A 144,179-nucleotide genomic window follows, 5' to 3' on the forward strand; every position below is an offset into this window, starting at 1 on the left:
CAGGAATAAAAACAATTACATTTGACATCTCCTTTAGGGAAGAGGGAGAGATCGAGAGAGAAAAAAGATGGAACAACACGCCGGACACACAAGCATGGTGTGTCCACCTTTGTGAACGAAGGTTCCGGACTTCCCAGTAGCAGCGCATCAGCAACATCCTTGCACCATACACACGCACAGGAGCGACAAAAACTGTGTCTATCTGCACCAAAGCAAACATCCTCAAACATCAGCCCTTTTCTTCGTACACGGAAATACCATATTTCGTAGAAAAGAACAATCCTGTACATTGCGCCTTGTTAAACCCTGCACTATACTAACTTTTTACGCACTTAGTGTACTAACAGTGTGTACACACACATACTACACCCAAAGAATAAGTCCCTTTTTTTTAGGGGGTGATTTTCGGGAAGCGATTTTGTGTGTTGGGTATTGGGCCGTGCAAGCACATTCCTGTATACGACGCACACACACACACACACACACACAAACTATTATGTATCGGTATTGAGGTACTCGTTCACTTTTTCTTCATCCTATTGTGATGGCTTTAAGGGATTCGTTGCAGCCGAAGCTAGAAAGGATATTTAGGTGTCGCCTTACTAGCGCTTACTAACACACCTACACACACACGCAGCGGTTAAAGTGACACTTCTGCTGCAAGCTGTTCAAGTAGGAGGTAAAAACACAAGTGTTACAAATGTGTTGGAGTTCGGTTTTTCCTCCTCCTATTGTGTACTACCTTGTGGACTGATGTAGTTATGAAGTAGTTTTAAAATTCGTGTGACTTTGTTTTTCTGGTGCGCCTGTCTCTCTTTCTCTCCTAGCAGGACTGATTTCTAGCTAAAAGATGCCGCACAATATTCGACAAAGCAGGCAGCGCGCGCGACGCAGGCAGAAAAATAAAAAATGAACGGAATCGAACCGAGATGGCACCGCACCGAACCGAACCAAAACGAGCACAATCACTGACTATATTGCGTTGCTGTTAAAATTCGTCGTCTTCGGAAGGTTTTGCCTAGCGGGAAAGGGCGGGGAAAGGGAGAGGTTGAAATGGAAGCGGTTTAGCATGAAACGGATGGGCGAACAAAGGAGGGTAATGTGTGCGGATGTGTTGTATTGGAGCTAGATGAGGGCTGTGGACCAAACACACACACACACACACACACACACACACACACACACACACACACACACACACACACACACACACACACACAAACATATGCGCACGCTGACCGTGCAATCCGTGACGGGAGAGTTGCTTCTATTGAGATGCGTACTTCTTCGCTATGTGTGGCGCTATGAGTTGCTTCTGGCTGCCCCATACACCCTGCCTTCTACACACTCGACCCCCTTCCCCTAACCCTTTTGTTGGGCGCTTACAACATTACCCACTCACGGAGAAGGGCTCCCGCACGTCCAACAACTGGGCCCGCACAACTTACCACAGCCGTGTGCAAATTATAAGAACGACGTCCAACCTGGGTGCACCCGTCTGTGCTTCACCGGAACACGAATCTTTAACACCGCGTGACTTTACTTTCTTTACTGCTGGGGCCACACACGCACGCACACTCTACTGTCCACCAAAAGACGAGCTGCCACCGCACTGGTTGACAGTATTGCTAGGTTTAACGTTCTGCACAGAATTGAACGCTTTTACACCGCTGTGGAACGATGGCTATCTTTTCATCGTCTCTAACACACTTGGGCCCCTGACATTCGACCGTCTTCCGAGCGCACGCAAACATACACACACACACCAGAAACCGACTGTCTCGATACAGGCGAGAGCCCAATACTGTGTTGTTTTTGCTTTCTGAGCGAGCTAAATAGTAGGGTGTGCGTGAACGTGATGTTCCGATCCCACACACACACACAGCCGCACACACGGTCTGTATGGGCCATCACTACTTTTTCGCTCCTGAACGATTCGAATCAGTGTAGAGGTGGATGTGTGTGTGTGTGTGTATGCGTTGAAGCGCAGTTGCGGAGTGGTGAAATTATTGCTACAGTCGGTCAAACGCGATCTTGCACATAATAAAGCAAGGTGGATGCTTCCTAAGGAGCAAAATGTCACATTCCAGTATAGTGAGAAGAACCTGCTCTCTATAGTGAGAAGTGAGGATTTTGTTCCAGAGGCACAGACAACCCGAGAACGCGGCTGAGAAACGATAAGAAAACAAATGACCGATTGTGACAACAGTTTTTCAACTGCGTTCTATGGCTGTCTGTGAGCCCAAAATGAAAATGAGTGACAGGCCTGCCTTCCAGCAAGACCTGTCCGTATAGTAAGGACAGAAAATTCATTTAATTTTTACAGGTGAATTCAGAAAAGCCATCTGACGAATTCAAAGCGATGAAAAGCGCAAAAAATCTCAAACAAAAATTATTTACATGTTTTGATCAAAGATACTTATTTTTTTAAAGAAGGAAAGGAAAGAATCCTAATGGGGTGAACATTGATATGTTTTAGTGTTAATTGAATAATAAATATACAACTGACATCTACAGCAGAGAAAAAAGCAGCCACGCCAAACAATTGCGTCCCAAGGAACAAAATCCCATTTTTCATCATAATGAGCAAGTTCTTTTCACTATAATGAGATTATGTTCCTAGGAGTGTGCAGGTAGTACAAGCTATACGCCGTTAAACGGCATCAAGCAAAAGTGAATTCTTATAATTTCTGAGGAAAATAAGCATTTAGCAAATTTGCATTTGAGTTTTGCATTGGCTTTTTGCAAATTTGCATTTTAGTTTGTGGCTAGCCAAGAATGACTTTACAAACAAAATATCAATTCTCGCTATAGTGAGAAGCACCTGCTCGCTATAGTGAAAAGGATTTAGTTCCAAGGAGATTCAATGACTATGTAATGGTTTACAGAGCTTGTATTCGCTTCATGAATCAGCTGTGTGCTGGGTAGACAATTTTAATATAATAAAACTATTTTTCTTGACAGTATGAATGAGTTGATCCTATCTAAAAAAAACATAATGGAGAGTAATTAACCTCTCGTTTGGCAACTTATTTAGCTAAAGAAGAAGGATCCAAAGCGATACCCTATGAAAACAAAATCTCACCTGCATCTGCTCATTATAGTAAGAAGCGATATTTTGTTCGTGAGGGCTACAGGGGAGCAGCGGACGCGTACAAGTACAAATAAAAATCGGTGATTGTCATCTTCATCACCACCTAAAACTATGCTCCATGTCCGAGCGGCTTAACACAATCCTAGGAGCAAAAGCTTGCCTCTCACCCCGCCTCTATAGTGAGCAGCCATTTCTTTTTATACTGAGAAATTACATTTTGCTCCTTAGAATATTGCTTTGTCCTATTTCGCTCAACGATGCTCGCTCTCTCTCTCTTTCTAGCTTATATCGTTCACTCTTTTTCACACATCTTTCACATAAAACAAATATGTTCTGCTTTCTTAATTCTTAATTTAATATTTAAGAAAATATTACTTACAATTTCTGTGCAATTGTGTCCTCCGTACTGTAGATGTTGGAGCGGATTAGTTCATTCTTGTTGTGATTTGGCTTGAACCAGTGAAAGAAGGACAGAGCAAACGAAACAATGTACGTGTGAGAGAAAAAGAGAGTGAGAGAAATAAAGAAGAAAGAGAGAGAGAGAGAAAAAAAATCAAAAGAGAGACAAAAAAATGTTAAACGAAAACAAAACGAGAAAATATCAAAAATTGCTTAAGTACACTCTACACCTAAATTTAGGAAAGCGAGACCTGGTGTATTTGTTTCTCGTATAAGCCTATCCATAATCTTAAATATTGTTATGCTATAGAGTTGGTGAAATAATGCAAACCTTAAAAGCAGACACGCTCATCGTTCAAATATTTTGCCATGTTGTGCCTTTCGCCAGTGAGACTCATTTTATGGTGAGCATGCTCTTGAGAGCGTTTTATGGCTCTGAAGATCATTCCAACATGTCCAGTTTTACAATGCCTGGCCCTTTCAGGTTTGCTGGCAGCGATTATGATAATTCGCCTGGTGCATAACGGCCATCGCTTTTGTTCCTTCAACTTCACAAGAAACTGATTTCTTTTTATTGTTAACTGAAGGAGAGTGCCATCCGAGGGCTCACAGCTACGGAAACAGACAACAGAAGATCTTGGCCGTAGGGCGCCAAAGGGCATAAACGTGCACGGTTCCTCATTGCACCTCCGTATCCCATGCGCTTGACGTGTCGGTGTGTTTTCGTCGTTGCACCCCCATGAGCTGAGGCGTTCTGCAGCTGTCCCTGACAGACTCCGGGAACCACTTCCACCGTGTCAAAGGATAAGATGAGCGATCGTAAAATGAAATTGCACTGGGTTATGATTGGTTTGGTTGGTAGGTATAAATGCAGAATTTTGCACCAATGCATACGATCGGTTCTGCAACGTGGACCAATTTTTAACGACACTTTAGTCTGCAACGCATGTATGTTGGCTGGTCAGTTTTATAGTTTTGTTGTTGTTGCTGCAGAACCAAAGCAATAACCATAACTGTGTATGCAATTGCTGTAGGCAATTATTAAAAATAATTGGAAATAAAAATTGCAACAACTTCACCCTCTCTACAAGGCCCAACTTGGAGAGTATGCTACAATCACTTTTAATTTCATGGTTTGAAGTTAAATGAAAACATTTTTACCGTCACCGTCACCGTCGAAATATCTCTAATAGCATTGTTGAAGGAAACAAATATTGTGGAACTTGAAGACATTTGAAGGAAAACAATTTTTTTTTTACAATAAGTGATTGACCAAAGGGATCAAACTAATGAAAGAGATTGCATGCATTAATCATCTCATGAGATTAAACTGCCAGCTTTAAATGGTTATTATTGAGAAACTATGTGCCATTTTTATTGATAGTACGATTGTACTGTTTGATGTTAATGTTCAGCGGTGCATTTATGACACTACGATCTGAAAGATGATGCACACGAAGAGCATCAAAGACATGCATACCAATTCTTCTACGGCTCGATTTTTTTACGGCTCGACGACCTCCGAGGTCATGACAGCCATTTAATGGTTTGCTGGACTTATTGATATCACATAGTTGGATAATCAGTACTTACTAAGGGAATGACTCGCACTTGAGAGTTATGATGAAATTTGATACTTATAAAATCATCAGATACTCTTGAACTCATCGACCAAATGAAGAAAAACTACAACGACCCAGTGTGCATCAAAACCCTGTTTAAAGTCCCAAGATCTCTATAAAATAAAACAAAAATCATGACCTTGTACTATGGTTTGGTGCGTACGAATAACGTTAACGTTTACATTAAAAAAAGGACTAACATTGCCATTGCACCGATGGAACAAAATATGCAGCAAGAAGCTTATCAACCCATGAGTCAGCGGATAAAATTTGGCAGCTCTATCAGTGAAACTCTAACAGTGAAGTAAAAAATAATGAAAGAAGTATGCACGATCACAGAACGTCACCCCGTCGCATCGAAAACAGCTATCGTGCAGTACTTTGTGGACGCCGGATACGCCAGTTACGGCATCTACAACATCTTTCAGCACTATCACATAACAGTCTGGTCATCGAAAGCAAGCCCGTTTCCGGACGGCCAACGACCCCGAGCGAGGAGAAGCTACACGGGAAGCTGAAGAGGAAGAACATTGCTGGGTGCGCTTTGCCGGGAGTGAAATGATACCTGGCGAACATGATCATACATGTCAGGAAGTGGAAGTCGCGACCATTTCGACTGGTTAAGATGATGAACAAGATTTGCCCGGCGAAATGCGACGAGATCCATCTCACTCTGGGTGGTAATGTTTTTCAGGGCAATTCGTATTTTACTTCCCCCAAGAAGGGAGGGGGCTCCGAGGTGAAGTTTCTTTGACACACCGAGTTTTCAAAGAAACTGCCGAACCGTTCTTCTTTCGCTCCGAATTGATCACGAACGGGGAAATTTATAGTACAAAATGACTGCCAGAGTTCTCGTCGTTCATCAGGAAACACCATAAGTTCAAAGATTCTGTGTTTTGGCCAGATCTCAAACACATCTCTGGAGCAGATGGCGGCTGAATATCGAAGTGGTACCGAAGTCGGTTAGCCCACCGTTACGGCGAATTTATGTGCTAACTTCAAGCGTGCTATTTATTCCAATAGTTCAGTCGCGAAAACTGAGGAGAAATTAAAAACTAACATAAAATAAAGGACCGAATAACATGCCCACATGCATTTGTTTTTGGCAAGTAAGCTTTATGAGCAGAGCTGATGAGCTCAATCGGAAACTTATCATAAACAATTGTCTGTTTTAACTTTTTTTTTAAATTGCCATCTGAAAAAAGACCTTTTTAAATATCCCGGACTTCAAAGTGAATTTTATTCAAAAAAAAAAAGAAAAAATCTACAGAATTAGGCCCGAGCAGTTCATAATTGCAGCATTGGAGGGAAGTTCTACCTTTTACAAATAGTTCTTGAATCAAGTCTAGGGTGAAATGTACTCGGGGTTCAAAATCTCATAAGGACCGTCCTCCCGTAGTGAAAACTGACTCTGCAACTACGAGGTATCGGCAAGTCTAGGAAGCCATTCTCGATGGCCGGTGTGACCTTATGGTCGTTAAGCCAAGAAGAATAAGTGCATTTTTAAGCATGAATATTGACTATAATCCAGCAATACCTTGAACTTTCTCAGCTTAAAACAACCGATGATTGGAGCCTTTTCAGTTGGGATTGAAACTGTAGAAACCTGAAAGCGTAATTGTAAGGTTCTAATTTGTGACTCCCGCCGGTCTTCAAACGGCAGGACCGGGGTTCAAATCCCATCCGGACCGTCCACCCGTAGTGAGGACTGACTAACCAACTACGTGGTATCGGCAAGTCTAGCAAGCCATTCTCGATGGCCGGCATGACCTTAGAAGTCGTTAAGCCAAGAAGAAGAAGAATTTGTGAGACCAAACCAGTAAAAGTAGGTTCAAATGCAGCTAGTGTGTTGTTCAAAATTCCTTTCCATGTACCAAATGTACATAGAATTAGAATAGTCATGAGAGCTTCAAGATGCTCTTTCTCTTCTTCTTCTTCTTCTTGGCTTAACGACCTACTAGATTAAGCCGGCCATCTAATGGCTTACTAGACTGTCTAATAACCACGTGGTTCGATAGTCAGTTCTCATTGGCTCTTACATTGCGAATAAAGGAGGATGCGATCTGATGTGCGTACTTTGGAGGGCGCGATCTGTGCCGATGAAGAGTGTATGCGGTATCCAGCCACATAGGAGAGAGATTGATTTTTTTACGAGAGAAAAGTATAGCCGGTACCGTTCAAGATGAGATCGTTGATGAATAGAATATTATTCCACTCCCACCAGCCGCGCGAGTGATACTCCTACTACCTGTGCGCCGATTACAATCGCATCTGTATATTGTTAGGCTATTGAACCGAGTATATTATGGACCGAGTTAGTACGGCACAGTCCAGCAACGTTTTGGTGGAACCAGATCTCATAATCTTGCACTACTTCGAATGCCATAGAAGTTATCACTAGGAATTCTCGGTAATTTGCGTAATACATGTGTAAGTTAGCTTCCGCTTTACTATCGTGCCGTTTAAGTTGTGCAGCTCGTGGAGAGGTTCTCGGTATCAGGAAATGTGTTGGCGTGACGTGTCAAGTGCATTGCGTTGCAAGGGTGAAAGCAGTGCGTGGTTCCGACACGAACGCAGACACTTTTTATCGCATTTTTTGTAGTGCCATGGGTTGAAGCGTGCACGGTCAGGTTCAGTATGTGATGCGCAGTGAAGTTGCGTGTGTGGATCGCTACGATCAGATACATCAGAGTGGCTAGGCGACGTTTGATATAGTTCTACCCGGGCGCAAGGCAGGTGGAACCTTATTATAAATTCAAGGTAAGTATGAGTTGACATGGATGCGAATCACTCGCATGGAAGCAATATGGCTAATGAGTCACTGCCGTCGGTGCATTTATGGCGTCACGAATGTTATCGTAGCCACTCTAGATGACTCTAGTTGTCTGTTATTTTCTTTAGAGAAACTAGAAAGATTACTGTTCTTCGTTTTGTAGCTCTATTTGAACTTTTGTGGTCCTGAGATTAACGTAAACAACAGAGTCTTTCCGTGTACAAGGCCTCGTGAGGAAGAGACCGTGAGATGACCTTGAATCAGGCCCATCAAAATAGGAAGTGCTACTTTATTCTGACTAGTTTAAATGACCAAAAATTATCTATTTACATAAATCCGCCAATCTTATTCACCTGCAAGACTTGAACTGAAGTGGGACTTACAGTTAAATTCTAGTTCTTATTGGCTTAAGGATTGACTTTCACGCTGTCCATCCAATGGTATATTAGACCTGATACCATGGATAGTTGGATAGTTAGTCTTCACTACGAGGGAACGTTCCGCATAAGATTTGATCCCAAGTCGTACTGTTAAACTATTCATGTTGAATTTCTTGTAGGACACATTATCATGGCTTTCATGATTCCTTTTTTGTCCAGGGTAAAAATTGAGTCAAGATTAACTCCTCTTTCTTGGTCAAATTTCGTATGTTTCTCCTATTCTTTTCCGGTTGTATATCTGCGAGACCTGTTCTTTTCTCATTTGTGCCAATTTATCGGACTATTTTTCTCTTCAATATTCGATTCTCTCTCCTGTTGATTATCTTACGTTTTTTCTCTGTGTTCCGGTAAATGTTTTCCCATATCTGGGATGCTATGATCACACTTAGAACATGACTAGTTCTGTTCAAACTTTCGAACTATTCTGGAGATTCTCGCCAAAGCTCTCTGATCCTTGAGGCTTTGAATCATCTCACTTTGAACTGAATTCCCTGTTAAACTGTATAATTTGAAGCTCTGCAGGTACTGCTTAACCGTTCATACTTTACCACATACACACACACACGCACATCAAACTTTTATTGGTAAGAATAAGATAACGTTGTATGGTTTCAAAGTTCCTTAAGGAGCTTGCAATATTCATCTGTAGATTTAAAATGTTCTCCCTTCTAGATTTCAAACTTCCTAATGATGTACGCTACATCCAAGGCTTTTTACCAAATCTCTCCCTTAAAAGGAGGTTATGAACCAGATTTCATGAGAAAAGGTTCAGCAAAGCACAAAAAATGGGCTTCTTCTTGATGAAAGCTTGAAAGGACATTGAAAACATTGGTTCCCTGAAAGCTTTCTCTTGCTCCAAGGATGTCCAAGGACTCTGTTAACTTATTTAGGTTATGTTGGTTGGTTTGTGTCCTTGCTAGAAATCGTCAGAAATTGGTATGTTTGTGTTCGAAAATTTCCACATTTTCCGGTAAGGACTTTCCGACCCACCATAAAGAAGAGCAAATTTTATAGCAAATATAAGCCACCCATAAAAAAGGGGGAGAAATTTTCCATCGATTTTTTTCCGAACAATCCCAAAACGATTCAATTAGTGAACAGGTTTTTGATACCTTGAACACTGCCAGTGTACGAGATAAGTTCCTGCTTCTTTGCTGATTGATTTACAACAATCGGTGGTTTATGGTAGGCAGATAACGGCCATACTTTCACGCTTTTCTTCCACGACGGTGTGATTTTCCCCCTTTATGATTATCGAAAATTATCACTCATTGCCTGAGTGAGCCACATAAATTTAAGCAATCGCTTTCATATTTGGCTAAAACGGATGCAATTGCTTCGCTAATCGAGCCGTGCTGTCAGTAGGCGATGTTTTATTCCCGAAACTGTATCGGGTCGTCTCGGTCACGCGCGCATGGTAGCTGTGCTGTGTTTTCCCAACTGCTTTCTTCCTCTCAATAAATGCTGGCAGTGTTATGTGTGTGTGTGAACGTGTTGTGATAGCGCACAGGGTGCCATAAAATGGTTAGGACCGTTTTGCTTTCGGGCTGGCTTATTTTTTCTTTCCCTCAAGCTCGGGTCGAATTTTCCTGCCGGATCGGATTTGTGTTGCGATTGCAGCCGTTACTTCGGCCAGTATTTCTGCATCTTCCGACCAGTGTGGATGTGATCGTAATACCGTGTAATGTTTTTTTTTTATTGAGTGGTTGTGAATGTGATCCTCTACAGTTGTTCCACCCATGCGACGGATAGTTTAAACCTAACGGTTAGCCGCGCGATTCGGGAGCGTTGATTTTTGTTTAATGTTGCTGGTGGAGTTTTTTTTGTTTTGTTTTTAAGAGTGATTGATTTTAGAAGTGAAATGAGAGATTTTTTTTCGATTTAATTGAAAAAAAACAACAACTAAATCAGCTGGCTGGCAAAGATGAAACAAAACATTTTCCGGTGTCTTTCCTATTTTTCTTGTCATGAATCATTCATTCGCAAAGATGTTTTTTGAAGCACTCTATTGTTCTGCTATTTGCTGGAAAAGAACATGGATACCCACGTTCAGAACGACCAAGGACATCTGCAGCTGAAGTGCGGTTACCGAGCGAGTGATTGAATATTTCATTGTTGCATCGTAACAATTCCTGTCGGTTTGCTTCATTTTGCTTTATCCTTTAAGCTTCCCTGCTTCGGAGGGGTGGCTGACAGTGAATGCACAATCGAATCTTTTATGCAAAGACAACTTAATCCAGACCTGTTTAAATATGTGTGCTTTTCGAAAGCGTTGAAAATGATATAAAAGATTGGTCTTCTACAATCATCTGTTTGAACAAATTATCAGTTTGAAAATGCAAAGAGATCATAGCGTGTTTCGATGCTAAAAAGGACACTTTAAATTGATTACAATGGAAAAATTAATAGATTTTTATTGTTTATTTATTTAAAATTATATATGACGGCACGGGACCGTATTGCAGAAAGACTTTTAATAAATAATACATCTTATCTTAAATAATAAAAATTTCCCCAATGGAGACGCCTGGTGATTTGTTACCAAATTAACGTTTTAGTGCACAGTGTAAATTGTGAGCTGCTAACTGAAAGTGGTACGGTATTATAAAACAGTTGCAAAGAAAAAGCAGCTGCAGTTCTCCCGCTACTCGCAACCAATTAAGGCACCCTTTCAATGCACCAGCAGGGCAAGAACAAATGTTGCAAGGTTTCGTTTGTTATTAGCAATGGAAAAACCGATGTACCCGCCGGCTTTGAATAGCCTTCTCCCGCAGCAGTGCAGTGTGTTGTGTTTCTGTGTGTGTGTGCGTGTGTGCGTATGTGGTTGAGAAATAGTATCTAGAAGTAATCTCCAATCAAACATTCAGCTACAAAGGTACAGTCCATCTGATCTGCCCCATTTTGTTTCGTGCAAAAGTATATCCGGGGAGCAAGCGCTGGGGGCCGACCATCAGCACACTTTGCACACTTCAATCAAATTCCCTGTTCGTTAGCAGCACGATTGTTCCTTTTGCTTTCGAAGCCGAGCAAAGGTCCAGGTAAGATTGAGCCCATAGATTAAGGGTGACTTTTCTTTTGTAACCGAGCGAAAAACTGTGAATCAATTAGTGTGATAGAGCTTTGGAAATTTAATTAATATTTTATGGTAGGATTTTAAATGGACCTTGGGTTCCGGAGAAAATGGGACGGAAGGAATGCATTAATGATTCATTTGAATTTTTTTTCTTTGAGAAAAAGCAAATGAGAGGAAAAAGCAGTCTAAAAATGTTCAAATTTATTTATCTTACTTCAGTTTATTTTATCATGCAGAAATGCAAGACTATTGTAACTAAATTTAAGCTCAAGTTTCAGCCAGCCCGGTGTGCCAATTTCGTTTTTATTTTTCACGAGAAGCAATAATTGATGTGGTAATGCTGGGAAATGGTTTTCAATTAAGGGTGAAAACCCTCTTATTAAGACAAGCGTGATCGAAACATTGATTTAATAATCAAAAATTGAAGAGAAAATGTGACGATACAGCTCAAATAGGGATCTACAACAGCTTCGGATTTTTTTTTCTCCTAGGCGCTATTTGGGAAAGTTGCTTTGATAACAGCTTTGATGGACACACTTCCAAATTTTACCCACTCAAAGGCTTCATCTCGATGTTCAGTATTCGGCAAAAAAATGGGACGTTTAATCAGACGTTATGCAACGATTTTACGGATTGATGTTAATTAATTACAATTAAACTATAATCCTTTTTAATCGAAACATGTTTGCACAACAATTCGTCCTTAGTTGTACGTTCAATTAAAAACATTTTCCGGAAGCTGCTTCGTACCAAAAAATCCATTCATCCGCGTTTTGGCGGCAGTTGTGTCTTTTGTCCCCCCATTTTACGGTTTGATTGTGGCAAAATGTTTTGTTTTTCGATTCTCGTACACTTTGAACAACAATTCAAATTAATTGTATGTAAGCGTAATTTTGCACTCGGGCAGTGTTTTTCAGCAGACAGATTATCGATTTTAAGATAATTAATCTTTATTTGCTACATAAATGGAATCATCATAACGAATTGTTGAGAAGACCTTCGGTTGGCAACACAGAATTTTCCAACTTTAAGACTTTAAATTTTACAAAAAAAATATTTTGTTTGAGTTACAACGCTGACGAGTTAGGAAGGGGATCTCATGCAGCGGAACCTTTTAAAATACAGGGTTTAACGTTTTAGTTTGGACTGGCTGTCCACATTTTTTGAATAATTTTGTACAATTTTGAGCGCAAGTTTTGAATTTAGAAATGGGAGCATTAATTTTCATCTGCCCGATTTGCAATAGCTTGTAAGGCCTTATGTTTATCCGAATATCAATCCCGCAGAGAGAGGTTTATCTCCATGGTATCAGTACTACGTATTTCAAGAAATCTGTTACGTACATTTAATTCACACGATTTTCGTACCATACTGAGCAAAAAACACCCAATGCATGTTCCATAAATTAGCATAGAATTTTAAAAATATATTATACAAAAAAAAAAACGCTTCTGGTAACTGTAAAAACAAACATTTCTGCATATAAACAACAATTCACAGTCCAAAGCAATTATTCATAGGAGGCGTTATAAACATGCGGCCATACAAGCTGTCGTAAATTGTTCGAATGAAAATCAATGCTCTCAATCAAAAATCCGTTGGTTGCATTAAAAAATATACACAGTCAAGCAAAAAGCGAATGCGTTAAGTCAAAAAATGTTGGCAACCAGTACAAACTAAGGCGAAAAACCCTGTAATATAATTATGGGTGGATTAGTTTAAAAAAATCTCTTCCTTGTGCAACCTTTAAATATCGACACCATTTAAGAAAAAACTGCGAAATTATTTAAAATCATGGGAAGTACCCCAACATACGAGTGACACACAGTTAGTTAGCTAAATTAGCATTTGTTTTAAAAAGCATGTAAAAAAGGTAATTTTGTGAAGCATATCTGCCTTTCTTCCTTTTTTTTTTTGGCTTGAGGATCTTCTAAGGTCACGCCGGCCAGTCCACTTTATGGAAGAATGGTGCGGATAGGAATCGAACTCCGGTCCTGTCGTGTGAAGAGCGGTGCCGCTGATGCCTTTCCATCGGGCCACTTCGTATGTTATAAGCCCTTCCAATGGAATATGTAAAACTATCCACAAGTATAAAGTAAAGCTAATGTTTCACATTTTCCAAAGTTGGTCCAAAAGCAAGAACCAGAGTTTGCCCATTCTTAGGAGCGGAAAACAATTTCTGTTTTGCGAAACTTTAAGCCAAGCAAAACGGCAAACCAAACCTTCTGAGGCTTTGCAAAACATTCTTAAGCCGAGTTTTAAGCTGCTCGGCGAGAAAGCGAGATGCTAAAAACTAGTTCCGGAACAGGCCTGCACTATCAAGCGCAACTCTTCAACCCGACCGCTGCGGTTTGCCCTTCCGTACGACGTCACCATGAGCGTTGAGGGTTGGTGGAAAACTGATCTTCGGCGGGCTAGAACAACAGTTTTCGCAAAACAAACCCATGGACATAGTGGAGAATTGTGAGTTGTTGTTACAATTCTTTCTACATTCTTTTCCTTTCTTTCTAAAAGAAAAAAGAATTCCTGCCGAAAGTAGAAGCGAGAGAGTGACGGGAAAGCTCTCACCCTTTGGGGTAATATGGGTCGCCCGGGGGAAAGCTTCGCGAAACACGTAACAAATAAAATGTAAAACAACATGACGCAGCCAAATAGTGTGAATAGGAACAAGTAATAAAAAAAGCACAAGCAATTTATCATAACTCTCACCCTCGCCACCCCTTTTGCTTGTATGCGTGGGTGGTGGGTGGTGAACGGGTTTTTTTTGTTGTTGCTAGCAGCTACCCTTATATGAACTTGTGCGACCTTCAGACCTAATTTTGCCGTATGGTGGTTATCGAAAGGTTTGCAAACGCTAAGAAACTCAATAAATGAGCAGCAGCTTTGGTAAAGGTTTTAGCATGTTTTGTCAAAAATTCTACGTTCTCTAATCCTTAAACTTGTACGGATAAAAGTTGACTTAGGTCGCTGGCTGTAATCGTTTTCGTCTTCTCTCTAATCAATCTCAATACACATTTTTCTCCCCGGGGCAATGTGAAAGGCTCCAACTGTGCTCGACCTTGTTTATCTTACCCAAAGACGAGTCCCTATCCTTCGCAGAAAATGCTTTATTATGAGTGTGTGCGCTTGTGTCTGCACTGAAGGTATTCATCCTTTTTTTTTTTGGTTGTTGCTGGTGCGCGATTTACGGGAAGGGATTTATTTAGCGCGTGTTATTTGGCAATTAAAACCAGTGTTACGATAAGACGTGCGAAGGACCATCGGAAAACATGTGTCACAATATGGCGAGTGGTCCGATAAGCGCAACCATTTCGGCAAGCTAGAGCACGTCGATCGGGAGTCATTCAGGAACTGACCCAGTGCTGCTGCTGCTGACGCTAGATGCAACCAGGCAGACAGGGTGGAAAGAAACCCATTTAATAGTCATTTTCACTCCAACCATACCGCCCCCTTTTCTAAGATGGGTGGTTTCCGTGCTGGGGTGGGCAGCATCCGGCACCGAAGCCGAGGCCTGGCCGGAACCGGATGCCAATCATTATTAAAGACATTACGATGCAAATTACCTTCAAATTGTGCCCCATTTCAGAAAACGGTGGGTGCGAAGTGTTTGTTTGTGTGTGTGTGTGTGTGTGTGTGGTGTAAAGCATGTGTTAGTTTGACGCTGGGATCGTGGGAGTAAATTTGAAGATATTATATTAGGTGTGCGATAGAGTTTTTCACTTGTTTTTTTTTTATTGGAAAATTCTCCAACGTATCAGTCGATCAATCTAGCGATATTTCTGGTAACTCAGAATAAAATACGTCTGAAAAAGTCTCACCAATTTGTAGCTTGTTTGTTCATGATCTGGAATACAATTTTTTTATTCCTGATTGACTTATTCAAGTACACAAAAATAATCTCTTGTAGATCCAATGAAAACGATTTTATGAAGGAAATTTTTATGGGACTGTCATTCTAAGTTGATTGTTCATGACAAATTGTTTTTTTAGTTCTCTCAAAGCTTGGTTTTTATTTCGAGCTCGATTTTGGTTTCATTCAGTTTATATTATTATTAGCTAATATTATACGCAATTATAATGATTATAATGATTTATCGTTAAAAAATGTAGCGTAGCTTCTTCGGTTCAATTTTATCTACCTATATGCCTTGGGTAAAGCAATTTTGAAATTACAAACCCTCTTCAGAAGTAATCTGTCAAAAAAATTTTTTTAATGCTAAAATAAGATAATTAAATAACAAAACAAAAAAAAAACGCAACAACTTTTCCAATAACCTAAAACGTAAAAATTCAAAAGCAATATGAGAGATTATTCCACCGTCCGAAACCCTGAATGGTCCTTTAGTGGCCGTTCGTTGGGAAAGTTTCTCGTGGATCGCCGAGCCAGGACCAGGCTATGCTTTGCATTTCCCGCCGTACGTTCATTCCGCCTGAGGTACAAGTGGTGCCGGGCGGGCACTATTAGTAGCCGAACGGACAGTCCATCAAACTTTTGCCCAACATGCCGCTGTGCAGGGCCGGCTGTGAAGAAAGAATATATCTAATAATAATAGCATTTCTCGGGAAAGGGGAGAAAGGCGGTGTGAGTTCCCTTTTCCTCAACCCCATCGCACAAGGGGAAACACTAAATTAGCATTTTCGTTTCGAAATTACTTCGATTGAAAGACTTCTCACCTTTGCTTTTGTTGTTGGTTTAATGTTGGATAGTTGAGTTAGATTGAAATTCATCTTCCCTGCTTTCAACCCGCTGCCATCCTTTTTTTTTTTTTTGTCTCTCCACACAGTAAACGCTAGAAAGTAAACAGTGTCCAGCGCTACAACATCATAAAGCAGCGGAAGAAAAATTTGAGCGCTTGTTTTGTTGTGCGTGTGTGTGTGTGATGGTTGTTTATTGCCACGTTTGATTGTGCTGTTAATGTCAGGCCAGACACGGTGGATCCTACAGTAGGAGAGGGGGAAAAGAAAGTGGTTTTAGAGGTATAGAATTCATTGCAAAACAAGCGCCCAACCGCATGCAGAAGCGGGACAGCATCGGAAAACATTGGAGCAACAGCAACGGCGGCAGCAGAATATTGGAATCGTATTAAAAGTGGCAGACACTCGGACTGTAGCTTTTATTGTTGTTTTCTCCTCCCCTCCCTCCCTCCCTTTCTCTTTCTCGTCTCACTCATGTCTGCGAGCACGGGCACAAGATTGTACGCGGAAAAGCGTGTGAAAAGATTTATGAAGCAAGCCCACACACAACACGAAATGAATCCTTTCGCTACTGTCAAAATGGGATGTCCTGTCGGTTCGATCGGTGAGCTAATGGTTTTCCTCTTGCGTTTACGTTAACTTCAGAATTTGTATCTCCCCTCGATACACACACACACGCATCCGCCTAGTGAAAGTCGTTGGAATTTCTCAATGCCGATTGGGGCACGCTTTTCCTACACACGTTTTTCCACTAAAAGTAGATTCTAACCAATCTTGATGGAAGGGGGGGGGGGGTTTGTGTGTGTTTCCCGAGGGATGTTAAGTTGGAATTTTTGCCGTTTTTTTGCCGCGAATAGTCACACCCTCTCCGAATTCCCCCCCCCCCCCCCCCTGCGCTCCTCAGAGCTAGAATATTTGTGTGACCTTGCAAACTCAGCAGACCAGATGGCCCAGACTCATGGCAGGCTTTCGGAATGGTCAAAAAACGCTCGTGGGTTACGGCAATACGGTACGAACGAAAGGAAGCTGTATTTCAATTTGATATGTTATGCTAAAGCAACGTCTCTACACACACACACACACACACACACCCCGGGAGGCCATCGATCCTCAATGGTGGGGTTTGTGGGGCCGGAGAAAACTTAGCATCTTTAAAGCACGCGTGGTCCCAACACGAGTGATGTGGTTACATTTACTTTTTTAGGGGGGGGGGGGGGGGGGTGGGAGGGGTTTAAGGGAGAGAGGCAAAGAGTGGAAAGAGAAGGAAAAGCGCAATGAGTGAGCATACTGATTATTTTTCTAGCTCAGCAAAACGAAAAGCGTGGAAAATTCTTTTTCAGACAAAAAAAAACCGCTCCGATTCACTCAAATAATAAAATTTAATGTGTGGATGGGGGTGGAAAATGAAAAGGGGAAAGCAAACAGGGGGTGTACTATTTTCCCCCTCCTTCCGTGCGCTGCTTGTTACATCTCGTCTCGCCTGAAGACGATCCTACATTCGATCCTTATTTCTTCAAATTAAACATTTACATTAAGCTATTTGGTGTATGCCAAAATAAAAAAATTTTCTCCGTCAAATATTTCGTTTTTGGTTGAAAGGAGAAAATAAAAATGGATAGGTGAGGGTAATAATCTTCTCTTTGCCGCCCTCCAACCCATTTTCCCGCTTTGGGATGTATGTTGTTAGTTATTTCGCCGTTTCAAACATACGATTCTGTAAACAAATGTAAACATGGAATGCCGACTGGGACGATTATCTCTCTTTATCGCTTTCACTCACTCACTCACTCACTCACTCTCTCGCTCTTTGTAAAGTTTTCTGTTTTCTGTTTATAGGTGGACTAGCTGTTTCTGTGTTTCTTGTTGTTTTTTGCGGTTTGGGCAAGATGCGCTCAAAATGGAACGTTTGTGTGTGTGTGTCCGTTGAGATTCCAGCAGCCAACAACCGCTTGGTGGGTGATTGTGTATTGTTTTTTTTTCTCTTTTGACTCGAAGTTTTTGAAGTTTCATTTGTGTTGTGATACTTTGGGGACACTTTAGCACAATTTCATGGAGATTTTCTTTGCTTGCGGTTTACCACATGCACCAGTGGGCCGCTTATTTGGTTGAACATCAGAAATTCAGCTTCAACACAGCAATAAATTAATAATTTTTTAAATCAATTTAGAATCCGTTTATGGAAGAGCAAAAATATCACCATTCAAAACCTTTAAAAACATAATTTCAATTCAACATTCGTTGAAACAAAATAGATGCCAATTGACAAGGTTATGGCGGAGAGAAGGTAGAAAGAATTATTTTAAAAAAATCAGTTTAAAAGTAACTCCTAGTCTTTAAATGCTCCGCAGATTTTATAGATAATACTTTGTACAAAAGCGTTGTATACTATGCTTTCAATACAATTTTTAATGTTTTATTGTTAATTGAATAGCTTTAAAATACCATATTATGAAGCTCATATACTGAGCGTCTTGATAGCAAAGGTGTTTTGGTGTGAACTAGTCTATTGGCCCGGTTACAGGGCTACGCAACAAAACTCAGCCGAATCCAATCGGTCGCAAGCTGTCGCCGACCGTGATTTGTCCGCGGTTAGTCATCACCGAGGATCAGCAAAAAGTGAGCGTTCGGAAGACCACCGCCGAAAGGTCCTCCAGGAATGCCTTAAGTTTCAATCGAAAAACTCGCAATGTGAGATCGTGTCGATCGGAAGCTTGCTGCCGTGGTAATAAAGACTCGCTCAGGAAACGATCTGCACCATCCTGCCTTGCTCCAATTTTTTGGCATGCTCAGGTGCCCTATTTTGCAACTGCTGGTCGGCTGGACCGGCAAAGTCCATAATGCTAGCGTATGCACCAGCACGAAATTGAGGAGTAATATGCTTCGATGAGCCAAAGTCACTATCATCGCCTGGTGCTGATATCGTCCGTGCGTGTTTAAGATGCCGTACGTCCATCCTAATTCTGCGTACGGATGCAGTAGTGGATATTGGAGTGCATCGTAACGCTGATGCGACTCGTAAACACGGCTGAAAAATCTGCCGAAGCCCCCTGTTTTTATTTTCCATTTGTCAATATGTATGTTTTTGACAGCTCTGCCAACGTTTCAAGTCACAACATCAATCCGGCTTGGAGTGAAAATTTGTTTTCGAAGCTGCGCCAAGTGTTTTTGTCTATATTGACCATGTCCAAGTTTGTGGAGCAGCGCGGACGTATCAAGTTTTGTTTGCGCAATGAAATAAACGCTGCAGAAACAATTGCAGATGTTACAAAAAGCCTTCGGGGAAGAATTTGTGTTGAAGAAAAGTGTGTACAAATGGTACAGTGATTTCAAGAATGGCCGGTGAGAAGGTCGAATACGAGGACCGTCCAAATCAAGGATTTGGTGGTCAACAATAGTCGGTTGATGATACGAGACCTTTCGGAACCTCTATCCGGCGAAAGCGGCCATACGGTCAACATTTTGTGGGAGTTTTTCGCAACAACTGGCCGATCTCTGGCTGTTCAACTAGCTAAAATGGCCGCTTCGGGGACACCGTTTTGACACTTAACGAGAAGCTAGAAGCCGCAGCGACGGCGGAACGAAAGGACATCTCAGCATCCGCGTTTTCCACCTGCTTAGAGGAGTGGGAGAAGAGGTGGAAGAGATGCATTGCATCGGAAGGGGATTACTTCGAAGGTGATGCCCATGAAGACGATCAAGCGCTCCAATCCGATGACACAGTGTATCTTGGATTTGGTAAGGGTGCGCCTCTCACCCAACAACGGGAACATTTGACGTGGAAGTATTGGCCACGTTCTGAGTGGAAAGCGTCACTATCGCACGGGTGCACACGATGCCCCGTACTCTTTTGGCGGGCGTCAGTAATAGTCGCAAATGTAAATTATTTAACTTTCAAAATTGATGTGTTAAGGATCGGAGAAGCAATGTAGATATCATGAATACGGTGAAAATGAATATCCAAGTAGGGGTAAAGTCTACTCTACTCTACGGCATCACCAGTTTTCATACAATTTATGTGGAGAAAAATGTGACATAAAAGAAAAATTTGTAAAATTATATTTAGCGATATTATCTATTTTTTATTGAATAATCTTGAGCTCATCACTTGCGTCTATACAAAGTGCTCTTTATTAGTCAGTATTTTGCTAAAAACAGAAGACGGAAAGCATTTTTTTTTTTAATTTTTCGCTTGGCTCTACTTACTAATGGAGGCGCCTGGTTGTTTAATTTTTCCTTACTCTAGTGATTGCAGTGCAGTTCTTTTGCAAGAAAAAAGCTACAAAATATAAGCATCAGAGGTCGATTTTAACAGTCAATTACATACAGAAATTTACCAAAAAAGATTCCCCCTTTAGAGCTTTTTGATTTTCCCAACCGTTCACGTGCTCCACGGTAATGAATTTCATTGTGCTGTCATTTTGTTTTTATTTTCTTTTTTTCGGAGATGATAAAATTGTAATTTTTCCCTCCGGTGCACCCTTCCGTTCCGTTCAATTGAACGACTGCACCGTGGCAGTAGCTGGCAACATTGAAAAGGCACCATTAATCGTCAGCAGAATATTGCGCTTTTTTGAATTAAATTATTCAATCACTTTTTCTTTTTTTTTGGTGACGCGTGCAAACCAGTGATCCGTGTTGATAGTTTATTATTAGATTATCGTTTGAAATTTTAATGAAAAGTCCGGTCTTTGCACATCAATTATTTCACTACGCAGTCGAACGTAAGGGCGGTGAAGTGCGACAAATAATTCTATTTGGTGTAAATTTTATGACAATCGATTAAAAGGAAGGATTTGAGCTAGAATTGGATTTAAAGCTGCATGTTTGAGCGAATAATATCTGCTGCTCAAAACTAGATCTCAGCATTGTCAAGCCAGTAAGCAGTAACGCAGGAGCGACCCCTACCGGAATGTGAAGCGATATACCGGGGAAACCTTTATCTAACCTTTATCGAACATATTTCCGCCCAGGACCATCATCTGTCAATGACGAACGGAGGTTGTCAAGGCAACCGAGCAGCAGCCAGGAATGGAATAAATAGAACCACAATGAGAGCACGTTTCTTGCTGATTCGCTCCGATAAACGGACACGCTCCCGGAAACGTGTGCAGCAGCTTACCAGTAGATAAAGATGTGAATGAATTGAATTTTCAACCTACACACACACTGAAACAGAGCGTCCAAATCCACTTGAGGCAGGCATCGCATTACGCAGGTTTTGTTGCACCGAAAGAATGAAAGTAAAAACGGAAACGGCTGTAAAAAGAAAAGTGATGCGAAAAATTTGTTGAAGAAATAAAATTCCCCAAGTACTCACTCGGACGGATATGATCTTGGGCGTGATTCGCGGCTACGTATCCTCACGCCAGCCTCAGCATTTCCGTTATTTGTCTTGTTTTGCTTGTTGTACGTGTTCGTGTACACAATCTGGGGTGGGAGTTGAGGGGTTTTTTGTTACGGCTTTTATGCTCAGAAAAAGCCAATATTCGGAATATTTGCTATAAGCATGACCGCATTAAATACGGCAATGGGCAGCAATTTATGAGCCCTCCGATTAGCCGATACCTTATTCAGCATTCAGAATTCCCTTGAAACGGATCTTACTTGCAGACGAGCTCTCGAGCTGTACTGTTTGCAGCTGCAACTCTGCCTGACTGCATCTCTCTCAGCCAAAGTCCGGCTAAAAACAGGGTCGAGTGTTTGTGTTTGGTTGGGTGATTTATTGTACCTGGTGGGGTTCAAGCATCGGTGGACCACTACATTTTCTCTCCTTCTCTCTTCCTCCCTTATGCAGAGCTACAATCTTACCGAGCTAGATATAATCGGGGATGAAATTAAATTTGTGCACCGTTGCCTATTTTTTTGTGCGATTTCAAGTGGATAGTTTTGGTGATTTCGATTCCCAAGGAACTTTGACTTCCTTCGTACATTTATCTAAAGATCCAACACGAAACAAAAAACAGCCCTCCAAGTGTATAGCGGTGCAGTTATAGCTCAGCAATTTTACTTCCGTGGCGAGTACGCCGGTTCGGACCCACTCGAATGCTTTTCACTTGCACCCAATTCGCAGCAAAACCGCACACTGCGGGACATAAATAGTGACGCTTCAAACTCTTCCAACCAGCTTAAAGCACCTGTACCGATTGCGATGGGCAAAGTTGGTTCGCCGTAAGACGCGAGCATCCTTAGAGGTTGTGCATGAATAAATCAACCCCCACACTACATCGCAAGCGATACTGCGCTAGCAAAGTTGCTGTTTATTTTTATAGCTCCGGCACGAAAACTGTTGCAACGGGAGAGAGCTTTCGCCTAGACTTTCTTGTATCTTCAACATCAAGGTTTTTGTTACTGGTGCTCTTTGTACCCTTCAATTTTCCCTTTTCCGTTTTTTTACGACCGAGTTTACGCATCCGACCACCGATGGCAGGTTGGTTTCGGTGGTAGATTCCAATTTACTATTACTGCAGTTAATAAAACTACCTCCTCGGAACGAATGTGGCTGCGAATTGGAGTGGCTTTTAACGGTCCGTTGTTGCAGGATAACGATTTGTTTGGAGAAAAAAAAAACTGAAATAAATAGAGAGCTAGGTTGCGATGAAGTAGTGATTAAGCGTGGTGGTTGACAGTGATTTGCACAAAAGCACATCATCGTTGGGCTAATGGGGAAAGGGGGGGAGGGGGGGGGGGGGTTGCAGAAAGTCGTCTAGCTAGACAACAGCTCCCTCTTGATCTGTGCCTTTAATTCCGGTTGAGAAAGTTCAATTCAAGTATCGTTTGAGGGGTGTTTTTTTTTGGAGAAATCTAGCCGCCAGCCATATTACCAACTATCGAGTTACTGAGATGGAAAGCTCGTGATGTGTTATTATCAAGCGCATTAAGCGTGATTTGAAGGTCCTTCTTTTGAAGCTTTGTTTTGTAGAAAGATCTTAGTTTTGATATGAATTAAAAATGGAATTCTTGCGGAAATTTATTTTACTCAATCGAAGCCTAAAGGTAGGCAATTTGCAATACAACTTCACTACCCAAAGCTCTTAGTAGCACTGCTAGTTGCACTAAAAAAGGCGTATTAACGTATTTATCCGATTGTAAACAAACACTTTTGCTACGCCGAAATCGTAGATCGAGTTATAGCGAGTTTTATTAGTCCAGAGAAAGTGTATTAAAATGGCATTTGATTTTGGTTGCTTTAAATGCAAAACATCCAACAGCCATCTTTGCTCCTTGTCGGTAGCACGCTACGTGTGTGGAGATAATTTTCTTACCGCACCGTACGCCTAAATGTATGCAAACTGCCTGCTAAAAGTTATCTGTAAATAGGACATGTTGCCTGTTTGCCCGTCGCTCAAAAGTGGCAAAGACCATCACCGATCCACACATCCACGGCAATGTTCTTCAAGGCTTTGCTGTTACGGGTAAAGCAATACTGATGCTTGGGTGGGTTTGTGTGTGGCCAAGATAAACTATGTGCGCTGTGTAACACAACTGTTTGCAGCTGATAAATTCTATTCTAACTCTCCTCCGTCTTCATCGTTGCCATCGTCACCACGGATCGGATGGGCCCGTTTGTACGAAGCGTTTACGTACAAACTGTAAATTAATTGTTTGACAATAGAACGTTAACGTTGGTTGCAAACAGCTCAAAAGAGGACGGCCCAAAATCCCATCCCGCCTTTCCCCGGTCCAGTTTTGGCCGACCGGATGGTGCAATGGTCTTGTACGCATCACGGGCGCCATCAGCTTCCGTTGTGTGTCACACAGTGGTAGATATCACACACAAACACACACACACACACACACACACATACACACACTGTCACCCTTGTTATGTTGTCGGGACGGAAGCGCAGGAATTCATTACACTAAATTATCGACCATGCGGGAGAATGGGCTAGCGAAAAACCGCACGATAAGATGATTCAGGCTCCGAATGCTGAGTCGTTTTGTTGGAGCGATGATTGACGCCTGACAGCGTGCTGCATGCTAAGAGGATGTATGGCAACTGCTGTGTGACGGTTTTTAGGCCGAGGGCGGGTGTAGTTGAATATCGAGAAGGAAATTCCAGATAATCTGACATGGAAAGGATGGTTTGTGAAGGTGGAACCGGAACTAGCAAACACACATACACATGCTTCACAAAAAGGCAATGAATCTGCTGACCTTCGGTGGGATTGCTACGACCTTCCGGGCGTCTAACCCACGGGCGTCGGATACACTTTCGGATGAGTAAAACATAACTCTTCCACAGCTGCCGTGATCCGATCACGGATGCGATAAGCAAGACGGGCTAGATGTTTGTCCGGCACGGTAAATGATTACCGACACAATACACATTGTCTGACCCGGAAGCGAAATCGTTACGCGCGCTTCGATCTGCTCTTTCCGACTGAAGCCCTCGTCGCGGTTGATTCGCATCAACAAGAGAGTATCGTTTTTGGCACACAGAACGAATGTAACCGGAAAAGGAGGAAAGGAGAGGGAAGAGAAGGGGAGGGGGGGAGCGATTGTGGGGAGTGGTTTATGTCTAATTCCCACCCACACAAAACCCCCTCCGCGCACCCGGTAATTGTACCGGAAACGCAAACAGTACGAAACTAGTAGCAAATACGTACAACGGCGCCTTTTACGCCTAGAGTTATGCATCCCGCGAAACAGTTGTATTTCGATTTATCCGTCGACCACGCAATCACAAGGACATTGAAATGGTTGCAAAAAAAAAAGAAGCTTGCCGTAACATCACTCTCTCATCCTCTTATGTGTGTGTGTGTGTGTGTATGTGAAAATGGTCTTGAACACGCCAAAAATAATCCCGACCGCCGGCGGTGGTTGAGACACCACACCAAGTAAAAACCTGCCGCACGATACTGTTATTGCGGAATATATTATCTAATAATAATTTGCGCAATACAGTGTGCGCTTTACTCCGAACCGTTGACAGGTTCGCCACACGACCGTAAGACTGCTAGCAGCAGTCAGGAATCGATGGCATGCGAGCGTTTCGTTTGGTTCCTCATCTTTGTTTTTTTGGTTTGAAAACGGATGTCATAAAACGCTCGATAATGATCGAGATTCTCTTTGCGGAGAAATTCTACTGCCCGCATTTAATAGGCACTTTGAGGTGGAAGCATCATTTCGGTCCTTGCGAAAAGTCGCGATTCCCAGGAATCGCCTTTATTTAATGGTTTGAGTCAGTGAAGAATGTTCTTCTAGAAAAATGGCTGTCAAAAAGCATCAACTATCATTGCTGCTACGAGAATGTTGTGGTTGCTGTACGAGAATGTGCGCGCAACACAAACGGGAACCAATCTATAAATATTCGAATACCGCAAACCCTAACAAAACAAAGCTTTCGTGTCTATTTATATGCGCCTTCTTACTGCAGAATGCCGGAATGATAGAAGGCAATGAATTTTGATGATGGAAAAGACATGGTGACATTGGCTCGTATCCGCAACACACTACTCCTCACGTCATCGCGAATACATTTGAGGCAACAGTGCGTTCATCGTGTAGTATATATTGGAGTACGGGACATCATAACAAGCAATAAGGACAGCAATAAGATCAACGTCCTTGTTACGAAGATCCAGTGAGGATATATCTATCCTCACTAGGTACCTCTGCCCTCACTAGCCAGCTCTGCCGTCACTAGAGCATCCTCATTTTGATGCTGTGTCCTCGCCGGGCATCTCAGCTCAGTGTCTTTGAAGGTATTATCTCGCCAGGCACCACTACTCTCCTTAAGTTACTCTGGATCTGCTTTGGCTTTGAAGCTTTACCGTCACTAGCCACTCACTCCCTTCCTAAGTAGTTTTATCTTTACTGCGTACCCTAGTTGTTAAGCTTTACTCTTGCTAGGATGCTCTGGGACTTCAACGAGCTCTTCGTTCTTAGTCAGCACGCACTTCTCGAGAGGTCGCATCATTTAACAGTTAGAGAGTAATTGCCCTTCACTACTAAGTACTATACAACATTAACTGGTAACATTGATTTGAATTGTATCCATAACTATACACGGTAAAGTGACGCCATTTTGAACGATCCATTTTAAAGAGCAAAGAACCATGCTTTATTCTACGCTGTTTCCACTGTGTGCAACATGTACCGCAGTGCACATCAAGTGCGCTCTGACTGCTGATTGTTGTTTTTGTTGTTTTTTTGCACTCTACCACCTCTCCCCTCCCATTATCCTCTCCCTTCCTTTCCAAACAAAATAGCAGCAGCAGAGCGGGCGAGGTGTGCTGAAATCCAGCCGATCGTAAATAAATCAAACGCCACACGCCGAAACCAACCAGCAAGCAAAGCCTTGATGCGTCGTGCACGGCATCATCATACGCTTCGCGAGTGCTGATACTTCAAAGGCTGAGGTTTTGTACGACTTCACCGCACCGAAGCAATAGTACGGGCGTCCTGTGTTTAAACATTTCCACGGCAGCAAAGTCGTTGGCGATAATGTACATAATTTCAAACGAAGCGAAAGCGTACCATGAACCTGCACGGAAGCGATCGGGAAAACAATCGAAAGGAGGGATCTGAATGCCTTCGGCATTCAGTTCTTCAGTGGCATACGGCAGGTTTCTGCGTATTGTGTCAGGATGCGGCACACCAGCCAACGCGTGAAAGATGCGTCACTAAGGGGTTTTAGGCTGGAGCCGGGAAACCAAGAAGAAATTCACAACCATCGTTTGTGCGCGCTGGGGTTGAACGGTGTGCACTGCTTCCGGGATGCTTAGAATAGTTCTAAACAGCGAAACCACTGCGAGCAGATAACGTGCGATGTAGCTCGTTAGTATGGTTGACGGAAGCTTGATAAATTGCTGACAAGCATTCGCTTCGCTCATTCTTTCCCGCCTATAAGAAGTAAGGCTGTGATAAGGTACATTTCTTAGACTTTGATTGTGTTCGGGGTATTGGAGATGAAGGTCAATAAGAAGCTGCTCTCGGGATGCAAAAAGCCTTGAAGCTAGGCCAACCAAAAACCGAAATACATCATCAACATCCAGCCAGCATCACAAATGGGGTGCCTCCGGCCGAATAGCTACTTGCTTGCTTCTGTGGCGTGGTCGATCAGTTTCCGGTAACACCCGAAAGCACATAAATTTAATATGCTCGATAATGCGCCGGAGCAGGGTTAGGTAAACAAGGAACAAACCACCCTCCGATCATACGCTGCCAACAATCCCCGCAGGCAGCGAACTAATCGCGTTGTTTGGGTTCCGGTTCTTGTATTTTTTTTCCCCAATCGTATGGAACCTGAACGCACATATTGGGCGTCCAATACTTAACCTCACTATTTTCTAGTGAGGTTTTTCGATTATGGATACCCGATTCATGGTGTGGTTGTGTCCTGCTGGGCGTTGGAGCGATTGAAGCGGCGTGATATGCAGAAGAAAAGAAAAAAAAACCGGGCCAAAGTACACTAGCAAGCTGTAGGTCAAAACCACTTTCGATCGATTGTGTACATGTTGGCGCCTCTGTTTGGAGGACTTCTGTACCCGGGGATGCAAGACACGGCTCCAAATTTCGTGGCTAGTCCTACGAAAAGAGGCCAGTAGGGGAGAATGTCCTTCTATAATTCACACACAATACAAAACCCACAACCAATGATGGGATCCGTCATTATTCTCCCTCGGCGATAACATTCATCTTGACGCAGAGTGACAACTGGACTTCACCGGGACACCGAGCTTTGCGACAAATTTGCTCCCCATGTCAAGAGGTTAATTATCTGCTAATAGCTGTTCTGTTCTTCACCGCCCCCTTCTTCCTCCCAACGATTGCTCGCCATCGCCAAGGCCAACACAAGAGGAATGTCAGGACGAAGAAAGAAAGAAAGAAAAAAAAACTCCCCCCCCAAACTGTCATTACTGTGTCTGTGTTTGTGTATTGTTGTGCGTTTGTTTATCAGCCGCCTTTATTCCGTCTCGTAATGGGAACCATTTTCTTTGCTCTTTCTTTACTTCCATACTCTGAACCGCAAAACCTTCCAATACGGACGGTAGCAATTAGACGAGTCAGGCGAAGCGCAGTGACATCCTTAACGTGATGATGATTAAAATGATTTAGAAAGCAGCCCAGTGCGGAGCGTCAGCCTCAGCGTCCAGTACATCTGTGTGTTATTGTTTGCCGACCACTGTATCCGAACTCCAGTAGAAGCTCGCCGGGAAAGTACAACAAAATCTGGAAGTATCTGATCGCGGGACCGTGAGTGTCCAGCCAGCGTCCAACAGAACCTCCACCATGATATCACAGGCGATACAGTACGCGGATTATTTCGCCCGCACGATGCGTAACGATTCTTCCGGCCCGGGTGGTGGTGTTTACGCCGGTGGTAATGTGACCGGGATGGGCAGCGGGACGGGCAATGGGTCCAGCGTCGGTACCGGAACGGCGTCCGATCTGTTCGATATGTACGCCCGCAACTATCCGTATGTGTCGTCGACTGAGGAACAGAACTATATCGAACATCTGAGCGACAGTTTGCGCAACCAGTCGGCTGGCAATCGAAGTTACGGCGGGTACGACTACGGGCTGGAACCGATTCCACTGGCCGAGTGTAGCAATGCGTACTCGGCGGGACCATACTTTCAGCTGACCAGCTACTTCCTGTACATTACGATCTTCGTGACGGCCGTCATCGGTAACTCGATCGTGCTGTTTATCGTCCAGTCGAACCCACGGATGCGCACGGTGACAAACTTCTTCATCACAAACCTGGCGGTCGGTGATCTGATGATGACGCTGTTCTGCGTACCGTTCACCTTCATCTCGCTGTTCGTGCTGCAGTACTGGCCGTTCGGGTTGGCGATGTGCCGGTTGGTGAACTACACGCAGGCAGTATCGGTGCTGGTTAGCGCGTACACGCTGGTGGCGATCAGTGGCGATCGGTATATTGCGATTATGTGGCCGCTTAGGCCACGCATCACGAAGACGTAAGTTGCTCGTTTGGTAAAATTGCATACCTTTAGGCTGTACGGAAAGCGTTCGCTTCTATTCTCTTTATATTCTTTCCACTCTTTTTTAGCTGCTCCAAGTGCTTGATCGGTATTGTGTGGATCATCGCACTAATTACGGCCGTCCCGATCGCCATCTTCTCGAAGCTCTACTTTCCCACCGATTGGCATGAGCAGTGTAACGTGTAAGTATACCCGCCAGATGCAATTTTCCCAACGTTATCCTGAGAATAGTTTCTACCAAGGAAAAAGAAAGGACGCCATTTGCCCGTTGAGCCTGATTGTCATTTGCTTCTAATGAATAATTCCCATTCCCAACCACCTAAAGAGGTGCTCCAGTCCGGCAGGACAGGACAGGTGCCCGTTTTTCGCTGTGGAAACCGCGTAAAATTTGCATATGAATGAAACCTCATCTGCATAACATTTGCCGCATCGATTCTACCTCTCCGCCGCTAAACCATGGGCGATCCGGGGTTTCGCGGTTCAACGATCCGAGATAAAACAAATTTTGGGACCCTCCAAATGTTGCCGCAGCGCCTGACTGGGTGGTACGTGCGGTGGTACTATCAATTTGGTACGCTCGCTAGCTGTCACCGTTAGCTACAAGTTAGCTCTTAGAACAAAGGAATTACCATACCAATTAACATCCTCGCACACGTTTGTGTTTGCGTCCTATGACCACGCACAACTTCCCGCGTGAACCGAACATCAAGTCCGTATGTGTTTTGTCCGAAATTAATAAGTCTTCTGCCAGCTGCGTTGTCAAAGGCCGGGCCACCCCTCTGCCCTGCGCAACACCACGCTGCTTCGCCATAAATCCCGAACACCGACAAAACGGTTTCGGTGAGGTGATTTTATTGTCCCGAAGTGCTGCTGATTATGGTGGTTTTATGAGCTGACACGGGTAAAGGATTGGCTCGGCAGCCCGACGGGACCGGTGTGACACGGTGTGTGTTTTAGGCTGTCATAATTGAGACACGGCACACGGCACACTTGGGTAACTGAGTTTGCGAGACCAGAGATGTCTGCCGTGCTGGTAACCGTGGAAACATTAGAATTACATTAGGATTAACAATTGTTTCTACAGGCGGCAAATAGACTACACACTGGACACAAGACTTTGCCGCTGTAGAGGGCGTCGAGAAGTCATGGTCCCCCGTCGGACATCCGGAGGGTCCTGGGAGGGTTGCTTCAAACTTTTTCTACCTTCCATATAACCTCTAACCCAAACTCTAACCCTAACTGCAATAAAATGACTCCAAACGTTCACACAAAAAAGCCACCCCCCCTCCCCCCCCCCCCCTTTTTCGCTACCAGCTCACACTATTTTCCACCATTCTGTTTATAACCTACCAAATTTCCCGCAGGCCAATCTGTGCGGAAAAATGGCCCTCGCCGGAGCAGGACGACTACTACACAATAGCGCTACTGACCACGCAGTTCATCGTGCCGCTCGTTGTGCTGATCTTCACCTACACACGCATCGCGATTGTTGTGTGGGGCAAACGGCCACCGGGCGAGGCAGAAAATTCGCGTGACCAGCGGATGGCTAAATCGAAGCGCAAGGTAAGTGGAAAATTTTGTACCACGCCGTTCCCGGTGGACGCGTGACCGAGTGCGCCTAAATGTAGGCTAAACCGATGTCTTGCCGGTGGCCGCCTAACATCGATTGGGAAATAGATCCCCTTAATTAATTTTTACGACTCCTTACCGTCGTGGGCTGGACAGGATTGTGGAAAAACTTTCATTGGCCAGTATCATATCCGTGGGGCGAATCGCCAGTTTCATTATTTTCGTAGTTATGTCCTGCTACATCGATATCTTAATGCTTTTTTGCTGAACAAAATTCCACCAGTTCCACTAATGCCAAAAGATTAATGTCAATTTCCATGAAAAAGAAATCAGCTTCATTAGAGCAGCGAGTGCGTTCGGGCGAGTTTGAATCGACTGTACATACATAAATTAAGTAAGATACACACGATTCCCCTTCAGCACGCGGACGTTTCATGTGAGTGAGCACAAAGCACCATTACAAGCGGGATAAGATTTAATGTCTTGCTTCATTACACTTGAAGCGCTCAATTAAATTCACTGCTGTACCACCATCACTCCCATCCGTAGCAGTCTGATTTTCCACCTGTTTTGCTGCTTGGGGAATGGAAATCGAAGTCAACAAAAAAAAAAAAAAAAAACATTAGGTTTACCATTTTCAATCGGAATCGTTTTCTTTCTTCTCCGTTGTTTGCTTCTTACCATACGCCACCAATAACGCACACTCAATAGTACACACTTCACGGTAGGTTTCGGATTATTGTTTATGTTTCTGGGTAAACATGCACTCGGTTGGGCATGGAAGCTGTGGCAAAATAAAAAAAAAAGAAGTTTGCTTACAATGCTGAATATCGACGATTTGAGCGGGAGGGGGGGGGGGTGTTGGTTTGCGGAAATGGTCCGTAGCTGGACGGACAAGGAAATAAAGGTGAAAAGTGGGTCAACATAGGCGTATGAAGGTTGTGGTCAATATTGGAGGGCATCCATTATACTTCTGGATGCTGGTTGCTCGGGAAAAATGATCTAAAAGCGGCCTTGTACGCTCAGACAAAAGTAATAAAATGAAAGTAAACATTCAGGGCTGGGTGAGATCGTTCCAATATTTTCGAAATTTTTTATCCTTGAAATTAAAAAAAAAAATTTAACCACTTCGACCTTGAGATATGCTGGAAACTTATAGTTATAGTGGGAATGACTTACCTGGAATTGCCATTCTCCTAACATGATCAATTCATAGGAGCCTGGCAACTCTGATATGTTGCCTAATAATGAGATACAGCTCGTACAGTTCTCCAAATTGTCTCTCAAACGAACGGCTAAAAGGATTTCAGATCAATTGTAAACAGAGTCCTTACTTCAGGAGTCGTTTCTTTTAAGGTGGAAGGCATCAATTTGTATATCAAACTATGCAAGAAGAAGGATTTATTCATAAGGCTGCCACCATTTTGACTTTTGTTGGTACTTCAATAAGACGAGGACTCTTTCATCCGTTGGTCCTCAAGTTGATGTTGTCTTTTGCACCGATGAGTTTCAGGTTATCGGATGGTTCCTCTATCATCGTCTCTAGGATTTCTCGAGGTGTTGAAGATCTTTTCAACTATCTCTCGAGGTGAAGGACAAGCTGACCTTGGACCCATTAGATATTGAGGCCTCTGGCTACAATTGGCATTGCGACATTTAATTGATCCGTTGGTTCATAAGATGTTTATGACGTTAGTGAAACACAGGGTCTCTTTGTCATAGGTCCTTGGTGACTGTAAATTGGTGGCGCAATTAGTCGTGATGTTGGATATTGTCATTGGCAAGCTTAGCCCGGACTCTCAAATACTTGTGATATGGGGCGTTTCAATCAATCTGCTATACTCTGCCTTTTCCTTCAAGATTTCTGGAGACAATTTTAAGCATATTTACTTCATACGTTAGCCATATTCGTTGGTATGATTCACTGAGCATCAACACAAAATTATTTTACTTCTTTTTCAAGATGGAGAAAGCTCCCAGATCTACCCTGGAAGATGAATTTGGTGTAGATGACAAATATTCTCCTTCCTTTCGCACGAGATGGAAACTATAGTTGAGGAAGAAAATCGGATGTGTTCTATTTCTGCAACCCCAAACAATTTCTCAGCTTCCGAAGCGAGCTCGGCAACGGCCGAGGCCAAGCATAAAACATCTTTTGAGTGGGGTATTATACGTCGCTAACAGGGAACAGTGAATTATGTTACAAAGGCATATGAAAACGGAAATATAGAAGACATATGAACTCGCCTACAAAGCCGCACTGTGAAGGCGTGAGGCGTGGCGTAAAACCTCGGCTTAAACCCATTAATCACACTCACACCTATTTATTTTTTTTTTTTGCTGTTGTCTGGTTGGGGGCAAAGCACCAAATTTCGGTAAGCGGCTTACCGACGCACTGATCCCCAAACTGCCTCCGGGAGGAGTGATTTCACCTGTGCGTGTATTTACTCTCTGCTTCTTTTCTCGAGGAGCAATACGCGTACAGCTATTAGGTTCCGGTTACTAATGTGTGACACCGCGACGAATTCTCGCACATCGACGGGAGGGTGGATCATCTCGTGGGTTGTAGATGGCGGTTAGGATGCTGTCAAAATGTGGAACCTTCTTTGTGGCTTGCTCACGCCGTGCGAAGAGACGACTTTTTGCGCCCGGTGGCACGCCACACTGCGTATGATGGAGTGCACAGTATCGTTCCATTTTTCTTTCTTCACGAGATTTTCTTGGAGTTGCTTCTTTGTTAGAATCTTGTTCATTAATGGCTTTCTCCATTGCCTGTCTCAACGGTTCTCGATTGCAGCCAACCTTAAAGGGAACGATGCTCTTTCGTGATAGTCGAAAGGGCTTTTCCGGATTCTATTGATGAACAGTTTATGTCACAATGCGTAGCCAAGAACGAATAAAATAATTTTCCCAACTTTCGCTTGGATACCGTAAGCAACCCGTACGAACGAAGGCAAAAAGACAAGCGCTCAAAAATACCTTAAAAGTTAGATTTTTCTCAAGTCCAACCAAATGGGACAGCGAAAGGATCAACGGTGTGCAGTTCACATCGTCATTCGCTTGCAAAAAATGGACAAACACGCAAACAAACAAAATCCCGACGAACGAGGGATGCTGGGGCTTGAGTTTGGTCCTGGTGGACAGTGAAGAAGTGGACAAAAATAGAATTGAAATTAATTTTCAATAATTCGTTACACTTTCTTTAGAATCGGGAGGCAAGCTGGAAGGGATGGGAGCGTCGTTCTTGTGCGCTGATCACTAGTCGAGCAGAAATGGAGGGAAAAAAAGTTGTTCTGTTTGCGCCGTTGTCCTTCGTATTTTCTGTTTTTGTTCTGAAATTTGACATTCTGCTCCTCTGACATTTTTAGATTTTTAGGTTTTTTTTATCTACCTATCCAATATATCTTTAGATATCAATAATTTGCCATGAAATACTTAGGTTTTTTCCTTGCAACCTCAAGAATCTGGGACTTGTCGTGTTAAAATAGGCACTGCCTATACTGGTGTACACGTGATCAAGTCCTTTGGTCCTTATAAATAGTACCATAGCATCCTAGCGGTCGGATGCTCAGCTCGTCGAGGTTGCTTCTATTGAACGGTGATCCACATTTGTTCAGTAAACCACTCTGCTTCAGGAACTTTGGGTACTTGCGGTGGTACGTTGCGATCAAAGCCGTGTGTCCTACGTTTCTTGGTAGAGTGATCCCAATTAGTATGCCAGATCCTACAGACGATACAGTCTAAGGTTGCGCCAGTTTCACAAGGACTTCTGAGGCACTCACCGTTGCTCCGTTGCTTAATGGCTAAAATCTTCATCATACTGTGAGCATCATTTAGGCTCATGTTGCACATCCAAGAATCTAATTTCCACCATTCTTGTCGAGAACTGTGAGAACCATCGGCGATGTCTATCGACTTCGGATCAGGTGGTACTTCAAGGCACAGGCACAAGGCCCGCCACACACTACTTTTCTCAAGGTAAGCTCCAGAATTGAGCTCTTTATTGCAAAGAGAAGAGACGGTGTGAGGGACCCCGTACAGCTATAAATTACCAAAACATTGTCCTTCTAAAAGGATGTAAGAAGCTTATCAGCAGGAAGGTGATCTAATTAAAGGTAAATTTGATCCTACCGTACAAAGAGACGCACATGATTGAACAAAGCAATATTGTCTGTGCTTCCCGCTTTTTTTATTGCTTTAATACTCCTAATAGTATGCAATTTTCACAACAAAACGCTCCCAAGTTGACCTTGTTACGCTGTTTTCAAGCAAGCTTGCTAGCTAATCGGGGTTTTAAGGCACAAAACCGACACAAGGAGTTACTTTTCCTTCTTTGCTGCTCCGAAGAAAAAAAAAAGAAGCGACGCGACGCGTGCTTTGCGTGTTTTTGATCAGGCCAAAAATGCAAACAAAAACCCCGTACCGGGGAATGGTTTATTAAATTTCTATGTTAATGACTTTTTTGGCACGGGTGTTTTGAACGGGTGGGGAAAAAAGGCAACAAAATGGCACCTTTTTCGGCAGTGTCTGTACATCGATACCGATACAACGGTCGGGCTTTTCTCTTCTGTAATTGAGGAGGGAAATTGGTGGATTTTTTTTCGCCCATTTTTTTTTTTCGATGGCGTAGTTGACAAAGGATGAAGAGGCATCGAGATTCGATTCGTTGGCGATGTTCGGCTGCTTTGGGTTTTGTGATATGCGAAAATTCCGATATCACGTAACGAGCGTTTTCAAGTGTGTAAGTGAATTTTTCTCCACTCCAAGCAGGCAGGCGGGACAGCGCTGTGTGTCACTGTGGGGAGCAAAATTGAAGGATATTGTTGGCAGTGCGCGACACACACTGTTACTTGCCTTTCGTGGTCTGGCAAGGATAATCTGACGGTACGAGAAGTAGGGCGCTGGGAAACGTGTTTGCGAGAAAAACGTGAAAATGCCACTCTAGGGTGAGCTTGGGAGGGATGCAGCTTTTCCTTGATACACAACCCAGCTGCAAGAAGGCGACGGGCAAGAAGGCGGTAAGCTTTTGTTGACAATGGCACAGAAAATGGGTGTAGAGTGGATGAACAGAGAGCGTGAAGAAAAACGAATAAAAAATGATCGAAAACTCACAACTGTTTCTTCGTCAAACAGCAACAAAAGAAGAAAAAAAAACAGCTAACATGAAAAACGTTGACCAAATGGTGGAAAATCTTTTACACACAGCCCGAAAAGTAGTACAAGCTTGGTTGCCCGTTTTGCACCATGTTTTAACCTTTCGGTTTGGTTCTTTATTTCGCTTTCGGTTTATTGATGGACCAGCATATGGGGCTGATACCATATTCGCCAGTAATGTGTGTTGCACAATTGCCTTTTCTGCTTCGCTCGCTTCGCCGGTTAACAGCCCGATTTTCATTGCACACGGATTTGACCAATTTTCTAGCTGAGTTCGTTTTTTTCTCTCACTACTCTCTACCATGAACGATTTAAAAAAGGCGACTAGAATAGGGCACACATACACACACAAACATCCTTCCACAAGCAAACATCTACACTAACAGATGGTGGAACCTTTTGGCAGGTTCAAGCGATTGGCTAGAAAAGTGTTTCCCTTTCTTAGTTTTGAAATCCGGCGCTGTTGCAAACCGGCTAAGCGATCTCTTTCGTCTGCCCTTTTTTTACTTCATTTCTTTCGCAAAGCACAAAAATCGTGTAAAAGCTGATGAAAACCAACACTACCCACCCACGCTAGGCTCCTTAATCGAACGCCCGTCCAGTGATTACAGGATGGGTTTTATTTGACGTTTTATCCTTCCGCTCGCTGTCTTGCTGTGTGTATCTGTATGAGTGAATGTCGTTAGCAAAAGGAAGGAAGCAATGGTTCCGTACTGTACTAACCGTCTAGCGAAAAGCCAAACGGGGATGAACGTTAGTGGGTGAAGGTGGATAAAACAAAATTTATCGACACGAAGAAGAAGGGAAGGTTATGCCGGTGAAAATTAGCGCTCAAGCTCAAAAGACAGTTCGAAAATGTAACGACTTTCCCATCAAAGCCGAAATCCGCTACCTAAATCGGGGCTTACGGGGTTAGTCGAGATGAAAATAGAACCGGTGCTTTTGTACGGATTTTACTTTTTTTTGAAAATGTTGGGCTAGAAGGTGGGCGACCCCTGCATTTTGTTCATTCTTTAAAATTTAAAAATGGTTTTTGTTGTACTTTTTTTTAGCTCATATTCATGGTTAATTGGAGCAGATTTTTTAAACGTTAGCAAATAATAAAATAAAAAGTTTTAAAATAAAAAATCAGCTTTTCATTTAGCAAAATGGCTTGAATAAAATTATCACAGTTTTTGAAAAAAAATGTCTGTGAAGTTTATGGTCAAACAAGAAAAGTATATTTCAACAAGAGGAAGTATATTTCACAAAAACAACAATAACAAAACAAAGCTAACAAGGACAAACCTGCGTGTGTCAGTCGCAGGCAAAACTGTAAAGGGGTAAAAATCCATTCATTTGATCATTTTGCATATCACACAACATACCTTCAATGCGCCGCTTTGGTTTCAATTATGGGATTTTGGATTTATTAGAGGAATTATTACTGTGCGAGCTACCTCTGGTCAATAAGTTGTACAGTGTTTCTCAGGTCACAGAACAAGTGTCTTCATGTTTAAAACAATCCACGATTTTGACAGCACGGACCATCCGAACAGGCTGCGTCTTGTTGTTCAATCTAAAATTGTATATTGTTTTAAAAATGGAGACACTTGTTCTATGACCTGAGAAACACTGTAAATTGACAAGAGTCTGGGATTTGTTTTGAACAACAAGCTAAATTTAAACTATTTGTCAAAAGATTGCAAATTTGAATAAAAACAAGAAAAGCATTTGATTTACTTATTATTTCGCGTTCTGATACAAGGAATAAAGGAATAAAAACTTGATATTGCATACCTTTAGGCGCATTTGAACGCGCCACGCTTCAAATGTGGACGCCCTCCGGAAAGGCCTCAGAATTCCTTAACCTACTGATTGATTCTTTTGCTCAATAATTATTCAATTATCAGTCAATGCAAAATTCATTTAGTTATCGACATTAAAATAATGCCGAAAAACCCCTGCACCAAAGGACTCTCTGTTGGTAAAACATCCGCTTAGTCAATTAAGAGTTGCCTTTTTTTTTGTAAATTGCCGTCTCCTCTAATCGATTTCTTTTTCGTTGTGTGCCCTTTATTTTTTAATAAGACAATTTTCACTCCACCGACCAACCGGACAGCGGATGTCACGGATAAAGGGATGCGAATATGAGCAAACACAGGCACACACACACACACAAAAAAGGCCCTAACCCATCATTTTAATAATCTCACTTGCGCTACCCATTAGTAGCGGTGCGACCCGATCCCGATTTCTTCGTGTTCCGATGGTTGGTTAAAACAAACAAGAATTTTTGCCAATTTTTCCTTCAACATGGGTCTAATTTTTCTGTCCTTCGTGCGTGCTCGCTCTCTTTCTCTCTTACGTCAGACGTTCAATTATCTTGACCGAAACAAAAAGACCCTAGGAAAGCCGGTATGAGGTTTCGGTTGTGCACCGAACGGGAAAGTTATTGGAAGTAATTACTTTTTAACCAAATTGTTTCGAATTCGGGACGCCTCAAGTAGTCCAGCCCGTACGGCTGGAGGGCGGATGAACGGGGTCGTGTGAAGCTCGAAAAATGGGGAAGGTTGGGTTGGGTTTGTTTTGGCATTTCTTTTTTTTTTTTTTTTGGCCTAGCACGGCCCATGTACAGGCCCCAAGTTTGCCTTTTGCTGTCCACACCTGAAACTGAGTTGTCCAATCGCGACGTCGAAAGAACGGGAACGATGGTGAGCAAATTTAAAACAGCTGCAACTGACGATCACTTCGATTGGATTCCACTTGATTAGAGTCGAACGCTGGTGGTGTGACGCTTTTCGGTGTGGAATTTTTCCGCACCCGCAGTGAGATGGAAAAATGGCCGGCCAGGAAAGGCAGGTAAATTGTTCCTATCTCTATCTCCCTCTCTCTCTCTCTCCCGCTATCTCTTTTTCTCTCTCTCTCGCGCTCTCTTTCCTTTCCTCGATGGACATTCATTTTCATCTATCGATTACATAAATCTTGGATTAGTACCGACCGATTGAAGCGCGCCCGTTTCGCCCGTACCGTTTGTCCATCTGGACGGATACCAGTTACCAAGGGGATGAACATTTGCCGACTCCGGGCTAGCACCAAGCGGGCAAAACATCTTTCACTTCCAGACTGCTACCCAGCTGCTAAATCTCATCCCATTCCAATCGCCCACCGCTTTTTTTTTCTGTACGGTGAATGTACCGACCCAAACCGTCAGTATTCGTTGGCGTGGGTCATGTTCCCCGTGATGAGCAGCGGGCATGGTAAGCCGCTGTTGTTGTCGCTGAGTATCGCTTTACGTCCCGAAGGGTTTCGGGCAAGAAAGCAGAAGCAACCGAAAGGAAGAAGCAGAAAGAAGTAGAAGAGAAAAAAAACGATCATTTGTGCAAATAATCAGCCACTTACGATTGGTCACGCTACATTGTGACTTTTGCCATTACGCTGCACGTCTGCAAGAGGTGACTTCTAATGCCCCGGGTGCGGAGGCGGTTTCTGTTGGTGGTGAGTGGTGAATAGATTGTTGCATGTTCATTAAAAGCGTGCTCTTTCTTGCTGGTTGGCTGGATGGGAAAGTTTGATAATAACTCCCAGCGCGTTGGTAGCAAGAATGATGAATAACCTCTGGTGCGCCTAAAAGTAGTCAACACGCATGCATTTGGGACGTCTTTTGCAAAACTTCTTCAACTTTTTTTCGTCTTTTGCTGCTGCTGCTTTGTCGCTGTGTGGGAAAAACTGAGTGTGGAAGAGCATGGAACACGCTACCATCGCTCATAATGCACCATCTATAGCTAGATCGTGATTACTGACACAAGGGGAACCACCACCCGGAGAGTCCCAGATCTGGGACTCTGGTACAAAAGGGTGGATATTTTAGGGAGTAAAAATCGAAGAGATGTATTTGGTTACAATGATTATGCTTGAAGAATCGCTAACGGCTAATTATTTTGCAAAATAGTTCTAGGGATGGCAACTTCGTCTAGTTAAATAATGGAGTCTTATCCGTATTTGGATGGTAATTCCTGAGCATCGACACAAATATTGATCTCCAAAGGTTTCTTCTACTCTGTCCCACTATGCGAGTGATATCAGCCTAACCCTTTCAACGAACCACGTAGATAGATGAAGAGGGATAGTAAGGGAGGGAGTGGCGAGGGTTCGGTTGGAGCAAGACCACCATCACGCGCTGGTACCATCAATAAACCCCACCTCACCACATAACTTGTTCCACACGTACCGGGGAAAATTCGGACCCATCCGATCGGTATCGCTGACGGTCACACGGTGTGCAACCAACACGATTACTGCCACATGGCACATCCGCGACAAACGGTTTCGAAACATTCGAAAGCTTCTTGCGGGAGTGCATTACCGATCGGTCACCTTCGAGCATGTTTCGTAACGTTAGGGAGCGAAAGTACCATTTGATTGGTAAGCAGCTCACTTCGCAATTTGCTGCAGGCCTAATGCATTATCCAGATAACTCTAAGCGGCTAAGCTTATAATGTTGTGCGACGGAAATGCGTTTTTGCTGGTGTGATGTCTATCAAAATATGGGAATAATAGTTTAACACGTTACCAGTGTTTATCAGGTGAAATAGAAGGAACTAGTCAACTTCAGATGTTGGAGAAATCGAGATCAAACAAGCATCAATTGCTTGATGCAAGTCTTAGAATTTTTTGGATGTGAGGACTCACAAAAGCCTTCTCAAAAGCAGGATTCTTTCAAGGTCCTTACTACTAATTAAGACATTAAACTCTTAACAGCACTAGCTAAGAACGAGGCAATTTGGAGCTGTTTTTTTTTTGGTTTTACCCATTCAAATTAATAACACTCGCGAATTTCCTACCAACACCTACACCGCAAGGTTCTGGATGGCATCGACGATAGGCGAGCCGCGGTGTTTGACGTGGGCGAGCTAATTGATTTGGAAGCGGGAGCAGACCTTTGCGCGACACGTGCCTGCCGGGCGGAAGCATCTGCCGTGTAGTTTCTTTCCGCATCCGCGAAAGCCTTGTACTTGGTAGTAAATTGTGCGATCGGCCCGAAAGTGCCAGCCGTTACCTCGTTATGTTGGCTCCGTTACGCACGGAAAAAGCGCCTCCAATAAGCGCCTATGCTAATGATATGAATCACAAATCGAGAGCGACGTAGCACACCGAAGCAAGGTTAGTGGAAGCAGTGGAAAGAAATCTCCCAATACCCACGCACCCGTTCGACGCAACAGTAGACGGTTGGACGTTTTTTTTTTTGTTATTTGGAGCATTGCCCGGCGTCTTCATAAATCATTGAAATTTTAATAAGATGGCTTATATCCCAGCAGGAGCGCCTACGGCGATCTGGCTTTTGGGACACTCGCTTTAAGCGTCAATCCCAGTCCCGGATCCTTTCCAGTCCATCATCCATCATCCGTCAATCGTCAATCGGGTTGCGTACCACTTGCTGGGTCTTTCTCCTGACGCTCCTGACGAACGGGTTGCCACGGACGCACCTAACCGACCGACTGGCCTTTATCCAGATGGCCCCGGCTGGCCGCTGTTGCTGGTTACCGAAGTGTAGCAAAACGTAACGAACATAATCAAATCAGAAATTAATGGTCCCAAGAGAGCAGGGACGAACGCATCTAACGGGCGGGCCGGGCCAACGAGGGTACCCTTTTTGCGGTGGAGCTGGGGGATTTGGTTTATCTTTTTTTCTTCTATTTTGAAGAAAGGTGTTGATCCTTCCATCTTGGTGTGGAAGCTCCGGAAAATATGCTCGTCCACTCGAGTGCAAGCGACGACTAGACGTGACGCGGGAGCCTGTTTGTCGCGGTTCATTTGGTCTGATGTCGCAAAAAGGCACAAAGGAAGCCTTAGGATTAAGCGCCTACACCAACTAATATACGCCCAGTAGGGGCAACGCAAGAGTAATGGAGCCCTTTTTTGGAAGTGGGATGGGCGCTGCTACGCTTTCGTGCACAGTCAGTAGGCAAATAGAGAAAACAGTGCCGTATCGTTGGTAGTTTTTCGGTATGATTAATGGATTCACCGTTTGTTTGAGTGTATAAATGTCAGAATTTGGAACACTCTTACAGGTATGCTCTGCGGAGTCGGTATATTGGGCTGTGCTCGCACGTGCTTGTGAACCTTCGAGCAGAGCCCTTCATCAATCAAAAGGATTACCGAATGCTGTGCGGTAAAAGGCAAAGGACTGGTGTTGTTTGTCGTCCACGCGACTGTATGCGTTTGCTGGTGGCATTGATTGGTGACGCTAATTAAGCGGCACTCTCGTACTTCGGCGGATTTTGGTGTCGAGTACAGGCTGCACTTGGTTACGCTGACCTCGTTCCCCAGTCTCCCTACTTCTTTCCCTCCCGTAGCATTAAACCAGCATTTCTTGAGCATACCTCAACAAATCGACCAGTAACGCACAGCAACCTCTTCTCACGCTGGTTCGAAACTGCAACCATTCCGACTCCGATGTAACGCAAAACCACAAACACGTACCGGTTGCGGTTTTCGCTGATGGGTTAATGCGATTGAAATCTCTTACGATTCCCTCCCGTTTCAGCCACGGTTTAATAGTCCCGTGCGGTTAGCGTTCTGTACTTCGATAGGAGTTATGGCAAATCGAAATTACACCGAGGGTGAAGTACTTCGATTACTTCTCTTGTAACTGAGGGAGAGCGAGAAAGAATCACAAGAACGGTTCACCACGAAACTCTGACCGCAGCACAGCAATTCTTGGGGCAGGCCCCATAGATACACCATTGAACAAACAGAAGCCAACCGTGTAACCCTAACCTCACATTCCAGCAATGCACATTACCGCCATGCGATCCGCTTCGTCTTCGGAGAGGGTTTTTGTATCTTTTGATTTTTGCCACACACACACACACACACGTTCGCAGTGCGCTTTTTCATAAATCCTCAGCGCCCACCGCCATTCCCAGGCACTTTCTCCACCGAACGGTCGCTGCACCAATATTCGACGCCACGTTGCGCAATGGCCTGCTGAGGTAAAGACCCCGAGGGAGGTGAGAGGGGGGGGGGGGGGGGGGGGGGGATGTTTAGGAGCAGAGCATTATGTTGTTAACTTATCGGTAACCCGTCCCGTCCAATATCTTGGATCTGTTTTCGTTTCTCCCGCTCTTCTTCTGCACAATACATAATTTCCAATGCACACTCTTGACGAACTTTTGTTTTTTTTTTTTGTGTGTTAGTTGGAGTGGCTGGCGAGTTTGAAGTTGAACGTTTGCACTAATGTCGTTAGCAAAGCGCTTTGTCGGTGGCACGCTGCAGTAGCGGGAGATCCACCAAAAACGGCTTACCAACCGGCAGCGCCAAATACGGCAGCGCCATTCGTTGGCGGCGGCAGCATGGAATGGTCTCTTAGATAATAGCAGATGTGCATCTTCGACTGCACCTGCAAACACGTTGCGTGAGCAAAGCTCGAGAACACACGCTCCCGACGGTGCGAAATATCTTCATCTCGAGCTCCAAGCACAATCCTTCCTCGCATGGCACTCGCTATCTCGGAATATGGCAACACTGACTTATTATTAGTCTCTCCGATAAGATCACTCAATCTTGCGTCGTGCGAAGTGGCGAGGGGTTTTCTTGTTGTTGTAGCGCGACAGACTTTACCTGTAATGAGTGCGGATGATTGGCTATTTGCGATAAGAACGTTCGATTTGTGCAATAATGCAAATCGTTACCTCATTGACGGCCGAAAATTGGGCATTCACTTTTCAAATTAGGGTTTCGCGTTGAAACGCCATTTTGACATTTATTGATCCGAAATGTCCGAAATGTAACACCTTTCGAAAAAAAAAAATCCCCCGGTGTAGGAATGGATTAATCCGACCAATCATATCTGTTTCATCTCGAAAAGAACACGCTTGTGTCCACCATCAGGGGGCTGGGGCCAGGACGGCGAGCCAACGTATCTAACCACAAAAGGGAATGGTTTTCTCGGGGGAGCAAAAAAAGAGCAAAACAAGTGTGTTACTTCATCTAGGGGCTCCGCATAGTGTCCTCGTGCACATCATGCTGTATCGATGGTTATTGCTTTGATAAAATAGTCTGTCCATAGTTATATAAGTTGGGTGCAATCTTTTGCCGTCCCATTTACATCGGTTTTTGGGTCCCTTTTTGCGCTCGTGACCTTCCCAAGATGGAGGGGATAATTGTTGACTCACACCACCGGACCGCTTATCAGCGACCCAAACTCTGGACACTATTCCGGCCCATTCTTGGTATTCTTGGGGCTTGGGGTACGCAAAACGTCAAAAAATTGCTTTCGTCGCACCCAATAACGGCAATAACCGTTGAGTTTTCGCACTCAATAATGCTAATTAGATGTCAGTTTTCTATCCCTTGGTCCCTTTTTCCGTCGAGCAATGGTTTGGCTGTGATAGGATGAAATCTTTGGAGTGTTTTCCACTTGTGGACTTACTTAATCCAGAAGAACTATCAGTGTTTTGCAGGGACACGCATCAACCAAGATTCTATCCAGCACCCCACGGCAAGCATTACAATCTGTTATTTATTTAGAAAATCCTCTATCCTCTCTATGGAGCCTGAAGTTTTTGGACTGGGTCTTTGTCCGAGCGGAATGTCGCGTCTCGTGTAACGCTGTCTAATAAAAGTTTATCGACACCCGGACCGGAGCTTAGTTTTAGGAGTTTTGGTAGGGATAAGGGCGCCTGTTCTGTCATGCTTCTTATCGAGTGTTTTTTTTTTCCTTTTTTGAAGTACAGCTGGTACGACCGTTTTGGAGCAAAGCGGCGATACTGTCCAATGGTGACAGCCTGGGTGAAGCAGTAGAAGCAACGTAAAGCCCTGGCCTCCGTAATAACCTAAACGGCATCATCATCATGGCTCGGTACATTATCGCACGCTCCATTCAATTTAAAAGCGTGAAAGTAAATCTCAATACCATAGCCCACGATGACATGACCTAAGCCGCCCGAGGCCTGCCGGGTCTCTTCCGGGTCTTGCCCATATTGTTTGGTGTTTCGTGCGACGGGGATCAACCCGGTGCCGGTGTTGCACGAGCGCACACAATGTGTTTGTGGTGGACCGTGCTGGACCGAATGTCTTTCGGGGAGGGGGGGGGGGGAGGGGTTTGGGACGGAGATCCTCCTTCATGGTGCTCCATTGTGTTTGCCGGTGTTCCAGTTTCGCCATCGGCCAAACAGTGGATGGCTTTCGCGTGTCCAGCGAAGACAGTACTCCAGGTCCCACGCGCCATTTGCTGACAATTCACGCTCCGATTTTCAGAACCCCGGAACCGCCGTGTGTAATGGGTGTAATTTATTTTAAACCGAACACACAGCGGTGCGTGACCCAGGGACGACCACGTCAGCACAGGGCTACAAAGCGGGTGACATTATGTGGTGCTCCACAAACGCACGCTGATGAATTGCACCGAGCGGTACGCACCATTCGCAGCACTGCCGAGCTGGGTATATGAGGCCAGGTAGGTGAATGTTTTATTGGACAAATTTTTAAATTAACTTAAATGCCTACCTCAAAATGGGCAGCTTGAAGGGAGGGTAGGGGGGGGGGGGCAGCGAATTTGCTACCTTGATTTACCACCGAGTGAAATTGTGGAAAAGTTAATAAACAGCGAGCGAGTCGTTCGTTGCTGCCGACTCGCTTATAGTTACCAACCATCGTTCGTGCTGTATCGGGTCCGGTCGGACGCCCGTGAGCCACCAAGAGCCTCTGTGTCATAAACTTTGGTCTCGCGGAAAAACATTAGCTCATAAAATGGGAATCCGTTTAGTGGCGTTGTGGTGTCTTTCTGTCGTCGGCCGCTTTCTTCGCTACACAACGAAGAAAGATGTTATCAAGCTCTTGCTCTCTGGAGCTCTTCCACGTTGGTGTCTGGTTTACCACGTTTAATTATTACAAACGAAAGGCATATTAATTTGGAGCGCTGATCACTGCCATGTGCCGCGTAGGTTTGGTGTATTTTAAATTAACAGCTAACGTGATGATGTTAAAAGGCGTCCTTGGTTAGTTGATTGTGTGGGTAATAAAAGTTAACCACTCACGAACTCCTATTAGCTATTTATTTAAGAGCATTAAGAACCTTCTCAACCCTCTCACATACTTACTTTGATAACATACTTCCGTACAGGTTATCGCACAATTTGGATTGAAGCAATTGCGTTAGAATTGGTCTTCTTTTTAACCCTACTTACATCTTAACTTGGAGCTCAAGAATTCTAGGGTAAACCTTCAATCTCGAATCCTGGGACTCTTAATATAATTTGCTGAAGACTATATCAGACATTCATAGAGATAGTCGCCAAAAGAGTCCCCTGTAATGAGGATTGTACATCCAACTACGTGGTATCAGCAAATTTCGTAAGCCATAAGATGGCCGGCGTAACATAGAAGGTCGTTAAGCCATCAAGAAGACGGTACACAGTGAACTTCAACTTTGAGGAGTAGAGAGTTTGATGGATGCAGTGACGGATGTAGCCTCTCGGAGGTCCTAAGCAGAATGAAAGTTGGGGCTCCTATCGCATTGAATCTACTGACCTGGGTGAAGGTTATATGTGGTTCTCGTACTCGAACTTCGTGTGTGGTTTTTCTTGGTTGAATCTCGGGTAGATATACTTCTGGATAGGCAGTAGATTTTGAGTGTTGAACTTGCTCACTATCAGAACATAGTCATCGTGTGCTAACTCTTCAGTAGCCCTTGGGCAATTCATCCAGATTGAGATACGAAACCTTTTAAGTTAAAACGAGAACTAGCTTCAGTAGCTTCACCTCACTCAAGCTCAGCAGTTCCATGACAGAAACAGTCATAAACAATTTGCAAGTAAACACTCGATGCTCCACAGTATGCTCGAATCTCCATTCACTTAACTACAGGTGCACCTGTCATGCTAATAATCACCTTTGCAACCTCCGAATGTCGTCCTTCTGCGGTCGACCTTGACAAGTAACTGCGCTCTTGAACGCTGTGCACCGCGCGAAGATGACAATTCTCTGTGTCATCGAGCGGGCCATCTTTCACTTACTACCACACGCACACGTACACAAAGTGTGATGATGAAGAGTGCTACAAAAATTGGGCAAATAATAACTGATCACCTGAACGTCCCAAGTCTCAGCGGGAAACCTTCCAACACCGTACTGATGTAATCAATACGAAACTCCAATCGAGGGGTCTGGAACGTAAGCGATCAATCTGCAAGTGAAAGGCAGATCTTCACCAACCGGGCAACCGCTCCCCGCCCGTTGGTGAGCGAGGTCCAGACTACTTGAGCCCCGTTGCTATATTAAGGCATAGAAACAAGAGCTAGGGAGACTGCACCACAATACGGTGATGAAGATGATGAATGATGTTGCTTTGGCTACAGGCCGAGAAGGAGTGAGATTATGTAAATCTCGGACACTTGCCGTGTGTGTGTGTTAAAGGGTGCCCAAAAATTGGCCGGTCCATCCCGGAGGTGCGATCACGTGCTCTTGTTCAGGCGTTGTTTTCCTCCAAAAAAACGATCCACCGGCGCTGGGGAGATTAATCGATCCGGTTTGGATGTTTTATGGGATTAGAGGGCGTGCAATTAATTGATAACTACACAATCGCCGGGCACGATGTACATACATGCTGGCCGTGAGTAATACAGGTACAACCGTTTTGTCTAGGTTATGACATCACATGATCTATCTCAATGGGAAGCAGTGCCGTGACATCATGCACCCTTCCGCAACTTCCACGGATCGTTCCAGGATCCGGTAACCTCAATTTATTTGGTTTTCCAAAGCTTCAACCTGAATAGCTACAAGCCACTCTTCGCCATTGCAATCGTGCACACATTGCAAAAGCCTTCCACCGGTGCGTATGTTTGGTGTGTTGGTAATCGGATGCTTCCGGCACTGGGTGTTGGGGCTTCTGTTTGTGGAAGTTTGTCGCCTCCGGCAAACGTCTAAATGCGAACGTTTTAAGCACAATGTATGGTGCCTAATTTTGTTCGCCCGCTCTTAATCACGATCCCTGCCTGCCCCAAAAAGCTCCATCACTGTTTTTTTTTTTGTGTATGTGCGCGTGCGTGTGTGTGTGTGTGCTTGTGGTGTATAGCGATACATATTATTTTCCCGCTGGCGGCTTGTGTACCAACTCATTTCTGCCTTCCGGCACGTCTGGGCACGTCACATCTCGTCATGCCCAGCCTCACAGTGCCTCCTGCCTTCGGTTGCCCCAGCGACGGTGGTCAAGATGGCGGACCGCCTACCAACGGTAGGCCGCCCGGTGTGCTGGTGCCGCTAATAAAGCTTCCGGTTACTAATGGGAAATTAATCATTTCGCTTTCCTCCGAAATTGGCTACCGTGCTACGGTGCCACTGGGATGTTTGATGTGTACCAGCAACGCCTCACCACGCGCCAGGAGGCTCGGGGCACACTTTGCTATTGCTTTGTTTTATGTGCTTTATTTTTTTTTTTTTCTTGGCTTTGGCCAGAGTGTTACGCGAGTGTTTCATCGAACTCCAACACCTTTCGCTGTGTGCGGGAAAGATGATTTGCCATGGCCGTACGAAAACCAAAACTCATGCAAAGAAGCAACAACAAAAACAAGCAAGCAAAACAGCGTCAACGGAAGCGAAAAAGCAAAAGTAACACACAAAAACACTGTGCTGTTGAATGAAAGAAGCAAAAAAAAAAAGCCACAAATTGCAAACCAACCTGGCGACCATTTACCGGAGGTCTATCGGTGCTATCCGTGCTGGAGCCGGTTTTGTTTTCCTTTTATTACAGGGCCACCCGAATCATAAGCGCTTCCATAAGCGTCATTGAAATGAAAAGACAGTGAAGGAAAAAATAGCAAAGCTTCACCTGAAAATAAAGACATGATGCTTCGTTGTTTTATTTATTTATTTTTTTTTTGGGGCTGGTGCCGTTGGTGATTGCAGATCGTCTCTCGCGTACTATCGCAGTGGGTTTAGTACATAATCTCACTCACTCACACACTTCGCCGATGGAGGAGAAAACGCAAAAATGTTCATTTAATGAAGCTGAACCTACCAGCCTAAGAACGCCTCGTAGTTGAGCTTCTCCCGGGTTAATGGGTTTCGCTCAAGCGTACCCCCAGCTACCGCAGCGACACCCATTTGCAGGGGTTCTCCGGTAACTGTTTTCGCCAAATCATCCCACCTCATATGTAATCCTCTTTGGTATTGCGATCATTTAATTTGGGTGAGTTGACAGGAACCAATTACTCATGGACAATGTGCCGGCAATGTTGAGTCTATAAAAAGAACTTTAGCGAATAATCGGTCTATTGTGTTAAGGGTGTCATAAATAGTGATGGACATTAGATTGAGACAACCTGATTTGATAAAAGCGTTAAAGTGAAGTTACGAGGGTAATATTTAGCAGTAGACTTTGCGAACACGGACCTGAGCTTAGAATTTAATTTCGAACTAGTCTCAATATTCGATAGAAACTTTGCGTGTTTCGGAAAAATTCGGTTCGAGCTACAATTGATGTTTTTCCATGCCGTTTTTTAAGTTTATTTTTACATCTCAATAGCTTTTTTTTCATTTTCTTCTTTGAAATAATAACCTCAAATGATCGTACCCAGCCACTGTTAGCTTCCTTCGCTTGATTATCTACCATTATCTACTCGAATCCTGCTTACCGGAACACAGAACTGATTCGGGATTCGATGCCTATTCCTGTCGTCTCATTATTTTCGTTCCTGGAAATGGAGAGAAGCTCTAAAGCTCTCACCGATATGCAAAACAAGTCCACATGCATTGCAACTTTACATGACACCAGCAACTCAGTAGCACAGCTCCATTTTTAGCTCACTAATTAGCCGTGTTTTTTTTTCATATGAAAACCCCTGTTTGATCGGTAAAACCCGCAAAGCCACTGATTAAGCCACCGAAACTGATATGAATAAACCGGCTTCGTGTACGTTTAACCTCCGTATGCTGGCACCTTTCGTTCGTTTCCTGTTTCTGCAAACACCCAGCAACAAGCGTTGATGCAGACACTTTGACTGACAGATCAAGCGTGTGGGTCGAAGCGAACCGTAACGCACGGTGCGTGTGCTCGAAGTTGTGTTGTTATGAAAAGCTACCGCGTAGTAGTTACGGTTGACTGTCGGGAAAACACTATTTGAAAGCCATGGGAACGCGTCATATCGTGGGATAAGATCGGATCAGTCAGGTGGAACCTAAGGGGTGTAAGCCGTCAAGTTAAAAGCGCGTCAGAACGCACCTGCTTGGAATTGGAGGGTACATCGCCAATGACATCCAATAAAAGTTGGTGCAAAATGTACGCAGCACCACACAGATCGGGAGCTTATGTTGTATAAAACCGGATGCTTAAATTCGGTAAACTATTAAAAGTCGGGCTTTCATTTCAATTTCGTGCACGTCACCTGTCAAGGATTGGAAGACTAAGCGTGAATTCGTGCCATTTAGAATTGCTTGTTTGGGTTAACGAGACACTGATGTTAAGTTGTGGGGTTTTAAGCAGTAGACGTGAAATTTGATAGTGCTGTTCCCAGAACGATTCGTTAAACTATGAGTGCTCTCCTGGTTTCCCATTAACTAGGTAGTAGACGAGTGTCAGAACAACTGGAACCTTGAATCGAAGGAGCAAGCTTTAACTCTCAATACTAGTTCTGCAGACTTCATTCTTTTGTCACCACGAAAGGAGCTTTTTTGCCTCCCAAAAAACCTCCAGAATAACATCTTCTCTACCGCAAAGACTCTACTAATTGTCCGTAAACGAAGTTATGTTCAAGCGAGGGTTTTTCTTCTCTCGTTCTTTTCCGCCTTCAGATGCAGCTGTTTGAGATCTTACGAATCGCGCCGTAAACTTCAATCTGGTCCACTTTGGGGGCGCTTCCATTTTTTTGTTTTTTTTGTGTAACTCCTGATGAAGTATTAGATGGGCAAGGCGTTAGGCGTCATTAAATGTCGCTCAACGGATGCTAAATCAACCGATCGGGCTTGGAACAAGTTGGAAGAAGTTGGAACGACGAACAGCTGGAACGATGTGTTTGTAAAAGAGTTAGCAAAACACCAAACAAAGATACGGGAAGATACACTAACGAGAGCGCAATCATCCGTTCATCGATTTGCCGTCAGATGGCGGTTGAACACACAGTACATATTGGCGGTATTTGTGTAAGCGAAATTAGACTCGACTTGTGTTTACTCACACTGAGGAATAGCAAAAAAAAAAAAAAAAATCAAACACACAAACGCATGAAACTCACACTGCAAGGTCCTCCGGGATGCTGCTGGCGTATATCCCGCGTCAGGTGCACCTGACGCACGTCACGAAGTCTGCGCGTGAACGCTTTCAGCCACACGCGAACGATGTTCAATGTGATGTAAATTGAAATGGATCACCATCGTCAATTGAGAATTCTTCTTCATCGGCGATGGGATGGGAGTCCTGTTCCCTTGGAAAGGATATTCGCGCACGTTTGGCACGTCAGGTGGTCGCTACTGCTACTGCTGCTGTGATAGGTAGAATTCACGTACCATTTTTTTTTGTGTGTGGAATGGCTTATTCCCTGTTATGCCACCACGAGACGAGAGAATTATACGCCGAACCGGATTCCCGCGTCCCGTTATTGCCGCGTATTTGTGTTGCATATTTATGGCTTAATGGCGCCCCTGGCATGGCAATCGAAAAGCCACTTAATAATGCCCGATTGATGCGTGTGATTATGTCCCTTGAGGGAGATGGTCGGTGAGAGTCGTAAAAAAGTTTTGTCAGTATCGTATCGACTGGCGGCCTATCGGCATCCATATTCGGTGGTACCGGACCTGACAGCAGGTGCTTTACGGTGACTTTGACAGATAGTGGAAGTGGACGATGTAACCAGTGCTCATCATTCGCAGAGAGGGAGAGAGAAAGAGAGATCTACTTGCAGCGTGAATACTACTTTTTTCTTCCCCAGCTCAGCTATAAAATTACTGCAATTACAGATGATGTAAATACCGGGTCGCACACCCGGCAAATTGTTCGGCTATCCCTTCTGCACAATGATTGTAGAAGATTAAATCAGTTCTTCTCCAAAAAACTTAAAAATAGCTTGACACGATGATGGTCGCACGACTTTTGGTTGTTGCTATACCTCTTGCTTTAAAAAGCAGAGTGAAAAGGTCATGCCAGCGTGATGGTGAATCCCACCCCCCGGTCGAGTGAGTGGCCTTTGTAGCCCCGTTTTGGTTTCGATCACCCTACTCATTAACCTTCTCCCGTTTCGTGAAGTGTCGATGGTGGACCCATGTTGTACGATACGAAGTTGAGCTGCACGTATCGGTTTCGGTGTCGCTACGTTGTCGCGTATCGTCGGCACGTGCCCAAGTAGTGCGACCGATGACTTACGGCTAATAGCACTCTAAGCAGACGTAACTGCTCGCAGAAAGCAAGCAGCTTCTGAAGAGCTGAAATTTGATGATGTGTGGGACAAGCGGGAGAGTCTTCTGACGATGTTTGCTAAGCATCTCCGACACTGGGTAGGATCAATTTCACCCAACGTTCTGTCCTGTGGTCCAGATATTGTTGGGACACTCCTAATGTTACAAGAAACCTGATAGAATTCCCAAAACGTGAGCGTTTAATTATACCGAAATGAAATCATATGGAAACGGAAACGGGTCACATTGCCTAAATCTGGGTCAGCTTGTAGAGGTGTAGAGTTATTGGTACACCATCGCCAAGATGGTGACCGTATGCAAACAAAGCTACTTTTGCTGCGAAATCATCCTCGAAAATGAATGGAAATAAAGCACTCGAGAAGCCGTCCAACAAAATGGTACGAAATGATAGTTTAAGTCTCGAGGCCACCGACCGGACCTAACGAGCTTCTGATGGTTTGGGTCTTTTTTCGTGCTCGAGTACGGTGAGCAAACATTCACTCGGTTTGAAGTAATTTAATGGTTGAATTCTTCATGCTTCTCGCCGGTGACCTAGGCTTTTCGTGAGTGTGATGTGACATCTCGGGGGTTTTTTGGTTGTTGTTTGAAGAACACACCCTCCCAGGACGGTCTAGGATTCATTGGAGGGAGGTGGTCCAATAACGAAAACAAACTGGTACCTCTTAATTCCTCTTAACATTACACCGTTCCAAAGATAGCTTCATAACTTCCGGGACACAGCTGTTACGTTTAGCGTGAGAACTTCATGAGCTACTCGAATAGGGATTGTAACATCACTCACATATTTTGCTAGATGTTTGATTACTTTCTTTCGCCTTTGCGGTTTTTTTTTTTGTTTTTGGGAATTGCATGCCCATCTTTTTGGTTGGGCTAACGTTTGCATGCAGCATCACGTGCTCACGCGAAATATACTTGCGAAACATCAGGTTGGGAAATCAACCGCATTGCACTCTATTCAAAAATCTGGAGCTGAAGGTCTTAGTCTTGGTTTGGCTTTTGAACAGCACGCTAAAGAAAGACTTCACGGAGGTGAAACGCTCATATACTGCGTTAGCCTTTAGAAATGAGAAAAGAGAAACAATAAAGCTAAACCTTACAAAATAATGCTCATAATGGCATCCAGGCGCCGGCATGCAGCTCCCCGATCCCAGGGTTGGAACAGATTTTAATTACTATTCTAACCAAGCAGCACCAGGGACCGAGACCACTTTGTTTAATCATCCCTTTGCCCCCGAGAACTCCCGAGCACTCGCCGGTGCTGTGGTCAGTCTAGGGTATCGTGCAAAGCTGCCCGTCGTGTCCTAACGTCTTGATACACTTACTTGTACTCTATTTCCTCGGGCGTTCGCTTCCAACCGGGGTACCGGCCAAGCATTTACTGTACCAACAGCCACTTATGGTGCATGTGTTGTGCTGTTTTGTTTTCTTCTCGCCACAGCGGACGCGTGCACAAGCAATGAAAATTAAATTAAACCACCACTTCGTCCGGGACGCCCTGGCCATGTTTATTCACGCATTAATATTCATTTCAGCAGAAGGTGTTACATCCCGTGTGCGCATCTTCACGCGCTCGTGGTTGCTGCTTTTACTACTCTTCGGTGGAGAGAGGAAAAAAAAACGGGGCGAACTACAGCTAAGAAGCAGCTTGATGCACACAATTGGCAACACCGACTCCGCCAGGCCAAGTTACCCTGCCTAATACCTACCTGGTCGACTGACAGCGGTAGCTTGTAGAGAGCTGTTTTGCTTCGCATTATGCTGCAATCGTGGTTGGGTTCGTCTGCTTGGTTTTGTGGAGTAGCTGGGCTTGCGTTGAAGTTGGTGCTGCCAGAAGAAGTACAGAAAAACGGAACCCATGTAAACGCGTTAAGCGCCGTTTGTGTGGTGAAATAACGAGACGAAACTCGATGGTTAAGAGAGCAAAGCTTCGAGCTCCCAAAAACAAAAACTACATTACTGATGTGTGTGTGTGTCTGTTAGGAGGGCCCCCAAGACTCATTTTACCCGTTTGAGGATCTCTTTTCGTTGCAGGTTTAGTCCAAATGCTCGATTAATCCTCACCGTGCCGCATATTACAGACAACGCAGGGGATTTTCTGCTAGGTGCTTGCATAAGACCCTTCTCCACCAACAGTAGGGGAGCTCAATACATCAGCATTCAGTACAGAAAACAAAAAATCGGCAGCGGGATATTAGCAGATACCTTTTGTGGTGGAGTTTGCTCCAACAAAGCAATGACTGACTGATATCTTCTATCGTGATGAGTATCTGACTGCGGGAAAACTGCACTCTCCAATCAAGTGCTGCTATCGAAACGTTTCTTTGGGGTGAGAATGCAAGTAGGTGTCCGAAACGTCGTCCATCCAGGTGATCCTCCATCTTCAAAACGTTCCATCCATGCTTAACTCCCGGCAACGGCCACATGTAGCTGAGAAATTGTTACAAATCGGCTTCTTTTCCCATCATCTTCCGCCGAGACGAGCAGTCCAATTACATGCACACCAACTACGCCCTACCCATCCGGCCTTGTACTATCGGGGCGCTAAGGGGTGCTAAGGGTTGGTAAGGGGCCCCGTGTACACTTCCCGAAAACCGTCCTCCAGCGTCGTACGAACTACTTCTCGGTACGGTGAAAACAATTCGTAATTAAAAACGCCAAGCGAGCAGCACCCTATCACTTGGTGAGAGGCTCTTTCGTATGGTGGGCTATGCAGAGTACCTCTAGTTTCAGAAAACACTTGGCCACAAGCAGATGACCGTACTAGCCCCATTAGCCCGACACCGTGCACTCGAGCGATATGTTGCGGCAGCTTGGAACGGGCGGTCTCCTTCCACCTTTTGGGCCACATTTACCCAACAAAAGTCTCCATCAGCGGATAGTGTACTTATCAGTTGCTTCACCGCTAGTGTTGCTGTACAATGTCCGGCCGAGTGCCTGGTTAGATATGCAAACTGGGCGGTGATTAAGTGCGCTAAGTGGGAGATTTAAACACAACATGGACTTGGAGTCTCGGTAACTGTAGCATCATACAGTTAGATAATGTATCTGCCTAACGTATCTGGACCTGGCGCTGATATTCATCCAGCTTGCGTACAATATTCAGAGCTAAAAAATATTGAACGTCATTCACAGATTTCCAGGTTCTAGTTCCCAAAAAAACCCAAAACTTTGAAACATCTTTCAACTTACCAGTGAACAAGTGAGGGTGAGTTCAAGATTCGATTGAACATACGTGCAAGATGAGCCAATTAAGGGTGTGTTTTGTGTTTCTTTCTTCACTTTCACTCTCTCTCTCTCTCTTTCTCTCTCTCTGTCGCCCGTTGCTTCTCACTCTCTTTCTCATCAACGATGCATGGGAATCGAACGGCCGACATGTCAGCACGTTTCGGCTAAAGTTCACAGGTTGAGGGTTACGCTAAATCGTCCGCAAATCCGAAGGGTTTGGGCCGTATTGGTTACGGATCGGAGCTTTAAAGTCACTTCGGGGACGTGTTTCGTACAGTGCATCGATTTCATTTTCAAACCGTTCACACTGGCCAGTGAAGACAAATTTCGTGCTGAGAGATTCCAATTTGTTTACGCTACGGTAGATGATTTTCTCGAATCAAACTGTTGTCTGATAGATGATTGAAGTCTTTATTTCTTCGCTGCTTTTTCTTTACCTTAACAAGTTTTAGTTTGTTTTGTTTATTCCATCTTTTACAAATGCATTTTTCAATTCTAATTTTTCTATTCAAATTTGTTTTAAGTTTTTCTTCATTTCATATTTTCTATTTTCCTGTTTTCATGCTTAGAAAGCTCTTTGATAGTGAGTAGGTTCATATTTACTATCACATAGTTTTCAAAAAAAAATTTTCTCCCAGACTATTTGCTTTTTCTGTTCAATACTTCATTACTTCTTAAAGCTGTTTTCTATCTTTTTTATTTGATTCTCATTTATTTTCTATGTTTCTATTATCTTCTCTAAATTCGTACTCTTTTTCATATTGCAATGAACAAATTCTAGCATTTCTTCTACTCTTTCGCTTTTCTATTTAATTCTTTAAGAAATAAGTAAACACCGCAGGGCTTAATTGTTAGGTCACCGTATTGGCAGCCTTTAAGACACTCAATACCCACTCGACGAGATTTTGCGTAGCAGCAGCCACTTAAACCGTAGCGAACCGAAACACAAAGATTAATTTACTGCGTGTTAAAGCTACCGTACCATCCTCCATTACGCTCGTCTTCATGTTTACCCATCAAGAGCCTTCCATCGTCTCTTTCGGGCGGCCGTTTTATTTTCATTTGCCATTTCTTTTGTGACCTGTTTCATTAAATTCTCCACCATCGCTGTCGATAGTCATCTGTCTGGGCATTGTATCACTTCTCTTCTTTGTCGGGGCAGGGATTGTTGGATTTCAGCAGTTTCTCGTCTGTCACCAACCTCACTGCATGCGCTTGCTCGCCAAGGCTCGTCCTGCGTGAAATCTCCACAAAGCTGTCAAAAAAAATCGCGTTAAAGAGGGACACACAATGGCGGGCATTACATCAATAAAGCAACATGCGTTTAAAGTTCCCGCCCGTTTGTCGTAAAAATCGAACCGGACAGGTGCTTAATGGTACGAAACGGATGACGGGCGGAACCGAACAAAAAGCGCCCGATAATAATGTGCGCAATGCAGTTCTGATTGACCCTTTTGACAGGGCTGTCAAGGCTGACAGGTGGGTTTTTGTGCGAGTATCGCCGCTTAAAGCGATACTGACAGCTTCCCATCGTGGCTCGCAATGTTGAGGCTATTAAAATGTTAAACGCTGAACCGCACGCAACACGTGACCTCTGCTGCGTATCATGCTGGTTACGACGATTCCTGACGACATTCGGTCTTTTTGCTTGTTTAGTCAGCTTCCGGCCGTTGTCTGCTCGATGTTTGGCGGCAATAGGATTAATCAATTTGGACTAAATTGGCAGCCAAGACGTCAGCCAAAGTTGCTTTGCTTTGTAAGGGTCGCTGTGTGGTAAGACGCTGTTTGAACAACGTTGATCGTAAGTCCTACGCAAGGAATCACTTGTAACAAATTCGCGTGACAGACAAAGTTCGCCACCAAACTGCCACCAGCTTCACGGTGCTCCGTGGAATGATAACGAAAAACCTGTTCCGCCAGACACGCCACACCGGAGATGAGATTCTGCTGCTGCTGTTGCTGTCTATCAGCAAACAGTTTAGCTGGGGAATTCGTTCCACAAACTCTGACGCCAGATTCTTGCAGGATCTCCCACCAGTGCGCCTCAACCTGCCGTGTCTCGAAGAGTCGGGAGATAGAATGCTCGCCTCCGAACGCAACCTGCCGGTTCGGGGTTAACTTTAAAGTTGTTGAGAATAGTTTCACTACTGTGGCAGGCACATTCCAGTCGGGCAAAACGACACGCTGTCGGCATGTCGGCTTAGTGTAACTGGTTGGTTAGCTGGAAGAGGATGCACGATAAAAAAAATCCACTCCAAAGCATGCTTATCCACTAAAATCCCGGTGGGAAAGGGAAAGAGTTCTGGGTGTGTCAATCACGCGGAACAGCAATTTCGTTCTCGCAAAAGGCGAAACGTTTATCTACCTTAACAGCTAGGAAACAACAATTACCAGCAGTCAGCAGTGCCAGATTTCAGCAACCGTTGGTCCAGTGTGTTTTGGAGATGTTTCGCACTCTCGTTTTCAGCAGTATCGGAGCGAAGTTACGGAAATGCAAACTAATTTGCAACACGTTGTCGGTTTGCTACTGCAGATCTGGTTCGTGCCGGTGCTTTTTTTTCCCCGCTGTTGACAAAAGATACTGTACGCAATAACGGCCCGTCTGCCAGATTGGGGTACGTTACGAGACATACTTGAGTGCGGTGCTAGCAAGTGAACGTGGCAGGGATAATTAATCATCCGAACCGAAGGCAATGTTGAAGTGATCGAATAGTTTTCTGTGTTTGTTTACACCCATGTAGCGACTATCGAACTATGAGAAAGTGGCGAACAAATGGGAGGATTAGGAATGAAGCTAAAGTTTTGATTTTCATCCCACAATTTTTCTTTCAGTTGATCGAGATGATCCTCTTGAAAAACATATTTCAAGCTGTTGAAATCGACTTCGAACTGTAAAATAATTTCAATCTAATAAAATTATATTTGCGATTTCGGCTATTGCTTCAATCATCCGGCAAAGGTGTACTTGTGCATCCACCAAGGATATTCAAGCGAAAATACCTCATAAACTCTTATGGAAATCTATAACCTGGACCTTGAAAATTTCGTGTGTGACGTCGTCTGTGACGTGTATACTTATATTTTATTCTGAAATCCTCAACGGGAGACGGTGTATGTGTATTTTGTCCTCCGAGCAGAAGGTTGTGCTGCGACTGCAAAACCTAATTCCAAATTTTTTCTTAAATTTTGAAATATATTAACAGTTGTTGTCACAGGTTTGAGCCGAAAAAATATTAAATTTTTCCTTGTAGCAACATTTTCATTTCTGGGACAAAAATATGAAACCAAAACAAAAAATCACATTTGATTGTTTGACTTCTCTCCCATCAAATACCCACTGTGCACATCGGTAGCAGCATAGCTTGGGATATCGCTGAAGTATCCTTGAGCCTGGCAGGTACCACCATGACAAACGGTTTGTGGTTTTTGTGGTAAGGTCCAAGTGACCTACGCCTACGCGTTGATGATTGGTTTGATTCGGTTTTTTTTTTTTTGGTGTGTCTTTCCGCCCACCCATGTTTGTTGCTTTTGATCGCTGTTTGATGTGACCGTCCTTTGCCGTTTACGCAGAAGATGGCTCTCGCCCTGTCAGGTGCAGACGCAGCGCAAAAGCATACGCCTCACATTGTCGCATCTCAGCAAGATTGATTATGTCATAAATCGGAGCGATGCTATCGGTTTGGGGGCGCGCAAAAATTCCTGCGGTTTCCTCGCCTTGTGCGCCCGGTTGGCATAGATTTGTTCGCCATTATTATGCTCGATGTGCTAACACCATTGATTTATGGCACCCGTGCGGAATCCGTCCGTCAAACCGGGACCATCGGTTAGGTGCACCAGTAAAAAAAAAGCCCTTCTGCTGGGGAAGCTGTCAACAAAACAAAACCAGCAACAACAACAAAAAAAAAATGAAGGTGAAACGGGGAGACAGTTTTTAACGCCCGTTGCAATTGCACCCGAGCTGGATCGAGGGCTCGCAAGATGTGTGGTGGCTTTTCCATGATGCAACAACCAGATTCAGCGCGCGGATGCAATATTTCCTGCGCTGTTTGGCTCGTCTTTTTCTGCCGCTTCTTGCCGCCGGTTGAGCACGATGTACAGTTAATTGAATTTTAAATGATTACTAAACGCTTGCCACGGTTGTACATTTTTGCATAATCGAGCAGATGGTTTGGGAACGTGCCCGATTGACCGAGCGCTGGGAAGGCAGACGAGCGAAAAATGGAAAGGATTTTATGGGAACCACCCCCCCCCCCCCTTCCCCCCGGGCCCTCGTGTAAAAGAGCAAAGGGTAGTCGGTAGTGTAGAATGAAAATAGAAAGTCAATCTCGCCCGGATGATGAGCTCGATTGTCCAGCTGAACGGTTTAATTTCTCTCTGAATGTTAAATTTCGCATAAATAATTATGTGCAAGACATCTTCACGTCTTGGCATCTTTATTTGTAATGAGATCATTATCATCATAATGGGAAAAAATAAGATGAACTCTTAGGACTCCTGAACGATCTCTATGCTGGTATGATATACAATTATATGATGCAGAACTGGGGGGCTGCCCGGTGGTGCACGCGACAGCGGTGCCGGTCTTCAAACGGCACGACCAGGGTTCAAATCCCATCCGGGGCCGTCCGTCCCCCCGTAATGAGGACTGACTAACCAACTACGAGGTATCGGCAGTTTAAAGAAAGCCATTTCGATGGCCGGCATGACCTTAGATGTCGTAGAGCGAGGAAGAAGATGATGCAGAACTAAACCTGTCTTTTTAGTACATCGTTTGCCACTCTGCTCTTATTGTTGATTTGGCTTCTTCATTTTGTGTCGGTGCCCAAGTGGCAGCGGTACTGACCTCTCTAATGCCAGGAGCAGATATCAAATCTCTAGAACTTATTTAAAGTCTCGTAGCAAGATTAACACACTCTTGGGCTACAAAATTTGATTGGATATTTAGACCAACAAGAGGACTACTCGAGCTCGAACCTTGAATTAGAGAAGACTAGAGTCGGAACTTTGTGCTTTTAAGTCCCAAGAAGGAGCCTTGGTGAACCTAGTTCCATGAGCCTTTTCCAAAATTTAATTCCAAAAATCCTAGTCAAAATTGATGAGTTTTTTTCTGGAGCCTCGAAGTCAATCTTACTCGAAAATATAACTTCATAGTTTGGAGTTTTTTTTACATTCCTTCATATGCTTGTGTGAATGATGTAGTTGAAACTCTGTTGCCTTATGGCCTCGTTGGTAAATATTCTCTTTTTTACGAGAAATATTGAGAAAATTTGGAACTCTTATATAATCCTAATCTATTATAGAGTCCATGAATAAAAAGTCCATTCCACCAAACTAAATATAAAACTCATCTCTTCAATAGTGAACGACCATTGTTGTTAACCTGAATCGCTTTCAAAAAACAGTTCAGAATCTCTCATGCTTATCTTATCTTCGGATGCTTATTGTTCGGGTGCCGTGGTTTGTTTGCAACACCGTCGACAACGAAGCATCGATCGCACGTTGACTTCCCGCAGCGAAGCTTTCAAACACCAAGTCAAATTACGAGTTTTCCCTCCACAGAAAAAAGCAAACACGCAATCCAGGGTACAGTGCCCAACGTTTATGTGCCGTATGTGCTGCAGACCATACGCTTGCGAATGCGAAATCGTATTAAATTCGTATACGAGGCGACAATAAAGCCAGCCGGAGCCACAAATTAATCGGTGTGCGAAAAATCGGATCCATCCAAACGATCGGGACGATGCGTGTGTGTTCCCGTGGTGGAGTCCGGGGTATTATAGGTTCCCTGGGCAGGGCCTTTGGGCTCTTTGTTTCGTTTATTTTTTTTTTCGCTAGTTTATTACCGCAAGTCTCTCCCAAAATTTGCGTCGCGCGAGTGTGAGGCAATACAACAATCAGCCCCACAAACAAAAAAACAAAACCAAAAAATGGCCGGCGGGACCACGGTTAAACGTCGGTGCTTTTGTTGTTGTTATGTTTGGGCTTCACAGCGTGTAGTTTCGGGGATGGTTTTATGCAGGTATTAAATTCGTTCGGCAAACAATCCAGCAAGCCGCTAAGAAGCATTTATCATAACAGGTAGCGTACGAGAGGTGAAATTGAGAAAGAAGGGGCGAGACTCCACGTATAAATCGCATGGCGAAAAGTTTTTTTTTTTTTGCGAAAAGCCGACAAAAAGATGGCGCCCGGAGAAAGCAGTAGAAAATCCTGAAAAGCCTGCTGCGATAGTAAAAACCTTGACGAGAATGTTCGGAAAATAAGGATCTCGTTACTCACGTGACCCCTGACGTTATCGTTATCGGAAACGAATCAGCTAACTTACGCTGACTTGAAAAAGGCCAGTCTGCAAAACAAAAAGAGCAACTTCGACTTTTGGTACGGCGAATGTGGAGTGAGGCTTGATTAAAGTTTTTTGTTTATTAATCAATGTAAAAAGGGACCGACAAGCCTTGTTTAGTCGGCTGTACTTGGGAACCCTTTAGAGAAATCTAAATTACCTGGTAATGTTTTGTTTTTCCTGTAACCAAATTTCAAATACCTTTGTGTGCTAACGTGCATGGGCCTAACCACACTTTACATTTAGTTAAATTGGATAGTTCGAACAGTGCCAACGCGGATGGTTTCCGTAATTCCGCATCAACAACAGCAACCTCATCATCATCATCATCAACAAATCACACCGCACTGTGGTGATTCTGTTTCGAACTGGCAGTGCTGTGGGGCATCTAACGCACAACGCAATCTCATCACCGGGCGCCATTTTAGACACTAATGAGCAGCAGGTACACGCGTGCACAAGCTACTCACTACAACTACCGTTAATTGACATCTCGACCAGTCGGATGTGTGTGTGTGTGTGTGTCTGTGCGAGAGTGCATTACTAATCATTTTGTACGCGCCTCGTTACTGACCATTGCGAATGTTTCCACCGAAATGAGCAGTAATGGCTGCCGCTTACTAACGGAACTGTGACAATAGAGCAGACCTGTCAAATGTGGATGACGATATCTCTATCCGATTGTGTACAGATTTAACGCAACGTTGACTGCCAAAATAGCGGACAGCCAAATCCAAGAAATGGTGATTGGAAATTTTTGAAGCATTCCACCAACAAACAATATGTCCTCCGCGTAGCCTCACCACACACCAGGATTGGAACGAGGGTTGCTTTTTGCGTCACACTGTTGTTGTTATTGCTATTGTGTTGATTACATCTTATGGATCACATTTTTGCAGAGATCCGAAACCCTCCCCCCCCCCCCCCCAATCCAATTCCCCCAAAACAGCACAAAGAATACATCGTGGACCCACATCAGCGACATTCCAGACGTTGGTGGAGGGCGCGGTTTTCGGACACTTCAATTCCATCCGGACAATGGTAAAACGTCGACGCGGCTTTCGCCCATTGCGTTTTCCAATTTACAACCATACATACGCTCTTTTGGGTACCATTTTTGTCCTTTCTTTTCACCTTCCCGTACAGGAGTTTCCCCATACTCTACAAAGTCTCTCTAATTCCCAGGTCCGCTGTGTCCACGGGCATTTTGACCAGGCGGTGGTTGCATTCTTCACAACGCTCTCGATTACCTTCACTGGCATTAAGCGAATGAGCGAGTGAGGGAGAAAATAGTGAAGAAAATCGTTTCTTCGGTCTGGGAAAAGAGTCATCTTCCCTGGTTTTGTAGTTTCCACAACCTTCGCCGCCTAGCCCACCAGCATGTATTTAGGGCTTGGCTGTGGGAGAAAAGTGGACCCGCCGAACTCGTGGTGGGTCAGCAAGAAGAAGCCTCTTGCTTCTTTACCCCCTCTCCTTACCCACCTCACCGATACGTCACGTAATCAAATGTAAGCTCTCGGCAAGCATTTATGCCCTCGGACGTACCGCGGGTAGGTAGGCATCACTTTTACTTTTGTTTGCTAACTGCTACGTTCGCTGGTCGTGCAAGCTGCCATAATGCAAGCGGCGGTGGCCATCCCGATGTTTTCCCGATGTGTATGTGGTCTTTTCTTCCCCGTGCCTTCCCTTCCGACAGGTTGGATCGCAAGTAACGACTCTTCTTGCGAGGATGCGACCGAAGGAAATTCGCCGGGCGATGTTCGATGATCAACCCGGCCGATCTGCAATTACGCAATGGAGCTCTCGCGAAGCTACATCGCAACCGGTTGTGCCTGAACTGGTGGATCAATCAAGAATGGCCCTTACACCTTGCCATCGTGCAATGACTTGCTGCGATGCTTAGTGTCCGGATATGTCTCGGGTGCACGGTGTGTGGGTCGTTACTGCTGCAATTCCGTCCCATTATCTAACCGACCAGAAGCGACCACGTTGCCTTCTTGGCGATGCGATTGATGGACGATGTGTCTGGATGGCAGGCACATATTAGGCGCAGACGTTCTTGATGAACGTTAAATCGACAGTATATCACCCGACACGTTGCAGAATTCCGTAACTATTGCTTCAACACACTGTGTGTACTTTGTACGGAGAGTTTCGCTGTTTCAAAAATCCCTCACCGAAGAAAACCAGGAGCTGATCAAAAACTAAACCACGAGGGTAGTTGAGCAAAATTTGTGTGAGATGAAAGGTAAAGTGCATACGAGCTTCACATCATGGTATATGGTGCACGGAAGCATGTTTCAAACCCCCCTCCTTCCCCCCCCCCCCACCACACTACAACTATGATTGGCATTCTTAGGGAGCAGAATTTGCGTCGCTTCATTCATTCTTTCTTTGGGAGCGCTCTGCGCTTTACTCGCTATATATAGAGCAGTGTAAACTGGGACAGAAAACGAATAAAGTTGTAAAAGGTTGCAACGATATAACTGCACCTTGTTTGCTTACCGCGCACCCCCTTTAAGTTTCTCCCGCGAAGCCGTCGGCGTTTCGAATGCTGGAAGTTTGCGTTTTGCGTCCTTCTTTCCTTCCCCGTCGTACACCAAGGGTGTCACGCCAAGGGGTACCGAAAGTCAACACGTGCCCGTGCCGCTTGTTTACAGCCGCTTGTAGCGCTTGTTGTCAAACATCACGCTCGCCAGTCACCCGGCGAATCAATCGGGGGTGCAAAGATTCAATGTTTATTTATCGCATTTACCGCCGTACCTGGGTGTACCACCGGCCACCGAACTTCTTTGCCCTTTTTTGGCCTACACGGGGCGATGGCGCCATCGCAGCTCCGCGTCTGTTTAAGCGTGACTTCTGTTTTGACCCCCCTTGTGAACCCTTTACGGCAAATGGTGTCCTGGGGAGAGTGGGGTGGGTGGTTTTTTTTTTTATTAATACCAAATTGCGGAAGTAAGACCTAACAGCACTTCGCTACCTTAAAGTGTCATCGTTTGCGCCGGGGTTTTACGATGTGCCTAGTGTGTCTGTGCCGTCAACTTTTCCACTGTCAAAACCTTGGTGAGCGCACCCACCGGTAGTCTTTTTGATGTTCGATGTCAGTAATCAAGGTTAAAGATCAAACGGGTGAGGAATACGGGTGTGAGAGAGAGAGAACGCGATGCGGCACAGCAATCGATGATGGGCGAACGCTACTTTCCGCCGGGGTGATTTATGAATTTGAACGCTTACCGACCGTTTCGCTTGTTGACACCGGTGACACTTGGCGTACTGACAACGCACAACGCCAGCGATGAAAGCCGTTTAACAGCTGCTTCACCTTCGCGAGCTGCACCAACGCCCATCGCTAGTTGTGTTGCCTTTTTGAGCCTTCTGCGGGCGGCCCTCGTTTATACGCCCGGTGACACTTTGGCTAGGATGACTGTGTGGTGACACCTGATGAGTTCATTCTGCATCGTCGTCGCCAGTTGTGATGACAGCGCGTTTACGACACTGCGTATGGGTGCTTAAAAAAAAAAGGGGAGCAAGCAGGGAACTCGGCCTGAACGTGCCTGAACTAGGCAATCGTCGCCCGGTTTGCTGTCATCTAAATCAGTCTCACTCACTACTGGTGAGTGGCGCACACTACAATGTTGTGAACCGGGCAGCGGACCATTGTCGTCCGGGTCCAACCATGTACAGGTTTGACCTGTCGATAAATCAGCGTGTCGCTAGAATTGCACGCACACACACACACCCAGACTTCGGTCCGGTGCCAGCCGCCCAACAATGGACAGCGGGAAACGCCGATGCACCGCTCGCTTCGCGCCCAATAATGCCAAACGGTCGCGCAAAGGACCATCTTTCCCATCGCTGATTGCGGATGCTACCACCAGCAACGGTTGCATAACGTGCCTGCCGGTTTAGGGGACGCACCGAAGATGGTGCGTACCGCCACTTAATTCGATTTTGATCGCAACAACAATGTGCGCGTATAATTGTGTGGATGGTGAAAAGCGGATGGTAGAAGCTGAACCGTTTGAAGGCCCCTTCACGAGACCGGGAACCAAAAAAAAAGGGGTGGGGGGGCATTCACGATTCCCATGATAGTATTGCTCCGGGGCTGGGGATGAGTTGCTCACAAATCACTAAATCTAGAGCATAGCATTGGTCGTCCTCCTGGTGACTGGTTGTAAAGGTCTGATGGGTGCGCCGGAGTTTCTTGGATGGATCCATCTTCACCCTTTTTTTTTTTTCTTTTGGTGGACGAATGTAGGGCTTCACTTTTTTGGCGGTGGAATCTCACTGAATAGACACCTCGTCCGCCACAGGGGGGACAAGTCTTTAATGACCGTGCAGAATCCGAAATTGGATACCATTATGGGGCTTCGGAACGCAGGATCTCCGGTACCTGTTGAGCGACTTCCAACAGCTACGGATTGCGCACCGGTGACATCACAGCAAACGCACACGTGAACTTCCAGCAATTATACACTCCGAATTATCCACCGCACGGATCATTCCGCGCAGGCTCGATTCGTCCAGGCGGTACAAATCGTCGACGATACCTTCTGCTTCTGATGTACAGTCGAACAGTCAAAGGTCAGTGCCGTCAGTGAGGTTGATTGGCCCGCCGATCCGCCGAAATCGAAAGTCCTTTGCCGCTGTGGGTCGGTGAAAGGCGTTTGCGTGCCACAGCCACACGTTGCGCAACACACGGATACGGACGCGCGGAACCTGCCGCTGCGCACCTTCGAGAACTGTCGGATACGGCCACGCTCGATCCCTTGTATGGGGAGTCTGGACTTTTTTGTTGTTGTCGTTGTGGAGAAGCCTCACGCGATAACTCCGCACGCCCTTCTTCCTCACCGCCATTCTATAGTTCATCGCTAGCTCAAGGGGGCTTGTGTGCTTGTCTACGGCGCTCCGGTCTATGGGTGCATCCAGCAGCAAAGCTTCCTGGAAGACGAGCTCGATAACCACTTTCGCTAGCCATACATTGAGGAGATTCTTGTTTGCTGCCTCCTGCGCTTTTAGGCGAAAGCGCGAACAACCGCTACGGGGTTATCTAACGGGTTCGTGTGCTTTGGAGTGCTTCTTCCACTATTTCTAACCCTCCCCCTTTGCCTGGCTTATCTCGGTTTGGCCTTCCCCGGGTGACATTTGCTGGCGCAACGATGCACATTCACAATTTACACATTTACACGGAGGACATCAATTTGCACCGTCACTTTGCGAGCGAGTGTGCGATTTCGCGCGATTACTCCTCCACACGCACACGTCACCAAGGAACGGAGCTACCCTTCCTGCTTTTGGTTGGGTTTCCGGTTCGCCGTTTGACATGCGCTCGATAAACGGTGAGGTATGACTTTCGCTTTCGCAGCTCACCGGGACTCAAGGTTCGTTTTTTTTTTTTGCTGTAGACGCACAAGAGTTTGGGGGATGATCGGTGTCCGACCACGGGCAACAGGGTTTTTTTTTTGGCCGTCCGTACCAATCCGAACAATGAAATTGCAAACGCCTGCATTCGGAGTCACTCTAGAAGCCGATGGAATTAGCACATCTCGGCCGGCCGGAATGGTTTCATCATTGCTAAAACTGGCAAACAGGAAGCTGTGTTGGTGCTTGGCCCGTCCGGTAACCTGCGAATGCGGCGTGATGTACAAATTGACGAGATCTCGCCCCCAAAGAGATCCGGTCGGTTGTGTCAGTCGGCGGCGTAGCAGTGCAGGGAAAGCAGGCGAAGAAGGATACGCCGATTGGTAAATCACCGGTTGCAGTTTTGTGGCACAACGCCGGTTTTCTCAACAATCGCGCGGCCAGTGGTGATGCGACATTGTCACTAGCCTACATTTTGCAGAGCGTTGCATCTCGGCTACAATGCGCTAAAGTGAAAGTGCACGAACTGTGCCGAGTGAGGGTCTAGTCGTTCAATAAAAAAAAAAAAAAACAGTCCTCCCACTTGGCAGTCAATTAGCGTACGCTTAATATGTTCCGAATAGTTTGCTTGCTGGCGCAATGACTTCATCCACTTCACTCACGGGTTCCCGGGTGCGCCAGTTTTGTGACGTCCGAGTGGACGGTAAAACTTACATTTAACGCGGGACGCGTCCTGTGTAGCTGAGGTCATCCTGCCGCTATCTGTTGCGCGGTGCCCGTTATACGTTGCTTTGTTTTTATTCCGGTTGCTCGGTTTCTCTCCATTTTCACTTTCTGTACCAGTTTTTATTATTTTTTTACTTTGGCTCCCCTTCTTTCCTTTAGCGCTCAGTTCGCTTCAGTTCCGTTCTACTTTGAAGCAGTTTCCGCGCGGTAAATGTGTGACTCTTGCTTGCCTCGCTTTTAGGCCCTCATCCGTTGACTCCACTTCATCCACAGCTGCTTTCGTTCTTCACACTTCAGAACCGCCTTGCAGGTGTGCGCTCGCGCGTTTGTTTTCGTTTCGCGTTTTCGCACGCTACGTTCGCTGCGTTGCCGGACCAGCAGCACTTAGCGCTGCGCCACTGTGTCTACGCGGGCGCGCGTGCCACGTAACCCGGGCGGCGCTGTCTGGCGCTGAGAATATGGCGGCGAGAAGATAACCATCTTCACACGCAAAGGGGCGCGCACGGTGGCGCTTGCCCCAGCAAACATTAACCCCGGTTGGCGCCTGACGCGAGAGGCAGAGCGCATTAATTAGCTAAACAGACGGGCAAACTACAGACGGGTCGTAAACATAAATATTTAGAATGCATTTGGCGGTGCCAATTTGAGAATGGGTGGGGGGGGAGGGGGAGGGGGAGGGGGAAAGAGAGGGTGTCAATATAGATACATTGTAGAAGGATGCATTAGTAGGAGCTGATTTGAAGGATTTAACAGCAAACATCAACCAGTGTCGAGGTTGGTATTGGTTACGGACCGTGGATTATGCAACTACGTCTTTTGATAAAGCTAATGATGATGGGTTAAACGGTCATTAATACGGCCTGTGGAAGCAATGTGACGAAACATGTAGACTATCGGGATGCATCTCACTATTTATGTTAACAAAATGGGGTTTTATCTATTTATCTATTTAGCGCCTTTTTTATTGACATTTTACTTATAAATATTTATAGCATTCGTTCGTAATAAGATATTTGAGCATTTATGCACTTCTACTCAATTGTTAAAATATTTTACATTTTTGTATTTTTTTTTTTGCAAATTATATAAATATTTTGTAAAGGTTTTATTTTTACAAAAGACTACTTTTATGTCCATTTTACTTGCTAAAACTTTACTAAATTTTGATAAAATGATCATCAGCAACTGAGCTTATTATAGCATCTTTTTTTTATATTCAAAAGCTTTTCAAGGATTGAGAAAGAAAGGATGTCAAAACAATTAACTTTAAAACTAATTAATTTGTTTTATTTCACGGTGTTATGTGTTTTGTATATATTTTTACCAAAATGGAAAAAAAAATCGACTCATAATCGATTTAACAATTCATCCAATGACAGCAACGTCATTACGTCATTTACAACGAAAAAAAAAATCTAATAAAATTCGGTGAAAATAGGCTTCACAATCTCAGTTTCACTTAATGTGCAATAAAAGATGACGTTCATTTACTGTCCACCACTGTAGCATCCTAGTAATCTAATATATAAGGTTTTGAGAATTAAAATTCTCATTATAAAAACAAATTGTTGGGTTCTCTTCTTTAGCAAATTATACTCACACGTTGTCATGTTTATTTCTTAGTAAAGTGCATTAAGTTTGAGTTATTATGATTTCCTTCAATTTATTTATCCACTTACATTGTTTTTTGCCTACGTTTTATATATTGTTTTGCTTTGTGTTGTCATTTTACATGTGTGTTTTATTTTACTTCTTCTTCGCCTTCTTGACTAGACGACCTTTAAGGTCGCGACGGCCTTCGAATGGCTTACTAGACTTTCTACCATCACGTGGTTGGATCGTCAGTCCTCACGAAGGGGGAACGGCCTGGATGGGATTACAACCCCGGTCCTACCGTGCAAAGACCGGTGCCGCTGTCGCCTACACGTACAAATGTAGGTTACAAATTTTTAGTTACGTTTGACACATGTTTAGTTGAGCGTTTGACGTTTAGTTCGACGGCAAATGTTTACATGCGGCTGAAATATGTTTAGATGAAGCGCTTAGTTGTTTATTTCAGCTCGAAGACGATGTATATTAACATATTTACTCTTTTATGTTCATTCATTATCTTCCCTGTTGATATAAAGTTTTACTTTTTTTTATTACGTAATTTATATAATTTATTGAGTACAATTTATTTTGGTTGAAAGTTAAATTTCTGTCAAAAGATTCAACGCCTGTTACATCATACAGACAAAAGGCTGCAAAAATAAAAACCGCCGTAGTATGCAAGCTCGTCCAGAAGCAATCTATTATCTGAAGCAAAGTTTTTGTTTGTTTGTTTCTTTTCTCATCGAATAAACCCCTTAACCCATAAAGTGAGGGCCAGCCTGGTGCGGTGTGAAATGTGCTCTGGTGGAGCGTAAGAAAAATGCCTTGACAGAACGCATCTTCTTGTCATGTGTCGAAAAACGAAAAACCCCTTTTCTCACACACGTGGACGAACGCTTCTATTTTTATCACACATTGTCATGGTGTCAAGACATGAGGCTTTATTTATTAAACTGCTTCACCTTGAGCTCACCTGCGGCTCGGCTGACTTTGCATCGCAACTGATTGTCGGAGAAGGCTGGGCGCCAACCAACGCTTTACCAGCTGAGAGAGAGAGAGAGAGAAAACTATCTCTTTCCCTCTCCCATTTTCCCTTCCACCAAACACACCAAGATTGCTAATAAACTCACACCGTTCGGATGAATTTGATTGGTGCCGTGACCAGGATCATCAGTGTTTATCCCTTCTGTTTTTTTTTCTGTCAATTTGATCGGAACCTGCCCTGTTGTGTCAAGCAGAGCCCAGATCTTCATAGATCGGTTACGACCTCATCCTCTCTTTTCTGCACTTTTCTTCAAACACACATACAAAGCCACATACACCTGCTCGAGGGAGCACCGAGTTGCAAACGTTCACTTTCGTTCGTTCTGGTCCGGTCCGAATCGTTCCTCGGCCGCAGATCACAATGCCCCACAACATCATCATCATCATGATCGCTTTTGGGTGGAGTTTACACTCTTTGTGTGCGTGTGAGAGAGAGAGAGAGTGTCTCCCTCTCTCTCTGTCTTCTTGTGCCCACAAACGAAACAGCATCCAACAAGCCGGCGTACGAACGAAAGTTCATTTCAACGATCGTGTACCACATTGCGCCGAATGCGAGATTTTGAATTTCCTTCCTTTCCCTCATCACCACCACCGCCACCAAGAATGGGAGGGGAGGATACCGGCTCCCACACTGAAAGGGGGGTTCAACACGGGAGAAGTTCACTTTTCATTTCACTACTGCCGAGACCATCATCATCTCTCCCTCCCTCACTGACGGCAACACTTTTTTTTTTTGTCGAATTGTTTATTGTGCGTGAAAGGGGTGTGTGTGTGTGTGTGAGTGTGGCTGGGGGATGGAGGATGCCAGAAGGGTGACTTTTTTGTTGGGAAAGGATGCCGGGAAGCGGTGGAAGCGAAATGGCAACAGCGCATCCACACACACACACACATCTCGCTTTTGAGCCACTCTTGTGATGGCGACGGTTTTTTTTTTGTTGTACGTCGGTATTGCCTACCACCAAGACGCTTCTCTCGGTGGCTTTGGCTCCAGGTACGCGAGTAAAAAGGGTATAAATTGCATCGGCCGCAGCAAACGGATCATCAGTGAAGCATTTGCATCGATCAAACCAAGAAGCATCAAGCAAGCAAGCGACCAGTGTTGTTTTCTTGTGGACGGCTTGCAGTTTCGTCTTCTAGCCTCGAGCACAGCACGAAAGGACCGGCCGCGGATCCTTTACACCGAACCGAAGCTCGTACGAAACAAAACAAAAAGTGTCTCACAGACAAGTTACGACCGAGCGAGTAAAAATGAAGACGTTTGTGCTGTTGAGCTGTTGTTTGGTTCTGGCTTCCGCCCGACCGGAAGCAGGATACTCATACAATCGTCCATCAACTGGCGGCTCGCACGGCGGCGGTGGTGGCGGCGGCGGCGGCTACTCGTCCGGCGGTGGTTCCTTCACATCCGGCGGCGGTGGTGGATACAGCGGTGGCGGTGTTGGCGGATTCTCGTCCGGTGCCGGTGCCAGCTTCGGTGGCAGCGCCGGAGGATTCGGAGGTGTGTGTGTGCAGTTGAATGCAATTCTTTTTGAACAAGCTGAACGGCTTCTGGTTACTTAGAACGAACGGAGTTTAGTGCCGATAGTGCTTGAGTGCCCTAGTGCTCGTGTGTGTGTGCGTGTGTATGAAACAGTGTGTGTTTCGACTGTTGGGAAGTGCCTAAGCCTAAGTGCTAAGAACCATCGTTTCGGTTGAACAGAGTCCAGTGCAAACCGTTTGTGAGTGATGGCGCACCTTCATACGCACGCATTGTTCACATTGGCCCAACCACTCAACACACACTCCGCAGCTAGCGCTTATCAACAATCAATCCAAATCGTAACATCCAAACGCAAATGCCAAATTGGTTTTTTGCTAATTTTTCGTGAATTTTCTACGCGCCGTTAGGCGGCAAACAAACGAAAGACTTTCGGCGCAATTGAGCGAAAAGCGACGAACCCCTTTTTAGGGGCCATTTTTTGTATTTTACAGCATTTTTGTGCTGTTTTTTTTGGGGAATTTTTTTGCTCATTTGTTAAGTTACGAACGCGTTGAGTTCAAAGTAACCAGAAGCTTGTTTAGTTGTAGGAAAAAAGCTACTCCTTGCTAAAAATCTCTACAGGAAGAATTTAGCAGGACCAACGCGAGCTTGAATGCTATCTTAACCGATATTATATTTTCTTTGTTTTTTGCTGCAATTCTTTCTTTCCAAAATCTGCTTTTGTTACCCACATTCAAAACACAAACACAAACACCCAAAGGATCCTCGTTCAGCTCGAGCGGTGCCGGTAGCTTTGGCGGTGGCGTTAGCAGCTTCGGCGGTGGTTCGTTTGGCGGCGGCTCGTTCGGTGGTTCCCAGCAAGCCATCATCCAGAAGCACATCTACGTGCACGTCCCCCCGCCAGAGCCGGAGGAAGTTCGCGTCCAGCGCCCGATCCAGCTGGCCGCCCCGCAGAAGCATTACAAGATCATCTTCATTAAGGCACCGTCGGCACCATCGTACCAGGCACCGCAGATCCCGATCCAGCCCCAGAACGAAGAGAAGACGCTCGTGTACGTGCTGGTGAAGAAGCCGGACGAACAGCAGGACATCGTTATCCCGACGCCCGCCCCGACGCAGCCCAGCAAACCGGAAGTTTACTTCATCAAGTACAAAACGCAGAAGGAGTCGGGCGGTGGTGTGTCGGGTGGTTTCGGAAGCGGTGCTGGTTTCGGTGGCGATCTGGGCGGCGGTCTCGGTGGTGGAGATTTGGGCGGCCATGGTTCGCTGGTGGGTGGCGATCTCGGTGGACACGGTGGTGGCCATGGAGGTGATCTGGGCGGTCATGGAGGTTCGGGTGCTTCGGCACCGGCTGCCCAGTACGGCCCACCTGGAAAGTCTGGCCCGTACTAAGGCGAGTGTGAGTGTGTGTGTGTGTCTGTGTGTCTGTGTCCAGAGAGAGGGTTGTACACTTGGCATGAAAACAAAACACACGGAACCCACGTAGCTAGTCGTAACCACCAACAAAAGTGAAGGATAACCTTTGGGGAAAAAAATCCTTTCCCCGGTTCTTTTTTCCCCCCTTCTCCCCGGCCTCTTTGCTGGACCTGTCTCACAGCGTTTCGCCTTAAACCGTTCGCTTGTGCAGCATTTGTATTTTGTACATACATTTTCTAGCCATTTTTCCACGGCGAACCTTTTACGCTATCCGTTCAATTAGCAAAAACCCCTTTGCTTCTTCTATTAGTGCTGTGCGAATGGCGGTGCACAGGGATTCGCTGTGAGAACCGGGCACCAGCAACCAGAGGAAGGAACGATCGGACAAAGGACACAAACCGCGCACCCCCACCAACCCTCCCCCAAAACACACCACCACCACGGTCCCCCCTCGCCCCCACCTTCTCCATCTACTTAGGTTTAAATGATATTGTTAACTACTCACTACGTTACGTTTTGTACTTCTCGTTTTTCAAAATGCAATTAAACATTAAAAAAAAAAAAACAACGGTGACAAATTTTGAAGAAACGAAGCATTTGGTGTTTGAGTTTTATTTTCTTTTAGCTTTCTGTTCCCTCTTTTACACTAGCCTTTTATTCCCACAGCCCCTTTTCTTTCTCTAGGAGAAGATTTCGTAACAATTTTGGTGCCTTCTCAAGCAAAAAAAAAAAAGTCCGCCGGAATCCCTAATGGGAAAGGCATCTAGACATCCGGAGAGTGACACACCCGGTTTTCCTACCTTTGGGAAGTAAACCGGCCGGCAAAAAAAACACACACACATGCGAAACGTGATCCGGTTTATTCGGTGCTTTCACGTAAAGTATGTGCAATAACTTCCATCCACCCCGCACTCTCCCTCCCTCCCACAATCCCACCCCATCATTTCATACCCTGGTTTTTTGGCACAATATTTCGGGGGGTTTGATTTTTTATTGCCAGCTCGTACCCCAATCGTTACTTTTACTTTCGTTCTGGCGGGCGATCGCTTTAACTTCCCAGACTTTGCACACGCGTACACGCGCTTGCAAGTGTGCTCTGTTTGCCTGCTCCGGAAGGCAAAGAAAAGTGATGAAATGAGGCGAGAGCGCGGGAGAGCTGAATGCTGCGTAACGAAACTTAACACAATGATGATGAGGTTGTTGCGATGCTGATGCGAATGTTACTTCAACGTTGACGTTTGAATTAGTTCGTCTTCCCTCCCCCTAACGACCCCGTTTCACCTTTTCTACAACGTGTGAGATTCATTTCCGGTTCCGGCCGGACATCTTTAAAAAAACTGTCTTACAAAACCAACTTCCGCAGCAAAGAAAAACAGCACACGCAGCCGTGTGAATTGGTGGTTTGCTCTTTTGTTTCCCAACCACCCCCTACCCTAACCCCTTTCAATGCCGTTTGTCCATCCGAGGGGTAGTTTCGTTCGCACTGTTTGCTGTTTTGTTGTTCCGTTCGTCCATCTCTTTCGGTGCATTTTTCCCGAATCAAAGTACCCGTCCCCGTAGTTGTGTGTTTGATTTGGGTGGCTTCACTTTTCACACCTCTCTTTCTCTCTCTATCGCACTCTTCATTTCTTCATTTTGCTTTCCTTACCTTTCAGTTTGATTCGCTGATAGGAAAAGTTATCTTCCGCCTTTATGCACGTCGTGTGACCTTTCCGCGTGTGGTTTTTCCCTCCCTACCGGTTTTGTTTACTTATCCTCTCAGAGTACCCCCTGTTCAACCAACCCCCCCTCCCCCCCACAACCCCCACCCGCAGTCCCTAGAGAAGTGGATGCTGTGGAAATCAAAATTCAAACAATGCTTCCTTAACCCACCATTGCCGGATAAGCTATTGACGGATAATGGATCGCACTAGCCTCCTATCCTTTTCCTTTACCGCCTACGTTGACAACGTACCATTCTCTTTACCTCTCACCCAACCTCCCCCCACCCCTCCCTCCATCCCCTAATCTTCATAGACAATTTTTCTTTTGAATGCACCATTCCAGAAGCGAACCGCTGGGAAAAGCTCGTAAAACTTGATTGTATTTGATCCGCTCATCTTCCCTCGTGCAACTTCCAACTTCCACCTGCCACCACCTACCACCTCCCGCATCCTCCGCTCTCTTCCTCCCTTCCGCTAATGTCATCGCTCATCTTCCATCGCACTGGGAACTGAGACACTTACTTTCCCTGTGAAAACATCGTGCAATCGTGATCGAAGCGAGCGCGAACCACAACAAAAAAAAATGTAATGACGATCGGGCAGAAAAGGTTGTAGGTTAAGCTACGTTTTCACCACCTCACTCCCACCGCCACGTTTTGCACAACACACGTACATTACCGTTGCGCGTGTGTGGCTGGGTGGAAGGCGTACTTTTACTTTGTGCTCAAGAAAGATCATGATCACGGCACAATCGTGGTCCGTGGGTCCTATAAGGAAGGGGGTCGGAAGAAAGGGGTCCTGTCATTCCCCGATGGGGAGGAGGGGGGGGGGGGTGGTGGCGTCTCTTACAAGGCAAGCGCAGGAAAACAGCGAAAACAGTCAAGCAAAAGCAAAACGGTAAAAGCTTCACGACCACGCTGCGGCACCAGGGTGAAGAAGCTGTCCGCGAAACGCTGGTCAGGGAGTTGTTCACAATTAAATTTGACTCAAGACCAAACGAAAAGGAGAAGAAAAAACACTGGCGGCCACCCATCTTTAACGGCAATGAGGGGAATGCCGGGAAAGCATGGCAACAGCAAAATGTCAGCGAAATGACACACGAAATGCAAGCCCGAAAGGAAGAAACGTTATTATACGTTTGTGTTGCCTTTTTTTTCGCTATCCACTGCCTCGAAGCATCAAAGATCATCTTGCAGGGGTTTTCCAGCTGTCATATTGTGAGTTGGTTAATGAGATCTTAATTTTAATTAATTTTTTGGCTAAAGAGTAACATGAAAGCTCCACAGTCGTTTGTGAACATGGCTGAGTAGGACATAATAAAAATATTAAAACTATTGGTTTATAAAATCCAAAAAAATCTTATTTAAACTAGTTTTAATAAAATTTTAGTAATTCAATCATTTTTCTACTCAAATCATGTTTAAATATTATATTTTTCCGTATATTTAGCCATTTAAATAAAAAATATGACTCACTATACAATTATTTCAATTACAGTATGAACTGTCTCGTTTAAATGATGAAATAAGTTAGTGAAATGTTTTTATAAATTAGTCTTATACATAAGCTAGCTTTTGCGACACTTCACAATAATTTCAAGTAACTTTCCTAATTTCAATAATGATTTATTTAAATAATATTTTTATGTCCTACGCATAATGGTCACAATCTACCGTGATTTTTCACACAAGCTTGCATGTGATGAATCCCGTACAACTTGAGGGCCTTTATGACTCTTTAGCCGAATTTTCTCACCTTGGTTGGGCCTGCAAATTTAAAACTTTTATTTTTATTTAATTTATTTATTTGAAGTATGACGGTTTGCACCGTACTGTCAACACCGCAGGTGATGATTATGTGTAAAAACTAGATTAACGGGGCATTTCCTCCCCATTTTTTTACCTTTCCCGGACATGCTGGGTTGAATTTTAAATTTGTTCGTACTTATTTTATGTTTTTTTTTTTCAAGCTTACAATATGTTGAGATAACAATATGGCCTGGCCGTTAAATATGAATAAAAAGGCATTATATTGAGTTGCTTCAATTGAGTTTGCTGACTCATATGACTCATAGGAAGCGAGCAGGTGTTGTAGGCGACATCGGCGCTTGTCTTCAAACGGCGGGACCGGGGTTCAAATGCCATCAATGACCGCCGTTCCCACCGTAGTGAAGACTGACTATCCAACTATGTGGTATATCAGCAAGTCTAGTAAACCATTCGATGACCGGCGTGACCTGTAAAAGGTCGTTTAGCCAAGAAGAAGAAGGCTCATATGACTCACATTCATCCATTTGTTCCAAAAATCACGCTTCACAAAATAGGAATGAAAACCCCTGCAAAGCAATAAAGATCAAATCGATATACGATGCTTTTTCCATTCCGTGCCGTTTTGCTTGCCATTTCTGGCTACCACTGCACTCGCACACACGCGCACGGTGTGCAGTCTTGGGTGAGTCTTGCTGTACCACCCATCCATCGATACACCCGGCTACCGGTTCGGGGGTTGCTCGCTCGCTGTGCGCACTACTCATCCTCCCCTTTTTTACACGCTGTTCACCATCCATCGTTCGCTGATCCATCGTTTATTGAACATTGCATCGGTTGGTGCAAATTAAACTCTCGGGTTTTGTGTTGTTTTGTGTTTTTGTTAAACGAAGAAACACAAGGAAGTGCAAATTACATAAAACCTACATACGAAATGTGGGAATAAAGGGTCTTTAGCCCCTTTAAAAATCAGAGATCACTAACTAGAAACTGCCCCGGGTGTGCGAAGGCAAAACTAAATGCCCAAGTGCACGAGCAGCCAAACAAAACAAAAAAGCAGGCGTTGTGTTGTGCCGTTTTTATTTTGATTTGGCTGTGGTTTTGTTTTTCCGCTTGCCAAAAGTTGTGCAGACGATGTATGCGTTGGGAATCAAACGCCAGTGCCAGCCCGCGGTGAAAAATACATAAATAAATAAAGCGAAACAATCGCGATTACATGCGCACGCCCGTCGTCACAAACAAATTTCTCGCCCGCGTGTTACGATACCTTTTACGCTGCGTGTTACGCGTCCGCGAGCGCTTTTTCAGATGCACGCCGCATAATGGAAATCATCGCGATGAATCTTTCCCATTTCCTTTCCGCCGTTTTGCAGCTGCTGTGTGTGTGCGCTGCCTTTGCTTTTGCTTTCCATCGACGCAAAAAAAAGCCGTTCAAACGCAAAATTCGTTCCAATCTTATTTCCTCTTTTCATTCTTCTTCTAAATCGGCAAGTGCTCGTGCAGGGTGCAAAGTGCATCTCCGGTCTGCAAAGTCTGCTTGGCACGATTAAGCTCTTTAAAGTGGATGGGTGGGGTTAGGTTGTTTGGACGGTTCGTTCTTTTACAGCCACACGTTCGCGGAAGCGCACGGTAAACATGTATCATCTGTTTAAAGGGCAAAACGGAAAGCAAGATCGATTACGAAATGGGTGAAACTGTGATTCTCTCGTGGTATTTACTTTAAGTGAAAGCAACTGTTAACCCACGAATGTGTGTCTGCGTTTATTTAACGCTTTTTTATCTCCAAAAACATTATTAACTTATCATTAACTTCACGGACAGTACGGACCCCCGTCGTACTTAATAATAAATAGAGAAATAAAATTTTCATACCTCACTACCAGACACGCTCCTACTTGGACTAAGCATTAATGATAAAACTACTCGCTCGAGCTCCACGAATAATTCCACCGCGGGGAGTCACGTTTTTTCTTCTACTCCGGAAGTCATGCAAAGCATCAGGCCCATGTACAGCCGTCAAGTTCGCTGTCCCGGGTCCCAGCTGGATTGCAAACGGGCGTACTGCACTGTAAAGCGTGCGACAGAATCAACATGCCCCGGATGGAACAAACGACAGTTGAAAATAATTTTAAAAAAATATTCTAATCTCTTTGCAAAGAATGAAGGTGGGGTGTGTGGAGAGAGAGAGAGAGAGAGAGAGAGAGAGAGAGAGAGAGAGAGAGTGAAGGTAGGAGCAGATGGTTGCATTTCTTTGCCATCGAATGTTGTTTTGGGCCTCTGCCTCTGTGCCGTGCCGTTGCTGTTTTTGCTTTAGATACTCCATTTTTTATTATTACACCAACGAACACGATCATAAATGCAAATGGTCCTTTCCTTTTCTACAATATTTTACATTTTTGGTTTCTTGGTTTTTTTGGTTTTAAACATGTATTTGTTTCTAATAAAAGGAAAAGCTTGCACACGACAGGAACAACAAAACAATCTTTGATTTTAACTTTAACCACTTTATACGAAAGTTCATGGAACTTACACGATGGAAAGCGTTCGATTTATGGTAAGCTCAAGGTATTGAGTTCAGTACCCGATTGGGTCCTTCTATGCAGGAAACTCTCTGGCTCTTCCTGGAAAACATTCTGGTGGACGCATCAACACCAACATTCTTTTTCTTCTTGGCCTGCTCAGGATTGAGCACGTCGTGTCGACATGGCCAGGTCTCCAATCAGTTTGTAGGAAACTCGATCTAGGGCTGCAGTCCTCCATCCACGGCTGCATCCGATCTCCGACAGATTAGACTCAACTTGATCCAGCCTGTGTGCTCGCTCCTCTACGCCTCGTGCCGAACGGGTCGCTGACGAGCACCTTCTTGGTGGGGCCATGAGTCGGCATCTTCATCACTTGCCTCAGCCAGCGTATACTTCCTGTTTGGCTACCGTCAGGATATCAGTTCAAGACTTGCACCCGTAGAGGAATAATACGCCTTCGGATTTCGCTGCTTACGTTGTTGTCCGAAGTTATGATCTTACCAAGGAAGCAGAACTCCCCTACCACTTCGAGATCGTCGCCGTCAACTGATACTCTGCTTCCGAGTCGGGCTCTATCACGGTCAGAGCCTCCGGCAAGCAGGTATTTCGTCTTCGTCGCATTGATGCTCAATCCAATTCTATTGGCCTCGCGTTTCAATCGAGTGTACGCCTTTTACACCACCACAGATGTCCGTCCCATGATGTCGATATCATCCGCGAAGCCTAGGTGAAATTCGAACGATTCCAACAGCATGCTCGAAACTCTTACCTTGCACTGCACCCCTTAAGAGCCGTACCACCCCATAGTGGCCTTTAGCAGCCGTACCAGCTTCCCAGGGAATCCGTACTGCATCTATCGTATCGTAGGCCGCCTTGAAGTCAATGAACAGGTTGTGCGCAGGGATCTGGTGCTCCCGGCGGATCTACCGTAGAGTAAAGATTTGGTCTGTTGTCGATTTGCCTCCAACAAATCCAGCTTCTAGGGAGCGGTCCGATGGAGAGACGACAACGCCGTCGGTCTTCAAACGGCCATCGGGAGTCGACTAAGCCATTAGATGGCCGACAGGACCTAGCAGGTAGTTAAGCCAAGAAGAAGAATCCTCAATGAGTGATTGCACTTTTGAATAGAGTCAATGTTTCAGGGACATATGAGAGATCTGGGATCATAATTTGTTTGAGTTATAATCCGCGCACCTTGGATGGAGAAGGTTCCTTAGGATGTAGTACGAATGAATGACAACCATCACCCTTGTGCGTACCTCAAAACCTTTGTTAGTAATCCACCGTTTTGATTTTTGACGCTTGAAGTAGCAACTTGAACGGATAAAATTCGGACCAATGTTGTCTGCGTTATAGGCGACTTATTACTGGGTCCGAAAGTAAGGATGTCAAATATCGTGCGCCCAAAAAAGCCTCTTGTTTTTATTTTTGGTTTGTCAATACGTATGTTATTGACAGTTCTGCCAACGTTTCAAGTCACAACATCAATCCGGCTAGGAGTGAAAATTTGTTTTCGGAGCTGCGCCAAGTGTTTTTGTCTATATTGACCATGTCCAAGTTTGTGGAGCAGCGCGCAAGTATCAAGTTTTGTTTGCGCAATGAAATAAACGCTGCAGAAACAATTGCAGATGTTACAAAAAGCCTTCGGGGAAGAATTTGTGTTGAAGAAAAGTGTGTACAAATGGTACAGTGATTTCAAGAATGGCCGGTGAGAAGGTCGAATACGAGGACCGTCCAAATCAAGGATTTGGTGGTCAACAATAGTTGGTTGACGATACGAGACCTTTCGGAACCTCTATTCGGCGAAAGCGGGCATGCGGTCAACATTTTGTGGGAGTTTTTCGCAACAACTGGCCGATCTCTGGCTGTTCAACAAGCTAAAATGGCCGCTTCGGGGACACCGTTTTGACACTTAACGAGAAGATAGAAGCCGCAGCGACGCCGGAACGAAAGGACATCTCAGCATCCGCGTTTTCCACCTGCTTCGAGGGGTGGTTGATGAGCTGGAAGAGATGCATTGCATCGGAAGGGGATTACTTCCAAGGTGATGACCTATTTTTGGTCTAATAAAAAAAAACCGCTGAAGAAAAAAACGCAAAGTCACTTTATATTTCGGGCACAGTAGTAGATCTAGAAGATTCCACCTCTGAATCGTAGATCATTTCACTTTTGCCAAAGGAACCTAAGGGTTTTCCATCCACCTTTACCAAACATCTAAACTGTTAGACTTGTTTGGAATTCTAAAAGAGGTTTTCCCTGAATGTAGCGTCCAAGGTGATTTTAATTTCCAACCTGCTATTCAGTGTCACCTTCTCCAAGTTTGCCACGATAATAAAGCTCTGGTTGTCGTCGCTTGCTTTCCGATTTCGGAAACCTCTCTCATAGAGTTTCCAACAATCTTTGGGAGGGAGGACCCAACACCTTAATAGCTCTGCGCGGTTTTTTCTCCAATTTTGTAACATTTCTTTTTTTCAAAACTAAGTCGTAACCATATTCTGGCCAGATTTCTCGCCCGTTTTCGTGAACGTTTATACACCTTTCCAACCCTTCCTTTCCTGTTAAAGGCAAGCGGTTATGGAATCGGCCAACGACAAGAGAGCAGCATCCGGCAACCATATCCAACCTGCTCCACGTAAAGGTTACTTGCGCGTGCTTGCTTGCTTCACACGAAAGGAAAGGAGAAAATTGTGCGGGAAAATCAGAAGAATGAGGCTGACGGTGGGAGTGGCACATAAATTAAACATCGTTACGGGTAGTCCCCGCCAGATACCCGAAGCGATAAATTAACTGCGACAACGGCATACGTGAAGTTTTCTGTTGGAAGCGAGAGCGCCGAGATTCTTGCCACCCTGATACCAAAACTCCATGCTGACCTTTCATTATTTTGGGGTTTTTTTGTGTGGTGGTGTTTGTGGGAGAGGGGCGGAGTGATAAAGTAGAAAAAGGAAAGCATATCGAGGAGTCCTGATCCGTTGCGCAAGTAAGATGGGAGAGATGGGCAGGATGCAACGATAACCAGATTAATGCTATGTGAAGGGTACATACAGTTCGGTGCGTACATTGCATGCAGGCACATCCATAACACACGCAGCATAAAAGAGAGAGAGAGAGAGAGAGAGAGAGAGAGAAAAAAAGAGAGAAAGGAAATCAATCACGTACTAACGTAGTTGGTACGCTGCGTTTCGGGCGAAAAGGACATTAAAATTAAGTCACAATCACGCACGATGAAAAAAGAAAAAGGAAGAGAAAACCCAGCGGCCGACCCGTCGGTAGGGGCGAAATAAAAATTGCATTTTGTGTCACGGGATGCACCCGTAGTTTTGCATTTCGTCTCGGTGATAAATTTCATTACCCCAGGCCCCAGAGTTTGTGTCGCCTTGCTGTGCAGTGGCGCCTCGTAACCTTTAACTCGCGAGCAGACACTGTGCCCGGTAGGAGTTACAGCTCTGTTTCAGCGGTCTGGACGAGCTGAACGAGGCAGGGCGTGGTTCTCGTATTCGTAAATTAAGATCGTACTTGTACTTTTACATTCTCTTCCTCCCTAGAGGAAGGCCTCCCCCTCACCTTCTCCTTTCTCCAGGTCTCCATTAACAGTGGTTCTGGTACTTCATCGCACACACAACACGTCCCGGCGGTGGTGTCAGCGCGTCACAAATAATTGACATGCAACGTACAAAACAAAGCAGGCTTGCAGTGCAACACCACAAGGAGGAGTGTATGCACATCAGCATTCCGAACCCGATGACATTTGATCAGCATCCTTTATCCCGCCCCGAGGATATTAAAAAAAAAGTGTTGGAGAATAAAGCTGCGACGAGGTTCGGGATTTGTTTGCTCTTTCTTTGGTAGAAGCTTTTATTACCAGGAGCGGATGAATGTGGGAGTTGAGGAGGGCGGAGAAGTGCAGCAGGAAGGAAAAGCATAATAATACTAAGTGCCATTATTGCATTATCTCCAATTCCGACCGAACAGAGGGGAAAAAAATAACCAGGACAATACTCTCTTTCTCTGTTCCTCTTTCTCTTTCTCTCTCTCTCTCTCTCTCTCAGCAATGTGTCTGTGTTTTCTTTTTTTAAGGTGAACACGTTTCTTTCTTTTCCTCGCAATTGGGACATTTGTTGTTGGAAAAGTTTCCTTTGTTTTTGTTAGCATGTAGATGAAAGATAAAAGACATTTTGTGATTTAATATTTAATTTTAAACAGCGCCAAAATGTATGCAATTCGTACATATTCTGTTCAAATATGTACGAAGCATGCTGTGCCTTAAACAACAGTCACGTGCAGTGGATACACAGATCGTACGAAGCAGCGATAGCTGCGCAACTCAAATAACTACTAATACATCGTATTAAGACAACAACTTTTCAATTGCATGAATTTCGACTGACTCTTCGAGCCACGTTTTTTCTTCGACAGGTGTTTTGAGTGTGAGCGGGGTGACGCATGCACGCGAGCCTCCTCGGTGGTTGGATGGAAAGTAGGACGATCGCATGATGCAGCGCACGCACAATCCTTAAACCAGATGCGTGTCCTGACGTTTAACCATCTAACCCAAATGTCGAGCTTAAGTACCATTTTGTTGTATGCCCTATCCATGCAAAATAGCATCAAATACGCTTCTAGTTAGTGAATAACAACTCTTTGAAAGGAATTAGTTCACCCTTACTCACTCCCTAGTGGAACTTAATTATTTTAACAACTCGGCATATGATTGGTCTGAATATACGAGACTAAGAAATCTTTACAGCAGGAATCTCAAAACAACACGTAAAAATTACTTTTGTAATGAGATATCAAAGCATAAAGGTAACAGTAAAGAGCTTTGGAATGTACTTAAAACTATGATGATTTGATGACGTGGTTGAATCCGATGATTCCATCATTTGTAATAAATTTAATTTTTTTTTTTTGCAAACAGTCTTTTGCAGATAAATCAAAACATTGATTTTGTTAGTGAACCTGACTTTTGGTTAAGAAATGAAACGCCAGAACACCGATTCAAATTTCAGTAGATCACACTAGAGGAACTTAAAACGACTTGTTTCAACCTGACAAAAACGGCAGGTCTAGGGAATGTGAATTAAAAGACAATTCAGGACTGCTTCCATGTGATAGGAGAAAGCCTTCTCATGATGATTCGCTGATTCGCTAGAGAGTGGCTGTTTTCCAAAAACATTGAAGGAGTCATTGGTAATTCCTATTCCTAAAGTGAACGGCGCTGTCAATGCGGAAGACTTTCGTCCCATCAACATGCTCCATGTAATCGAAAAAATTCTTGAGATTGTAGTGAAGGAGCAATTGGTTCAGTTTCTGAATGGACACGAGCTATTGATTCGCGAGCAGTCGGGGTATAAGCAGGGGCACTCTTGTGAAACTGCTTTGAATCTTGTACTGGCGAGATGGAAGCTGTTGATGGAACGAAAGGAGACTATAATTGCTGTCTTTTTGTCAACACTAAAACGTTTTGGTATTGTGAGGAGGGAGCTCAATTGGTTCGAAAGTTATTTAAAAGGTAGAACTCAAAGAACTTTTTTTGGAAACTATAAATCAGAAGCTATAGAAAACACCCTTGGAGTTCCGCAAGGAAGTCTTTTTGGGCCAATTTTGTTTATCATGTATATTAACGACATAAAACAGTTGAAGTACAAAAAGCTAATGACTATCAGTGGTTTGACCAATCCTCCATCTCTCGTTATAAATATGGAAACAATCGAAAGAACTCGTCAGGTGAAATACTTGAGGGCTTATATTAGACGACAAGTTGAAATTCCACACTCACATAGACTGGATCATCACCAAAGTGGCAAAGAAGTGTGAAGTAATTAGTAGGCTGGCGAACGATCTCGATTTTTTCGGGAAAGTCCACCTCTACAAATCACTAATATCTCCACACTTTGATTTCTGCTCGTCCATTTTGTTTCTCGGCAATAAGGGGCAAATTATTCGCCTTCAACGGTTGCAAAATCGTATTATGAGGCTTATTTTGGGTTGTGGTCGACGTACATCGTCCGCTGTTATGCTGGATATCCTGCAACGGATGTCTGTAGAGCAAAGGATTTTGTATCAGACCATGACATTTGTATATCGACTATTGAACAACCTATTGCCTGAGTATCTGGGAGATCTCAGATCTGGGGATCAGATCTGGGATCTGACGTTCACAGGTACTGTACACGCAGAGCTGATGAGGCCAGAGTTCCAAACTTACTATTTCATTGTGCTAGGAACTCTTTGTATTTCAAAGGGATTCAACGGTACAACAGAATGCTCAGGGAATTAAAAAACGCGAGCAGCTTACAGGAGTTCAAGCCTAGGTGTGCTGTGTATGTCAAACAAACTGTCACTCTGTGCTGTGTAACTGCACTTGTCATCATGATCTAGGTTCACCGCGCTTCGAACCCCAGAGCGCTTTTCAAAACTCTATGTTGATTCGAATACTCAAAGAGTTTAAAACTCTTTGCGATTCGAATCTCAAAAGAGTCTACGCCATGCAAACCCCTCTAGTGACTGTAGTAACTCCTTAGGGATGAGTTACATAATAACGATTCCCGAAAGAATTAAAATTTTCTTTGCGATTGGAATCTAATAAAATCTTAAAACTCTATGTGAGAAGTATTTTTAAATTATGCATTACAAAGATTTAAATCACTCACTCACCTCAACTCAGTACGCATAATACTACTTTTAACATGTTGGAGGGATGAACATCCTTTTATTTTTATTGCATATTGGTTAAACAATATTTATGACTAGCTTCATTACTAGCGTGTATAACGCTCTGGTCTCTAAATGATAAGCGAATCCATATCCATATTGACGGCTTTAGAAAAAAACTTTACAGGTTAGGTTCATCTCGTAGGTACCGGCCACAAAGCTCGTTATTGAAGGGCGACTCCTCCATTGTCTGTTCACTGTTACTGGTTCAAATATTTTGGCTGGACACGTACGTTGTAGAGTCCATGTGTTACATCCATGTTTCGTGAGTATAAAGTCTAAATAATGGTCCTTGGAGTCTTCAAACGGTAGGACTGACTATCTACGTGTTATCGGCAAGTCTAGTAAGCCATTAAATGGCCGGATCGACCACAGAGATCGAAGCCAAGAAGAATGTCCTCGTGACAAGATTTAGTAGTGGAGATGTTTTGAAAGTAGGTTTTACGTCTGTGCTCGTCAGCGACCCGTTCGGCACGAGGCGTAGAGGAGCACAGCGAGCTCGCCGGCTGGATCAGGTGGAGTCTAACTTGTAGGAGATCGGATGCAGCCGTGGATGGAGGATAGCAGCCCTAGATCGAGTTTCTTGGAAACTGATTGGAGACCTGGCCATGTCGACGCGACGTGCTCAATCCTGAGCAGACCAAGACGAAGAAGAAGAAGAAAAGATCTTATAAGACTTATTCGAATGTTTTCTTGGTCTCGGTTTTATAGATCTTGAAGTTTAAAATGTCTAAGCCTAGAGATCTCTCGCTTCTTGAACGTATTCATCACCAGCAGTAGCCAGTATCAGTCCTGATCTTGTTACTTAGGAATGATCCAAATAGGATGTGATATCTTTATAGAACTTCAGCAGCAACATAGACATATCTTCTAACTTTTGTATGAAAAATCCTAAGGACTCCCAATTTCGCCGACCCCAATATGCCTAGCGAGTGTCGCGAAAGTTTTCCATTTCATCCATTTTTCCAAGTTTCATTATCCAGTTAATGACCTACTTATTTCTCCCTGTATAAACGAACATCATTTAACGTCTGTGAGGAAAAGCAAAAAAAAAAAAGCAAGATGACTTCAACGTGTCTCATTCTCTGATGTGACCCGTTGCGATAATTCAAATCAACAAGAACTTTTGCCCCACACAGACAAACATACATTTTTTTCTCTTTTATATGAGGTTTTTCCACTGCACTATCGCCATAACTAACTCTCCTGCCAGACTCAGCGACAAAACTATGGCAAAGTTAGCCTCCAACTACCAGGGTCATCAAACGGACACATTCGGTCGCTTCAAAACTGTCAAGCACCGGGGAAGGCCGTTTGTTCCTCGCCGTCTGTGTTCCCGGCTTGTCACATTTTATTATCGCACAACGGGGCCCAACTTCCGACGAAATTGGCCTTTGTTTTGGGGCTTGGAGTTTTGGCCTACCATTTGCTGCGTATTCTACGCGAAAGAAAAAGGTGGGGGGGGGGGGGGGAACATGCACCATACGACAAAGTTGGACGAACTTTTTCGACGAGAAGTTATGGCCTTTTCTAGCGGTGGCGTAAGCGTTCTAACTGTGGTCCCGTACATGCAACTGGTAACTGGTGCTCGGAAGCAGACTAGCGACGAAGGCGGGAAAGTGAATTATGTCTTCCTAAACACTCCCATCACATCACATACACACATTGTTGAGCATGTTGTCGTCATACATTTGAAAAAAAAAAAAAACCGCGCCGAGACTATCCCAACATTCAAAGAGATGAGACTTCTTGGCACGCAAACATTTTACCCTCCACAAAAAAACCAAATGTAGAAAGTGTAATTTGAGTTTGAGCTGATTTGCCGTATATAATTTGATTACACTTTGCTGCAACTTGAACCGAGGGAGTTGCACGTGTAAGGGATTTTTTTCTGGCCAGTGGAAACATCCCTCTACACACACACACACACACACACACACACACATACACACACACACACACACACACACACACACACACACACACAACCGCACCAGCTAAAGACCGTTAGCGAGCGAACATTCCCAATTTCCTGTTCATCTCCGACCTCGAACGTCGCACTCAACCATGGGAAACCATGTCGTTCCGACGTCCCGGAGCAGTTTTGATGAAATAAATGCAAATGAATTTCAAACCGGTGAAATGAAAATAGACCTCCCGTTCGCTCGGTTCGACCGAACGGGCGGCCAAGGCGAGGTAGAATCGTGACATATTTCGTGCAGTTTGTGTGGCTCGTGTCACCCACATCCATTTCCAGCCTGGACTACGCATAACTATGGTGTAACCCATTTTCATTTCAGAACGCACGAGCTGACACAAAAAATAAAGAAGGAAGAAAAAAAATGCAGCAATTTTTGTTGTTGTTGCTTGACACAGAAAAAAGGTTGTAAGGAGAAGATAAAATAGAAGAATGAAAGGCGAAAACATCAAACACACTCGCCACTAACGCGGGTGGAAAATTGAGAACGTACTTCTCACCGCCCTCCAGGGCGAAATCTTCTAGAGGTTTGCTTTATGCGACCATTCCGGCTGGATGGTTTTCTGTGGCTTTAAAATGAACAAGGACACTCTCCTTTCTGGAGAGTGTTCGGGAACGGGGATTGGGGAAACGATGCAAGAACTAAACGCCATTTTTTTTTTCGTTTCGTTGATGCACTTCGGGTTCGGGCAGCGTTCGTTGCTTTCGGCTGAAGCAAGGGTGTACTATTATTGAATGTTACCTTTCCGTTGCAAATGGCGGTTCGCTGAAGGAGGATCGTTTTAAGGGACGAAACGAAGGAATAGAATATTGACATTCATCATTTTCATCTGTTGTAATTCAAAATTAGCACCAACCGGCTCAGTGGTAGCCGTTCGTTATGGGCTTCTTTCTGTGATTTGCGAACCTAAGTCGGGTTCGTCGTCTGCTTCTGTTTTTCCTCTTAAGTGAACTAAGTTTGTCTGTGAAGAAAGCTAGTTTTTGGAAATAAAATTCTAGCAGATTGTTAACTACAAGCATGATGATATTATTGGACCAGAACACATATATAATTATGTGGTTGGTCACAAGCTGACAGTAAAAAAATAATTTTTATTGATTCTAAATGTCACCACACGGTCCCACTTCCTATTTATGGCAAAACTAGAAACGAAAATGAGGCGCTGAGCTCTATGTTCCCTGTTCTTTTATACCTATTGCGAAGGGACAAATTATAACCAGGCATTCTTATCGTGGGGAACGGGATGCTGGACGATCGCCAATCTGCAGAGGGGAGCTGGCTTCCGTTGAACTGTTGAAGGAGAATCGGACACTCAGGAATGCATCTGTTTCCTGTAGGGGAGAAGATTGTCCGTTGGCCGATGACTAACGCGATCGTTCCATTGGGGCTGGATTCTGACGCACGGATGATACTTGTTGAGACTTCCAACTTCCGTAGTGAAGAATTTGTTTCCGTTGATCGACGCGAACGAACGAATGAGAGTTAACGTTGACTACGCGTGTAACGTAATTATATACAAACTGCGCCTAAACTTATGCAATTTATAACTTTGAAGCATGAATAATTGGGAGACGAAGGACTACGATTTTTCTACATTTTCTTTTCTATTAAAATAACTTGCACATATTTTACGACTGTGACAATACGGTGAGGTGTTGTCATACGCTTAACAATCAGGAAATTGCATACATTTCAATACATTTGAGTGTTGTTTGAGTGCTCTAATGAAATAGCTATTCTTGGTTTGATTTTTTTTCTCAATCTAATGCCTAATGAGTGCTACTACGTCTTGGCTTAAGGACCTGCTAGGTCCGTAAACTGACCATTAGTGATGGGTTCTCGGAACCGCAGTCATTTGTATAGAGAAATTTAAGCAATAGTTTTAACTTATCCATTATCATATGCCATAATCGCAATAGTGCTCTACAATATTTACAAGTCACACCTGCAATAGTTTTGTACTAGATTATACCACTTATTTATACAGTAGAAAGGCGAATAGTCTCTATTATTCAAAGCCTTTGTAAATAAACGAAGAAAAAAAACCTGCAACAATGGCTCCAAACCGCTTACGCGCATCGTAACATCTGCTCCGATTCCGGATAAAACAAAACCACGGTTCCGCTTGGAACCGTCTAGAGCCGTCCGGAGCCGTTAGAAACCGTCCGGAACCTCTAACGTAGGTTATATTAGCGTATAATGGACGATGTGAAGCTCTGCTCCGAAGGCTCCAACGGCTCCAATGACTCTAATGGCTCCGACTGCCTACTAGCGGCTCCGAATGGCTCCGGACGGCTCAAACGGCTCCGGACGGCTCTGACGATTCCGGACGATTCCAAACTCGGAGTGTTGCACTTACCTTCCGAAGCCGCTTCCAAAATTGGTGTAGTCATTCGGAAGCGATTCAGTTTTTTCTGTCGAATTTACCCATCACTATTGACCATCGAATGGTTTACTAGACTTGCTGATAAAGCATAATTGGAAAGTCTATCCCCACTATGAGGGAACGATCCAGATGAACCCTGGTCCTGCCCTGTGAGCAGGTTGCTGAAGGAAGTAATTTTTTCGTAATCTTTTTAGTAATCTTTTTTATTCTAGTAAAGTTTAGCTCTCGTCATTTCGGTGACAAAAAAAAACCTCGATGTGCATGATCAGTACGAAGCAATAAAAAAAGCTCGTCTAGTAAACAAAGAACAAATACTTAACCTTTTTTTTCAATTCCATATAATGCTAACGCAAAATTAATGAATCTTAACGCATCTTAAAAAAAGAAGGAGAAATGAAGATTATGCTGTTAATTGCATACTTTTAGGTGTGATGGCCGAATGTTTTTTTTCCTTAAGGAAACAACGAGCCGAACAAAACAAAGCAATCTGTGGAACTTTCTTGTGGAACACACTTGAAAAAGCTTTTAGCCCGTTGCTATTTGGGTACAGCCCGCCGGAAGTGATGCAACCCGCATAACAAAATTACACCACTATCGCCATTTAAACTGTTTTTGCTTGTCATCTTTAACAACGCTGTCAATTGGGTTATGATCAAGATGAGAGGTCCCTTCATCCCTTGCTACTAGAGGCTCCTACTAGAGAACAGAAATTTGAATCCCATCAGCGCTCGCATCCCTATCTCGAGTTCCGTTTGTGTATGTGTGTGTGTGTGCTGCTGCTCACTGCTTATCAAACCAAGTGGTCGAGACATCGGGGACCATCGTCATCATCATCATCATCATCATCATCGCCCAGTACCACACGAACGTTGGTGAAGTCTGCGGTTGATTTGCAATGCAAATGATAGCCATCCAACCTACCTGGCCTCTAAGAAAAGGAACGCATGGAACGGATAGGACACGTTATGCAAACCAGAATCCTTCCTAACGTACGTGCTTTCTGCTAGAGGAAAAGGAGAGACAGAGAGAAAAAGTAGTGTGACATCGAAATTGGAATACCTGCAGGCTAGCGGCAGCCAGACAAGCTGATACAATTTAATAAGAGCGCATGGGCTAATCAGTACAGGTAGAGAGATATTTATGTAACCACTTTTCCGGCTCACTACCGGCACCCCCTACCATTCCCTTGCCCACCATTTCGATAAAGTGTGCCCACAAGGTTTTTGGATCAATTTCGTTGGCCGAAGCTGCTACTGCTGCCGGAGTGGCTCAGGGCACCCGCCCGATCGGCCATGGGGTCAAGTGCTCTTCGCACCGGGATGAAGGATGGGTGGCGAGTGCTTTATTGCTTTCGGGAAGGAGATTAAAGCACGGTAAAGTGCAACCGTCGGATGGTACGGAAACTGCTGAACTGTTGTGATAGTAGCCTGAGGCAGCCGTTTGCTGAAAATGAAAGAGTAGAGAGCAGAAGAGAAAACAATCTGTATCGAATAATCGGACCGGAGCTGTTCGAGGCTAGCTTTTGGTCCTAAATTTCTGAACCTCTCGGATCTAGCCGGTCTATACATCACTCTACTGTCATCGGAGATGGATTCCTTTTTTCTTCTTTCTCGCTCGCTTTAAAAAGCAAAGTTTGATTAATCTATTGAATTGAATGCAAGCTGAGCTGTGGGTGGGATGTTTTATTGGCTTTGGAAATTGAAAATCGGATACTTTTTTTTGCTCTCTCTCTCTCTCTCTCTCTCTCTCTCTCTCGTTTTTATATAAATATAGCACTATCCAATTACTCGTGGTACAGGCGTAGCCATGTATGTATGTCTTTTTAAGGGTTTTCTTCAATGCTGGGAAAACATCTGAGAAATCTGTAAAGTAAACAGTAGGCACGCTTTATAAGGTTTTACATCTTTAATGTCCTTATGCTGTTCGTTAAAAGGCTTATGAAGATTCCCTTTAAACTCGTTCACTCAGCGGTGGCTAAGGATTCGATACAGTTGTTGAAACTATGTTTAAAACAATATTTTATGCTTTCGGTTTGGCAATGCACCTTACATGCTTGTTTTTTTTTTCAACCTCATCGCATTATAGTGCATGTCCGCTGTCATTAGCCAAATAAATACGATAAAACATAGAAAAGCTAATTTTATACAAATTTAATGCACAGCAAATGACAGCAAAAGAAATATGATAAATGTTTCACTCTTCTGCTTCTAAAAGCGTTCTGTGACATTGGCGCCTAACTGTATGCAATATTTTTATTTATTTGTAATTCATTATTACGGTCCAGTGCCTTATTGTCAACACCGCTTGTGATGAATAGATTTTCACAGATTTATAATCCATTTCCACCTTATTCTTTGCCTTATCCCGGGCATACTCGGTTATGGTTGTGGTGATGGTGATGATGATGATCTATTGGTGGATGATGTGCGTTCTGATGGTCCGGTACTATTGCTGTGGCTATTGTATTGATGGTGGTTGGTTGCATCCAAAGTCCGGCTATTGTGGTGTTGTGGCTGTTCTATTGCTGACCTTTTTGGATTGGTCTCGACTGAAACAAACAAATAAACATTGTTAAGACAGCACGAACATTTATTTGTCTGCGTACAGTGTTCTCCAGTGCAATCCAGCAATGACATTCCAAGCTCAATCTAGTCAACGTCCAATCAAAGGATGATCGACAAGCTCTATCCCGCAGCAGCGAAAGCGACTTCACTACTCACGAGACTGAACCCGACGCCAACGCTGTCAAACTCAATGTGTCAATGCTGTACTGGACTAGAGAACACTGTACTTTCCACAACGCCTGCCTCCCTTTTACGGCAGTGTTGGAATCGCCCTCGAGTGCTGTTGCCCAGTCATCGGATCAACCGTGGCACTAAAAAAAATACACTTAAGACATAGACAACACAACATTTAACAAAAAAGGAATGGGGAAACACGAATAAGGATTGGAAGGATACTAGAGATGTGGAATCATAGGACAAGACCGTTGTTTCTGGCGAATCGGTGAATGATCCTCATGTAGGGGAGATCCTTGGTAGCCAACACTTCTCTAATTTCTGTACCCGGTCGTCTGCCAATATGCTCAACTGCGTTCAACAAGGAGGGTCTTGCGGTTTCAAATTCCACGGAGGACCACAGAAGGTGATCCACATCGTGGAATCCGTCACCGCAGCCACATACTTTCGTCTGAGCCAGAGTTATACGCCGTAGATGAGGATTCAACGCAAAATGATTCGACATCAGTCGAGACATCATTCGTATGAATGCTCGGTCTACAGAGAGCCCATCGAACCAAGGCCGCAGGGACACTTGCGGAGAGATCGAAAAGTTCATCCGCCTCCCACATGCTCTGCCAGCGAGATAGCGCTGTAAAAAGTGTCTTCTTGGACGCCTGTTTTGGCCAATGAGTCAGCCTTCACATTGCCGGGAATTCCACAATGAGAAGGGATCCAAATTAGCGAGATCCGATATACGCCTTATCGAACATTGAGCCAAGCAGTTCAATGATTTTTATTGTGATGAAGTTCTGACTCTTAACATCCTTCGGAGATCTCAGAGCTTTAGAGTTCTAGGATGCACTTGTAGGGCAACAAAATCTTCACAAATCTTGAGGATTTCGCTCTTAGAACCTGTCTCTAGAAGCGCTTCAAAATGTTCTATTATCAAGGGATTTGATATTGAACAACGGACTAGAAAGCGAAGCGACAGCATTTCAAAACGTAGTTTGAGCGGCATCACTCCGGTCATCACTTCTAGGGACATGTTGTGTGTAGATTTCATGCTCCCTAGTGCGAGTCTAAGACAGCGGTACTGTAGCCTTTCAAGCTTGAGTATCAACGTATTGGATGCCCAATGGAAGCATATGCTTCCATATTCCAATACGGATAGTACCGTTGTCTTATACAGTCTCAGGACGTCTGATGGATGTGCGCCCCACCAGAATCCTGTGACTGTCCTTAGAAATTTGATTCTCTTACTGCATTTTTGCACCAGACGGGTGGAGTGAGTACTCCAGTTTAGCCTTGAATTAAACCATACACCAAGGTATCGAAAATTGTCGGATGTTGATATCTTTTCACCATACAGAAAGACATCAATTTTCGGGTCATATAGTCTTTTCTCCCTGTTTTTTCCCGTGTCGCTAAAAGGAGAAAAGACTACCATCTCAGTTTTCGTAGCAGAGAACTTGATACCAAGGTTTTCACACCACTCGGAAAGATTATCCAGAGTGGTTTGTAAAGCCAGTTGTATTTCGTCGGCGTCTCTGCTTGCAACAGATATAACGCCGTCGTCTGCCAATTGTCTAAGACTGCAGTTTGGCGCTAGACAAGAGTCTATCTCACTAACGTAAAAGTTATACAACAGGGGGCTCAAGCAGGACCCTTGTGCTAGTCCATGGAAGCTGGGTCGTTTTAGCTGCACGTGACCATTGTTGTAATTCATAGATTTTTCCGACAAAAGGTTGAATAACAAGTTATTCAACTTTGGTCCCAGGCCCGCATTTTCTAACTTTTGACTTAGTTTGTATGGAGAAACTGAGTCAAATGCCCCCTGTATGTCAAGGAAGATAGACCCCAAGCTCTGCTTGCGTGCACGGGCAAGCTCTATTTCTGTCACCAAAAATCGCTAAACAGTCATTAGTACCCCTGGCTTTACGAAAACCAAACTGAGTACTTGAGAGAAGGTTGTTCAAGGACTTTCCTCAGACACGAAAGTAGCGATATTGGCCGATATGAATCGTGTCTTGATGGCGGTTTGCCAGGCTTCAAAATAGTGACAACTTTCACTTCCCTCCATTCTTGCAAACTGTATGCAATATTGCGGTATAAAATTTAAAAACTCCTCACATTTGGCGCATGTCACAGCTTCAAAGTGAGTGCACGTGGGCTTATTTATTTAGCTTACATAATTTATGATTGATTTCAGGCTTCCTATTAATTAATAGCATTAAACAGTGAAATGTAAGCCGCACGGCACGCTGCGATACGCGCTTTCAATTAAAACTTTTTCGACAACAGTGTACAACATACATTGAACAGTCAATTAACGAAACGGCGCTAGCAATGTTGTGCACTTCCTAATTAACGCCCCGTGTGACGGATCTGGGTAGACAGAAAGGAGACTTCACCATTACACCACCGTAAGTCCTCGGCCTTGACTGCTGCTGACGAGGAAGTGTGCACAACATTTACGCGTCTCTGCTCTCTGGGATATGAGCAAAAGAAGAAGAAGAGGGAAAAAAAGGTAAACTTTGCCATTTTCCACCACTGCACAGCGAACGATAATGTTGTTTATCGCTAACGGACTGACAAACAAAAAAAAAAAAAAGAAGTATTTACACAATATTTTCATTAGCCGTGTGAATAAGAGGATAAAAAGCAACAGCCAAGCGACAACGCGTCGACGCTACTGTGGAGCACGGGAAAAGTTTTTTTTTCACCCACTCCCGCCACATACGAATCCGTACGCCGTGCACGGTACACAATACCGTTTGAGTTGCCGTTTTTTTTCCAGCTTTCCAGCGTACCTAAAACCAGGACTAGCTTCGGAGTCGATGAAATGGCTTCCGCAAAATGGTTCTGCTGGGCCCCGTATCAAATTGTTGCACGGATGCACTTTGTTTTGCCGGTTCGTTTCACCGCGCGGAACGAAGATTGCATCCCTCCCGGTGGTGCCTGCACGCTGTAAAACGAGCCTTTGCATTATGGTTGCGCAAGTCCTGAAATAACACAGCGTAGACAGCATTAGTTACGGTGTTTAGATTCGCTAGCTAATTGGGTGGAGTGTGCGAATGCTGTGTAATATTTACCCGATTCTTTATCACAATCTTGTTCATTTGTGCTGCAGCTTATGGTGCTGCTGAAGTTTTTGATTCTGAAACGTTGCGGATGATGGCAAATGATTTTAAATTTGGATACAAATAAGGATGCAAATCTCGTCGATGTCTACTACAAAATAATTACTTTTACCAAACTTGCGCCTTGATGAGTACTTCGAATGAATAGCTGCTGGAACTTTAATGTACTGGAGAAAAAAAGTTTGTGCCGAAATAACAAGATCTTGCGTGTGCTTTGCCAAAGTTCTTTCACTCAAACCCCACCCCAGGATTAATTGCTACTGATTTGATCAAACCTAAAAGTATACTCAAAACCATAAAAGCAACTAAAACTAAATCCTCTTCAGGACCAGACAGTGTAAACTATCGAACCATAAAGCAGCTTCCTATAACAGTCATAATCTACCGCCGTTCAGTCATAATCTAATCAGGGCGTTTGGGATAATTCTGACAGTCACCTACGGAGAAAGAAAAAAAATTATGGCAAAATTAATCATCGGGGAAATTTTTTTTGTTTTAGAAATAGTAGCTTACCATGTATTTTATTCATTTTATTCAAAATATCCGCCCTCGGCTTCTATTACGGCCTCCACCCGTCTCCGGAACCGGGAACAAGCCCTGGCGACCTGAGCTCCGCCTTGGTGTTGCTGGAAGTTCTGTTGGTGTCCCGTTCCACCGCGCCCCACACGAAATAATCAATTGGATCCGGGGAGCTGGGAGGCCACACATTCGGCGCGGTGAAGTCGTTGAAATTGATCGCCAACCACTTTATCGTTTTGGAAGCTGTATGGCACGGAGCGGAATCCTGCTGGAACATGTACGGTCTGCCGTTGGCCACTCTCGTGATCCAAGGCTTTACGACGGTGTCCAGCATGGAAATGTACCCGTGCGCGTTCAGCCTCAGCCCCTGCTCGAAAAAGTAGGACGGCATCACGTCCTCTTCCGATGACACGCAGGAAAACACCATCACCGTCTGGGAGAACTTGGTTTGCGGCACCCGTGGCACGTCCGTCGGCCAATAAGCCAGCCACCGGTTGTTCTGGGTGCTAACCTTCTGGTCCTGGCAGAAGTTTTTCTCATCAGAGAAAAACCACAGCGTGCCAGGCTCCACGGGATGCTTTAGCAAGTTGAGCAGCTTCTTGGCGTTCCCCAACCGACGCTCGCGGCCCTTCTCTGTCAACAACTGACCTCTTCGGCGCTTGTAAGAAAAGTACCGGAGGTCGTCATTCAGAAAAGAACGAAGAAGAAAAAAGTGTTGTTCCACCAAGACAACGCACCGTGCCACAAGTCATTGAGAACGATGGCAAACATTCATGAATTGGGCTTCGAATTGCTTCCCCACCCACCGTATTCTCCAGATCTGGCCCCCAACGACTTTTTTTTGTTCTCAGACCTCAAAAGGATGCTCGCAGGGAAAAAAATTGTCTGCAATGAAGAGGTGGTCGCCGAAACTGAGGCCTATTTTGAGGCAGAACCGAAGGAGTACTACCAAAATGGTACCAAAAAAATTGAAAGGTCGTTATAATCGTTGTATCGCTCTTGAAGGGAACTACGTTGAATAATAAAAACGAATTTTGACAAAAAAAAGTGTTTTTCTTTGTTAGACCGGGGACTTATCAGCCAACCTGTTACTGCGTGTGCTTTGCTAGTGTGTCCAAATCTGTAGCGCATGAAGCAAGTTGCAGGCAGTAGCGGATTAATCTAAGGGCCGAGTTGGCAGTCACTAGGGGCCTCGCCTAGTGCCTCGAACGATTAACCCCACTCCTTCCCCACTAGAGCCTAGGGCCTTGTGGTTGCCTCGTATAAAACCGGCTACAGGGGTTCAGTCTCTAGGGACGTTGCGATGCGGTGGAACCATATGTTTGGGAGGAAATACGTCGCTCGAATCGCACCAAAACTGAGCAACTTATTGCTTATTTTCCACGGGAATGCTGTTGTTTCTGCAATAACTGGACGGGATTGGAAGGATTGGGTTCCACAAAAAAATGCATGGTCCAAAGACAAATTTAACGATACGTCCCGACCGGACCAATAGTAAGCGAGTTATCGCCGATTTTCCACGGGGTAAGAGGGTCCCAAAACCTGCCGGAAATTTCCCCCGGCAGCAGTAGCATACAGTTTTGAGTGCTGCATCAACGTTTCAATAAACTAAAAAGTGTAGAGAAAGTTAGCTTAACATCCACATGGCTTCACAAGGGTAGCAAACAGTGGGGTCTCCGAAAGGCAGAATCTGCTACTGGTTGCAGGTCCTCAGGAGCGTACATCGAATCCACTGAGCAGGCCAGAGTTTGCAGTCAAGCAAACTGAAGGACATTAGATAGAAGCTGAGGATGGTGTAGAAGAGGATTAAATTTATTGGAGGCATGGAGGAGGGCTTCGGGGTGTTGTGTCCTCCAAGGCCTCTTGAAACCACTGAGCGCCAACGTACTGCTCAGTATACTCCTACTATCATCCTTCCTTGGGATGGAAGTTGAAGAACCTAAATCTAACACATCGAACTCGTCCAGAGTCAGAGGACATACAGGTACGCCGTATGACATTTTTCGACATTCTACTATGATCCCTCGGAAGGATCCTCGTTTCAGCAGGAGAAGAAACGATGTCTTCATGCATCGCACATGAGAATCTAAAATAAAGAAGCGCTTCGTGAATTCTTAGATCAATTTCCAACACCTTCCTTACCTTCAGCGGTCTTCTGATGAACGTTTCCCCCTTTTTGCTTCTCCCTCTATTTGCAGATGATCAAGATGATGGTTACCGTGGTAATTGTATTTACGATCTGTTGGCTACCATTCAACTTTCTCATGGTAAGTGTTTTGCTTCAACCGGACAACTCATCCTCATCCGACGGCTTACCTTCTTCGTCCGTTGCAGGTCATGAAGCTCCCATCGTCCTGGGAACTGCTGCCGTACTTCTGGTTCGCCTTCCACTGGCTAGCGATGTCGCACAGCTGCTACAACCCGATCATCTACTGCTACATGAACGCACGGTTTCGCAGCGGCTTCATACTGGTGCTGCACGGTGTGCCGGGGCTGCAGCAGATCTGCTGCTGCATACGCCACTCGCCACCGAACATTGCGCGCAACGTCGGCTCCAGCGTGGCCCTCGCCGGTGAGATGAATGGCCTGTACGGTGCCAGCGCACTGCGAAGAAAAGGGGGAGTGCGAGTTAGGTGCCACCCAGGATAACAAAACCTCCAATTGTTCCTACGTTTCTGTTTTTTTTTGTTTACAACCTACTTAACCGTTACATACCGTTACTTTCTTCTTCGCTGGGTTGCTCTACTTGCCGTGTGTGTTTGTGTGCCTGTACCATGTGTTCGGAGTTGTTACTATTCAGATGCGCCCTTTATGACATTTTACCTATCACCTATCCATAAATATATACTCATAATTAAGGATTCAGTATAGCCTCAACGCACTACAATCACCTGCACCAGCTTTGCCCGTTAGTGTTGATGTTGTCTTCTTTTCTGTGCACTCACTCGTAACGCAAAGATGCTCGGATTATACACACATACGGACGGATAAGCGATAGATACTAATTGAACGCCTCACTTTGGTTGATTTTGTTTTGTTTTGCTAGACGCCTTACTTTATATCACACCTTGATATCCATCCCGTTCTGCATCCGCCACTGACGACGGTACCAACGCTTCTAAACGCTCTCGCCTTAACGCTTCTGCTCTCTCCCTATTCTATCGGCGCTGCATAGGACCTGTCAGTAGGGCTTCCTGTCTTGTACATTCATACTCTCTCTCTCTCTCACTCACTTCATCTTTCTGATCGTTCATCTACATCTAGTAAGAACTCTCAAAGAACTGTGTTTGAATCTGTTCGTTAAATAAGTGTTTTAAATTCAATTTATAAATGTAAAGGGTGCCCCCGAAAGTCTAACCACGATTTCTAAATGACGTTTCTAGTAAACGGATGACGTTTGACAGCTGATTCCTGATATGCTTGATTGCTTACATTCAAAGCTACGAGCTATTGCATTGAAACATTCTTTTTTAATAGCGTGTGTTAAAATGCGAAGCATTTCCGTCGAAAAGCGTAAATGTTGGATGACCGGGAAATAGCAAAAAATGTTTAAGCTAAGAAAGCAATGTTCCATTTGTGATATGGCTCAAAAACTGGGTACATCAAAAAGAAACATCCAGCGCGCCAAGGCAGGATTGAATTTGAAAACAAAAGAAACCGAAACGGAGTACAAAGCAGGCCGCCGTTTTGACTTGCAAAACTCTTCCGCGTAGTTAACACTACACCGTGCCCGAAAGCCAGGATGTCGAAGAAGCCATCAAATTTATATTTCTCGAAAACTTCTGGAAAAAAGGTGATGGTCCGAACCGTTTGTGACAACGGAGACGAAAAGGACCGTTACCCACATCCGGGTTTGAAGTGTGTTGAATTGACGTTTACTGCCCATGGATTCAGTTGTTGTTTTGGCCGGATTTGGCCTCTGTTCACCACGCCAAAGACACGACACGCATGGTATGAAGTACATGAGAACACGAAAGAAATGAATCCTCCGAACAGCCCTGAAGCCAGACCGATTGCGTTATTTTCGGCGCTAACCACGGCCCACTTGAGACAGCTCGGTGGTGTAGGCGACAGCGGTGCCGGTTTTCATGTGGCGGTACCGGGGTTCGAATCCCATCCCGGGACACCGTCTTCCTGCCCGAAAACCAACTACGTGGTATTATCGGCAGTCTTATAAAACAGTAAGCCATTTATTTCGATGGCCGGGCATGACGTTAGAGGTCGTTAAGCCAAGAAGAAGAAGAAGCACCACGGTACACACCACAGAGAAAAAAAGCATTTTATAAAGCTGCGGAGAACATCGATAGTTTTCAAAAAGACTGGAAAAAGTGTCGAAAATTGTTCGGGACGAAGAGTCTATGCTGATGAAACTCTCATGGGAGGCGTCAGATTAAATGTGCAATCATTATTAGCAGCAGACAATTGATTTTTTTATTTATTTTTTTTTTTTTTGGTCAATAGTCCAAAACGCACCTCAAAAACTGTTTATCCAATAAACATTCAGTTTCTAGAACAGGTTTTATTTTCTGTCTAATTTTTTAATCGTGCTTATAATTTCGGGGGCACCTTTTATGACGCGACTGACTAAAGGGTATTAAAAAAAAGGTCCCCCAATTTTTGGAGCTTCAACCAAAGCATTTCCCCTCCTATGTGATGATTAAGATCATAGCACGATCACAGCAAGATGACGCTATCCATCGCTAGCGTTGCACATCCCTACCGACGATAAAGGGTGGCCCTACAACTCGCAAATATGTGACTGAATAAAGAGATTGTTACGCTCGCATATCCGTACGTATCTCTTTTTTCGGTCACAAATCAAACAAAACATAAAAATGTGCTGCTGTGCACCTTCGAACAGTTTATGATGCTGCGCGTGAGGCGTGTAGCAGAACTTGCTGGCCGCAAGCTGCAACGATGTAAAAACTTACCGTTCTGCTCTTGTTGGTCATACACGGTCAGAAGCGGTGCCGGATTGGACCCTAAGCAGAGTGGAAGATTTTTACGAGTTCACTTGCCCCTTCCCCGCAGCCGCTCCGTCCGCGTACCGTTCTATCAGCCGTTGAGCCAACTTCTGGAAAATGACATCTCTTCAAATGACATAAGAATTATTCTTAAAAGTTTTAATCAGCACGCAGATGTTACCATTGCGCCACACTGCTCGATCCAGCATTCCAACACGTTCCGTCCGATCTCATTAGCTGCAATTTGATCCGCAATAAAACAAAACGCATGCCCCCCCCCCCCCCCCTCTCGATCGCTCCCCGTTGTTTGCTGTTGCTCCATTTTGACTTATCGGACGCATTTTTGTTTTATTTTTAGTTCGCTTTTTGGAACAGTAGTTGGGCAGTTGAGCGCTTATGTTTTATAGAAAGTGGATCGGGAAGATCCGACGCACTTTTTCCCCAAACCGCTAAATTCCTGCGGCTAGTAGTAACCCTCGCCACGAAACCATGGTCGTATTGCATCAGCAATTGTTTGAGAATTTTCTTCTTGGCTAACGACCTTCCAAAAGTCACGTTGGCCAGCCGGAATGGCTTACCAGAATTGCTGATGTCACGTATCTGGATAGCGACTCTGCTCTCACTGCGGAAAGAACGGTTCGGATTTGAAATTCCGGAAGAAGGCTGGCGCCGTTGTCGTCTACCGTCCAGCGTGCTTACGCTCTTCACCTCTCCCTCACGCCCCATGCTATTCCCGAAATTTGTTTGTCACACGAGTATCGATGCTTAGAATAAGTGTCACACATGTTCCGATCTACAATCGCTGCCCTTCCGAAATACAACAACGACTTTATACACTTGAGAGCTAATGTCACAATAGACTTTAAGATGAAGAGTGTAATTGTATGTTATTCAATAATTTAATTTAATTTTGAATTTGCTTCATCGCTTACATGCTAACCAGCCAGTAAGAATCTCTCTTTCACTTTCAATCTCATCTGTACGCGTCATCATTGTTTAGATTTTTTCTTTCTCCAACCGTTTCCGCCCTCGCGGATACGTACCGTTTTCATGTTGCAGCAAAGACAAATTTTCAATTATGTTTTCTAACTCGTTTGTTGTTGTTCGTTCGTTCGGTAGCGGCCCCCGACCGGACTATAAAAGGGCGTTCGATTCTTGGGCCGGTCGTCACTTGATAGGATTGTTAGGAGCTGTTCAGAGCTCTCACAATCCTATTCAGGTGAACACAAAACACCCTCACACAATCCAGTCTCTTGACTGGTTCTGCTATGCTATGCCATGCCATGCTATGCTCAAGACGATAATCGTTCTTTTTTTTGCCACTATTTGCTTCCGCAAATAGTGTATGATTAACAATTTGCTTTCTTTTATCACTACTCACACCTGTGTTGATACGAAAGACTTCAATGCGCACGGGGTCAGTGTTAGCGTAAATTGCAGTGGCTATTTATTTAATTACGGTTACGGGGATAGGAAGAGGCGAATCTTCCTATAAGAGGACTGAGCGGGCTTCCTGGAGGCCTCGTCGGCCATGGAGGGGGGGTCTCGCCGAAGAGAGGAGCTTCACTGGGGCCCCAAAACCATTTCCGCACAGGGCCTCAGAAGGGCAAAATCTCGTCTCTGGGTTCGATATTGTGCACTTTTTTTTAAAATTAAATTCTAACGTACTCGGAGACCATTGCAGTGCAATCAGTCCACCGCTTGCACGGGCAAATTTTTGTTACCTCTCCGGGCCAGAACTCTTCACCCTAGCGGCACACATTTCGCGCTGAAGCTAATCGATGTGTAATAAAAGTGGTGTTTGATCGTATACGGCCAATTACAAACGAGCCCCGGTTGATATCGGTAACACGCGTAAATGATTGTTTTGCGGGGAGAGCAAAAGGAATCGAACAAAACCTTGATTAAATTGATAACAATAGTGTAATAACCAATACAAGGCGCTGTAGTGTACGTTTGCGGCGACTGAACTGGGTTCAGATATTTTTTTTCTAATTTCTTACATACTTTACGATATTTTTCTTGTGTGAAGTTGAAATCGTTGAAAAACTAGAACAAAGTGAAAAAGAATTGTTTTATTTAATTGTACAAAATTTCATCGTATTTTTACTACTTCATTAAGGATGGTCTGGCCGAATTGGTAAATTAAATTAAATAATTTACAATAAAATAATAATAATTATATTTTTCACTCATTTCTAGTATGACAGCTCTTTGCCGTCTGGTTCCAAATAATTATTAAATGTCATTTAAAATAATAACTCGAAGCAAAATAATTTTGAAATATGTTTTTCTTATTCTTAAAGCAACGGGTTTCAAAAGGGGTTTTGTAATTTTTGGTCTTGCTTTTGAAAGTTTGTTCTATACATTTTAGTACATCTGGCGACATAACGGTCATGTGAGCACATGTGACCACAATTAACAATTTTAAAATTTGTTTTCTTCTATTGTTGGTTTCTCGCTTATATGTATGTCTGTCTTTGTTGCGGGCGTGCACTAACGGAATATAAAAGGGCGGTCGCTGCTCGGAAAAATCGTCAGTTTATGCGGCTGTCGGGAGCAGCACGGACCTCTCACAGCCACCTAAACTGTCCTAAAAACCACCCTCACATGGTCAACCGGTGACTTAACTTTGTTGACCAATCAATTAATCCTTGTGTATGCACATATGGATGTTTATATACACACATTTGTACATACATACAGGTACGTGCGATATGCTGTACAAATGAAATATTATACTTAAGCGATTATCGCAACTTTACTGGCCCATTAACGTTTTACCGGTAGCGTAACGTATTTGCTGTGTTGAGTTATTTCCCAACGCTCACGTTATCGCTTAGATCATAATTTTAAAGGAGCCTGAAAGAATGCAATTTAAATTTAATTTGACAGTTGATGTTCCTAGCGGTCGAATGCTTGCTAGTAATTTTTTGTAATTTCGCTACAATAATTGGTATTCAATTTATTAACCATACCCCGTAATCACTTTAATGAGCAACGTCTTAGGGAAAATACGCCTAAAGATAGGCAATTTGCTGTCAAAGCGCCTCATGCCTAAACGGGTAGCGACAATCCGGCAGTCCACAGCGCACTCCGGTGTAATCTTTGCACTTTGCAGCTAATTTCCCCCCCCCCCCCCTCCCCCTTTCCGACCCTTTCCCCCACCCTTATCCCCTTCGGTTCGCGACCTTTTCGGCATTAGTTTCACCGACAGCCCGCGCCAATCTTTTTCCTGGAAGCGGTTCACTAGCACCACCAACTAACCATACCTTCACCACCTTAAACTCTCGTATTAGGCGGAGCAGGCCGTACCCCTATAACTATTTTGATTTCATACTATAAAGTATGACAGCTCTACGCCGTATTGCCATTTTTTTATATTAATTTAACTTGATAATTTTTTTTATTTAAAAGTTTCACGCTTTTTCCTGCCCATGGCACCCGGTGTTTGGTGCGGTGCAGAAGCATCAATTGTTCGTAGCTCGCTTTTACAGTCAACGTTTGTGTGTGTGTTTTGCTTTTAAAGTAGGAACAGCAGCTTCAGAAGTTGAAATAGAAAACTACAACATTATAAAAAAAAAACAGTAGAATGTTGGTGTAACAAAACCTAAGGCAATTTGCTAAAATGGACAATGTTTTCTCTCTTCCATTTCGCCATCTATTGATCGTCTTCGTACGGCACAGGAATCGATGAAGTATCGCATCTGCATCGAGTTAACACATGCACCACATACATAAGCACCAGAAGGAAACCAAACCACAACGTACAGGTATTAAACTATTCGAAAAAGACAAAACTTTGTTGGCGAGACCCTTCCGAAGCATTCATCCACAGTGGATGTTTTATTCATCTATATATCCATATTTCTCGCCTCGTATTGTTAAGTACTTGTTACACCCCCTGATCTTCAAAAATTCAAATATTTGAGGCTGTCGTTTGCTGTAACTGAATCCTATTTTCTCCGTCTGACATCCGCTTACACCACCAACCTTGGACTTTTCCAGGTACAGTCGACGGAGACGTCCCTGCTACGGTGATACCAGCAGAACTACGACTAGAGCGCACCAGTCACCGGCACCGGCATCGTATTTGGTGGGATCGGTGGTGCCGGTGCTGCACGGGCCCAGCTCCAGAGTCGAACAGCTAATGGCGGTGGTGATGGTGTTGGTGGTCGACGGAAGCGACGATGCTGTCAGAACGGTGGTGACGGCGAATGGAAAACCGTACCCGATCAATGCATCGAACTGATCATCATGGAAACGAACGAGGAACTTGCGGTTGCGGCCGACGACTTGCAGATGAAGGAACTGGCCGGTGGTGCCGAGGACGGTTTAGCCGACCACCGAGCATAGTAGCCACGGAGGGTGTCCTTTTTAGCCTGGCGAAGGTGCAGATTTCATGTGTGAAGCAAACCGAAAATCATTTTTCTATATTTACACCCACGGTCGACGACATGCCGGAAAAACGTCTTTTAAACTCATCGCCACCATTGCTTCCGGTTCCAACCATCCATCCATCCATCCGTCCGCACAAGAAACCGTAAATCATGTTGTACCCCTTCTGAGACGCTAGGCTTGTTGTTTGCATCCTCTGAAGGATCCTGTCGGCGATCCAGACGACGAAGATGGTGGGAAAAACACTACTCAAAAAGAGTTTGTTGTTGACAAGTTGATCCTTAAAACTTTGGTTGTCTGTGGTTGGAGAACTCTACCAATGTTTTATCCTGCTTCCTTTACCGATAGGAGTGAGTCCTTTTCTTCTGCCCAGATAGTGAAAAAGGATGACCAGAAGAACATTAAACTAAACCGAGACTCTAAAAACCAGATGATGACCATCGATGGCTAACGAAAGAAAAAAAAAAGGGCAGTTTACTAGAACACTGCGAGCTACGCCCAATGATGGACTATATACGAATGGCTCGTTGACGTAAAACAGTTAAGCTAATTTAATCTCCCGTTTTATGCTGCTAGAATATTAAAAATCAAAGAAAACTGATGAACTAAATTAGTGACAAAAGGCTGATGTCGATAAATAAAATTGGAGCGAACCTCCACACCTGTGTATAGCGCCGATGTGTCCGAGGAGCATTTATCGTACGATTGCGGGGTTCGGGTTTTGCAAAACCTTCGTTCCCTCGGTAGATCTGTGTTGCGTTATCAACAGTAAAACGGTCAAACTACACGATCAGCGCCTCCGTGATAAGGACGTAAGGCGCAGCGATGTATAAATGCTGCAGGTCGTTTACACCGACCCAGCGAAAACAAAAAAAAAAAAACAAAATCCGATACACACTATTCATATTCTAGGCACGTAAATCTTGCCGTGTAATCGATGTTTACTAGAAGGTCCGGCCCAACTTAGTTAAAATTTGACAAACAACAAAATTAAAGAATAATAATCATCGAAAAAAAAAATCTGAAAACACAAACAACAGCCTAGAACCCTTCCGGTTTTATCAAACGCGTGCAAGAGTGGTTGGAAGGAGCGATAAATAATTTGCGTTCATATGTTACAGTGTAACCAGACACACACAAGAACACAAACCGCACACTGTACGGAAAAATTGACTAAACTCTATGGAAATCATGAAACCAAAACTAATAAACCAGTATTTTGTATGTATCCTCTTCTCAATGGAATTTAAGCAACGTTCTGTGTGTTTGTCTTTCAATCGGACTCTTCGCTTATCGTAAAACAGGTAAATTGTTATGTTTTTCTTCTATAAACAGATTTTCCAAGTTCCTCAGACACTTACATAGATGCTTTAGTAGGGTTCGATCACAGCAGACAATGCGGCTGACGCCTGTACTCTTTTCGCTGAGCACTTCTCCAGTAATTTCTCTGTACCGGCGGGTCAATCCGACCCTCTGTCCGTGAGTGCATCGCATTTTCCCAGCTACGGTGGGTCTGAACTCATCAGTCCTGATGCTGTCGAAGCTGCACTATCCAAACTCAGGCCTTCCTTCTCTCCCGGCGCGGCAGGAAGGGGCCTCTGTTCTCAAAAAATTTCATTTTATGTTTGTTCCAATACTTGTAAAGTTATTCCGTAAGTCCTTATGATCCTCTATCTTTCCTGATTTGTGGAATCGTGCTTGGCTTACACTTGGCATGGATTTGTTCCCAACAGATCCATGCTGTCCCACAACTAATCTTATGTCATTCATTTCCTTCATCTCCTCTAACTTAGAATCCGCACATCAAGTTGATGCCGTATATACTGATTTTAAATCGGCTTTCGACCGCGTCCCTCACTCCTTGCTTCTTCATAAACTATCCCAATTAGGCATAAGCCACTTCTTTGTCTCGTGGTTGCGATCTTTTCTGTGTGATCGTTCGTTATATGTTAAGTATAATAACGAATTCTCCTACCCTTTTTCCTCCTCTACGGGCGTCCCACAAGGTAGTGTCCTTAGCCCTTTGTTTTTTGTTATTTTCATTAATGAGGCCAGTACCGTGTTTCCAATGATTGTTTCCTATGTTATGCAGATGACTTAAAAAAATGTCTCCCTTTTTACTCTGACGAAGATTGCGAGTCTCTGCAAGGCATCCTTGACTGTTTCTCTAATTGGTTCGCTCGTAATTCCCTTACACTCTGTCCTGACAAGTGTGGGGTCATTTCCTTTGCCTGATCGCGAACTCACATCAGCTACCCCTGTGCTCTAGACAATCAGTTTTTTAACCGAGTCACGGCTATCAAAGACTTGGGAATCTGGTTGGAAAAAGATCTCTCCTACAACCTCCAAATTGATTCCGTGGTTGGGTGAGCTTGGAAGACGCTGGGCTTGTTCAAGCGTATTGCTCGCGACTCCTCGGACCTCTTATGCCTGAAAGCTGTGCACTGCTCACTGGTCAGATCGATTCTGGAGTACTGCTCAGTAGTCTGGTCTCCCCTAGCGAAAACTCATATTGAGCATATTGAGCGGGTGCAGCGTTCGTTCGCCAGGTTTGCAATACGCAAATCACTTGGTGGGCTTTCCTTCCCCCTGCCACAGTACGAGTCCAGGTGTCAGCTGCTGAGGCTGGATTCGTTGGAAATTCGCCGTTCCCAGGCCCAATCAACCTCTATTACCTCTCTCCTTTTCAGTCATTTTAATCGTCCCCCTCTTGCAATCCCAAGTCGTCGTGCCTCAGCAGGGCGCAAAGACCCCCTCGTGTGTGCTATTCGTCAATTCAATTCCGTGGCCCATATGTTCGACTTTCACCTTAGTTTATCCACCTTCCGGTCCCGTCTTAAACATTCTTCCCAGTTTTCTTATGCCCTTATAGCCTAATTCCCTGGCGCTTAGCAAAGTTAGGTTTAGGTTTTAGCGAAAATGTTATTTCTGTAAACGCGCGAGGCAACAGAAATAATAATAATAATAATAATAACGTCTAGCTGGAGCCTGGGCGGCTCTTTTTGTCTGAGGTGTACTTTGCAGACTTTTGGATCTAATATAGGTGCAGATTTGGAAGACTTTAAACGTGAGATCACCTATCTGCACTTCCACACCACACCACTATTTTGGTTTCAGAGACTGGGATGAGGAGTTTTAGACGAGACGATCTGAGTTAAATAAGAAAATCTGTTTTCCTACTGAATGTCTTCAGATTACCATAGATAGATTACCACGATTTACGAATTTTGTGATAAATTTCCTACGATACGCGTAGCTTTCAAGCAACATCAACGCTCTTCTACATTGTAAAATTTTCTATTTTGCTCGTTCGATGAACAGCTTCAATCATAAATAGTTTATTCGGAACTCTTTTCTCACTAAACGCTATTCTATCATATATTGGTATGGATCGGTGTGTAAAGTCAGTAACATGTTGATCCGCTCGTACATTAACGCGTACGCTCATCACTAGCTTACTAAGTTACGAAATAATCTCGCTAGGCTGGTTTCCGGAGGATTCACTCCATCTTTATCGTTTCCCATCCTTTAGAAGATTCTCTTCCGGTTTTGCCCCCTCCTCTTTGCGGTAACTCATAACACTTTAAGGGTTTTTTGTCTTCTTTACTGCTATTTCTATTCTTCATTCACTTTTAAGGCCACTGCTGGTTTCGCAAACATTATTGGCTTCCACAGACTACATTCACACAGGGTTAAAGGATTAAGCTGTAGCATTTCGCTTGAAAAACTCGAATTTGATAGGAATTCCTTTTTGTGAGAGGATTTTCTTTACGGTCGAAACATTTGCAGTACATTTAACGTTGTAAAGTGATGCTATGAACGTTTTCGACCTTCATTTCTGACAACAACCTTACAGTCGTTGCCGCTAAATTTTGCCTCTAAAAGTCAGCAATATTTCTAGGCCTAAGGCATCAATTTTTGGGTCCATGTAATAAATGTTTGTCCCTTAGTCTATTATTCTGACTCTGAAGAAAAGCAGGTCAAGTGCATCAGATTTTTGAATGATTGCATTGAAGCACAACAAAATTATTACGTACATAGTTAAATATTTTCGTAAAAGGTGGAAGAAATCTGTTTCTCATCATTCACTTATCCACATGGACCTATAGCTGTTTGATTTCAAAATCGGATTTGCGCAAACTACTTCAGAAATTTGTTTGTTTATATACCACGATGTCAAAATGAAGAAGTAATCAAAAGTATTTAAATAATTTTCGTAAGCTGTAGTGTTACGAATAACATTTAGTTTAAAACTTATGTTAATTAAACTAAACCGTGCAATGCTAAAGAAGCTTGGTTTGAATGTTATACTATGTAGTATCACATGTCTGTGAAGAAAATATTCATATTTTAAACTAAAAAATAAATTTGGTTTCCATTGATAGCTAAGAGCCAAAAATTGATGCCTTACGATGCCAAAAATTGAATAGCACTGCCGAAAATTCACACCTTCTAGACAAGCATACCCAACATCGGACTAAAATTGGACGGCAACGACTGTACTTCTGTCTCTCCTAACCGACACCTTTACACAGAAGGATTGGATAGGTGGCTGGAACGGCTTTTAAGCTCATTTCCACTTCCGAAACCGCTCAACTACTTTTTCGCCTACCAGCTGGATATCCTGAGTTGAGATTACGATGCGTTGATTGGTGAGTTACATGCATGTTTGTTTGAAGTTAAATGTTTGAGGTCGGCCCAACAAAAATAAACAACGCAACTCATAATTGTGAGTAGCCTCCAGATGGTCAAAATTGCGCCTCAAAATAGTTACAAATTACAGTCCACAATCTCAATCTGTTATTCCGTCAGTATGGATATTAGACGCGATAGTTTTGGTTGGTATAATTTCGGAATTTAGCTGAAAAAACGATTTGACACAATTTACCGTGGGGAGGGAAAAAATGAATTTGGCTCAACCTAGTTACTTTCTGTCACTAATCCGAAAAGGAATTCTTCCATCGATGCAATTACACGCCAAGCATGATATTTTACGTTAAACAGTAGGGGAGGCTAAATTTTGACAGCAACATTCCGGTACTGTTCCAACCAAAATTACCACGTCTTATTAGGTTATTACCCTATAATGTTTTTTTTTTTGTTAAAAAACACACACACACACACACCGATTAGTTTGATAACTTGTCTTTCTACGTTAAGTACCCGCTCGTCGGTTGCAAGCGTCATGAACACACTTGTAAGGCATTTTACCCGTAAGTTAACTTATTGTTGGAATTTTTATGCCACACCCGCATTTATCTGTCTGTGTGTGTGTTGCGGGATCTATATAGAACTCTTTTACAGTATTTTCCAAGGAGATAAAAAACGGAGAAACGGCCACATAGCCCTGACACTCTTTCATAGCCCTGACCCCGTGTTGTTATTACGGATTCCGTGTGCTTTGTCCTGTCTAAGTCCTAGGCAACGAGATTATAAATATTGGAGAACTGGAAGGGGGGAGCTAGGGGAATTGGATCAAAGGGAAGAATGTAGAATGTATGTATGTATGTATATGTGTGTTTTTTGTGTATGGCACAGTATTTACAGATCGGTCACCGGGCCGATCACGCCAATGCCGCTAATATTGTTGCTGCTACCGCCACTCGTATTCGGTGCATCCGTCGACTGCGAGTCAACCTTCTTCTGCAACGCCATTACCACCTTTTGTAAACTAAAAACAGAAACAGAAAAGATGTTAATAAAATCTAAATCCTTTGCACACAAAAATGCCATTCTTACTAGGCAATCTTTTTCGATTGTTCGTTCTTGGCCGCTATCGCATCCTGCAGATCACGCCTCAGCTCCACCTCGCCCTTCTCCAGCATCAGTACGCGGGAGGAAGCCTCATGCACCGATGCGGTCGTACTTGACGCGCTCGTATTGCCATTACCCAGCTCGACCGTTACCACATCACCGCCGAACATTTCCTCGGTCGTTCCGACACGCCCGTAATTCAGCCGCAACATCGACGGTAGATTGCTGCCCGGCTTGACACCGTTGTTTGTGTTGTTGCTGGTGGCACATCCGCCGCTGGTCGGTGGTGATCGTTCGTTCCCACCGCCGAACGAATGAAACTGCTGCTGAGAAGGGGCGGTCGTTTGTGGGGAATGTTGTGGCTGTTGCTGCTGCTGCTGCTGCTGCTGCTGGGTTGCGTTCGACTGTTGGTGCTGTAGCTGCTGAAGTAACAGTGCCTGCTGTACATTCCCACCGAACAATGGCATCGGCGAGAGTGGCATCGTGTGGTTGTGTTGCGCGCCGGCAAGACAAACGGCCGCCTGCGGTAACACGATGCTTTCCAGCTGCAGCACACGGCTGGTAAGCTTTTCCACGTCCATCCGTGCCGCACTGACCGTTTTCTGCATCGTGTCCACATCCTTTGCCAACCGCTGGAGCGTATCGTTGATCGACCACATGTGATTTTCCTGCAGGTTGCGCAACCGCTCGAACGTTGCATCTTCGCGCACGCGACAAATATCACGTATCTCGCGCACCACGTCCGCTACAATGCCGGAGGTGTAGTTACCTGTAAGCGCAACGGGAAAGGTTAGTCAGCTTGATGACGCTCACATTGCGGACAATGAAAAAAAAAAGCCGTAATGCATACCCGTCGACCGGTACGATGGTGCGGGACTGTTTTGTCCCATGCTGCCCATCGGTTGGCTGGTGGAGCTCAGTCCGCTCAGGCTGTCCCGACGACGGCCCAACCCGGACAGGAGATTCTGCTGCTGCTTTAACCGTTCCGTTTCCACTGCAGACAACAAGAGACAAACGACACGCACGACAAAGATAACACACACGCACACACGTGAAGCATTCAAACGTCACGAATAATCGTACCTTGCAGTTCCAGCAGACTGCGCGTAAGCTTCCGATTTTCCTCGAGCAGGACCGCATTCTCCTCCACAATGCTGCCGCCCTGGCTGGCGGACGGTGGCCGATCGGTCGTGTATTGTGCAGGCGTGGTCGTCGTGGTGTAGGGGCGCCCGGATGGGCCGGGAAACGAAGTGTTACTGTCATCCATTGTGGTAGATTCGTCGTCGGACGGTGAGTCCGATTCTACTGATTTACTGTACAGATGGGAGTTGGGAATCGAAACGAAAGTTAGTTTATTAAAACTAGATGTAAACCCGTCAGGACTGGAGTTCCAATGCCATCGGGGACCGTTCCCGCCGTAGTGAGAACTGAATAACCAACTATGTGGGATATCAACAAGTCTAGCTAGCCATTCGATGGCCGGCGTGACCTGTAAAAGGTCGTTAAGACAAGAAGAAGATATACGCAATTATGTTAAAGCTTACTGAGGATGTAAGTAGGTGCCGCATGTAGGACACGCCGCGTCGTTCCCGTCGTGCATACAACCAATCATAAGAAGTTTTGCGCTAGGTTTCGTTCATCCGGGAGAAAAAAAAAATCAATCAAACGTTCACGTTATCCGTCTTGTTTCGTGGTTCTCCTGCAAGGAAGGAAAAAAACCATATGAAATACAGAAAACTCGTCTGGGAAGTCAGAACATCACGGAAACCTTACCTCGATGTGTCTTTTCCTGGTCAGTCTTTTGGTTTCTGCAAGCAAACGCATAGTGGAAGGGAAAACATTTATAATTATATCAATAGCAATTAGAGCAGTCAACTACAAATCTGATTCGATCCGACCCACGCAAAGGACAAAGCGTGACTGTTGGTACGGGATGTTAATTCGCAACGAAAATGGTAAAGGAATGGAAGCAAAAAAAAAAAGGTGTGTTCAAAGAAGAGGGTGTTTTTCGCGCGTAAGCAGGCAAATGCTCCCACTCCAAAGGTTGATGGATCAATCGCATCATTGTTGGAGCTAGTTGCGCCTTACTTACCAGTTTTTTTTTCATTTTTTCTACCATATTATGTAACCCTGTGGTAGGAAAATTTTCAAAATAAATTATCGGAATGAAAATTAACGGACATTTTTCAAATTTCCCACTCATACGGCCTCGATGTAATCCTCGGTGTTATTGGAACAACGGTGCCAGTCTATACACGGCAGTTCACACAGTTCACCCGCAGTGTGGACTGACTATCCAACTAGGTGGTATGAAGCAAGTCTAGCAAGCTATGCGATGGCCGACGTGACCACTACCAAGTCGTTAAATCAAGAAGAAGACGCACTATTCTTCATAGATAATAATGAGCCCTAGCTAATGTAACTAGCCCCATATCTAGTAGTTAAGCTCCTAGCTTTAATCCACCAGCCACACCATCGCACCACGGTCAACCTTTAGCTAATCCACCGGTCCATCCATTGACCGGTGCGTAAAACTATTATCTAATGAGCCTCGGAACCGCTTACCACACTTAACGCTTTGATGGATAAACAGAACCTAGCCTCAGCCTAGTTGTGATACGCGCAGCGCGCAAAAACTGCATAGTCAACAGGAACAGGAACGATCATCAACTTCGCCATGCGAGAGTTGCCTGGTGTAACAATATGCGTCGGTTAAAAAAACCGATGTGTGTATCTTGACCATGGAACTACTGTACTCGCTGTTACGCTTCGTACTGCAGGCGCATTGAGCGAACGAATGCGAGCGCCATGTCGCGGAACGTACATCACATTACATCAGCAGGTAACCGCTCCACTAATCCAATAGAAAACTTACAACCGATGTAAAAGTGCATTTGCCATTCGATTCCGCACGTCGAGTGCAGGCTATATGCTTGTGAGTTCAAATGTTTCGCGATGGAATGTCGTATACTCCTGCTGCTAATGGCACCGAATGGCTGTTTCACGTTTGTAATGTTTTTAGCAGCGTTCGAGAGCCTAAAAAGACATAAGAAACAGGCATGGACTCGGTTAATAGAAATCAAGGACATGTTACGGTTCGCTGGATGTCCAAAGCGTGATTCGCTTTCCTTGCTTTGTTGTAAGTTATTGATTGGAAGCAACAGCAGCCATCTTGACATGGGTATAAATGATCGGTCCTTGACGTAAATGAATTATTATACTTTCAATTACAGTCATAAACATCGTAAAGCTTTAAATGCAAGTTCCTGCTGGTTAAAAAAAACCTCAACTCGACACGATTCCAGTCAATGTATGTGAATTTCTTTTTTTTAAATTAGCTCGTAATATAAATTGATTGTCTTGGGTTTGATAGTGATAACTATTTGGACTTGAAGATGCTGCCGTACAGGCGATCTCTTCTTCTTCTTCTTTGCTGACGAGGGGTTCACTGGCTTAGATGAGGCCAAAGCATTAGCGGGAACGAATGCCATTCTTCCAAGGCAGGCCAGTAATGGCAGGCCAAGACCTCTTTGAGGTTCTGGAGCTCTGGATCAAGCAAAGGCTTATGTACAGGATAGAAAGTCCTTACTACGGTTGGACAATCCGCATGGGATTGATTACTGCGTGCTACCATGAAAAAGACTCACATTCTTTGGATGTTTGGCGCATTCAAGGAAGCCGAACATGGCAGCCCGGAAAGTCTTGAAGTTTTGAAGTTGAAAAGGTAAAGAATAACAAGAAACTCATGTAGATACCCAGGTAATTAGGTAGACAGTCCTTGCTACTGTTAAACAATCCGAGTGGGATGGAAATACGTGTACTGTCGTGTGATTCATCTACCAGACCTATCCAGCTACATGTACAATCAAGCTAAGGAAGTCCAAAATGGTAGCCCAAGTCCTCTTGAGGTTGTAGTATCAACTAAGGTTGTAAAACTTGCTACGGTTAAAAAGTTCGCGTGGGATTCAATCCTGGGTCCTATCTTGAAAATCTAGCATTCTTTAGCTAAGTCTTGGAAGTCAAAAATGGTACCCCAGGACATCTTGAAGTTATAGTGCCAAACAACAACAAGAAGGCAAATTCTCAAGTAATTCGATAGGCAATGCTATGCTACAGTTGGACAGCCCGGATGGGACCTATACAACTATAGGTACAATGGGAAAAAATGAAATCTTTGCCACATATCAGCGAGTGATATATAATTGATACTTAAATTACCAGACTTTCTAACTGTCAACAAAATGGCATCGCTCGACTAACTCGCAAAAAATCTAGCCCCAAAAACCAAAAATCACCCTTTTTCCCATCCCCGGAGGGGGAGAGGAAGTTGGTGCAGAAAGAAAAGCACACCCGTACGACATAATTATCGGAGCGAAAAGCAGGTGAAAATGATCCACCCAGGTCGTCGCTTTGTCGCTGCTTCGACTGCCACCTGCTGGCTAGTTTAATTGCATTAACATAAATGTGAAATCCTCTCCCATATCCCCCCCCTTTTCTCGTTGTTGTGCGCTGCCATAAAGTTTGAAGTTTGGAATAGTGGATGGGAAACAAAAATGGGTAGACTTTTGTTCTGTTGTCGGCAACAACATTGGAAAAAGGGTTACTCCGTAAGAGTGGAGGGGGAGGAGTGGGGGTTGAAAGAGGGGAAAAAGAAAGCAGCGGTAAACATACAGCTTCCTCTACAGCGAGCAACAGCAAAAAAAAAAAAATAAAGGGAACCGAAGATGAACCGATCGTGCAAGGAAAATGGGGGAAAATATACATTTTCCTGCTCAGAGTTTGGTGAATCATTCGTTGCTGGCGAGTCCCATCATCTCAAACAAGTGATTCGGTTCCCACCAATCGTCAATGCCGTCGTCTGGGCTTGATCACAGTTTTCTTTTCGTTTGCCTGATATGTTTTCTGCTATGGTGTTTGATGCATTTTCCCTACCATGAAGAAGGGGGAGAACTAGAGGGAGATGTGACCGTGAGCGGGGAGGAGGAAGCGGCTGGAACGGAAGTAAAGTGGAGAAAAAGTTAACCATTAGCAAGGCATTGAGCGAGCGACAGATGGTTTGTGGAAAAGGTTTTTTTTTATCCGACGGCAGGGAAAACAACCCTTGTGGAAGGGGATGATAGAGGAGAGAGGAGGGGGAGGGGGATGGGGAGTTGATCGTTACCAGTATAAAGGGAAAATGTGTTTGCACACACACACACACCCTTACCACAGATCTTAATGGTAAACTTACTCGCTCGTTTTTTATTTTCTCTCTCTCTCTCTCTCTCTCTCTCTCTCTCTCTCTCGCTCTCTCGGATTCGGTTTTCCTGGTTTCGTTTCAGCTGGTATTAAAGGGTTCGTCGTTTTCGTCTTCTTTCGTTGTGCAGGAGGTTTGCTAATTTAATTTCGTTTGCTGGCGTTTCCGCTGAATAGGTGGATTGGTGTTGGTGGTGGTTGTGTTGAGCTTATCACTTAACGTTATCATTTGACACCTACGCACACTTCGCGTACGGGGCTTGCCCAACCTGCAATACGGTAGCGCCTTTTGAGTAGTGATCGTTGCTGGTTGATAGGCGGTTAATTTATGATCTGCCCGTGTATGTGTGTGTGTATGTGTGCTAGAAAGGGTGCGAGCTACCGCTTGTGTGAGAGTATGTAAAGGGTAGTTGATTGAGCGAAACGAAACGGCAGCTGGTTGAGCGAAGTCGTACACACACGCAAAGTCACACACCAAACGTATCGTTCCGGGCACAAACACACTAGCGCGATGGCAGCTTCATGAAGGCTTCCTGCAAGCCTGATTCATTCCAATTCCCACTGGGGACACCTTCGCATGCAGGCGGTGCGCGTGTGTTAGTGCCTGGCAGCGCACACCTTATTCGCTCTCTACACAGGGGTTTGCATTAATAACGCATTCCTAACCCGATTCGCACCTCAATTCGAGCACACACTTCACTCGTGACACATTACACGCACAGCTTGCACACACTCGAGCACTCTAAGCTGCTGCGGAAACGTAAATACCACGCAAAAGGCACTGTTTGTGTGGTTGCGGTTGGAGCAGTTGGGCATGCACAAACTTGATACAATTACACCCCCCCAACGGAAGTGCCTGCGATCGATGACGAATGATACATTCTGTCACCCTGCTATACGCTACAAACAATTACACAAACACATACAGGCACGCTCGTTTGCAAATAATAAAATAAACAAATCGGGGATTCTTTTAAAAACACTTACGAAAGCATAAAACAAACAACAACAAGCAGCTCACAGAAGCGCGTATAACGGGGTAAGAATTATGCTCGATTTACCCTATCGCTCGTCCGCCCGGCCGTCACAAATGCAACTGTTTCCCTCTTTTACGTGTACAGCGAGCAACCGACTGGAAGGGCGCAAACGTCAGATGAAACAGACCGATACGCGAGAGAGTTTGGATGAAAGAGAAGGCAACCGATCACATGTGGGCTGAGGCGAGCGCTCAACTAGTGGAAGCGAGAAGGAGATGGTACGACGAATGTGACAGCAGTGAGTTTATATCGTTTTGCTGTCAGTGAGAGGATTAAGTGCTATTTCTACGTTTACAGCACTGCGTGAGACACAGAGCGCGAGACTGTTGTGTTTTTTGCGAGATTTTATAGTTTGCTTTGCCGATGAGTATGTTGTTTTTTTTGTAACATAAAAAAGCTGATTTTTAGCTCAAATAGAAAAAAAAAATATAACCGAGTATGCCCGGGATAAGGCAAAGAATAAGGAGGAAATGCCTTATAAATCTGTAAAAATCTAATCAACACAAGCGGTGTTGACAATACGACACTGGACCGTAATAATCAATTATAAATAAATAAAAAATAGAAAAAAAATAATTGAAGTTTTTCTAAAACATTTTTTAAGCTTAAGAGAACAACATTTTTTAAGAGATTTCCCGTTCAAAATCTATTCAAACTATACCTCTCTACCTCTCACTCTCTCTTTCTCTCTCTTTCTCTCCCTCTATCTGTCTCAATCTCTCTCGTTCTCTCTATCGCTCTCTTTTTCTTTCTCCATCTTTCTCTAGCTCTTTTCCTCGTGGTCTTAAAATGTAATGACATTTTTTTTTATTATTTTTTAATGTAATTGTTAGTTTTAATTTATTCAATCAATACATTCAACGTCATGCAAATGACAGCTGTCCATTCTCGTTCAAGAATAAACATGCTATTGTATGTCTCACACTCACCAGACGATCGAAGTTTGATGGGAAAAAGATAAAATTCAATATATTACAATGTTTTAGCTTTGCTTACTTGCTTACTAGTCCTCACTACGGCGAGAACGGTCCGGAAGGGATTTGAATCTCCCTGATTCGATGTAGAGCACCCGTGGTATGAGAACAAACACCGAAGTACATGTTACCAACTAGATTAGTGAAGTAAAAATGGGAATGCTGAGCATGCAGTGGGGCAGTACGAGCCTCGTCTATGATCCACCTAGAATTTCGTTAGTTGCCACACATAAGGCCACCGATTGTACGATGAAGATCGACAGGAGTTTAGTTTGTCTATAGCATCCCCTTAAGCACCCTTTTCTGTGTCTTAATGCAATATGTTAACACCAATACCGGCCACAGTAAAAGAAATGGACCAAGCATAAGATTCCACACAAACAAACCTTGTTGCTGACGGGAGCAAAACCGGATGCAAAGCATCCGCCGTTGGTTGGACCGATCATGCGAAGGACTTGACCGAATTCGAAACTCTCGCGCAGTTTCTTGTTCATTGCCTGATCTGTTAGAGGCGAATGTCAGCCAATAGGTTCAAAGCCTCTATAAAATGAATAAAATAAAAAAAAATTGCCAGATTTACTTGCATCTCCTTGGATATTCCTGGGTCGACCAAGCCTAATAGTGAATCCGCGTATTTGCTGACAACGCGTTGGGACGACGGGCGTCGCCGGCTTTCCTAATGCGAGAAGTGTTTAACCGTGCCACCAAATTTCGGCTAGCAACGATTTCCCGGATCTCAGGCCTCTTGGGTGACAAGTCAACCCAAAACTCTGCCAGAGCTCTGTCAACTCAGGCGAGTTTACCTTTTTTCGTGGACTTGCCAGAGGAAGTTTTAACTACGGACGAAAGCACAGAGGCATTGCTGAAGTACGAGACCAACATCCGGAGGGAAGGCAAAGAACGAATTGAGAAAGCAAGATTTAATTTTCATTCCAGGTAGATTTTTTATTTTATTAAAGAAAGAAATTTTTCATTTCATTTTGCCTCAATTTTTTCGATTTTCGCTCAGTTGGTAGAAGAAACATTGTTTCGTTGCTTTGCGCGTTGCATACATTTCATAGCAAAACAACTTGGAAATAATAGTTTTTCACAGCTATCAATAGCTATAAAGCAGATTGCATACTGTTGGATGCAGAAAAAAGTTTAAAATTTGAAATTTGAATAAGAAATTTAAATTTGAATTTTAATTAAGAATTGAAGCACGGTACCAGCTTCCTCGTTGAATGGCATTCCCGTTATTGTCAGTCGCTCCCAGTAGAAAATGAGGAAATTTCGATGCAGCTAATTTTCATCTCGGGTAACACGAGATTCTTTGCGTCATGAATATATGTATTTGAACGTTCCAATTACGTATGTTTTTCAATTTATATAAATTATACTCATGTTTTGTTCTTTCTCTGAGCATGTTTTCCAAAGAACTCTCAACGAGTTTTTAAACAATAAAGTCTGGTTTCTTGCGACAACGTTTCTAATTATTCGATCCGATCCGTTTTTGGACAATCAAACAAAAACTATCAAATATCTACGTAACATAACGATACGAAGACCAGCGAAAAATATTCTTCTCGACAAATGTAACGATTTATAAAATCGTTCAAAACCACAACTAGCTTAAGCCGAACCGTAGTAAAAGTTGAGCACGTCGCGTCGACATGGCCAGGTTACCAATCAGTTTCCAGGAAACTCGATCTAGGGCTGCAGTCCTCCATCCACGGCTGCATCCGATCTCCGACATATTAGACTCAACTTGATCCAGTCAACGAGCTCGCTGTGCTCCTCTACGCCTCGTGCCGAACGGGTCGGTGACGAGCACCTTCTTGGTGGGGCCATGAGTCCGGCATCTTCATCACGTGCCCCAGCCAACTTATCCTTTCGGCTTTGACTACCGTCAGAACAATAGCTCCCCCAACAGGTCAGCTAGCTCATGGTTCATTCTCCTTCGCCACACCGCCAAAGATAGTTCTTAGCACCCGCCGTTCGAAAATGGCAAGTGCATTGGCGTCCTCCGTCAGCATAGTCCAAGACTCGTACCCGTAGAGGACTATCGGACGTATCAAGGTGCGGTAAATCGTGCATTTCGTGTGTTGTTGGAGTCTGCTTCATCGCAGGAGTTTGTAGTTTCCGAAGTAGGTACGATTCCCCTGAACAATGCGCCTTCGGATGTCGCTACTTACGTTGTTGTCCGAAGTTACGATCGTACCAAGGTAGCAGAACTCCTCTACCACCTCGAGATCGTCGCCGTCAACTGATACTCGGCTTCCGGATCGGGCTCTATCACGGTCAGAGCCTCCGGCAAGCAGGTATTTTGTCTTCGTCGTATTGATGCTCAATCCAATTCTATTGGCCTTGCGTTTCAGTCGGGTGTACGCCTAGCAAACCGCCACAGTTGTCCGTCCGATGATGTCTTCTAGTCTGCAGCAGAGTATTCGAGACAGGATCTTGTAGGCAGCATTCAGAACTGTGATGGCCCGGAAGTTAGCAGAGTTATTAGCGTTTTTAAAGTAAACATGTATGAAAATGGTTCAATTTTTATTTAACGGCTTTGGCTCCTCAACAGACAGTTGCTACTGTCAAGATGCGATTTTTGTCTTATTTAGATCAATGATCAACGATCAGCAAACTAGTAATTGTGGAATAAATAATCTAAAAATTCGATTACATGGCTTAAGATGGATAGCAAAAATCGGACACTAACCAAACTTTTACGTAATAGACAGGGCCCCAAAATTCCACTGAGCTTAGGACGGGCTTCGAAAGGCTAAATCCAGACTCGTTGAACCTTTCATATGCTGTTTTTCTTTATGATAAGTAGACAAGAGCTGTACACCAATATAAAACATACAACAGGTTCTACTAGAGAAGAAATTGGAAAAAATTGAAAAGGTCCCCACCACACGTCTAACACGTATATACACGCGATGGATGTAACTACGGTGAGATGTGGTCAATCCAACTAGGTGTGCAAAGCCTATACCTTACCAAGGGCATTACCGGACAGCGCTTTGCGCCAGATACTATTGGATTATTTTATTGCCCTTGCTGTCCGTACCTGCTTCACAACGATTCACCATCAGCTCACCTGTAGATGCGCCCATCCCGTGGGGGATTTCATCGAAGCGTTTCCTCAGCACCACAGCCTACAAAGTACCTAGGACAATGCTCTGCTTCGTACTCTCCCTTGCAGTTCTTGGTAATTAAGTTTATAAAATACAAAACAAGACAAACAAGGAACGAAACTCAGCTTATCAAAATCGATCCCCATCCACCCGCCAATGACGGCAACACGTGACTAGCAGCCGATCGAGTAGCAGAAGGCTAGACCTTGGCTGTCAGGAAATTGCACTGGCAGTTTCCACAACGTACTGCTACACGCACGCCAACCAGGTGGGCCGCCGGTGGTCCAAAAAGTCTTGAGAATAGTTGCCTTCCACGGGCTAGTCAGGCAGGGGGAGCTAGGCGGCAGGCGGTGCCAGCTCGTAAGTGAAGCGGTTCAAGGTGCTCGGGAATGTATGTGTCCGGACGCATAGGGAGCACAGTTGCAAACGTTCGGGCTAGAATTACATCATCAATATTGACATAATTTTGCTAATTTAATTAAATGTCCCATTGCCGAAGCCCTGAGGACGCTCGCTCGAGCGGTTGGCCATTTTCGATGAACATCTTGACCGATACGCAGGTGCTCGCAGGTGTATTGTTTGGTGCGGTAGGAACGCTACAGGAAGTGCTCGGAGCTCGCAGCTTGGATCGTCAAAGAACTCTGATTCAACTTTTACGGGACGATCAATTCAGTGAAATCTTTCCAATATTTCTCTTCTTCTTCGGTTTGCAATCAATCGAATCGAACGAACCAAGAACATCGGCACACTGCACGCGATACAGTGCAGGCCAGGCCTTCTCGGTGAAGCATTTCCTTTAATTAAATTAGAAAAAAACAAGCAACAACATCGAAGTAACAGGAACAAGAAGTGAAATCGGCGTGCCACACGATCAGTCGTACCGCGTGGAAAAGTTGACAAACTGTAGCAGTCTAACGGTCGGCGTAAAGTGTGACGGAAGCGTCTTGAAGAATGTTAGCGATAACTCCCGCAAACGGGCATTAGGAACATTCTTCAGCGCATTAATCTCGCTTCCAACGGACCGCCTTCATCTCCAGGTGTACTGTGCTGGGGTATTTTGTGTGATTGTTTGGTGCAAGAGAGAAAGGGGGAGGGAAGGGGAAGGGAAAAGGGGTGTGCTTATGTGTGGGCGTGTGAGGGTGCGCCCCCACTGTGGACAGCTGTGGTCTGTGTTGCCGGATATCGTCTCAGCACAACAATCACACGATGAAGAAAGCGACCGAGTCGCGCGAAAATCTCGTCAACTCGGCGGTTTCGCTCGAGGATGGCACGACCGAACCGGTGGACGATCATCCTTCAACGGTGCGCTCGATGAAGAGCGCCACGTCCGAGTTTGACCTCGATGTGCAGGATATAGTGCTGACGAAAACCGAAAAGCGCTTCCTGCTCACCGCGGAACGGGGTGATTGCGCAACTGTAAGAAGGTAATGTCTACGAGGAGCGCTCGGATAGATCCAAGGTTGAACATGCGAACTAAGCCGCTTTACAGTGCACAGATACACACACACACACACAGTGTGGAGACCCAATTGTCATGTGTATGGGGAAGATATCGATATCCAGTGCAATAGAGAGTAGAAAATTCTCAGGAGCTCTAGCGAATGTTTTGAACGACCTTGCAAAACCATCAAACGAATCTTCTCTCAATCAAACAAACCCTGCAATACGCTTCTCTGACCATCAGACGATCAATGTTCAATCCTTCATGGGTGGTAATAAAATACCTAATGTCGTTCATTTCTTCAGAGTGTAACGTAAGGCAGCAAGCAAACACAACTCCTTGAAGTTTCACACGAAGTCTCTCGGTTTTGGAGCAACTCTTAGTAGCCAGTTCAACCATACCAATCCAGCTGTACATGACTCCTTGCACACACACGCGCTAATTATATTTAGCCCCGACATGTCAGCTTTAAAACATCTAATCGTTAAGAAACAGCACTTCCCCCTCCCAAAAAAAAAAAGAACCGCATGGAGCCCGTACAAGTTGTCCAGACCTTCGGGGACTACGTGTGTTTCCGTTTTTAAACTTCCTTGTTACATAAAACCTCCACTGGGAGGAGTGAGACATTAACTAGAAACCAATCGGACATTCGATTTCTAGCACATCACATCAAAATAGGTTAAGGTTAGGTACCGATGGTACTCACGGGGTCGAGTCACAGGCATCGAGAGCAGTCAATTCAAGTGATCCAGTCACCTAAATAAATCAAACAAAAACACGAAATATTGCACTGTCAGCGTTATGTAACCTCTCTATCGCCTTTTTTGTTGCTTCTCTCCCTCGGCAGAATCATCCAAGAAAATAGGGAACAGCCGGAAGAGTTCGACATTAACTGTGTGGACCCGCTCAACCGTTCCGCCCTGATAGCGGCCATCGAAAACGAAAACATCGAGCTGATAAATCTGCTGCTGCGTGAAGGTATCAAAGTCAAGGTAGGCTCCGCGGTGTGGTACAGTTGCTAATCTCCCGCACGGTAATCGAACGTCGTCCGAGGAATTAAGCGCACCGTCCAGCGCGTACGCCGAGGTTTTGATTGCCGGCACCGGGCAAAGATTACGACTGTACACTGTTTGCAGGTTGCAGGTCCGGTGTGTAATCGGTTTTATCTACTCCATTTCTTACACTCCCCCCTCCCATGCGCCAGGATGCACTGCTGCACGCCATCAAGGAGGAGTACGTCGAGGCGGTGGAAACGTTGCTGCTGTGGGAAGAGGAAAACCATATACCGGGCGAACCCTACGTAAGGATTTGTTCACTAAACCGAGACGCATGCCGACACAGCGTCGACGAACGATTAGCCGTCCTTGCAGCTTACCGTTTGTGATTTCTCTCTTGCTTTTGTGTGTGTGTGTTTTTTTTTTTTACTTCTTCTTCCCGTCCACAGAGCTGGGAAGCGGTTGACCGGTCCTCGTCGTCGTTTACCGCCGACATTACGCCTCTCATACTGGCAGCTCATAAAAATAATTACGAAATTCTCAAAATTCTACTCGACCGCGGTGCCACACTGCCGATGCCGCATGACGTACGGTAAGAGTACACACGTAGGAGTTGATTAACTGCACTACCTTGGATCAGTTGAAGTTAGAGAAGAATTAAGAAGCCTTGCCGCGATACACGTTCTGGGAGTGCAAAACCCAATTGCAATCTATATCCCACCAAATGGACACGATAAATTTTGGCCCACGCGGTGCGAGTTCTTGGAAAAGAAGAATTCACGATTGGTACTTATTTGATCCACTAACCGTGTATATTTCTCCCGCATCAGGTGTGGCTGTGACGAGTGCGTTACCTCCAGCGAGCAGGACTCTCTGCGCCACTCGCAGTCACGTATCAACGCGTACAAGGCGCTGTCGTCCAGCTCCCTGATAGCACTCAGCTCAAAGGATCCCATTTCGACCGCGTTCCATCTGTCGTGGGAGTTGCGACGCCTCAGCCGTATGGAGACGGAATTTCGGGCCGAGTACACGGTAAGTGAGCTAGTGGATGTAATTCCTCCAATGTCTTATTGCTCACCCCTCCCCCTATTTCGACGTTGCACAGCAAATGCGTCTATCGGTGCAGGAGTTTGCGACGGCTCTACTCGACCATGCCCGCACCTCGAACGAGCTAGAGATCATGCTCAACTATAGTCCCGGTGCGGTAGATAACTGGGAACCGGGCGAACGGCAAACTTTGGAGCGATTGAAGCTTGCCCTTAACCACAAGCAAAAGATGGTATGCCGACGCAACTGTACCGCGTCTCCTTGTAGAGCGTCGAGCTAACGCAACGTTTCGTTCGCAGTTTGTCGCACATCCCAACGTACAGCAGCTGTTGGCGGCCATCTGGTACGAGGGCTTACCAGGCTTTCGGCGCAAATCGATCGTCGGACAGATCATGCAGGTGGCCAAGCTGGGCACTATGTTTCCTGTGTACAGCATGATCTACATGATAGCGCCGAACTCGCACATGGGTCTGTTTATGAAGAAACCTTTCGTGAAGTTTATCGTCCATTCTGCTAGCTATGCGTTCTTTCTAAGTAAGTTTCACTAGCGAGCTGTGGTACGGATGTCTAATGCATACCTCTCGTCTACTAGTGCTGCTTGGTGGTGCATCGCAACGGGTTGAATATCTTGCTATCGAATGGTTTGGACCGGACTGGGCCCAGGACATACTGGCGGAATGGAAGCGCAAGGAGCGTGGCTCACTGCCCGGGATGTTCGAGTGTCTAGTGATACTCTACATCATAAGTATGTCGGCACCACCTGTAGTAGAATGCCTCAGTGATATATTTGCCCTGCTTTTTTGTTCTGATCGTCCCAAGGTTTGATATGGCATGAGATGAAATCACTTTGGAACGATGGACTAATGGAGTACGTGTCCGATCTTTGGAACATCGTCGACTTCATCTCGAACACGTTCTACATCGTGTGGATGAGTTTGCGCTTCACCTCCTGGTACACGGTTTGGGTAAGTTTTGGAGCAGCGAGCTGCTTCTAGCGCTATCTAATGGAATTGTTTTGTATTGCTCATCCCACACATATACTCACCATGACAGCGCGACGCTAAAGCAGGCCTGAATCCTTGGTATCCGCGCGAACAGTGGGACCCGTTCGATCCGATGCTACTGTCCGAGGGTGCGTTCGCTGCCGGCATGATCTTCTCCTTCCTGAAGCTCGTGCACATCTTCTCGATCAATCCCCATCTTGGGCCGCTGCAGGTATCGCTCGGCCGTATGATTATCGACATCATCAAGTTCTTCTTCATCTACACGCTGGTACTGTTCGCGTTCGGCTGTGGGCTGAACCAGCTGCTCTGGTACTATGCGGTGCTGGAGAAAAACAAGTGCTACCATCTGCCGAGCGGATTGCCGGACTTTGATAATAATGAGAAGGCTTGCGCTATATGGAGACGGTTTGCCAACCTGTTCGAAACGTCCCAGTCGCTGTTCTGGGCCTCGTTCGGGCTGGTCGATCTGATGGCGTTCGAGCTGAGCGGCATCAAGAGCTTTACGCGCTTCTGGGCGCTGCTAATGTTCGGTTCGTACAGTGTGATCAACATCATCGTGCTGCTGAATATGCTGATTGCCATGATGAGCAACTCCTACCAAATCATTTCCGTACGTAATGGACACGTTGTAGGTGTTTGCGACGTGAGCAGTGCAAATTGTTGTTGTTGTTTCGATTTCTTTTAGGAGCGTTCCGATACGGAGTGGAAGTTTGCCCGGTCACGCTTGTGGATGAGCTACTTTGAGGATGGTGATACGCTACCGCCACCATTCAATCTATTCCCGTCAATCAAAAACTTTACCAACCTATGCAAATGTTCCAATGACAAGCGGTCCACAACGAGCATTATTGTAAGTTGACTAAATTTAATAATCCTCCGGTCCGGTGCTGTATGGCACCGAACGGACGCAAACATGTTGAAAGGATCAGTTCGGGGTCGGAAATTAGAGGGACAAGCGTTGGCGAGAAAAGGAACGGCAAGAAACATATTGCCTTTGGGCAGAATGTTGCAAAGAACGCTACCAGCCGGCGAGGAACTTACATGCATACAGGATGACTTGATTATTATTTCTTTTCCACCATGTCCTTTAGTATTCCGATTCGCTGCGGGCTATAAACGTCACCAAGTTTATGTGTGGTTTTCATTTTCCCCAACCAATGTTTTTTTTTCTTCTCGCACTACGGTACAACTCCCACATTCGACGGTTAGAAACGGAATCGCGAAAAAGCCCAAAGGCGGCACGAGAACGTCATGAAATTGCTTGTGCGGCGTTACGTTACCGCCGAGCAGCGGAAGCGTGATGACTTCGGTATCACCGAGGACGACGTGATGGAGATCCGGCAGGACATTAGTACGCTGCGGTACGAGCTTATCGATATACTGCACCAGAACGGCATGCGAACACCGAACCTGAAGCCGAACGAGAATGCTAGTAAGTGGATGCAAGGCTTCGTGCAGCAAAGGAAGTTGAAGATGTAACTGTGGCTTCAAAAACACTTCTACACCCTTTCTTACAGTTGCTGGCAAGAAGGGTCGCGTCATGGAACGACGAATACTGAAGGACTTCCAGATTGGTTTCGTGGAAGGTATACTGCAAGATACGTTCAGCTCACCGACCGAAAAACCGGCGGATGTCTTTAGCACCATCGCAAAGGCAATTGGCAATAAGTCGAGCACGAAGAAAAAGTATGTAGCTGGGACGGTTTTATCGATAGTATAGTGTTCTTTTGCTAAAGTAGACCCTCCCTCCTTCATTTACGCAACACAGGAAGCCGGAGGATTGGAATGCATTGGTACGCCGCAGCACGGTTGCTCGTGATCCTATCGGCAACTCGACGGAAGCTATCATGCGCCGCAGCCGGCAAAGTTTGCGCAAGCAGATCCTCGACAACTCGAACAAGGGTCTCGAGATGGATACGGACCATTTGGTCGAGTACAATCCGAAGCTGTCGGAGGTAACGCCGGTAACGCGCGTTGCGTACGTCAAGTTTATGACCACTAAGATGAAGAAGGATGCGGCAGACGTCGCTGCTGGTGGCAGTGAGACAACCTCGTTCGAGAACGAGCGGCGCCAATCGTGGAAGCGTAGCTCACTGAAGAATTTGGTCGATATGAAGGACAAGATAAGCGTGAGTAGTCCAAAGACCAAAGCCTAGGCTCCATGCTATCTACACGGAATTTGCAATAAACTCAGCGAATGTTTGGTTGTTTGTTTGACAGACTCTTGATGGTAGTGGAGATGGTGAGCAGCCACCAGCAAAGCAATCGGAGGGCGATGATGCACCAAAGGCAACGGTAACTGTCGAGGAACCGAAGCCGGACGAATCCGATTCACCACAGCACCAGCCGGTGGAAGAGGTGCGAGCAGTCGAGCAGCGACCGAAGGTACGTGTCCGATCGCCCATTATCGAGGATCCCAATGAGGAGCGTTCGGACACACCGGCCTGTGCCAGTCCACCGCCACCGGCGGAACCGATCCCGGAGCGCCCAGTGTCACCGATTCCACCACACAGCCCGCCCCTGGATCGTCATCCCGTGCCGGAGTTGGAGGAACCATCACCACCAACACCGAAGCGTGGGGAGAAAGAAGCCGCTGCAAAGTCCGCGCCCGAAGACACACTCTCGCCCACGGGATCGACCAAGTCGACGGAATCGCGCCGGAAGGTGGTATCACCATCGGCCAAACCACCGGAACGGCTCACGCTCAGCCCAACTCCTACGGGCACCGAAGATACGCCCGGACCGGCCGCATCGCCCTCCAATCGTGGCAAATCTAAGAGTACGGGCCGTAACCTGGGCGGCTGGATCTAGGCACGGTTGCGTTGATGGATTTGCGGGTACTGGCTGCCATATTTGTTGCTATTATCACGGTACCGCACCCCATCACGCCTTCTCACCGCCATTCCTTCACAGCCGTAGAGTTCCTAGAGTTCGGCACCCTATCTGCTCCCTCTCTCCAGAAAGTTGGTCCAGCAAAGGACCTATTTCGCTCGCGTGCGGTTTTGGTCCACTTTAGATCGCCACCCCCTCCACCATTTGCTTGTTGTGTGTGTGTGTGTATGTGTGTGTGTGTCTGTCGTCCCGTACCTGTCGTTGGTGGTGGAGCAATTCAAAGCCGCTTAGCTCGTTAATTAGTGATAATTTGTTTGTTTTGTACTTTGAATGGAATAAATAAACCGAGGTTTCTTCCTTTGTTCGTCCTACTCGCCTGAGATGCAGACGGCTTGCTCCCGTTTTTGGGGGCGAACGTCAAGCAATCTCCCATCCCGCAAGGCACCACCGCGCTTCTGCCCGCTGTGCACTATCGATTTTTCCTGTGTGCTCACCGCACCGGACGTCACCAAAAGCGGGCAAACGTTAGCGACCCAAAGAGCCGCACGTACACGGTTTCGGTCATCCAAATTATCTTACCGCAAAATTTATGCCCTCGTCCCTGTGTCTCCCTCTCTCGTCTAAGTGAAGCCCCAAAGCCTAGTCGTTTCTCTCTTCCTTTCCGCATTCCACTACGCTCGACACCAATCGGCAGGTAAGTGTGCGTTCCCGAGGCACGCTTTGTCGATAATTGCACCATTTGCAGATTGAGTGGACAGTTTTTTGACAAAAAAAAAAAAAAAACCCATCCAAACACTGGTGAAGCACTGGCCGCGTGGGAGCGGGTTCTCGTAGTCACGTACCAAGGAAAGAAAACGCAGCAAAAGAGACCAACAATCAGCAATCAAGGGCCTGGTGTTGAAGATGGTGGTTGCATCAGGAGCATGTAGTTTCGGAACTAAGCTATAGCGCATGGATGCATTAATTAATGTTACAGGCCAGTTTTGTGCTAACATTGCCACGTATTAGGCATTAGGTGTATTTCCGTTTTTAAATGTATCTGCCACCAAACACGCGTTCCCTCCGCCAGCCAAGTCCCCGTGTTTTGCTGCTGCGTGACCGAATATACTGTGGTAATGCCTTCAATAAAGTTAGACGGATGAATATAGCGTACAAGTTAGATGCAAACGTGTAGATGTACTTGAGTTGTTTGTTACATTGCATTGACATATGGATAATCGATAAGCTACCGATTGTCATGCAGGATTTTCGGAGATGAGATAGTAATGTTTCCGCCATTCCTGGACGCTGCTCTTTAGATTAAGTGCACGATTCCTCAGGCTCATGCAGGGGTTTCTGAGATGAACTACTATGGTTGTTGTAATTTCTGGAGTGGCCCGGTGGAGTAGCCGACAGCGGCGCCGGTCTTCATACGGCAGGACCGGCAGGTTCAAATCCCATCCGGACTAACCAACTACGTGGTATCGGCAGTCTAGTAAGCCATTTCGATGGCCGGCATGACCTTAGAAGCGAAGAAGAAGAATTTCTGGAGCCTGCTCTCTGGACGAAATGGACAGCCCTACCTTTCTTAAGTGGTGTTGGAGAAGATATCAGTGTCCGTTTCTTCCAGTAAACAGTTCCCACCTTCTTGACTCCAGAGCCCAGAATCCCGATAGGAACTCGCAATTATTTTTTGCTCTATCAACGAAATCCAAAACACAAAACATTGTCTTGCCCTTTTTGTCTACTGATTTACATCTTTAATCGCTCTCATTGACCCACATTTGATTTGCTGTTTGCGAAATCAGTGGCTCTTATCCGACAGATTAGCAATTAAAATCACGAATCAACGAACGATTAACGCTGCTGCCCAAATCTGTTCTTATAGCGGCATCACTCGCTTCCTAAGCTCAACTTCAAGCACACTCGAGTGGCCATCCCTCAGCAGACAACCACCATTTTTGTGCAAGCGAAGACCTGTTGACGCCTTTTTTTCCACGAGATTTTCGTTCGCTGCTTAAAGCAAAAACCGGGCTGGTCTGTTTGATTTTTAAAAATACTTTAACGCCCTGCCCGACCACGGCACGGACCCTATTGGTTACACCGGTTTAATGCCCACGGAGCATTAAAAATAGCACCAGCACCAAGTGAATGATGTGTGCGTTTGTCACTAACAGAGCGCCCTCTAGCATCTTCCCCGTGCGAAGGAAGCGTCCGTGTGAAACTGAACGAAAATTAATCGCTGCGCATTTGTTTCAATTGTGACCCGGGTGAAGAAGTTTGCTGGCGGGCCGCAAGAGGCAGGGAGCAGATTTCATTTGTACTTTATTTTAGTTTTTTAAATCGATACCTGCTGTCCGCGATGTCTTGCGATGCATTCCTTCGATCCAGTAACGATGGGATTCGGGCACACCTAATGAAGCAATCATGAGCCCCGTTGTGGGAGGCGGGGGGGGGGGGAAAGGGGGGGGGTTTCCAGCAGGGGTTTTAGCGATTAACAGAATCCCAAGGGTGACCGTTTAGATGCCTGCTGGGGTTTGCAAATGCAAAAAGTTTGCCCAGTGTGCTAATCAAACCATTCAAAAAGCTGTTTGCACGTCACCTGTCGGCTCGTTGCTGTTACTTGGGTGAATCCTTTGCGGAAGGAGAAAACAGTGTTTTGCAAATTACGAAGGTGAGCCAGGATTTAGAATGAATGTCCGGGCCGGCAGATGTGGCAGAACAGCATCCCTTGAAGGGATGGCGGGATGGCGATGCAGGTAGCGGAACGGCAGGACTCGCTATCGCCCAAGCAAGAAGGATAACCTCGTGACATGCGCTCAACCGTCCAGCGGGTGCATGATCCTGGTTCGTGCGTATAAAAGACGCCCGGCTGGCCAGTCCAGTCGACACAACACAACTCGCAACCGTCAGTGGCTGACCGACCGTAGCAGGATAACACAGGACGATCGTTCTCATCATCCTTCCCCCCCTCAAAAGGGCCCACGTACACCACCATTCCAACATTCAACCCATCGATCATCGCTGCTGCCACCAACTAGAAAGCTGGTGTCCCATCCCAACCACCCATACTCAAGTGTGTTTGTGTGTGCGCCAGTCTTTGTGAGTGTGTGTGTGTGTGTGTGACTGACTGTGTGCAGATTGGAACTCAAGATCTTATCCGATAATGTTGGCCAGCTCGCAAGTAAAGTCGCCGGTGTATGTGGCATTCGTGGCATTGGTGCTACTGGGCGCCACCTTACAGCAGTGCCAGGCCGAAGGTGAGTAGTTCAAAAAGATACGCGCGCGCCAAACGGTTAACGACTGTTTGCCCAGCGTGCTTCGCCGCCTAGGAAGGATGGTCGGGAGGGAGGGCACAATTTTAAGACGATGAAATATGGGTTTGATCTTGGGCTGTTGGATGGGAAAGTGATAATGTAAGGAAAACAAAACGGGCAAATCGAATTATGGCGGGCGTGGGGTTGAGGGTGAACGATATAAAATGTGAAGCCCTGTCATGATGGACATTGAACGAGCGAAAGGGAGAGAAAGAGCGAAAGAATATAATGATTATTTCTTGCAAATTATTATTTTACTATCTATTGTGTACACACGCACAAACAAACACTTTAAGGTTCGTTTTGCATTTTTTTTAATGCATACTGCAGTGTTTTAGTTCGAAGCAACGTGAGCCGAAAGGGTCGGCTAGTGTAGGCACTTTGTTAGCGTGCAGGACAGCCATCCCGGGCGAAGGTGTATCGAATCTCGTAATTTGAAGACGAAAATTTGTATGCCGAGTATTAGCAAAAACGAAGACTCGCCAATTAAAGATTTACATGCAAGTTTAATGTCGCTGCTCTTCTAGGCGAGAAAGGTATCTGAATATTGAAATTTTTAATTTACAGACTACGAAGAAAATTATTTGTTTCTGTCAGTATTTTTGTCCGTCTTGGCAAAAAAACTAAAAAAAATTCCAAGAAAGTTTGACTTACAGGTGAGATTAAGCTAATCATTTATCAAATTGAAAAATGCTGTTTGTCATACACAGGACAAACTCTGTCCTGAGTGTCTTTCAAAGAGTTTTTTGTTTTGTTACAGTGACAATAACTAAGGAATTAAATTATTCAAATTAAAATTCTATTCAATATTTCTTCTCTAAATCTCACACAATGTACTCATGAAATCATTACAACAACCCGCGTTGTTCGGGAATGTGCAATGACAGCAATTGGAACTGAGCTTATTAGCGTACAATGCCAACCCGCATCTCACCGAACCTTCCCTAGACAGGAATTAGCCTGCCGGACAAGCTTACCGACAAAAGACGTTGGAAGCGCGGTGAGTGCGTGTTGTTGACACGATATTAATTCTATGGCAAATCGAGATCCTCGGCATGCAACATTATGCAAACGCAGGAAGAAGCGAAACGGCACGAGCGGCGACTCGCACGGCTCGGTACGGAAATGGCAACAACACGCTCAACGCCAGCATACCCGCAAGCACTGCGAAAGCATGAAAGCACTGCCAACATTTGCCAACGGAAGGCCTCAAGCGAATATCTCGCCACGCGTAATTTGAGGGGTTGAAACGCGGGGATGAGATCTAGAACAAGGGTGCGTGAATGTCATTATCAATTATCACTTTCCAACCTCTCGAAACATAATAGCCAATCGCTCGGAGCGCTACCGTACGAACGCGTTAGGTGATAAGGGACCGCCATTTTGTAGGTGGCTGTGTGTTATAATCTGTGTCCGCCTTTGTTCTTTTTGCTTCTCACTTTTTTTCTCTCTCTCTCTCTTTCTCTCTCTCTCTTTCCTCACATATAGCGTCAGAGTTTGAGACTAATGGACGTATTAATAAGCGTGGTCCTACCGTTGGTCTGTTTGCGTTTCCTCGCGTCGGACGGAGCGATCCGGAGATGACTCTCGACTGGGAATCGTCCGCCATGCTACCATTGGAGACTGGCGAAGATTACGGTATGGTATTGCAGCTAGTCAGTTTCAGCGCCACAACATATTTCAATTGCTTTCCCATTTCTCTGGCTTATTTGTGACACACGCTCAAACAGAAGATTACCCAATGAAGGAGATGAAGCGACAGGGTTTGGTACCTTTCCCGCGCGTAGGCCGCTCGGGTAAGTCGGAGTTGGCGATGGCCGCCGCCCGTTACTGGCAGGCTGCCCACAACCTTCAGCAGCAGCAGCAGAGCATCGTCAAGCGTGCCGGAGGTTCGGGAGCAAACAGTGGCATGTGGTTCGGACCGCGGCTGGGCAAACGAGGACGCTTCGGTGCCGTACCGGTGTCGAGCGGTAGCAGCGAACAGCAGCTGGTAAAAGGTGAACAGTTGTAATCTGGATACGTAAAGCTGGCTCCGTCTTTTGCACCGCTCTTGTTTCCTTCCATTGTCCGGATTCCGAAATCCTACCTCCCTATCCTCCATCTTCCGGTTTCAACAACTCCCGAAAAAGAATCCCGATGAATCCTCGAAGCCTGTAGGCTAGATGTCAAGGTGGACAGGTCAGGCAGAAGAGATGCATTAGGTGTTGTGCTGTTACTTACATGGCAACCCGGTTTGACGTTTCGTTGATCTCGCGGAAAAAAACCCCCGGTTTGTGCGTAAAACAACGTCGAAGGCTGGCAGACAACTGAAGGAACTCCTGCCCGTTTGTTGTACGATTCCATCAGTTGTCTGACGTTTTTACGCACAACCACGCACAACACTGATACGAAGAAAACAAATCATTCCCAAATCCTACCACGCGACAAACACCTCCCAACGCCTCTTTTGAGTTGTAGAATGCAATGATTCCGAAAACAGAAAAGATCCTTATCGTACTGTCATAACAGCATCTCGTATTTGTTCTCACTGCTAATAGTAAGGTGGTGTTTCGCAAATTTGCGTAGCTAGCATCAGCATCAGCCGAAGAATATTACAAAAACACAACAAAAGCACAACAAAAAAATTGTACTATTATTACTATTATTATTATGATTAGCTGACAGCAAACTCTGCCAAGCGTAGGAGAAAATGGCGGACAAGAAAATCAATAAAAAACAGATGAAATGTTGTACAATTAAGAAACAAAATGTTGTTGTAAATAAAATTTAACAAAAACACATACACATATAAAAGCGAAGCAAATCACATTCAATGGTGTGGCTGGCTTCTTAAAAAAAGACATCAAAATGGCTTCATGGAAACACTTTTTTTGTTTATCCGAAAGTACGCCATTGTTGGTACTCGCCAGGAAATAAAATCAAACTGTCAAATGAAGTACACAACGTTGGAGAATTTGAATTCGAATGATTTATGAAAGAAGGCCGCTAGAGGGCGCACGTGTCGGGTGAGAGAGCTATTCGTATTGATTAAGACTGGAGTAGGTGGAATGTTTCTTTACTTTTAAAACATTCACTTTACAGGATTACTGGAGCAAACTTTGCGCTCTCTTTCGACGATTGTCTGCTCAGCTCGTGTGTGCATCCCTGTCAAATAACATGTCGGTCGGATTTCCTGTTATGAAACATTTCAAACGCAAGTCTGAAACCTTTTCCACTCACACATTGAACACACACACAGCAGTTTTACATCCAAGTTGAAGGCTTACAAACCATGCTTTCAAAGTAAGCCCTTTGGTAAAGCTTTGAAATGATAGGAGACGGATAACTAGCTCTATGGGAATAAGTTGAATAGTTTTAGCCGTAACGGAAAAGATATCTATTTCTGGATGATGTTAGACACACAAATGGGTTACATTTAAAGCATGTACCAGTGTTGCTTTCCTAGCAGTGTAGAAGACAAAATGAATGGAGTTTTTTTTTCAGATATTGCTGGACATAATTACCTTACTCAGTGTTGCACGATTCTGAAAGATAAAGTTACAGGAACTGTCATGAAAACCTGTCAGTGAGAACTGCAAATTATACCTTGATTGAGGACTGATGTCTACGCCCTTCTTGATTCTACGCCGTACAAGGGGATGCAATACCAAAATAGTTGATTGAACTTCATGCCATTGAAGTCATGGGAAATTTAATCAGCCACTCATGGAGAGTGATATGGTCGCGCAGGTTCCTAGGCTAAGCTCGGAGAGGCCGAATAAAAAATCCCATCTAACGCTAGGAAATGTTCTGAAACCCTTCTCCAAGATGGGTCCAAAATTCGTCTATTAGCACTGAGAACCGGCATCGTGTATCTCGCCCTGGTGGACTCTTCTCAAAACTCCTATAAATCAACCATAAAACAAACCATAATATTATCCTTGATCCAGGATTTCTACCAACACACTTACTATAAACCTTTCCTCCCAAAACTGACAGCATGCCTCGGGCATTGCAACATCCGGTGTATCCTGTCTCGCAATTTGAATGTAACGTGCTGGGCCATGCGCAGCACGGTCTTACGTTTCGGCTGTACTTCGGGACTTTGCAACTGCACACCATACATCGCCCCGGCAGTAAGTCTGCACCGTCCGCACGAAACAGATGCCGCCGGGATGGTCGTGGATACGCTCGATAGAGGAGCGTACGAATGCGCGTTCGTCGCAAAGCAACGTCACGGAAGTCGCGCGATGTTGAAACTTTTACGTGTTGATGATACAGTTGCTGATATCGTTTCGATTCAGGATGGATGATGGTAGGCAAACCAGCAAACAATCCTGAGGTCCGGCGTACGCTCGTTCGAGTTACTTGCTCCGCTGGCTTTTTCGAAGGTAACCTATTGACCGTCGATAATGCCGTTGCTCATTATCAAGATGATATTGCACGTTTCCCACGCTTCATGTACGAGTGTTACAAGCGGGTCGTAGCAAAAGCAGCCAGCATCAGGTCCATTGCGCAACAGGTTGTATCGATGAGGCCAGAGAACCGGTTTGCTGGATGCGATGCTTAATGAATGGTTTTGCATTGGGATTTGTAGACTGTGGATTTTGCAGAGTTCGGCAGGCGATGAATAGCCAATACGACTTATGAATACAAAAAAAAAAAAAGAACGCAACCTTATTAGACAAGAATGGGTTTACTATATTTTTTGGCTTGCACTACATTATACACAAACATTTAATTCGCAACAACGGTACTGCTAAATGCTAGTCAATAAGAGAGTTGTGGTAACGGGCAGCTAATGGGTGTTGCTTTAACATTTGCTAGTAGCAACCCTGCTGGCCCTCCATACCACATGATATCTGAAGCCTGATAATAAAACGAAGCACCGCCGCCGAATGACAAGGTTTAGTTTGTGCGAAGCGCATAAGCAATAAGCGGATGCGAATCTGTTGAGAGCACACGTGTGAACTGGCGTTGTAGGGAGTGTTGCTACACGCGGTAACAAGGCACTCATTAGTAAAACACCAACAAGAACAAGACAGTAGAAAGGCAACATTAACAAAAACACAGATCACACTGCAAGCGCATCGAGCAGAAGGTTGGGGAAGGGCCGTATCCTTCCAGCACTGGATTAGCATCGTCAGACCGTATCGCTTCTAAAGCATCACGTTTTATAGTTATATAGCACACGACACTGGCACGCTCGCTCGTTAGGGCATTATGGCATTAGGGGCAACAGTGTTTCCAGTTCCGAGATCATGTTTACTGCTTCGATTTGGATAGGACTTGCGCACATTTGCAGCAGGCAGGATACTCGACGTCCACAAACATGAGCTTGTTTTTATCCTGCGGCGAGTGGACGAACAGTTTGTACTCTCGGAAGGTCTGCTCACACACCAGCTCGTAGTTGAACGCCGTATTGACACTCTTGTTGCACGTCATGTTCGGTCGACTACAATGGGAAAACGGATATCAACAAATTACAGATGTAAGCACAGATCGCAGATGGGTGCGCGTAGCGTACTGCTGCCAAAAAATGTCTACCTGCATGTCTCGAACACTACCGGTTGATAGAATCCCTTCACATTAACGATGAACAGATTCTGCTTCGGATCGTACGTTGGATACTCGACGTGAGCGACCGAGCTGCACAGATACTTGTCCGCTTCGCTGTTAATGCGCGTTGACAGTGGTTCGCGTTTGAACCGATTCTCAAACATCTCTTCATACTTGTCCCGATAGTCGTGCAGGATGCGTTCGATCTGCGCGAACGGATAGTTTTCCGGGTAGGAGTCGATCGTGAAGGCGGGATCATCGTACTCCGTTACCGTTTCGTTGCTCGCGGGTGTTGCGACTGGCAAATAAAGCATAGGTCCCAGACTTAATGATGGCACAGGGGATTAATATTTGGAGCTTACTTACGCTTGAGTACAAACTGGGGCTCTTCATCGGTTGATGAGACTAGTGCGGGCTTTGGTGGGGGCAACGGTGTCGTTGATACTTGCTGTGGATTGGCGAACTTTGGTACCAGTTTGCCCTCCGCATCACGTATCACGTAAACCATCGCGTTCTGCTCGTTGTTGTCGATGGGACGTCTAGGGCGCGCGCTATTACCTCCGTGCTGTGGAAAGCATATTCAAGAAGTTGTTTGAAGTCCTAGATTCAAAGAGTTCAATCGAGACGTGTATAACTACAGCTTAACGCAATAGCCGACTTACCGAACGCGCCACAAGCTCCGTTGGGGACGGTTCCACCTCATCGACATGCTGACCCTTCGCTGGGCTAGTGGTCGTCTTAAAGTCTTTCCGATAGATGCTCTCGATATTGGCGTTCAAATCTTCCTCGGACGTTTGCCGACGGATCGCACGATCGCGCACCAGTGGCCCGAACGTTTGTGGTATGGCGTGGAGCTGCAGGGAAGCAGAGGGAGAGAACCAGTATGAATCACCCTGCTATTGGATACTGGGTAGAATAACGTCATTCGGCAGAAATGGGTTCAGTTTCGGACGTTCGTGTTGCTGTCGCTTATCAGTACGATGCATTATACTGCTCGCCTGCGTTTAACAGCTGACACCTAGCGATGACGTCTATGGGCACCTTCTGACATTGCAAATGAATTACAAATTTACTGTGCCCCCGTTTACCTCACGCGCGCGCTCACACTTCCGGGATATTAGAATTTCTCGGACGTGGTGAGCAGAACGGATCGTTCGTTGGTGGATTAAAGTTTTACCGAACGCGTACAATAGTACCGATTCTCAGAAATGTTTGGAAAATATTCTTACAAATCCTACTGCCGCTACCAAACGCCGACAGTTGTTCCACCCTTGCCGCATTAGAATTCTCGGTAATGTCTGCATTGCGCCACGGTACCATACGATAGTTGGGCAACAGTTTAGAAAAATGTCAAAGTGCACCGTATCGATGACACCCGGGCGAAAACTGGAGCCCCGGAAATGGGTCCGTTAGGGTTGCACGTGGGTGTGTGTGTGTCTGTGTTTGTAGAAGCATACAGAGTACACTGGATCGTTGGTGGAACCGTACAGTTTTCATACACTTTGTTTGGTTACCTTGCTGTACGCTTCCCTTTGGGTGCGATGGAATGTTTGGGCACACCATCAAAGTTTGCCAGAAGTTGTGGGTTAATTGAAAAATATGCTGCAAGGCTGCATGCGGAATGTAGAGTACAGGGGTTTATTTTACCTGGGTACAATAGTCTAAAGCACAAAGAGCACAAAGTCCATCATTCTAGCTACACTATCCACAGGATCAAAACATTTGGAGATGTGATTGAAGCGCACAGGGACTTGCAGTTCTTCTCTGGCCCTTCAACAGGACTTCGCATAATCTCCAGAATATTTAACAGTACTTTTAACCTTTGTGTGCTATTCAGTCCTACTTTTTGAACCTGGCTAACCCTTTAAATTCTTTACGGAAATATCCGCACACTGCAATATTGATGAATAATTTGCTTAACTTCGTTGTAACTCTCAGAGCAAAAACATCACCCGACGAGTACCAAAAACTGCCCAACTGAGCACAGTGTGCTTCGCATGAACTTAATAACGACCCAAAACGCTACCTTCTACAAGGGTTCTCGTGAAGATCCGATGTCTGCTCTCATCAGCTGCATATTTTTTCTTCGTCTCTGGTCACATCGCCGGCCCGAGAGACAAAAAAAAAAACACCTTCCAACTCTTGCCGAGTTACGCGTATTCGCATCAAGTGTGCATAAATTTGTGCGCGTAGAATGGTTCAACAATAAAATGAGAAATAAACGCTCGGTGTGGGATGCAAACTAAAAATAACTAAGTCTAATTCAAGCTCCAGAATCTGCACTGGGTTTGTTTTCGGCTTGGGTCATCACTTTTGTTTTTCTTTTTTTTTTTTTTTAATTGAACCCACGGTCCTGTGTGGTCCACTTTAACGACCGGGAGCAGGAAAAGCTGGCTAGGTGTTACCATTTTAAACGGGGATGGTAAGTTTTCCATCATTGAATAAACATGCAACGTGGCGAGGGATTAGGGTACGCGGTGCGGTGCGAAACCGGGGACGGTGTAGTTAAATTTCCGCTTTGGCGCTCGGCGTGCCCTTTGAGGTTGGTCGTGAACAGGGAGGTACATTGTGCTGGACAGCGCGGGATGCACGGGTGAGGTTGCAGTATAACGGATGCATCTTTGCTGACACCTCATCCGGATCCTTCTTATGCATGGTGAGATACTTATGGTGAGCGCTTAAGTAGCGTTGTGGATTTTTCGCTGTTGTTTTTTCTCTCCTCCATCAGAGGGTCCGCACGGTGAGAATGCTTATGCAAACAAACTTCAGATTATCCCAGATTGTGCTGCTTCCTGACGATTCCCGGTGATTTCTGACGGTTTCAGTAACAGCGACACGGTCAATTGCTGGTGAAACTGATGGCCAAATAAGAGCACAGCGAAGGACGAAAGGAAGCGTCGGCAAAGGATTACGGGATGACTATAAATGGAATTTGTTTCTCAACATCCCCCAAGTCTCTGCGAGGAGTGTGATAGTGTTGATATATTAGGTCAGCAAATAAATAATGGCCGTTTTGAAATCGATGGAGCCACTGAGGACTATGACGTTTACAAACGTCATAAATCAAGTTCGAGAATGACATAAACAAACTGTGTGAACAGATCAGTGATTATTTCGTGCGAGTAAAAGTTCCTAGTTCTTGAAAATGGCTGATTTAGAGCCTGATAAGCGCCATCGAGAGCTTTCGAGTGTTTACGGCGATGCTGCTCTAAGTGAAACAAGGTGTCGGGATTGGTTGATTTCGCCGTGGAGGATGTTCAAACCACAACGTTCGTCGACGAAGAATTGACGGCTTTACTGGAAGATAATCACTGTCAAACGCAAGAAGAGCCTGCAGCCGTGCTTGGTGTAACTTGTTCGAAAGGAGGGCAAATGAATACCACACATGTTGAAGCCGCGGGACATTGAACGCAGACTCTTCATGAGGGAATCGCTGCTCCAGCGGCACAACGGAAATGGGTTCCTGCACAGAACCGTGACGGGAGACGAGAAGTGGATTTTGTTCAGTAATTCTAAGCGCAAAGAATCATGGGAATCCCCCTGTCAAACCCCAACATCATCAGATCGGCCGAACATCCATAGCTCGAGAGTTATGCTGAGTATTTGGTGGGACCAGCTCTGCGTCATATACTACGAACTTCTGAAACCGGGAGTAACAATCTCTGGTGAACGCTACTGGAAACAATCGATGAGCTGGAGCCGAGCACTGCGTGAAAAACGGCCAGAATACTCATGCTCGGTCACATGTTGCGCAACCTGTGAAAAACTATTCACCGGATCTGGCACCATCAGATTTTCAACTGTTCCGATCCATGGCACATGGATTAGCGAATAGTTCTCTCGTCCTATGAAGAGATCCAGAATTGGTTGGATACCTGGATTGCATCGAAAAACGTATCATTTTTCCGAAAAGGAATCCGCGCTTTACACGAAAGGTGGAAGAAAGTAGTAAACAATAATGGTCAATACTTTGATTGACCCAATTTCTACAAATAAAAATGCCACGAGTAAAAATAAACTTATGAAAAAACGGCCATTATTTATTTGCGCACCTAATATCTTATTTGGTATGAAGTGCTCACATTAGAACGTAGTATTATAATCTTTGTGAACTAACTTTTTTCTCTGCAAAGGTTTAACGAGATATCTTGAAGATAATTTGATCGTAATCAAATATTTCAATTCTTCAAACATACTCTTCGTAACAGAAACCCATTGAATTTCATAGTAAAGCATAGTTTAGCGATCATGAGTTATTAGGCAGCATCCATATTTCCTTGCTAGTTTGATGAGGTTTCATTACGGGGAAGTTATCGAGATACTATTCTTGGTATCGGTAACTTGCCCATTTTGGTTTCAATTTCTCTTGTATTCTTGCTAGACATCTCTGGTTTGGACCTTCAATTTCATGCTTCAGAATTCAAACAATCGAATACAGATCTCTAACACTCTGTTGAGATTGATTGTTAGGTTATAATAAGCTGAACTACGTCCGAAACGAAAAATTCGGGTTTCTTGTATACATGGGAAGTGATAGTGAACTTCCAGCTAATGTGGATTCCAATTATGGATGATCCTATACTCGCTCCATCTACAGCTGCATTCGTCTCGCTGGATCGACATCCAAATTATTAATCCTTTACGGCCTCTTGCGGCTTCCAGAACATCGAGAACGCATCACCAGGTAACAGGTGTATTGAGTGTTCGCGCTGAGCGCATTAACGAATGCTGATGTTTGCCGGGATTTCCCAAACCCCTGTCCAGTGCGTGCTCGCCACCCCCCCGCGCGTGAGGGTTTCATGCGGAAGTTACACGCTATTTCCATTTTTCGATACGTACATATCTGGAACACAAAGGCACACGTTCGCGGCACGCTCATTTGCTCATTGGCCTGGCGAAGAAGGGGAAGACCGATGCCTCACACAAAATATATACACCGGATCTGTCCATCCAACACCACGCCCGGTTTCACTATCACTGTTCGAGCTGCTCTTCCGTTCGTATCGCTTCCTGTCCGGGGCCGAGGTGTGTGAGTGTATATTTTGTTAAGGGGAGAGGCCCGTTTGGAAAGTCCCGGCTTCAAGTTCAAAACGCCACACGAATTTTGTTTACATGCCTCCACCGCTACAAACGATATCCGACTGTCAGGAACGTGTCGCACGGTTTGCAAACAATGTTAGCCGTCGCTTCATTCTAAGCTTTCTAAAACCCCTCTAACCGACGCAATGATTCATGGATGGTGCGCTTCACTGCACTGCTAGTACTGATTGCACGCTGTTTCGAGTGTAACTCGGCGTTCCGATTAAATCATTTGGCGCACTTATTATGCCGAAGCGTTCGCGGCAACCCGGCATCCCTACCCAGGTCCGGCTAAGCTGCTTATCTAGGCGGCAGCTGTCTCAAGCCGGCCGAAAAACCGTTGCGTCATACGGTTTGTACGGTCTTTATTTTGTGCAAGCGATCGGTTCGGCCTGACGAGAGGCAACGGCGACGCTTTGCGCAACTCACGGCTGGACGATCTTGCTTGATCTCGAAACAACACAGTTACAGTCTGTGCTGGTAAATAGAGATTTGCGCCAAAGAGCGTAGGAAGAGAGCACTGGAATCACTGCAATGTGTAGGAGCCCGTGGGAAATTGGATTGACGTTGTAACATGCTTTTTGGTAAGAGCAGTGCCGCGAGTTCCTCCAACCTAGCACATGCGTTACATACGGAACAGCTGAGCGAGTGTCACGGTTTTGGGGCAGGTTTGCCTAAAA

The 144,179-nt window shown here is 44.9% G+C and overlaps 6 protein-coding genes across 7 annotated transcripts in view; 4 read left to right on the top strand and 2 right to left on the bottom strand.

Annotated features, from left to right (window-relative positions):
- Nucleotides 1-28,333: 28,333 nt before the first annotated feature.
- LOC126557582 (RYamide receptor) lies at nt 28,334-105,905 on the top strand. Of its 2 annotated transcripts, none has more exons than XM_050213401.1 (7): nt 28,334-29,025; nt 29,118-29,231; nt 30,414-30,612; nt 98,988-99,056; nt 99,124-99,361; nt 105,441-105,526; nt 105,762-105,905. In XM_050213401.1, the coding sequence occupies exons 1-7, from the start codon at nt 28,334-28,336 to the stop codon at nt 105,792-105,794; spliced, it is 1,431 nt and encodes a 476-aa protein (XP_050069358.1). In that variant the 3' UTR covers nt 105,795-105,905. The 2 variants fall into 2 exon arrangements, with proteins under 2 accessions (XP_050069358.1, XP_050069367.1); XM_050213410.1 differs by having other exon boundaries at nt 28,482-29,025; nt 99,124-99,417; nt 105,762-105,895.
- On the top strand, nt 71,696-73,316 carry LOC126559570 (uncharacterized). The gene is made up of 2 exons (XM_050215744.1): nt 71,696-71,942; nt 72,685-73,316. Exons 1-2 carry the CDS (start codon nt 71,696-71,698, stop codon nt 73,314-73,316), a joined length of 879 nt encoding a protein of 292 aa, XP_050071701.1.
- A 5,772-nt stretch (nt 105,906-111,677) lies between the features above and the next one.
- On the bottom strand, nt 111,678-113,531 carry LOC126557776 (uncharacterized). Its single transcript, XM_050213659.1, has 5 exons — nt 113,450-113,531; nt 112,989-113,218; nt 112,756-112,899; nt 111,891-112,674; nt 111,678-111,822 (listed from the first exon to the last, which is right to left on the bottom strand). Exons 1-5 carry the CDS (start codon nt 113,515-113,517, stop codon nt 111,693-111,695), a joined length of 1,356 nt encoding a protein of 451 aa, XP_050069616.1. The 5' UTR covers nt 113,518-113,531; the 3' UTR covers nt 111,678-111,692.
- A 9,935-nt stretch (nt 113,532-123,466) lies between these two features.
- Nucleotides 123,467-129,565, top strand: LOC126561946 (transient receptor potential protein). The gene is made up of 15 exons (XM_050218338.1): nt 123,467-123,691; nt 124,556-124,700; nt 124,913-125,008; nt 125,153-125,295; nt 125,534-125,735; nt 125,809-125,982; nt 126,050-126,284; nt 126,343-126,495; nt 126,570-126,715; nt 126,804-127,364; nt 127,440-127,604; nt 127,964-128,186; nt 128,272-128,440; nt 128,523-128,883; nt 128,975-129,565. The coding sequence occupies exons 1-15, from the start codon at nt 123,474-123,476 to the stop codon at nt 129,563-129,565; spliced, it is 3,582 nt and encodes a 1,193-aa protein (XP_050074295.1). The 5' UTR covers nt 123,467-123,473.
- A 3,145-nt stretch (nt 129,566-132,710) lies between these two features.
- LOC126560970 (cardio acceleratory peptide 2b) lies at nt 132,711-134,893 on the top strand. Its single transcript, XM_050216923.1, has 3 exons — nt 132,711-132,825; nt 134,371-134,520; nt 134,613-134,893. The coding sequence occupies exons 1-3, from the start codon at nt 132,732-132,734 to the stop codon at nt 134,891-134,893; spliced, it is 525 nt and encodes a 174-aa protein (XP_050072880.1). The 5' UTR covers nt 132,711-132,731.
- A 3,233-nt stretch (nt 134,894-138,126) lies between these two features.
- The window catches only part of LOC126562369 (uncharacterized), a 6,723-nt gene continuing 670 nt past the window's right edge, over nt 138,127-144,179 (bottom strand). Inside the window, exons 2-5 of the mRNA XM_050218849.1 lie at nt 139,083-139,274; nt 138,787-138,985; nt 138,409-138,718; nt 138,127-138,316 (exon numbers count right to left, since the gene is read on the bottom strand). Coding sequence (XP_050074806.1) covers nt 138,127-138,316; nt 138,409-138,718; nt 138,787-138,985; nt 139,083-139,274 — 891 coding nt within the window. The remainder of the gene's footprint in view (nt 138,317-138,408; nt 138,719-138,786; nt 138,986-139,082; nt 139,275-144,179) is intronic.

This window comes from Anopheles maculipalpis, chromosome X, assembly GCF_943734695.1.
Source record: "Anopheles maculipalpis chromosome X, idAnoMacuDA_375_x, whole genome shotgun sequence".
In the NCBI taxonomy this organism is placed as follows: Eukaryota; Metazoa; Arthropoda; class Insecta; order Diptera; family Culicidae; genus Anopheles; species Anopheles maculipalpis.

Excerpts from the sequence above, each read along its gene's own strand:
- LOC126557582 (XM_050213401.1), top strand. The coding sequence starts at position 28,334 with ATGATATCACAGGCGATACAGTACGCGGATTATTTCGCCCGCACGATG. Across the intron at positions 29,232-30,413 it reads TGGCATGAGCAGTGTAACGT|GCCAATCTGTGCGGAAAAAT; the intron begins GTAAGTATACCC and ends AATTTCCCGCAG. Across the intron at positions 30,613-98,987 it reads TGGCTAAATCGAAGCGCAAG|ATGATCAAGATGATGGTTAC; the intron begins GTAAGTGGAAAA and ends CTCTATTTGCAG.
- LOC126559570 (XM_050215744.1), top strand. The coding sequence starts at position 71,696 with ATGAAGACGTTTGTGCTGTTGAGCTGTTGTTTGGTTCTGGCTTCCGCC. Across the intron at positions 71,943-72,684 it reads CAGCGCCGGAGGATTCGGAG|GATCCTCGTTCAGCTCGAGC; the intron begins GTGTGTGTGTGC and ends AAACACCCAAAG.
- LOC126557776 (XM_050213659.1), bottom strand. The coding sequence starts at position 113,517 with ATGATTGGTTGTATGCACGACGGGAACGACGCGGCGTGTCCTACATGC. Across the intron at positions 112,900-112,988 it reads CAGTCTGCTGGAACTGCAAG|TGGAAACGGAACGGTTAAAG; the intron begins GTACGATTATTC and ends TGTTGTCTGCAG. Across the intron at positions 112,675-112,755 it reads ACCATCGTACCGGTCGACGG|GTAACTACACCTCCGGCATT; the intron begins GTATGCATTACG and ends TTGCGCTTACAG.
- LOC126561946 (XM_050218338.1), top strand. The coding sequence starts at position 123,474 with ATGAAGAAAGCGACCGAGTCGCGCGAAAATCTCGTCAACTCGGCGGTT. Across the intron at positions 123,692-124,555 it reads GATTGCGCAACTGTAAGAAG|AATCATCCAAGAAAATAGGG; the intron begins GTAATGTCTACG and ends CTCCCTCGGCAG. Across the intron at positions 128,884-128,974 it reads ATATGAAGGACAAGATAAGC|ACTCTTGATGGTAGTGGAGA; the intron begins GTGAGTAGTCCA and ends TTTGTTTGACAG.
- LOC126560970 (XM_050216923.1), top strand. The coding sequence starts at position 132,732 with ATGTTGGCCAGCTCGCAAGTAAAGTCGCCGGTGTATGTGGCATTCGTG. Across the intron at positions 132,826-134,370 it reads ACAGCAGTGCCAGGCCGAAG|CGTCAGAGTTTGAGACTAAT; the intron begins GTGAGTAGTTCA and ends CCTCACATATAG. Across the intron at positions 134,521-134,612 it reads GGAGACTGGCGAAGATTACG|AAGATTACCCAATGAAGGAG; the intron begins GTATGGTATTGC and ends ACGCTCAAACAG.